The sequence below is a fragment of the Cricetulus griseus genome, chromosome 8 (genome assembly GCF_003668045.3).
Source record: "Cricetulus griseus strain 17A/GY chromosome 8, alternate assembly CriGri-PICRH-1.0, whole genome shotgun sequence".
In the NCBI taxonomy this organism is placed as follows: Eukaryota; Metazoa; Chordata; class Mammalia; order Rodentia; family Cricetidae; genus Cricetulus; species Cricetulus griseus.
In genome coordinates this window covers 86761842-86906020 of record NC_048601.1, presented here as the reverse complement: position 1 = coordinate 86906020, position 144179 = coordinate 86761842, and the positions used below count along the sequence as shown (strand labels likewise).

Below are 144179 nucleotides of genomic sequence, written 5' to 3'. Positions count from 1 at the left end.
ACAGGCTCCAAAGCTACAGAAAAACCCTGTCTGGAAAAACAAAAATAAAAAATAAACTGGATTACTGTGTTCTCCAGCAACTGTCCAGCTCATAAGATAAATAACTATGTCCATGTAACTACCTTGTGACTGGGGGACTCCATAGAAGACCTGAAGGGACTTCTACAGGGCTATGGAAATATATCTTCTCTGCAAATTGAGCTTTCCTTCCTTTTTGAATTAGAACACAGTAGCTAAGTAATGAGAATGAGGATTAACAACCCAGAAGAGTGTCCTTGAGTGAGACCTTGACTTTTTAATAGCAATTACTCATGCATAATGGTTAATGACTTTAGTTGAAGTATATCCTTCAGGTCTCATGTCCAGGGTTGTGATCTACACCTAACTTTTCTTCACCTAAATCAAAAGTGAAAGCTGTATACTTGTCAACACAAAAGTGAAAGACAGCCTGAGTGTATTATTAATCCTTGAAATAACCATAAGCCTGTCAGGCTATAGACATGAGCAATTAGGGAAGTAGCTGAAGGCTTCTGGGGATACATACTTTGACCATGTGAACAGAGAGATAGGTTGCGATCCTGTGTGGTAGCAAGCTGCTGGCACTGACTCCCTCATTCATAGGTGTTCCCAAACACCACCTGTGAGCACTGGAGGCAGGATTTCAAGGGTAGAGAGACTGCCTCCTTCAGTTAGCACATGGTAGGACCCTGCAGTGCAAAGAGCTCACCAAAGAGCCCCAAACACTGAAGGGCCAGTCAAGATTCCAGTAGGACATCCTAAGCTGGCAGGAATGCTTAAGACATGAGAGACAGGGAATGCTGGCCTGTATTACAGTGCATGTAGCCCCGGGCAAAACCCTGCGTCCTCCAAGCACTAGGCAGCGAGACAATGATGTGCTCCACACCCACCCAACTTCACGCCGAAGGCTGACTGTAGTTTTCAAACTTAACTTCTTTCCTTTTCAGCTCTACCTGAAGCTGCTTGCCTCCCCGTGCTACCAAGATATTTTGCTCACCTTTCATTGTCTGGGAGCAAGCTTCTGTGCCCACCCCAAGCCCAGCTCTGAACTGAGTACCGGTCTACTTGAGCATACTAGATATCCTCTTGGCTCTGTATTGTACCTGCTCATCCTCATCAGGACAACAAGCTTTGCTGATCTCCTTTGTCCCCTTGCTTGTGGAGCTGTTTGGGGCTTAGCGAGGGCTGGGAAATGTTTGGAATACCATTGTCGAGATGGCGTGAGGGGAACTCCAGCCCTAGGCCACACTGTTTCCGCGGCTCATTCTTGGGACTCTGTACCTGGGAGGTGCGCCACGCGGTCTGGACCCGCCTCCTGTATGCCAAAGCGACCCCGCCCGCCCGCCGGGCCGCGTCCCCGTGCGCCAGGCGGCGGGGCTCCAGGGCGGCCGCAGCAAGCAGGTGGGGGCGGCGGCTCCGCCTCCGCGTCCCGGCAGCGCCTGGAGCGAGCGGGGAGCACAGAGCCCGGCTCAGCCAGGCGCGCAGCGACAACGCCAGCCACGGTCCGCAGACCGAGAGTGGACAGCGGGGACGGCGGGGACGGCGGCGCCAGCGCGAGTCCAGTGGCCCGGTTAGGGCCAGCTGCAGGTAGCGGTTCTGCTGAGTCCGGGCCCCGGGTGGAGTGGCCAACGCAAGCTGTGGAGAGGGTGGTGGGGCCAGTCCCAAGACAGAGTGGCCTCCGGCGGTGTCACAAACACTGGGAGAGTGAGAGTGTCCAGGGACCCCTCTAGACTGCAGTCCCCAGCCGCGACTAAGATCCAAGCCCTGCTCGGTGCAGCCCTAGCGCCGGCCACTTCGCTCTCCGCCCACCCGCACCAGGTGGAAAGAGACCATGGCAACTACCAGGTCACCTCAGGGCTGCTGGGTGACCTCCCAGGACAGCACTCTCCCAAAAGCAACTTCTGGCACAGAGGCCTCCTAGGCCTGGTGTCCCAAGGGACTCTGTTTTCTTTCCTCACGTCACCCCCTGAGAACAAAAGGGTAGGTCTCTGTGGGGTTGGTACTGTCCCTAGAAAGGGACCTGGAGAATAGAATAGGAGAGATACGGGAACCTGCATTCTAGGAAGGGACTTGAGGCTATTGGAGCAACCCCCCAGGGAAAAAGCCAATTCCAGAGCTGAGAAGTGACTTATCCAAGGTCACACAGCTCCTGGCAACCGAGTTGGGCCAGAAGCTCAGGTGTCCCGACTCCCCCAAGGCTTATCTACAAGCCTCAGAGGTCAGGAGCCAGAGAGTGTGTGTCTGTCCATTATCTCTAGCCATTTCCATCTGGCCACAAACGGTCTTTAAGGTCCTTTGGAGGTGTGAAGGGTAACTGTGGCCATTCCCCTGGATACCTAGCCAGGAGCTCAAGGGGAGGCAAACTTGAGACAGGGGTACACTGGACTCTTGTGGGCTGACTCACACCATTCCTCGGGAATAATGCCTGATGCACTCCTGGAGTACCAGCCAAGTGAGTACGAGGTCCTAGGGCCTCTAGTTGGACAGATGTTCTGCGAGAAAATCCAGGAAGCCTGTCCAGTGGCCTAAGGGGAAACTAGAAGCATCTCTGACACTCTGGGGACACTTCGAGGAATGTTAGTAACTGGACATTGGATTCCACTCTATTGTCTGTGCCTGGGATACAAATGAGCACCTTTCTTGGGCAGACCTGTGTAATGCTAAAAGTTTGTGTGCCTTACTCTCTCCTCCTTGTTAGAATCCTTTGTCACCTCATAGAGGATCAGAAGAGGGATGCCATCAGTCAGTATCATAATTATTACAGACACTCCAACCTTGTCTTTTACTCTTTTTACTTTTTGTATGTGAGTCTCCTGCCTACATGTATGTTGCTGCACCATAAGTGTGCCTAGTGTCCCTGGAGGTCAGAAGAGGGCATCAGATCCCCCAAAACTGTAGTTATGGATGCTTCTGAGCCACCCTGTTGGTGCTGGAAATGAACCTTATCCTCTACAAGACAAGGGTTTTCCCTGCTGAAATGTCCAACCCCAGGCTTCTTGTAAAAACTGTCTTCTCTAAACTATAGAGTCGTGGTTGAGATTAGAAAGGGGGTTGCCTTTGGGCTTCCTACTGCCCTGGGCAGGCCTTCAAGGCACTTTGGGTCCAGACATACGTAGATACTCAGGAAGTTATGTGCTTTAGACTTGTGTCATTTTTTTTTTTTTATTTCAGTAACAACCTAAGTGAACATTTGATGCTGAAGGGCACTGACCATGGCAGTGCACAGACCGGCTGCAGTTTTCCAGCTAATGTACTTTAGAGATGCATTTTAAATCCACATAAACCAAGTCAGGAAAAACAGGGAGACCGGGAGGGGAGAAAAAGACAGAGTAGAAGTAACAGTAAGTGGTCAGTGCTGTAGGCTTCTTCACTAAATGCCTCCACATGGATTAACTCGAGAGTCCCTGTAAGTGTTGTGCCTTTTCACAGATGAGAAATGCAGACAGGAGTTAACTGAGCTGCTCAAGGAAGTCAAGGATAAAGACCTGGGTCTGTAGATTGCAAACTAGAAATGCACCATACATATGCAATTTTTGGTTCTCTAGTCTGGGAGGGGAGTCAGGCTGCCTTACTAGAGCTGAAGAGCTGCGGTACACCCCTTTTCAGTCCTTCCAGGAGCCTCCGCTTTCAGGCACTTGAGACAGTGACACGGTGCTACCCTAAGCCAGCCAGCAGCAGAAGGGGTGGAGGAGTGTGTGTGTCTAAGAACATTCAGTTTCGGGAATGGGAGACAGCCAGCTGGCCCAGCCTGGCAACGCTCTTTTGGGCGATTATTGTTCAGCAGCCACCGCACAGTGCAGGTTGAGATTTTGCAGTCATTCCAATATAACCCACAAAAAAAGGGGGAGGGAGAACAATAGAGCCGGGGAAAGCACTGCAACACCAAATGAGAGTAACACAGAGCAGAGTTTTCACCAGAAAGTCTCAGCTTTTCCTGCCTTCTATGATTGACAGATATCTGTCTATTAGTGCTAAAACTAAAAATGTGCAAATGGGCAGGAGAGAGCCTGAGTTCAAGTCCCAGAATTCATGTACTGGAAGGAGAGACTTGATCCCTCCTGCGAGTTATCCTCTAGCCTCCAGAGTTCAAAGCCCCGCCCCCCCCACACACACACACGGAAAAATATAAAATAAACATATAAAAATAACTCAATAGAAGAAATAAAATTTATTTCCTGCACATGTGATAAATTTTCAGGACACAATCACATTTTAAAAAGAACAAAGTCCTAAGATATTTGTTCCGGCTGGGCAGTGGTGGCGCAGGCCTTTAATCCCAGCACTCGGGAGGCAGAGACAGGCAGATCTCTGTGAGTTCGAGACCAGCCTGGTCTAGTAGAGCTAGTTCCAGGACAGCCTCCAAAGCCACAGAGAAACCCTTTCTCAAAAGAAGAAAATAAGAAAAGAAATTTGTCCCGGATGTGTGATTTAGTGACCTTATATGTTTGTTCTAAGTCCCAGGCTTAGAGACATAGAAACTTTTCTTGTTTTACAACAAGTTCCTGACTGCACATTGAAAGGTTTGTCTTCTTGGGACTGTGAGGTTTAGTGGTAGAGACCACTGAGCAGGGCTACCAAGGCACTTCTGGGTGGGTCCCCTCAGCAGCAAGCCTGTCACCAAGTTATCTCCTAGTGAATTGTGCCTTCTCGTAGACATGCTGCTGCCATCTGGCTGCTGGAATATTTAGAAAGGAACTGCAATATTTGACTAACTTGGCTGATAGCATACTACGAAACAAACTCGAAGAGGAAACTAGCAAATCAGAGTTCAGCTTGGTGAGAAGATGATTAATTAGTTCCTTTGCCACTACATAGAGCTGATGCTCAGCAGACACACCCCATGCTTCTCACTGTCTCCAACCACTGATGTCCTTGAAACCTCCCCTTGCTATTTGAGCTAGCTCTGTCCTTCTTGTGGGGGACACTGCAGAGGGACTTTGCCTACAGCAGATATGCAGCTAGGGATTGCGTCGTGAGCCAGAGTTCACACATCAAGGTGGATAAAGTGAAACAGAACAAATGTGGTGAAAACGCTGTGTGGGCACAGAACGAGCCAGACACTGTTGGGAAAGTGCTCAGGAGCATCCAGAAGGACTGTTCATCCCGTCCTTTATGGGCGACGGATTCCAGTAACAGGACGAGTTTCAGATGAGCACCCAGAAGAAACAGCCAGACCCATCATCTGTGGAACAAAAGTTAGAGTCAGCTCCAGGATGAGCTGGATGGAGGCACAGGTGGCCTCAGATCAGAGTACACAGCTGTCAGAGCAAGACACCCAGGCTGTCACCCACTACCATCCACTGTTCCTAAAGACAGAGCTAAGCTAAGAGTCTGAGAGATGCAAAACCGTCCCTGGGAGCTTCGTCTTCTTCCTCCCACTGTTTTGTTTCTTGCTGTTGTTAAGATTTATTTTATTATTAGGAGTTATAATAAGCATCTGTGAGGCCTGATGTGGGTGCTGGAAACCAAACTGCCATGAAACCAAACCAAACTTCCAGACCATGAGCCATCTCTCCAGTCCTTCCCACTGCCATGAGCCATCTCTCCAGCTCCTCTCACTGTTTGAAGGAACTCAGAAGCCAAGACTAAACTGTTCTCGGAATGATGGTGTACTGTTCTACTCTGAACCCCTATGGGCGTGTCCATCCTAACCGCCATGTCCTTGACCTAGCTGCCTCTCCTTTATCTCAGCTCAGCTCCCAGAGAGCAGATGCTCAGCCCACTTTCTCTGTTCCTGGTCTTGTCACCACGAGAGCACATGACAGATACTCCCTAAAAGGTGACAAATGAACAAATGAATGAATGCCTTTCACAGTGATCCAAGAACCTATTATCTTTCCATCACCTGTTGTTTTGTTTCTCCTGCCACAGTCTCCTCTGGCCTGATGGTAGAGATAGGATGTGTGGGCTAAGGAGTTTTAGATGCAACTTGTAAAGTCAGAAGGCTGCCACTTCTTGCAAATAGAAACTGTTATTCATGTGATGGTTACTTCAGAACTCCTTGGCTTGAGTTTATCATTGGTTTACTACATGATCCTAGGCAAACCCCTTAAGCTTTGTGTGACTCAGTTTTCTCTCTGTAAAATGGGAGTAGTGAAAAGACCTTATAGCTAGGGTAAATAGGACAGTGTTGTGTTCATGGTGATTCTCAACAAATTAGAGATACATTTATTGTGAGGGCAACCTGTTACTTCTTGTAAACTATGGGCCCTACATGTTCTCCATTCCATAAAACAATTGAGTTTACCAAAAGTAGGTAGTGAGCAACTGAAAACTCAAAATGAACACACGGGGTAGAAAGTGACATCAAATCAGATAATCTATACAGCAGGAATGTATTATAAGATGAATGCCGTTTTCAGGGGGGAATCAAAAGCTGGTCGGAGCTTCCTAGCAGTCAAAGGAAAAAGGAAAGCAAAAATTTTTACCCAATCCACAGCAACCATGAAGATAAACAGTTCAGTCACCAGCTCTTCCTGGTCCTGAAACCGAGATAACTTTTCCCTGGTGATCTTTAAAGCCAGCACTCTTGCCGTGGAGAGCCAACTCTTCACCATGGTCTTGCCTACAGACAATGGGAGTTTTGTGGAAAAAGGCAGTACATATTTCCTGAAACTTTATTGACTGTAGTTCAGGAGATGGCATGCCAGAGCACAGCTCAGGAGAACACCTGTGTAAAAGGCCAGAGCATTTTGGTCCAGAGACTTACTGTTTTCTCAGTCATATGCCTGAGGGAGAGGAACAATTCCTCTTCCCAGAGATGGTAATCCTTCCCAGAGTCGGGTAAATAGGTTCTGGCTGAAGCTATTTATGTGAACCACATTAGTCAACCTGAAAAGGCCTGTTTGAGAGTGCAGCCCCACTAACAGATGACTGTGGATTGTCTTCATACTTGAGCTAATGCTTTTCTGTACCTGATAATTAGTTTCCATTTTCATGTGGGTGTATGCGCATGCATGTTTGTATGTCTGTGGGCATGTGGAGGCCCAAGGTTGGTAGGATTTGTCCTTGATTGATTGCACTTCCACCTTCTAACTGTGGCAGGGTCTCTCAATCAAACCCAGAGCTCAACAGTATAGTGAGACTGCTCACTAGCCAGCTTGTTCTGGGGATCCCTGTCTCTGCCTCCAAGGCTGGATTTGTACATCCCACCTGGCATGTACTTAGGTTCTGGGGACCTGAACTCTGGTCCTCATGCTTGCATGGCAAATGCTATAACCATTGAGCAATCCCACTCCCACTCCCATACCAGAAACATTTGTAGCTTCCAGTTTAGAAAGGAGAAAGACACAAATGGAAAAAAATAAGGAATGTAATGTTGTGTTTTACACATTTTCAAACTAAAATACTGGTAGGCACATTATTTCGGCCTACTGTGTGTGGTATGGTGTGTGTATGGTATAGGATGTGTGTGTGTTATGTGTTCTTGGTGTGGTATGTGTGTATGTGCATGTGTGTGTGTGTCTATGTGTGTGTGTGGTATTGGTGTGGTGTGTGTGTATGTGTGTGTGTCTGTGTATATGTGTGTGTGGTGTTGGTGAGGGGTGTGTGTGTGTTTTGTGTATGTGTGTGTGGTGTGTGTCTATGTGTGTGTATGTGTGTGTGGTGTTGGAGTGGTGTGTGTGTGTGTGTGTGTGTGTGTGTGTGTGTGTGTGTGGTATGTGTTATTGGTGTGGTGTGTGTGTATGTGTATGTGCCTGTGTGTGTATATGTGTGTGGTGTTGGTGAGGTGTGTGTGTGTGTGTGTGTGTGTGTGTGTGTGTGTGTGTGTATGTGTAATGCCCCATATGGCTTTATTCAGTGGGATTGTATTCAGCAGCCACATCAAACAGGAAGAAGGCACATCTGGATCTACCTTAAACAGAGGGGTGTTATATGTCCTGGAGAACTAGATTTCCCAGTAAGGGCCACCTGGGGCTGCTGCAAGACCAGCTCCCTCATGGCTCTGTTTCTCCCTCCTTAGTTTGCAATACTTCATCCTAAATCTGGTTGCCTCATAGTCATAAAACGGCTGCTGTACCTCTGGGTTTGCATGGTCAGTCTAGGTAAAGACTGGAGTCATTCTGCTAGAGGTTTGTCCTTTTTTATTCAGAAAATGGCGACTCTCCAGACTTCTACTCAAGTCTTATTAGTCAGAATGATGTCACAGGAGTGTTTCAGAGAAAGCAAATCTTTTCAGCTGGGTAACCCTGCCCCCCCATTAGAGGAGGGGGTGGTTAGTGGGTAGAGACTAGCAGTGGCATCATTAGTCACAGCCCTGCCTTAATTAGCAATTGTGAAGGTGACTCAGTCATTTTAAATGTCACACATTCCAGATCTTCATGCAGAGTGCTGGAAAGGGAAGTGTGGTCTTCATGGGGATTCCTGGACCTCTCAGGCAGCTCCACCCCTTTCTGGATCTCAGGTCTACATCTCTCCTCACCACAGTACTTCAAAGAATCAAACCCACTTCTCTCTGCCTGTGCTTCCCTCTGCTCTCCCTCACTCTTTAACACTAAGGTGGTCTGGCAAAGTGTCCTGGAGTTTATCTGGCCTTGTCCTTCTCCGAATTCCAATCACCCAGCGTTTCCCATTGGTGTTAATGAAGCTCAAATAAACAGTCTCCCTTGCTACTGATGGTGTTTGCTGTTTCCTCTCTACAGTCTGTATTCCATCTGCAGCCCACAGGAATGAAACCACAAAGGCCTACCCATGTCTCAATGTCTGCGTGCCCTCCTAATGATTATTAACACACAATTGGACAGATTAACGAAGCCACTGGGATGTTGCCACATGCATTTGATCTAAAACCTACAAAACAAAGCCCATAGCCAAACTCCATAGAAGCCTGTCACTGTGAACAGCATGCCACACCCTGCACTGGGCACAGCTGGCTTCAGTCACCACCCCTGCAGTCAGGGGAGGTCCACCCCTAGTTCCTTCTGCCCCTTCGTATTTGTGACCTATGGAAGTGGTTTCTTCGTTGCCTTCTTATTCATGTTTCCAAAGTGCTTGTATTTCTCTTGATGCTCTGTGCCCTGGATTCTGCCTCGCCTGCTGGGAATAAAACCACAATACCTTTTAATTACAGCTTCACTGAGATATTTACACATCTTAAAAATCACCCTTTTTAGTATTTAATTTCAGTATTAGAATATGCAGAATCATTCAGCATCACCCAAAAAAAAAAACCCTTTCCCATGGCCTCTCCTCTCAGCTCTGACTACCATTAATACACCTTTCACTCTGGATTTACTTATTCTGGGCATTTTTCAGTTGTTTCATACAGGTTCAGCGTTTTTGTGAGTGGATGCTTCTTCTTACATAATAATATTTAAGGTGAATCCACAGTACAGTGTGAATCAGTTTCCATGGCTTTTTATTGTCAAGCAATACTGATCCGTGAATCGATGGCCCGAGACTTGTGTCTACCTGCTGTTGATTATAATAATGCCAGTCTAAAGATATGGCCCAGTGGTAGCAGAGCACTTGCCTAGAATGCGCAAGGCCTGGCTTTGATCCCATCATTGCAAAGAAGGAATAAGGGGCCAGGATGAGGGGGAGCAGAGAGAGGAAGAGAAATAGAGAGGAGAAAGAACAATGGCAACCATGTGGGAGTTTAGTAATGTGTGATCAAGCATGATTAATGCACATTTTACCCCTGCATGAAATTATACTATGCCCCATAAGTATGTTCAGTTCTCATTTGTCAGTGAGAAGCAGTACATGTGAGCCATCCTTTGCACTTGGCAAGGCTGGATGTCTAGGAGCACAGGCCTGGTCTCACACTGGCCTAGGGGCCCTGTGGCCTTGTGATGTTGCAGCTGTTACCTCTCATAGTGATTACTTACATATCTGAGCCTTCCTTCTCACATCTTAGAAACGGGGCTGACATTGTAAGGATGCCATGCAGAGTTGGGCTTCTCTTTTTGGGGGGTGATGGTGGTGGAAGAGAATTGTAAAGGTAACAAGTAGATTGCTGTTTATGATCAGGACATGTGAACTGTTGTCTTGTTAATGAATTATTCAGCAAAGCTTTTCAGTGTTGTTTTGGGCATGCTGGGGACCAAATCCAGGACTTGACACATGCTAATCAAATGTTCTGCTCGTGAGCACACCCCAGACTGAGGTCCCTCGAGTAGACACCGACCATGACTACCAGGGAATAAAGTGATGGTGAAAAAAGGAATGTGCCCTATCAGAGCAGGAGACATTTACACACACACACACACACACACACACACACGCACGCACGCACGCACGCACGCACGCACGCACTCGGCAGAGCAAGGAAAAGAGTGAGAAATATACTTTCTATTTCCTTTTAATGACAGAAATTGGTTGTAAATGTCTAGTGTCACTCAGAGCTGATGTTTATTCTAATATTTCCTTGGTATTTGAATGAGATAGTTTTGTTTCCATTGTTCTGCTTTACAGTAAGGCAGAGGAAAAGTTAAATTGCTCGAACATGACAGACGGACAGTTATCCTGAGTGTAAAATTTTCTTCCCTGCATTTCAACAGCTTTTGCATGGTGTGCTCATGCACAGTTGTTGCTCTGATTTTTTACACTAATGCGTATGTTCTAAGGTCTAGAAACCTACTAGCAGAATTCTAGAAAGAAGGCAAAAAGTGTAGTGGGCTGATGCCTGGTGTGAGCCTTTCTGATGTTTATGGTGGGTTTTCAGGGATGGTGTTGGACTTTGTTACGTTCACATTATCCATGTAAATTACGTCTGTGCATACATTTGTATACTAAAGAACAATAGCCCAGAAATGGGGGGTCCATATTCTCTAGAGAAGGGAGGAAGCCACCAGTTGTTATTTCCAAGCTGTGTCTTATGGCTAGCATCCTATGGTGTTCCTCATTTAATAGGTGGCAAGAATTGATTCCAGCTGGAATCAACTCACAGATGATTCCTGTCTAGTAGAGTATAACTCTTTAAACTGTGGGCTCTGTAACTGAGCGTGGTAGCCACAGAAATGTGATAACAGTAAAGGTGCCTGAACATGCAATGACCAAAAACTAATTCAAAATTATACATCGACTGTGTAATGCTATTGCCGTGTAGCGTTACACGGCTTCCCCACATGTGTCACTCCACCGGCCACTCCACCCACCACCCAGATAGATTCCTGGAACACCTCAGCTCAGATTCCATGGCATTGTCAAGTCATAAACTGCCGTGTTTCTCTGTACATCCAGTGTTTTCTGCTCTTATGGTAACACAGAGTGTATTTATTCCCCAGTGGTTATCAAATTAGTTCAAACGTTTGATTTTAAAATTGCTGTTTGGATTTATTCATTTCATGTAATGATTCATGAGTTTGAGGCCATCCTGGTCTACATATTGGCTTCCTGGTCACCCAAGACTACACATTGACACCTGTCTTTAAAGGTAAAATAAAATAATGAATTTTAGTTTAGGATTAAGACAGAATTTCCAACAATTTTGGAAATGGCCCTGTGTTGGTCAGGTTTTATTTATTTATTTTTTTTTGTCAGTTGACAATTTAATACAAGCTAAGGTTATCTGGGAAGAGGGAACATGAATTCAGAAAATGCCTATATGTGATTGACCTGCAGGCAAGTCTTTGGGGCATTTTCTTGATTAATGATTGATGCAAGTGGGCCCAGACCATTGGTAGAGGTGGGTAGCACCATCCCTAGGCAGGTAATCATGGGATGTATAAGAGAACAAACTGAGCAAACCCTGGGGAGAAAGTCAGCAATCAGTATTCCTCCAAAGCCTCTGCTTCAATTCTGCCTGCTGGTTCCTGCCCTGACCTCCCTTGCTGAAGGACTGTCAGCAGTAAGATGAAATAAAACCCTTTCTTCCTTAAGTGCTTCTGACCAATGATTTATCAGAGCAACAGAAAGCAAACAAACCGGAACAGGCCCTAAATACACTTCTGGCATTTTCTACTACAATTTACATGAAGGTGCAATCTCAGCACTGGTTATAAAATCGAATTATTGCAGAGGCAGGAGGATCTCTATGTGTTCCAGGCCAGTCTGGTCTACAAAGTGAGTTCCAGGACAGCCAGAGCTATTACACAGAGAAATTATTAGCAATCAACTATGAAAAATATTGAAGATGAGCTACATCCTACAGTATCAAACCTCAGTCAAGATTTAGTTCTTTATGGGAAAATGAAAAAGCAAATTCATCTCATTAGTATGCCAGCTTGCTTTCATCCTTAATAAATGGCAAATACATGACTATCAAAGAATTGAGGGGTTTATTGCTGTTTATATACTATTGCTATAAATTCTTTGAGAATCTCATACAGTGTACTTTGGTCATAATTTCTTTGTGTTTTGTTCTCATTAAAGATTGATTTTTATACCTGTTTTACATATCTGTATCCCTGGGTGATATAAAAACTTCTTGGGTGAAAAGAAGTCAAAATGGAAAATGCATAGGAAGGCTGCAATAGAGAAGTGTCCTCACCATGTGAAATACGAGATACCTTAGGAGCCATGAGCCATGCTGGAGAGTGATTTATTTATTCCACCTCTGCCTATTTTCCTAGCATGCTTGGTTAGTCCCCCCCAACCCTGTGGATGGCAGTAGCTGTGTGGTGTCCTCAGAGGGCAGACCATGAGGCTCAACTGCAGGGCTTGGCCCACTGTTACTATTGCTTTGATTTTTTTTTTCCTTTATTCAACTATACTTCCTGTTTAGGTACAGAAGTCTCCTGATCTGGGTAGTATGAAGCTTTTTTTTTTTTTTAATACTTTACAGTTCCAAATAGGGAACCCAGAGATAACAAGGTTCTTATTTAATTGATTCATCCATGGTTTTTATTTGGGAACAGGTAACACTGCACAGATGCCTCGAAAGAATAAAAGAGGGCATGGTGAGGAGGGTTCTCAGGCCACCTAGCTGCTCCATGTTCTTTCAGACACTTCCTACATATGTAAGCACAAACACGAATAAATACACAACATAAATAGAAACCTACTCAGACTGTGTGTATTTGCCTCTGACTTATTTTTTTCACTTACTGTAACGTGGAGACCATGCCATTTGTCACTCCCAAGTCTAGTGATTCTTTTTTAACAGCTATCCAGTTAACCATTATAGGGTATGAATTAACTGTTTCTCATAAGTATGGGTGTGTCCCAAAGGTTAAGTCCTAAAATTGGAGAGCACCTGTGTAAAAGTTTGGTAGATTTGACCTTACACTCTGCCCAGTGTAAGAAAGGAAGTGACTCCCGACTGTCTCTAGTCAGTGCCGGAGAGCCAGTGGTGACACCCCTGCCCCCACTGTCTCTAGTGTGTGCTTACCCTGCTGTTGAGCTTGGCTGATCTCCTGGGCACACAGCAGCATTTTGTGGTTTTGACTCACAATTTTCTCATGAGTAATGTTGAGCATCTTTGAATGTCCTTTAATGTCATCCATACGTTTTCTTAGCTATGAATTGTGTAGGCCCCTTGTGTATTTTATTAAATTATTGATCTTTATTATGAATTTATAAATCTTTGTGGAGAAAGTGAAGCCATTTTACTGTCATTTTAATTTGCTGTAGTTTCCCCTAGTTGGTAGTATGCTTGTTTCAGTATGATTTTTCTCCCATTTGTAATGATGTATGTCTTTGATATTGTGTTTTATGTACTTACATACTTCTTAACTACAGAGACATTTTCTTATGGCTTTTAAAAGGTCTTTCTGTCTGGACATGGTGGCGCACACCTTTAATCTCAACACTCGGGAGGCAGAGGCAGGCAGATCTTTGTGAGTACGAGGCCAGCCTGGTCTCCAGAGCTAGTTCTAGGACAGCTAGGACTACACAGAGAAACCATGCATGCACTGCATATGAATGCACTGGTGTGTGTGTGTGTGTGTGTGTGTGTGTGTGTGTGTGTGTGTGTGTGTGTGTACATGTGTGTGTGTGTGTGTACATGTATGTGTGTGTACAGATATCAGAGGATGACATCAGTGTTGTCCTCTATTGCTCTCAGCCTTAATCCCTTGAGGTAGGGACTCTCAGTGACCCCCCAAGCTCCCCTTGTTGGCTAGGCTAGCCAGAATCCCCCTCCTGTCCCCACCTCCAATGCTGGGACTGCACAATGATGACCAATTTCTTATGTCAGAACTGAGATACAAATTTGGGTCTCCATTGCTTCATTACTTGCTCGAGCTCTTACCCACTGAGAAGTCTCCCCTGCATCTTGTCTTGGAGGGTTTTTTTTTTAATCTCCTATATTTTTCATATGATAATAGTTTCCTTTTTAGCAGTTAAATTTTTAGTACTTTGGATTTTATTTCAAGTCAAGGCATGGGATTCTTACATTGACATCTCCATTTATATTTTGCTATCCAGTTTTCTCAATAATTTTTTAATGAATACCATATCTTTCTTTCCACTCTCCCACATTTAGTGTCTTTTTTAAAAAATATATAGTCAAAATTTCTAAAAATAGATCTGTTTGGGGCTCTCAGATTCATTACCCAGGTAACTGTTCTTCTCAGTGGTGTGCTTTATCATCTTTTTATCCAAAGATAATAAGGTATTGTGTGTGAACTTCAGGCCAGTTCTGAAAAGTGAATGAGGTCACTGAAGTTTACAGCACAACACAGACCAAGGTAACATTTGTCAGGTGTCCAGTCTTTTCTGCTGGAAAGCAAGCTGTGTTTTTTCTGTGTCTTCTCTGTAGCTCAGCCTCGTCTTACACAGTCATCTCATATTTAATATTCTGTTCCATATTCTCAGACTGACTTGTGAGCACTGTCCTCACAATATTCTCTAGCAGCCGTGTTCTGCACACAAAGGTAAATGCCGAGATTTGGCTTATTGATTCTGAAGAGTCACCTTTAAAGTTTTTCTTATGATTCAGAGTTATTTCCCTACTGATTGTCTTGTGCTTTCCGTGTACATTGCCATTTTATTGAGTGGGTGGCAAGTGTGCCTCTTTTCCAAATAATATATAAATACATGCTTTATTTCTTTTATAACTGAATTGACTCCCACCTCCAGAGTGATGACATCAGGTAGTGACAGCCATATTCATTCCTGATTTGTTCCTGACTTTAATTGGAGTCTATTGAGTCTTTCCTTATTTACTATGGAATATTTTGTGCTGTTATAATTGGGTGACAGCTAAAGTAATAATTCTATTTATTATCTTTGTATGGGGGAAGTATGATATGTGTGACCCAGTGCCCATGCGGAGGCCAGAGGACAACTTTGTAGAGTTGGTTCTCCCATTCTACTTTTGCTTGGGTTCTAAGAATGGAACTCAGGTTGTCATGGGTTCCAGGGATGGAACTCAAGTTGTCATGAGCTCCAGGGATGGAACTCAGGTCACCTGGCTTGTGCAGCAAGCACCTTTCACCATCAGAGCCCATAAAGCTGGTGCTGATTTTCTTTTCTAGTGTTCTTACTATGAGAAATTATGTCAGTAGGTGTTTTTAACTTGAAATGTCCCCGTCTTTGGTTTTTCTGTTTTTTTGTTTGCGTTTGCTTTTGTCTTTTACTTTTTTTTTTTTTACTTTTTTTTTTTTTTTTTTTTTTTTTTTTTTTTTTTTTTGAGGCAGGGTATCTCCACATAACTCCAGCTGTCCTGGAACTCACTCTGTAGACAAGGCTCTCCTCAAACTCAGAGATCCACCTGCCTTGGCCTCTGAGTGATGGGATTAAAGGTGTGCTGAAATGTCCTTGCCTTTGAACTGGACTTATTTAGTGGGTCTTACTTTAAATGTTGCTGAATTCTGCTTATTTATGTTTCTCAGATCTCGCTCATAAGTGAGATTGGTCAGTGCTTCTGGGTTTGGGGTCTATCTGTCTTGGCTTTGGGTCTGTCGACAGGCTTCCTGTAATTAACTTCTTCCCCTCGCAGCCGGTGGAATCTGGTGTTACAGCCTTCCTGTAATTGGCAGAAGACCTTTGACATGGTCATTGTGTTCCGCCCTCTCTTGTCTTGGTCACTTTCCTAATTCATATTTTAATAGAAAGCTGTCTACTTTAATCTGTGTTTTCAGATTAGAATAGAAACTTTTATGGCTGTCACTAAGACCTTCCCCTCCCTTGTTCTTGATATTTGCCAATCTCCTTCCCCTCCCCTGTTCTTGATATTTGCCAATCTTTTGGAAGACTGCCTTTTTGATTTCTGATTTTTCTCAGTAACTTTGTGTACTTATAAGTTGTAACATTTGTCATTTTCCCAATTTCTAGATATATATTTTTTAGATTCACAAAGGAAAGTCAGCTCCTTTCTCTCTATTCCCTTTAGCAGAGCTGTTGTCACTATAGTCTCCAGGTGCTGTCTGTCCTTCTGTCCATCAGTGTCATTGTAGACAGCCGTGATGTGCTCAGGCCTGTGCTTTGGCAATGTCCCATCTGTCATTACCTTAATTCTCAGGATTGTTGAACTGGTCATTTGGTGCCCCAGCATTTTCTGTTGCCACCATTTTGAAGGTGTTCTCTGCATGTCTTCGGTGTTAGGATTCTGAGGTGAGTCTTTTATCTGTTGTATTCCTGCCTTTTGGTTAAGGTGATTTTTCTTTGCACAGTTGCTGCTAAAGCACTGTGTTTCTGTGCCCATTTTCAGAACAGCTTAAAGAACAAATCTTCTATGCTCATGGCAGAGAGTCATTTTTTTTCTAACTTCCATTTATATAAGGCTTTTTGTTTATATGTCTGATGTGTGCATTGTTCTTGTGGGTGTACTTAGTCATTTCCCTAGCCCTTAGGTTTAAAGTCTTGTCTGATGGGTCTGATGTGGGTAGATGGTTCTGCAATGAGAACCCCATTCTGTCCACCCTTATTTGGGTGCCCTAGAACTGCTTTGTCTGTTTTCTTGCTTGTCTGAGAGTCTCACTGTGTAGCTCAGGCTGGCCTCAAACTCTTCCTGCCTCTGAGTGCTGGAGTTGTAGGAATGATCCACCACAGATTGATTGCAATTTTGCTCATTGGTTTGGTTGCTACTATTTGGCAGTTGGTATTTCTGGCCCTAACTCATTTTTTTTGCACTTTATGTCTTCACCATGGAAAGGAACCCTTATCTGTTCTATTTATTTGGGATTTTATGCTGTTTTCAACTTTTGCTAATTTGGTGTGCACGTTTTAGACAGCTTATAGGTGGATTTCACTCCCACCTTAAAGAGTCCTCAGTATCATGGACGTTTATAGCTTTTTCTCATGCATTGATGGACAGATACATTTGCTTCTATTTCCATTCTGTTCTGCTTAATTTTTGCTGCTGAATTTGCTTTTTTACATGTCATTTAAAGAACCATTTTAATTAGTTTTGTTTCCATACTTCTACCTGAAGGTAGACTCTGTTTTAAGTTTTTCCAAGTGCCTCTTCAGCTAACTCTAATCTCCAGATGGATGCCTCTGGGTTATAGTTTGCTTGTGTGTTTCTAATGTACTGAATATCAACTGCTCCTTCCATAATCAATGCCAAAGACTGAGCCCACCCATTCCTTATGAAATCTCTTTTCTACCATCCAGTGTTAGCTGATAGGACCACTGCCCTTGATTTTTCTAGTATTTACATTTATATCTTTTAGTATACTTTTATTCCTGAATATATGTGAGTGATTCACTTCAAAGGATTTTCACTCTGTGTATCAGCTAAAGAATCAATATGTGTGTATGCTCCACTTTGTGTTCCTTTTTTACCTGATAACTCTTGCTGATTAAATCCCCCTGTGTTACTATTTTGGATGTTAGATACATTCCTTTCTTTTTATTACTTTTAAAGTTAGAATCACTTTGTTCCTATTTACCCCCCTCTCCCACCATCCCTGCTGTTTACAGGGGATGTAAAGTATACTGTATGCAAAGTACAGTTTCCCCCTCTTTGCCCCACTCTTTACCCTTAAGATCTTTCCCTCTCCATCATATTCTTGTTTCTATTCCCATCGCATACAGAATTAAAAATGAACATAGTGTAAAAGATAAAAAAGACATATAAGTCACACACACATTAGGATTCCACATGCAAGAGAAGACATGCAAAAAGGAAAACTGAGAGCTAAATGGGAACTTGGAAGAGAAAGTAGGCCCAAATAAATGGCAATGATACTACATTAACCACAGAACCAGATTTTTTTCTATATGTTATTGTCAGTACAAATTCAGGAACTTGAATTTGGCATATTTAGAAACATTTTACACTTGCCTTTTTTTTTTTTTAAACTGCAGTGACAGTTTAGCTGACTATAAACCTTTGGGTCTTACATTATCCTCTGGAATTCTGTGGCATGGATAATGTCTCCAAAGCTGTATCATTCTCACTTAGCTACCATAAAGACAAGCATTGCTTTTCTCTGTTGTAGAAAGGCACGCTAGGAAGATGCTCAGTGGTTAAGAGCACTTACTGCTCTTGAGAGGACATCTTTGGCCCCCAGCTCTAGCCGCCTGTAACTCCAGTTCCAGGAGGGGAACTGACACCCCTGGTCTCTACTGGCACCTTCACTCACATGCATATACCCCACACAGACCCAGAAATAAGAAATAAATAATCTTAGGAGTGAAAAGACATATGGGTGAGACTCAAAGGGAGGGGCTTGTCCTCTGTGGTGTCCTCTGTCATCCACATGATAGGATGGACAGCATTTCTGCATAATTCACAGTTCCCAGGGAAGAGGTACTACCTAGCTGTTAAGTTCAAAGCACCCTCCTAGTAAAATCTGCCCATCAGGACCTAAAGAGGAGGTGTTCATTTTGTAAAATGACTTACTATATTATAGTGAATAATATAATGAACACAACACAATGTATATTATATAATGAATATAATACATTGTATATTATATAATGAACATTTTAATGAATAACATTGATTGTGTTAATGCATCAGGTTGGGCTCTGTTTTTCAAAAGTTGAGGTGAATTTTTTAGAAGCATAATTATTACATAAAGTGAAACTTCCTTATAAGTGTGTGATTAATATATTTTTAATGAGTCAACCCAAAGAAAAGACAGGAAACCAACATTTCTCGCCCTCAGGAACCACACACACAATGGTTGTTATGCACTTGAGTCATGGTGAATATTATCAATATCTCCAATTTTCCCTTCACCAGGTGCTGTTCAAATATTATAAAGAATTGAATGAATGAGCTGGTAACCAATTTGCATTTCAGCAAGAGTCTAATAAAAGAAAACTGATTTATGAGCTCATTTAGGGAGTGACACTGAGTTTTGTACTGACTGTGGCTAAGCATTGTATCATTTTAGAATCCATGTAAATGAGCCTACGTTTGTTCAGCTGGTAACTGACTGGAGAGTCTGGGCAAGGCAGAGCTCCAGAGCTGAAGTTGGGCGTTGCTTCTCAGGGCCTGCAGTCCTTCCTGTGGCTTCTGAAATGGGACAGGTATCCTTACCCTGCCTTAGTCATTTCCAGCTCTAAGTACAGTCTGCCACTTGCATAGACCCAGCCTGCTGAAAGTCAGTGGACCTGTGCAAAACTCAGTGTTCTCAGAGGACACAGCTTGTGGCTGTGAGCCAGTGTTGGGCATCCTAGACTCAGGAGGCCTCAGCCAGCGTTTGCGTCCCTTACTGGGAAGACACTACCAAATATGTTGATGCTGTGGGGTCTGGCAAAGATGGTGTCTTTCACACAAGCTTCCACCAGCCTCGGAGTGTGATCCTCAGGGCAGCAGTGTTGGCGGATTGATACTGTTATTTATTCGTTACTCTTGGCTTTTTGAGGGACCCGCCACCAAGCTCCCAAATAAATCACACACAGAGGCTTATTCTTAGTTATAAGTGCCCGGCCTTAGCTTGGCTTGTTTCTAGCCAGCTTTTCTTATTTTAAATTAATCTGTCTACCTTTATCTTTCTTAATTCTGTATATCTCACTTTCCGTTTTGCTCCGTGGGTGGCTGGGTGGCTGGCTGGTTGGGTGGCTGGCTGGCTGGCTGGCTGGCTGGCTGGCTGGCTGGCTGGCTGGCTGCTGGGCTGGCTGGCTGGCTGGCTGCTGGCTAGGTGGATGGGTGGCTGGCTGGCTGGCTGGCTGGCTGGTGGCTGGGTGGCTGGCTGGCTGGGTGGGTGGCTGGCCCCTACCGTCCTCCTCTCCTTGGTCTCTCACTTCTTCCTTGGTTCTCCTTCTATTTACTCTCTCTGCCTGTCAGCCCCACCTGTCCTTGCTCCTGCCTCCTGCCTCCCTATTACCTGGTCAGCTCTTTATTAGGACCATCAGGTGTTTTAGACAGGCACAGTAACACGGCTTCACAGAGTTAAACAAGTGCAGCATAAACAAAAGTCTCACGCCTTAAATAATATTCCCCAACACTGGCCTGCCTTGGGGGAATGGGAAGAGAGAGAGGTTGTTAAAAACAAGACCCTCCGTTCATCCTCTCTGAGAATGAGTGACCACTGCTAGACCTCTCCTCCCAAGGGTTCAGCTGAGGCTCCCCAAAGAAATTTGAGATGAGTTTCAAGGGCAGGTGGATAAACATCACCAGTTTGATAATGGCTGTGTCTATTCCTACTCTTAACTTCCATTTCTGGTAGGTGCTGGGTGGGAGGTCTGGGGTCAAAAAGGCAAATATTTCCAGCAATCATATATCATGGAGAATGCACAAGAGGCCAGTAGGGAGACAACATTAGGGGAGAGAGAGGGCTGGGTGGGAGGTCTGGGGGAGGCTGCTCAGACAATCTGCTCAGTAGCAGATGAGGTGGCAACAGGAAGTGACTGTAAGTCACCTGAGACCAGTTTTAAATCATAAAACCCCTTTGTTAGTTTGTATGTTCAGGTTTGGGAAATCAGTATTTTGAGGATCCTTAATTCTCACCGTGTTTGCCTAGAGGTTAGGAGTATGCTGTCCTGGAGGCAGGGCCTTTGTGATCAATATGCTTAAGTGACTGGTCCTTAGATAGGACAGGCCTGCTGAAGCAGATTAAGTGTGGATTGCCTCTGGGGTTTATTCATCCCCATTCCTTCAGAGGAAACAAGTCCCTATCCTTCCATCTGGCTTCATGAGCCAACAACTTAAAGAAACTCAAGGGAGAAATGCTAAGACAAAGACTACAATGTGTGTGTGTGTGTGTGTGTGTGTGTGTGTGTACTTTATTCTCAAATGCATTCTGAATGGACACAGATGGCTGCCATGCAAAGAAAGCAAAGTGGGGATTCAGGGGTGACAGAGGGATAGTGTGCCACCTGTGTCAGGTAGGGGTCCACACCCTATGCAACCAAAGCTTTCTGGAAAGAGTTTACACTATGGCAGTTTGTGAGAGCTGTGTGACTCCCAGGTTCTGTTGGCCACTGGGGCATATGGGTGCTTTTAGAATTGCAGGCAGCCATCTACACCCATTGCTCTGCATCTGCAGATTAAGCCAACCACAGATTGAGGACACTTGAAAACATTTCACCTGCACTGAGCATACACACACACACACACACACACACACACCTTTGTCTGTCCATCTGTACCCTTCCATTCCTTTGCCATTATTCCCTGAACAATGCAGTGCAACGATGTTTGCACAGAACTTACATTGCATTAGGTATTATGGGCAATCTAGAGAAGTTCTAAACTATCCAAAGGCTGGTTACAGGCAAATAAACTACATATGCCACTTAATAAATATAAGAACTTGGATGTCTGAGAATTTGGTATTCACAGGAGTTCCTGGAACCAGCCCTTTCAGATACCAGTGGAAAACTGCACTTACCCACATTTCAAAATCGAATTTAAAAAAAAATAAAACTGAATATGTGGTTGTTCTTTTGGAGAGACGAAGATGTTCTGGCCAATACTGGACTTGCATTCCTGTGCAGCACCAGTTATTGAGAGCTGATGGAGGGCCTCCACACCACACCCAGGCCTTGCCCCATTAGCCTCTGCGTAATATTATTTGAGCCTATGGCCACAGCCTGCTCACTATTTACAAGGCATGCTGAAAAGGGGGGTCCTGGCTTCTGGCTGGCTCATACGATGGGGAGTTTCTTGAATTTTATAGAGAATATGTTTAAAAATAGTGGATGACCACAATTCAAACATCTATCTCCCCCCAGGTAAAAGACAGTAGTGAGTACCAGGCAAGCACCTGTGTGTCCTTAGCCCCCTGCCTTTCTCTCCTCACAGGCAGACATTTCTGTTCCCATGTTTTTATGCTCTTCCTGCTAACAAGGATAGATCTCAGAGTCATCTGCTTGCCTTTTGAATACTCAGTCATTTCTACCAAAGGTCTGTTTATTATGTACCCCCACACTGAAATGCAGTTGCCTTCCACGCAACTCCAGCCTCCTTTGGAGCATTTATCCTCTTTTTATTCTGGTTCTAACTATTCGTGGTGGTGCTGCTGAGTGCGGCTGGTGTGTTCTGGGACCTGTGTGATATTCTTCGAATGCAGGACCTGTCCTGTGAACTCATTTAAGCTAATAATGAAGCCTTAGTGCACTCATTTTCCAGATAAAATGTAGAGGGGAGAAGAAGCCACACAGACTGGGAACCCAGGTCTGTGTGAGTCTCAAGCTAGGGCTGCCCTGTATCTGGGTCTCCTATGGAACAGGAGCAATCTGTTCCCCTCAGCTCTCCCTTGTGTTTAAATTGCTAATGTGTGTGTAAATGCTGCTTTTTGATTATTTCATGAGTTGGGAGAAAGTATAAAAGCCTTTAGATATCAGGCTTTTTAATATCTTAAGCACTTTGAATAAATTTCAGAACAAAATAAAACTTTTAATGGGTGTGGAAAGCATGATGCATCAAAGAGCTGACTGGCACAGCCTGTGACTTCCTGGAGCTTGGTATTCTTAACTGTCAGATTCTAACAAGCGCTTCTCTAGAAAATCGCTTTTATGATTAATCTGTCAAGAAAAAGCCTCCACAGCCATGAAGCACCGCACATAAAAATATCCTTTAATCGCAAACTTTGGGAAATTATGCCCTGTGATTTTAGCAAGGCTGAGTCCCAGTCAGGTGCCTAATTGCTCCCGTTTCCCGGGACAAAGCCAGGTAAAGAACAAGGGCACAGAAGGAGAGGGAAGCAAAGAATTAGTTTCACCCTATGGGCCCTTGTTCCTTTCTTGGCCCGAAAAGCATTTTTAAATTTTTGCAAATCAAAGCGACATAAGCAATGCAAACAGTAAGCTTAATGAAGGTTGTGGGGTGGCCTAAGCTAAAGATGTGAGTCCTGGACAGGGGCTCCACACTTATCTGATGCCTTCTGAAAGCTGGTAGACATTGCATGAGCTGAAATCCAATTGGGCTACTATTGCACAGCAACGTTTGCATGTCCCATCTGATTGGTAGGAAGGTTTGGTAAAGCAATGCTTTACAATCCTAGATCTGTGGTGGGCACATACTGAGGACTTAGGAACTTACATGACTTCAGGAGAGTTAGAGGGACATTGGTAGACAGAACAAGTACGTTGAATCCATAGATGACCAACCAGCACCCACCCGGTCTCAGGCTGACCGTCATATTTACAGACTCACTGACTCAGCTCGAAAACCGGTACTCCCAGGTGTTTTTGTGGTCATGCCTAAACAGGAGACCAGTGGTGATAACTGAAGGACCCAACTCAAGTGTTCCCAGATGAGGCTGAACAAGGCATCTGCTGCCTTGCCCCCACTCTGTCTCTCAAAACAAGCCTCCTCCTCACAGTTTATTTAATGCCTCACTTTCTACTTTTTGTGCTCTTTGGAGTGTGAAGGAGTGCCCAAGCAGAGTGTTTAAGTGCTGTAGGGTGTTCTGAAACTGAAGGCAGCTATAAGTGCCCTTGGAGAGAGTATGTGTATTGTGCAAGCTTCATTCAGACCGAAGCCACAGTGCAGCTGGCTGTGAGTTCCATTGTTCTGTTCTGCCGGCGTGGAAGCCATGATGCCCACCCCCACCAGAGAGGAGGTCTGTGCTAATTCTACAGGTTCAAATGTTACTTCTACCAGAAGTACCCTGGAAGACACTCATAATAATCCAGGAGTCCCGCAGCCCTGTCACACTGTCACACGAGCTTAACCATCGTGTGCAGTGTCAACAGCAACTTTATAGAACACAACTACTGTACTAGTTGATTACATCCCATTTAGTTTCTATGCAAGGTGGTGCATATAATAAATGAACTAACTCTAGAACCTCACATCTTAACACCATAGAAGTTTGGTGTTTATGTCTAAAGTCTTAAGAAGTCTGTGGTAGGCGACCTTTCAGTAGGTGAGTTAGGAACCCATCTCCTGAGCCAATCAAGAAGTCCCGCAGGTCACTCCTGCTTTCTTTCTGTTGACTACATCTCAGTCACGTGGTTCTACCTAACTGCAAAGGATGCTGGGAATGAAGTTGAAGTGTGTGCTGGGGCTTTCATATATACTGCTGTTATAGTTTTTTATTAAAATTATGCCTTTATCATTTTTTCTATAGATAAATAGCAAATCTATTAGGTAAACAGCATTTTTATGCTTTTAGTTATTTTTCCAAAGAACTTTTTTCCCAATTCTTCACCAGGAAAAGCAAGCCTTCATCCTCCTGTGCGTCCTAGTTAATGATGAAGCCCTTATAGATGTCAAGGCCATGCAGTATTCTCTTGTTCTGTTAATATTTCTGCCAACCCTTCCTGCTGAATTTTTTTTTTTTGGTTTTTTCGAGACAGGGTTTCTCTTGTAGCTTTGGAGCCTATCTGGCACTCTCTCTGGAGACCTAGCTGGACTCGAACTCACAGAGATCCTCCTGCCTCTGCCTCCCGAGTGCTGGGATTAACCTGCTGAAATTTTTTATTGGAAATATTTTTGAAATCGAGTAAAAATTTACATAAAAATATATCTGATCTATGGTCAGGGGTATCTTACCCTGCACTCTTGCAGGTGCTAATCTATGAGTAGAACACAGCACTCAGCCTGAAGAATGCCACTGTGCCCAACCTATTGTAGGTGCTAGACATGAATGGAACACAGCACTCAGCCTGCAGAACACCAGCAGTGTCTGACCCTGCACAGTTGGAGGTGCTAGACCATGAATGGAACAGTGCCACTGCCTTGACTCTTCTCCCACTGTCTAATGTCCTCCATGACAGGCTGACTTTTACTGTGGCTTTATTATGTGGACTCTGATGAGTGACCTCAGTCCTTTTGTTGTTTTACTATCAAGGAAAGAGTCAGTAATGGTAACTGTCAAGCCCATTGTTTAAGGGAAAGTATCAGCTCATGCACCAGGAAAGCTATAAAAGGCATACTTGGATATATATGCATTTTGTAACACATTTATACTTCATTGCCATTCTGGAGGGTTCTTAACCTTGCTGAAGAGAAAGAAGCAAGTGACACATGATAAGACATTCCAGGCTTAAATGTGTGCCTAAAAGAATTGACAGTAAGGTTGTGTGTGTGTGTGTGTGTGTGTGTGTGTGTGTGTGTGTCTGTGTGTCTGTGTGTCTGTGTGTCTGTGTGTCTGTGTGTGTGCCTGTGTGTGTGGTAGTGAGTGTGTGCCATGACACATGTGCGAAGGTCAGAGAACAACTTGTGGGAGTTGGTCCCAGTAATTGAAATCAGACTTGGTGGCAGTCACTTTCTCCCACTAGGCTGTCTCACCAGCCCTGAAAGCAGCCTTACGGAGGTATTTGTGCACCGGTGCTTACAGCAGCATTTTTTTCACAAGGCATGCTTACAGGGGAAGCAACCCAGCTGTCCCCTGGGACATGAATGACTAAACAGAAGGCGGTATAGACATATAGTGCAATAACCAGGAAACCATTTCTGGTACATGCTGAGACATAGGAAAAGTTGTGCTAAGTGAAATGTCAGAGCCAGAGAGATGGCTATTGCATGGTTCAACCTAAGAATACAGACTACGTAGCATATAGGTTTCCAGAGGCCTCAGACTGTGTGAGGGGACACTGCTCATTGGGTACAGTGTTCTGTTTGGTATGATAGAAATGTTTGGGGTTGGATAGTAGTCGTGCTTGCACAGCCTTGTCTGTTTTGCTTAATGGCAGAGAAATATCAAATACTTAAAGTAGTTCAAATGAAAAAATTTATATTACATTCTTCGGCAATAACTAAAAGTCACATTGGAAAGAGATTGGGTTTGAGCCACTGAGCTGGGCCTGGGTCTACCTATTACTAAGTGTGTGTCTGGGGCAAAAGCTTCATTACCCTGAATGTCCTTTTGCATACTGTGGGAGCAAATGAAGTCCCGAGTAAATTGTGTAGTTGACATGAGCATGGCCATGGCAAGGACCTCAATGCATCAGGCCCACGGGAATGGCAGAACCTTCCTCTGGACCTGGTGTCAATGGTTTAGCCAAAGCCAGTGTGTGCAGAAACTACCAACCACAGCCTTTTCTTCTCAGATGGATCACTGCCTCCCGAGACTGCCCCCTTATAGAGAACTCTGCTAAGATCAGCTTAACCAGCCTCCTCATTCAGTTGTACACAAGAAGCCTGCTTCCTCAATCAGTGATAAATAATAAGTGCCCCGAGTTTCCAGTTCCCGGTGATACATCTCCATCAGGGAATATGGTTCACCTGATCCCAGCTTTTTTTGTACCCGTGTCTGTCCCTTTTTCATTTCCTCATCACCGCAGTCAGGGGAAGTTCAAAGCCATGCAGGTTTTGGGATACACCTATAAAAACAAGGGCAGTCCTGCTTTTGTGAAGGGTTATTGTGGGAAAGTGATTAGCTTGTCTCATAATCTGCACCATATAAAGGGAAAGAAAAATACCTGTGGTTGCAATGTTACAGTATGTTGCATAGTTGTTTTTTGCCTCTGTAGTACTGAAGTTGTACACACACACACACACACACACACACACTCTTATATGGGGTTGTAGAGAATAAATACATAAATAAATGTCTCTAGAGATCAGACATCTTATAATATTAACCATTTAAAACAGAAATGTATTTGTAGAACCTTGCCAAAAGCTCTGTGTGTCACAAGAAATGTGGCTTGTCTGTCTGCACCCAGACAGCTACGTAAAAATGGCAATAAGGGAACAGCAAGGAAAGAGATAGCTGACAGACTTGAGAGAGGCCGGAAGATGTGAATACCCTTCGTGAGTGTTGCTTAAGGCCAGCATCCTTTGTGAGGCTGAATGTGACATGGAGGAAAGGTCAAATGTCATTCTGACTGTTTACTGTCAATCTGATTATGCAGAACACATCAAAAATGATAAAACTGCAGGAAATTGGTAATGATGTAGGAGTCAGTCATTGGAAAATCACTTTAGAATGAGAGGTGTGTGTGTGTGTGTGTGTGTGTGTGTGTGTGTGTGTGTGTGTGTGTGCGCGCGTGCGTGTTTAGATATTAACTTTCTGTGGAGATTCAAGAGTAAATTCCATCAGTTTTATCACCAAATTAGAATCTATCTGCTTTTCTCACTGCCACACGCAGCCCAGGCAGGCCTCCCAATAAGTGCTCAGCTACTGAATGAACAATCAGATGAACTAAGGGAACTAGGGGAAAATGGAGCTATCTACAAACGTGTGTGTGTCAACAAGACCTGCATTAACTGTGTGCCAAAGATACTGACTTGAAAACAATCTCTTTTTTCTTTTGCAGACCAGAAACTACTCTCTTGGGACCATTCAGAAGCCAGAGACACCAACACCGTGACATATGCCGGTGCCACCGCCGCCACCACCTCCTCCTCTGCCGCCACCTCCTCCACCTGTGGGGGCTCCTCCCCCTCCACCCCCACCAGGGCCCCCGGTAAGGCCTGTCTGATTTCCCTGTGTTTCTCTGTGGAGCTCCTGCCTTTGAGTGATCTTGAACAGGAGCTTGGTGCTGGGATGCAGGTGATGCAGGCCCCCAGGTGGCAAGCGCACCCTAGGATTCTGACTCTGGCTGTGTTGGGGTCTAATCAGTCTGGACTAAATGATTCTCTCCCCACACACCCCATTTTCACTTTACTTCAGTCTCCATGCTTTTCCCCCTCAGACCCCACCCACCACAAGCTGCAGGCTTTCCCAGTCTCCCTAAGTGACTTTCCATCTCACTGGACACTGGTGAAGGCCTCCTGCTGAAGTCAGGCCCATAAGACACCGAGAAGTCAAGTTGTATGTGCGGTGTCATGCAGAAGGTGGGGATGATACCCTGGCTTCCGTCCCCCGCCCCCCTCCATTCTAAGTCCAGCAAGTTACATGTTGGGTTGAAAGCTCCAGGGAAATGGGACTCACCCACAGAAGTTTCCTGTGTCTGAAGCAATGAAGCTAGTCTACTTCTATCCAGGCCATATACTTTCAGTTTAATCATTTGATTTATGTTAGAAGAGGGCCACAGGGAGGGGCTGTTCTGTTCTGGAACAGAAATTCAACCTCAGCACCACTGACACTGAGACAGACTAACTGGGGTAGGGAGTTGCTCGGCTGTATATTTTAGGATGCTGTTTAACAAGATCCTCAGCCTCTGCCTATGCAATGCCGGTAACACCCCTCAAGTGTGTAAAAAAATATCCTCAGATACTGCCTGGTGGAGGAAAAATATAGACAGAATAGAAATAAGTATTGAAGTTTCACTGCTGAACTTGACCCCACACGCTTAAATTCAAGGTCATCACTGCGTGGTGATGAAGTTTGTAAATACAGAAAACAAGTGGGAAACTATCCATGGATCCTAGATAAGATAAGAAATGATCCACCTATATCTAGAAAACATGGTCCATCTACTTGTTTGACATGGGAGGTTTTAGAATTGGCCAGAGTGTTGGAATCAAGTCTTGGAACTCTTTTTATTTTTTCTTTTTTTTTTCTGATTTTTCAAGAGAGGGTTTCTCTGTGTAGCACTTGCTCTATAGACCAGGCTGGCCTTGAACTCACAGAGATCTGCCTGTCTCTGCCTCCCAAGTGCTGTGAATAAAGGTATGCACCACCATTACCCAGCTCAGGTATTGGAACTTTTAATGAGTTCCAAAATTATGTTTTCCTAGGAGACAATTTTGTGGTATCGATCAGTTTAAAAAATGAATGTATTTTGTGATCTAGACAATATTTCTTCAGGACATTAATCATGGGAGCTAGTGAGGATGGAAGACACAAGGAAACACAAAGTCGCCCTTGACACAACAGAACTGATGTGCACATGGACCCACAGAGACTATGGTGGTATGCACAGATCTGTCAGATGGGGTCCCAGCACTGAGAGGGAAAGAAGACGCAGGCCCATATTTCTAACCTGTGAGTTATCTCCAGCTGATAACAGCTCACAGAGGAAAACTTAGTTTTCTCCAATGGAGTCTCACTGGGCATACAAACCACAATTAGGGCAGGCCCCATGCCCAGCAGTAGATGCCAACACAACAAACTCAGAGGTATTTTGGGAGTGTTTTTGTTACACAGTTCTTTGTCTGAACATTTTTTTTAACCTTATAGATATTTTGCTTATGTATCATGGCTTCTGATTTTGTTTTTATAGGTTTTCTGTGTGTGTAAATGTGTATGTGTTTCTTGCATATTTCCTTTGGTTTTTTTCTGTTTGCTTTTTGTTTTTTCCTATTCTGTTTTATTTTTTTGAATATTGTTTTTTAGTTACCTATTTGTATTCTAATGATTGAGAGAGAAAGTGTGTGGCTTTGGGTGGGTGGGTGGGAGAGTGGAGAGGATCTGGAAGGAGTTGGAGAAGGGGAAATGTAATCAGAATATATTGTGTGAAAAAAATCTATTTTCAATTAAAAGATAAAATATATACTAAAATTGTGAAAATAATAAGCATTTCTGATATTCTGAAAGAAGAATACATAGCTATATGACATTAATAATTAGATTACTTGTAATGGTAACCAAAAAAGAAATTAATTTTTTAATTACAGGAGAGTCAAAAATTGTTTCCCAGTACACAAAACAGCATGCTAGATCTTCATTAAAAATCACACACCAATTAGTATATAATTTCCAAAGTACAATTGATTCAGGAAGATTACCCAGTAAAGCTGTAGGCACCAAGTTCAAAGTTGTTGGGGGACAGCAAGATGACCCAGGGGGTAAATGCATTTGTAGGGCAAGCCTCAGTGTGGTCCTTAAAATCCACAAAATGGCAGAATGAGAGAACTGACTCCCCAAAGCTGTTCCCTTATCTACTCTCTCTCTCTCTCTCCCTCTCTCTCTCACACACACAAAGAGAGAGAGAGAGAGGGAGAGAGAGAGAGGGAGGGAGAGAGAGGGAGGGAGGGAGAGAGAGAGAGAGAGAGAGAGAGAGAGAGAGAGAGAGAGAGAGAGAGAGAAGAATAAATGAGTTTTGAGTTGATGGGGGAAAGGATGCTGTTGAGATTCTAAGCGTCTCACAGATTCCATCTCTTTTCTTCCATGTCGGGGATCAACCCATGGCCCACTCTTGGTGAACTGTGCCTGTGCTACAGAGCAGCACCCCACACAGCCCTTTCTTACCTACAGATCACATAGGGAACTATGCCTCTAAAATGCATCTCCTCTAGGATGACCTTATATCACAAGCCATCCGCTATCACACAGCGAGAAGCACCACCATAATCTGCCTAGGCAAGCATGTGTGTACATCTACAATATGGGCAGCGCTGTATACAGAGAGCTTGGCAAGCTGCAACCAAGGTGCTTTCCAGCCAAATAGCTGGGGTGAAGAATGGAAAGAGAAATATTTCATGATACATAAAAAAAAATGACATGAAATTCAAGTTTTAATCCATAAAGTCCACTGGAGCACAAACACGCCCATTCATTTGCATATCATTAGTGCCTGTGTTCCTGCTATATCACTGGCATAGCAACCAAAGAAAATGTTGTTTCACCAAAAGGAACTCCCTTCTCACTCCTGGACCTGTATTTTAATAATTGATTTATTCCTTATTGCTATATTCTTAATTTGAGAAATAAATATTTTATGGAAATCATTTCTCTTTTGCTAAAGTCACAGAGGCTACCTTTCATTTGGCCCCTTAGCCTATAATCCCTGGAATATTACTGTCTGGCCCCTTCCAGGGACAAGTTACTAATACCTGCCCTGTAGCCAGCTGGCCTTGTTCAGCCTCCTGTGTCTCTCCAGCCACCAGTGATCTCAGCATACTTACATCATGTGTTGTTCTCCCCTGCTTTCCCTCTCAGCGACTTCCCATGGTCTTTGACAACCTGGGGCTTGCCTCCCTCTCCAGCTCCCCCTGAGCCCCACTCCCAGGGTACTCCCCACCATGGCCTTTATATAGCTGTTCCTTCTGTCTGGTAGGAACGTTCTACTAAAATCAAAGTAGAGGTCCAGTCCACTGACCCCACTAGTTTCTGTACTTATTTTCAAAGCCCTGCTTTAGAGCAGTAATTGTTTTTAACTATATTTTTATTTCATTAGTGTTTACAATTATTTAATCCTGTGTTTTTTGTGTCTGGCTTGAAATAGACATTCAGCTTATGAAGGAAGGAAAGGGAGAATTGTAGAGAGGAATGGAGGAAGGGAAAGTGAATGTGAGAGGAGAGAAGAAAGGAAGGAAAGAAGAGGAAGAATGAATGAATGAATGAATGAATGAATGAATGAATGAGACAGGAAATTGCAACTAGGGTTTCTCTCCCACCCACCAGTTCCTGAATTACCACTCAGAAGCCTAACTACAAACTGTTTGACCTATTAGCTCAGGCTTATTATTAACTAGCTCTTACAACTTAAAACAACCAATTTCTATTATTCTGTATTTCACCATGAGGCTCGTGGCTTTTTACCTCACATCTTGCTTCTCCGACAGCTGCTGGCATCTCTCTGACCTGCCTTCTTTTTTCCTGTATTCAGTCTGGCTTTCCCACCTAGCTATATTCTGCCCTGTCATAGGCTGAAACAGCTTCTTTATTTAACCAATGGTGATAAAACATATTCACAGCATACAGAGAGGCAGCTCACATCAGGAAATCAGTGACTATATGAGTAAACACAGTTGAGAAACAGAGCTAAAGTTTTCATAACTAGTGGTTAGGGCTTTAAGCATTTGTTAAAGTCCAATAAACAAGACATTATTCAGGACCCCAGGGACCATGGGAAGTGAGACTAGACTCAACTCTAAACACAGCCTGGACAATGGGAGTTTGTAGTCAAGAACCTGAAAAGATGGGCAGTGGATGAAGAAGTACTGAGAGGAAACCTGGGGGGTGGGGCGGTCAGTGAGACTCTGGATAAATCCATCTGTTTGTTGAAGTAACCTGGAACCTATGTGTGCTTTACTAGTTAGGGACATCTCCAGCCAGCAAAAGACAACAGGCATGGTAGAGTTTATGATCCTGATCAGAACCAAAACAACCAGATAGCTAGAGTTCAGGGTTCTGTCCCCTCCTTGCTGTTTGTCAAGTCATTTCATTTGGAAACTCAGTGATATCATTTTTCTCCTGTGGACTAAGGACTGCATGATTCATGGGCCAAGTAGTCATCTCAGAGTTGATGACTCTTACCCGGGGAGATTTTCCTGCCATCTCTGGCGTGCAAGGGCTTCTGATAAGAAAAGCAGGATAGAAAATGCACTGTTCTCTGAAGTCCCCTGAGATACCCTGGAGTCTTATGTTTGATGCTATTGGGGAAGAAGTGGGGGTAGGAGAGCCTGGTGAAAGGAACCTCGGTAGAGCTGCGTATTATATATGCTCTCAAAAGGGTAATTTGCATGTTCACTGGCGCATTTGCAATAATGAAAGGCTCACAGAGTCTTAAATACTGTCACTCAAGTGTGTTCTCTTGACATGCTAGTGTTTTGATTGGTGCTGCGAACAGGGGACTAGAGTGTTTCCTGGAAGGAGGAGGAGGCTTTTGCGGTGCACCCTCTGTGTGGGTTGTATTAAGCTGGCCTTTTCTTTTGTTTACCAGTCTACAAAATGACACCTTTGTCTTCTAGTGATTTTAAAAACCTGATTCCTTTCTTTGTGGATTTGCATAGACAACAGTAACAACAGGTCTGTGAAAACCGAGCTGGTTTTTTGCAGCAGATTTCCTGTCTTCACGAGAGGTGTGTCAGGACCTGTCACTCATGCTTGCAAAGGGCCATTCAGGACGACATTCAAACGTGTTTGTTCTGTGGCAGCTGTGAGGTGGGCGGGTGGCAGGCACAGAAAGGAGAAGCCTGCATGGTACGTAGCTGTTCACTGATGATGCCCAGGAACTGACAGGAGCCCACAGCACCAGTGCTCCAGCTAGCAAGCCAGAAGGGTTTTCATCACATGGAGCTGGCCCGAGCAGGAGCCACACCGTGCAGCCCCTAAAAGGAAGGGAAGGAAAATTCCACAGTGCCAAGACAGCCCTTGGACATAGCTGGTTACTGGAGCCAAGACTACTCGCCAGGGCATGGTTCACACTCCAAACTGCTGGGGTTTGGCCTAAGGGAATTTGAAATTCCACCATCACTAGCCATTCCCAGAAAAAACCACAAGCCAGTCATTTCTCCCTCCCAGGTCTGTCTTCATCTGAGCATGGTTGTGATAAGAAGGTGCATCCTAGAACCTTTGGGGTCTTACATCCTTTTCCCAACTGCTCTTATTTTTACCTTCTTGTCATAAATATCAACACCTTCCAAGCTCAGGCAGCCTGACCAGGTGTGAAGGCCTGAGGCAGAGTCTCAGCTCTACACTCAGCAGTAAGCAGTCCTGGGGATGCCTAAAGTCTTAATAAAAGGCCATGCATGAGGCGACACCTTGGTGGAGTGAGCCCTGTGATGGGGGATGTTGCTTGATGAATAAAACACTGTTTGGCCTATACCCAATAGAGGCAGGAAGATAGGCAGGAGTAGGAGACGAGGAGAATTCTGGAAAAGGGGGTGGGGTGGAGAGCGGCCTCGAGAGGACACCATGCTGGCCAAGGAGTAACATGCTGGATTATGGGTAAGCCACATTCTTGTGGCAATACATAGATTAAGAGAAATGGGTAATAATGAAGAGAGAGCTAGACAATAAGAAGCCAAGTCATCGGCCAACACTTTTATAATTAATATAGCATCTGTGTGTTTATTTGGGGCTGAGAAGGGCAGAGGGACCTGGTAGGGCAAGAAAAACCCACAACAGCCCTGTGTACAAATGAAAGCATACTGGCTCATGCACACTCAGATGAAGATTGTGAGGACAGGCACCAGTGTCACCTGTCACCACTGGCTTTTCAGGCAAGGAAGTTTCACTTATTTTTGAATAATAATTCCTCCACCTTCTCACCTATCCACATGAGAATTTTTTTCAATTTCTTGTGGTATTGTAGCTGGAACCCAGGGCTTCAATTGTGCTTGGCCAGCCCTCTTCATTGGTCTGTATCTCCTGTCCCATTGTTCTTATTTTTATAATTCAAGAAATGTGCCTTTAAAAAGAAAAGGATGAGCAATGACTTGCCAGTGGGCTGAGTGAGTCTGTGTGAAGATGATGGTGTGTGACAGTAGTGGCAGGCACCTCCTGAACAACTGCCAGGCCTGGGAACTGGGCCAAGTGCTCAGCACGGGTGACTTGCAGTTACAGTTAGAATTCAGTAGGGCCAGCACTGGTGGCCAGGTAAGGGAGCTAAGGTTCAGAGAGGCACTGACAGGCCCAGTGCCACAGACCCACTCAGTGATGGAGGTGGATGTCTCTGTAGCTCCTGGGTGTGTACTGGTGCATTCTGCCTTGCACACTCAAGACACCAAACGGTTACAGGACCACTGCCAGCAAGCTGTGAGTGATGCTAGGCTCTGTTACACGCCCTTTGGGTTGTTCTTCATGAGAGTGCCTTCATAGCAGGTGATATTATTCTTTTCTGAAGATTAATTTTTATTTTGTGTGTATGAGTGTTTTACTTGCATATATGTATGTGTACCATGTGTGTACAGCAATGTAGGAGACCAGAAAAGGATGTTGGATGCCCTGGACCTCAGGTTACATACAGACTGTTGTTAGCCACCAAGTGGGTGCTGGGAATCAAAACCAAATCCTCCTCAAACACAACAAATGCTCTTAACCATTAAGCCACATTTTCAGCTCCAGGTGATATTATTCTAAGTTTTAAGAAGCACAGATGGGCTAAGAACTTATCTGGGGTACACAGCTACTAATCTGATAAGGCTGAGGCCTGAACTCTGGCCTGGTAGCGCAAGGCCTAATCTCCAGCGTGAAGCCAGCTGCTGTTTGCTAGAGATTAGAATGCTCCAAAGCTATGGAATTCTCAGCCACTTGCTATCTGCAAGTTAGAAAATTAATGGATCACATTCCCCAAGACTTGAACACAACATCTAAGACTCCTTCCTATATCCCAAAATGCTTCTGGAGTTAGTGTTTCTTTCTCATTCTTGTGTCTCCAATGTTTTTCTATTTATATATTGGTTTTTTCCTTAAAATTGAAAAAAAAAGGTAGCAGTTGAGCCTCCAAATAAAACTGTGTTGTAGTAGCAGAGAATCCCATTGAGGAGGTATAACACAAAAAATAAAAACCCAGAGACTGATATTAGAGTTCAAGCTGAAGATCGGAAAAAGCAAAGCAGCCATCCACTAGCTCTTACGTCTACCTCAGTCCAAAAGGGGTGATCCTGTCCCCACGAGCTCTCCACCAAGCCTCAGTTTGCTGCCTCTCCTCAACATGGCTAGAGACGAAATCTCAGAATGCACTTGAGACACTGGGCTCCTGTCTTTTATATACCTCTCTAGGGCTAGGATTAAAGGTGTGAGCTCTAATTCTCTTTTAGACTGGTTCACTCTCATGTAGCCATGGATGGCCTTGAACTCACAGAGAGATCCGTCTGCCTTTATCTCCTGAGTGGTGGGATTAAAGGTGTGTGCCGCCATTGCCTAGCTTCTATAGCTAACTGGTGTGGCTGGCTTTGCATTCTGGTACTTCCGGCAAGCTTTATTAAATCATAAATAATATATCACCACAAGGAGGAGGTGGGGCCAGGGCAGAGGATCTGGCTTTATCTTTAGTTGGCAGCCTAGTTGGGATGAGCTCACACGGAGTCTCTACTGTCAGTGATGATGGGCACACAGTGGGAACAGTAAGTGACAGATAAGCTCAGCTGCAGATAAGGTTTTACCTGGGACCAGGCCATCATGAGAGGTACTGAACTCAGGCTGACAGAGCTGCTAGGTCTCTGCCTCCAAAAGGTTTTTTAGATTCCTGAATCCAGAACAAAGCATATCCCTGCTCAGACAGAGAAACGGAGAGTTCAGATCTGGTCTCCTCGTCCCAGATCAAGTAGTATAGCAGTGAGTATAATCCCTTCCTATTCCCAGATCAGAAGTTTGAGCAGCATGTTGCCTCTTCATTATTTCCTACCTCTGGGCTTCTTGAAGTCCTCACCCTGCCCAAGCGTGTTCCTCCTATCTTTTGCACACTCTGCTGAACAGACAAGAATGGGATGCGGAATGAGAGAGGGTCTTGCAGCTGGTCATCTTGCAACAGCTAATGAGTAACTCACACCAATGCCAGACACCAAGTAGACACTGGTTCTCAGCTTTACTCCCTGAGTTGGCACTGAGGTCACAGGCAAGACCGCTGTGAGCTGGCTAGCCACTGCCTCATACCTTCTACCTGCCTTTGCCCTGAGAGCCAGGAGCAGGTTCCCTGCCATGTTGTGTAAGAATACCACAATCTCTACTCAGAATGTTATGTAAAGCAAATGCAATTATAGCAGAAACAACAAACTTTGGAGCAGTAACAATTAACACTTGGGGAATTATTGAAAAGCCAGACCGAATCCTTCAGCACAACCTTTCCCGTTCTAATTTGTTATTATTTTCTCAGACAATAGACCCTGTACCTTTGCTCTCCATAGAGTTATTTTAGAGCTCACAGAAAGCACGGGGTGCGGCCGTGTTGTTAGATGGTAGCAATGGATTAACATTTTAATAAGATCCATGCACAGCAGAGGAGTCTGACTGTGTTCCAAGATGCTGACAGCAGGACTCCACCTGCACCACGTGGAGTGTTGGAACACAGAAGTGTGAAAATGTGTTTGTGTCCTTTGGTCCTCTGTTTGGAATGCATTGTGGGAAGCTATGGGCTTCAGTGGGGATTCTGTAATGGCACAGCCTGCTGTGTAAAAAGGCAAAAAACGTGAGTTTTAGAGTTAGGCAGATTGGAAACAGAATCGAAAGAGCCATTTCCAAGCTGTGTGATAGTTGAATCAAATAACAACTCTGAGCCTCAGTTTCCCCATGTATTCATGGGAATAACAATGGTCACTTCCTGGGGTCCATTGCCCCTAGCACAGAAACTTCAAGAAGGGAGGAATTGGGGTTTTTGTTTGTTTGTTTTCCATAATGTGTGGTTAACATTGGGGGATCTCCTGGCATATGGTGACACTTGTAAATATTAGGCTGACAGTGAGGATCCAATCAGAGGATGACACAGTTGCTTGCCAAGTGTCTCTTTTAAATAGTGGCAACAACTGTTACAGAGAGCAGAAACAAATCCAGTCAAAGGTCTGTGTTAATGCAAAGTTGCCAGGATAGACAGCAGAAATTAAGATCAAGGTTGGGAGCCCCAAGTTGACAGTTGCCATTAATTTGAAAGAAGTCCAAAAACAGGGAAGAAAGAGCATTTCTTGAGGTTGACTGTGGTTTTGAACTCACTCTGCCACGTTACCCTGTCCATGTATTCCGTGGATCCATTCAATTCTCCCAGGAGTGGCCTTCCCTTTTGTTCATGCTGAGTTGGGTGAGCCTGCATCCACACTACAGCAGGAAGACTCTGGGACAGCATATTTGAACCACATGGCCTTTGCTGGGACTCATCTCTACTATGGTGTCTTGTTGGGGAGTGTCTCACCCACTCCAGGGAAATGGTAGCACAATTTAAATACTTTACACATTTGGAGAAGGCTTTGGTTTGCTGTTGGACAACAGTAGTAGCAAACCAACACACTAGCTGAAGTGAAGGCCACCTGTCTCTGGTTTCACAGCCATACCAGCATGGGAATTCTAGATGGCCTGGTTCTATAGCAGCTACGAGAGGCTGAGGTCAAATACTATGACCTGGTCTTTCTCTGTCTGAGCCAAGCATTTATTTACAGTCTACTGACACAAATCTGGAACACAGGTAGAATATTTTCATTGTATTAGTTGTTAAAGAGTGAAAGTTAATGTTACAATTATTTCTGATTATTTTACTTAATCACATATATATATATATATATATATATATATATATATATATATATCTTTAAAGTATTTGGAGGTAAATAGCTGGTTGAAATGAAGATGAGGCCGGGCAATGATGGTGCACACCTTTAAGCCCAGCACTTGGGAAGCAGAGGCAGGTGGATCTTAGTGAGTTCCAGCACAGCCAGGACTGTTACACAGAGAAACCCTGTCTGGAAAACAAAACAAAGAAAAGAAATGGAGATGAGATTGACTATGAATTGACAACTGTTGAAGCAAGATGGTGTCTCCTAGGGGTCATACTTTGGACCATTTGTACATAGTAATAATTTCCTATAACTAAAAAGAAAGCCCCATATATACCTTAAGTAACTCTTGTGACTCGTAGATCCAGGAGACTGCATAGCCTGCTTTCACTAATTCAGAGAGGTGTCCAGGGGACCAAATATTGACGGGTTTTTTTTGTTTAGCAAAAGGAGATATACATCAGCAGTAATCTGCTTGAAATTTATATGTTTTGATACTCTGCTTCAAGCTTTCCTCATACAACTGGGCTCTGGTTTTAGCTGCTTTGCCATCCCAGGTGTCCCCTTTAACCACTGGGCCAATCAGTGGCATGGTTTGAGGTTATTCTCCCAAGGAAGTGAGTACAGTGACTTTTGAGTGGAATGTCCAAAGAGCAGTGAGCTCACCATTGGCATCTCCCCGGTTCCTTTCTATTCAGGTGACCCTAGAACAAGAGGACAGCAGATAAGTGTGCTGTGAGATACTGTTGCACTTGGCTGTTCTCTGCCCTGGCCCAAGGCATCTGGTTGCTGTTTTTTCCTCAGACAAGCACAGAGAGCATTGCAGTAATTAATACAACAAAATTCTCCCACTCTACAACTCATTGCAAGGCCAAGGTCACTAAATATGGATGAATTTTCACCTTCAGTATTTTCTGTGTCTGACTACATCCTGCTGAGGGGATTTCTGCTCCGAGATGGAACCTCCGGGTATAGTCACAGCTGGCAAGGTGTATGGTAGGGATTAAGATACATGTAAATAGATAGCACATGAGCCTGTAAGAGCATGTAATATATGGATAGTTGTGTACATTTTACATATAGTTATTGAAGAAGAAAAGGAGAGAATCACCAAAAATGAGAAAGGTAAAAGAGCTTTGTGTAGATTGTTGTATATTCTAGAACAATATACTTATGGTGACAGAGTTTTCTAGATGACTGAACCTAAGACCATGTTTAAAAATCATGTTAAGAGCTAAGAGCATACTTGGTTCTTTCCTCTGACGTCCCCCTCACAGCCATATTTGCTGGCACTGACTTCTCAACGGTGCGCAGACGTTTCCTGCCGAATCATCCATTCCTGTCCTTCACCTGGGTAAAACCCATTGCTGCATCTCACCAGGACTGCACATCTCCTCTCTGTCCCCCCTCTCATGCTCAGAGAAAAACAGAGGTTTACGTCCAAGGCCTAAATGTTCTTTGGGTTATGGTGCCAGGCATGGAGATTGACTTAGATAAGAGCAGCAGCCAAGCCAAGCTGGGTGTGTGTGACGTCTGTGAAGTTCAGTGTTGTTTTATTCAGCTTGGAGGTCACATGTGGTTGTGGTCCAGACAAGATGCAGGAGCTGAGCTTCCTCTCGTGGCCTTGTCAGTGCCTCTGTGCGACCACATGCTCCTCTGTCCCTCTGTAGAACAGTCCCATCCTCATTCTGTTTCCCTCCCTTCCTTCCTCCCTTAACCCTCTCCCTTTTTCTCTCCACCCCTTCCTCCCTCCCTCTGTTTGCTAAGTAATGTCTGAAGAAAAGGCATTAAATATTTTATTTTGGTTTTTGAAGCAAGGCCTCATTTATCTCAGGTTGGCTTTGAACTTACTACGTAGCAAAGGATAACCTTGAACTTCTAAGTTTATGCAGTTCTGGGAATTGAATCTAGGGCTTTGTGCATGCTAGGCAAGCACTCTAGCAACTGAGCTACATTCCCAGACCTTAAATGTGTCTGTCAAGGGATGGGTTTTAATATAAAATGGGACAAGTCTGGATGATGGGGACAGGACTACACCATATCCTTCCCAGGGCTCATAGGAATCAGTGAGATTCTCTGTAAACTCTAAAACTCATACAGAATCACACATGTTCTTGTTCTGTGTTGAAAATAACTTTTTAAAAAGGCATCTCTGCTAGGATACACTATTCTAGTACACGTTACATGCATGCTGGCTCCTTCTTTTTTGCTGGGGAGTCAGTGCATTTCTCCAGAGGCCTCATTCTCTCTGCTGCCAAATATAGATGCCCTGCTCAGGGCTCTGACATAGACACAATAGCATGCTAGGTTTCTGATTTGGAATGCAAGTCTGGAAAGAGGGATATGTTCAAAGTCTCTTTTTGACAATGGAGACTCTTCCAGGGCAATTACAATAGCACCTTCATATTGTCACTCAAAATAGGGAGTCTCCAATAGCGTACTGAAGAGTTGGACAGAGTCCCATTATCTCTCTCGGCACCCAAGGTAGAGAAAAGGTGAGACAAGTAGGTCATTGTGACTAATTTGGAGTCTGCCGAAGGTAGATTCTTTACCCTGCTGGGAACCCCTGTGTAGCTGTACAGAGCCTGCCTCCTGCTGTACACAACTTGTCTCGTGTTGTTCAGAGCCACCTTGAGCTGTGTAGAGCCTGCCTTGCATTGTATAGAGACTGGCTTGCATTGTGCCACCAAGTCTTGCTCTTCCTGGCAATTTTACCTGTCCATCTTCCTTCCTATGAATTCCATTGTACTCTAGAGACCACAGTCACTTAACCCAGTAAGACATTTTCTTTTTGAAACCAGCTTTGAGATTAGGCTAAGCAGCCATACTTGGGGACCCACAGCATCTGCCACAATTATGCTTATCACCAAGGTAGATAGCAAGGGTGAGTTCTGGTTGAGTCACAAGGCTGACACAATTTTTGGACTCTCTTCCCTGCAGTCTGTCCATGACACCTCATTGCCTTCCAGGCTGCCGGTGTGGCTGAGGTGGCTTGAGCACCTCCTAAAACTGGACAAATAATGCTTGGATAATTGGGCACAGAGCTTGCCACGGTGACCTCCTGTAGTAATGCTTGTCACATGGGGATTTTTCCATGACTGGTGCCCCTTTGGTTGAACATTTCCTTATAGCATCATGGCTAATATGCATTGGCATTCTCAACCAAACCATTATGTTCCCATTCTGGAGGTTGTGGTTGGCTAAATTCCCTATGCTTTCCATACCTCAGCCTTGTCTCTATTAAAATCCTTTCTGTTTCATTATGGCTGACATGAGGATAAAATGAATAAATACATGTAAAGGTACTTTGCAAAGAGTAGGAGTCACAAAAGTCACTGGCCATGCTGGTTTATGTGTATATGTTCTTTTTACATTTAGTACTAGCTTCCTAGCTTTGATATTAATGTAGCATGTTGTAAAACAAAAGTTCACCTTGTGTCATGGCCAAGAGGCATCTTACTCAAACATTACACTGGGGCTGATTTGTTGACAGCCTGTCTGTCCCCTGCGGTGGTACACCCTGTGAGGAAGGAGATGTGCATCCCTTGCTCTGTACAGTGTTAGCATCACAGGATGTCCAGTCTTTGAGCCTGATGCTAGAGGCAGTGCCATAAAAAAAAAAATTAAGTTTGTACCAAAGATGCACTCTTCTCAGAATCTTCTATTCTAAGTTTCCCTTGGGAAAGATTTTTAACTGTGACTCAGTTCTTTAATCCCAAATGAAATGAATTGGAAACTAAAATATGGTGTGTGCCCTTCCAATGTGTGCACAGTTGACATCTCCCAGTGATCATATTTTATTTATGCATGACACTCTTTGGTAAGAGGTGGACTGATTTTAACATCTGCTTGACCTTGCTGGGCTTTTTAAAAGGAGTGACAAGTTGAAGGGTCCTGTACCACAGGTGAGGAGTGAAGGCCACTGTGGTGTGTAGACAACTACATTACTGACCTGAGCTGTAAGACCCCCCAGGACCACGGTGACCCCAATCACCAGGCAGATTCGAAAGCTTGATGCAAAGTGCATGAGGCTTTATTAAAGTTGTTTAACAAGCTAACCCCATGTTTGCTCGGGTCTTTCATCCATCCACTATGGCGGATGGCTAGAAAAGACAGCTCGAAGCGTCTACATAGAGATCTTGTAGGGCAGTGTAAGGGGAGTGTCTAGGGGTACACACAGGCTCAGGATTGGTGTGGCTCCAGGCTTGGAGGGCTTGCCCTGTGTTGATTGGTCAACTGGTTGTTATGGCCCATAGGCCCTCCCAGGGTGGTTGCTATGCTCTGCGTGTCATTGCTGTGCACTTGTCCGTAAAGCACACCCAGAGCCGTAAAGCATAGCACCACCAGCTAACTTCTGATTGGTTCCTTGCCACAAGGCAGGCATCTAACCTCTTAGTGACTAAGGAAAGGTCAGATAAGCACGTGTTCAGCTGTTATGGCTGCCAAAATGGGGAGCTGGTCCCTTCAGAGCCAGATTGCTTATTTATAGCTGTCAAGTTCCTTTTGGCAAATGGTTGCACCCAGTAGCCTCAGCCTCAGCCCCACATCACAAATATGGTATTTTATGTGCTGAAACTGTGCCCCACCCCACTGCCAAAAACATACCTTGAAGCCCCAGTATCTCCAACTGACTACATTTGGAGACAGGGCCGTTGGGGCAGGCTTTAATCTACTAAGACCTCTGTAAGAAAAAGAGCTCATTCACAAACTTGCATAGAAGGGAGAACCCTAATGAGTCCTGGGGGACCCAGTGAGGGCCATCGGCAAGCTCTGAAAGGAGGCCCCCGAATTTTCTAACTGGTGACTCTTTGCTCTTAGACTCCTACCTGGAGATGATGAGAAATAAATTCCTGCATAGGCCAGCCCATCTAATATGCAGTGTTTGGGATCCCGGCATACAAACTCACCCCTGAAGATCAGGAGCGGCTGTGCAGGGGTCACTCACCACTTGGTCCGTTCAGGGGAACCTGGCTTCTGCACCTGCAGCTGTCCCCCACCCCACAACCCTACCCACACATCTGTATGTCTAGAAACAGACTGAGCTGTTCCCAGACAGAACCTGTGTCTTGGCTCTTGCTCCTGTGCTGCTGTGTGCCCGCATCCCCGAGTGCGTGCATGGCTTTGCTGCCTTCATTTGTTGGCTACTTAGACAAACACACAGACTCTCTATATACGAGGGGTGGTTGACCCCAAGAGCTTAGGCCTCTGCTTCTAATGACACAAGTGCTGAAGGTGCTTCAGCGGTAATGTATTTCAGAATCGATGGACAGATACTTGCTATTTCTGGAAGCTTATGTGGCGAGTCTGATCAATTCCTGGCAGCCTTGCATCATCTCAGCATCCATTATACATGACCTCTGGGCAAGTGCACTGCACTCTGGCCTGCTCACCTGCTGTGCAGTAGCTGATGACTTCCTCTTGCTGGTCTCCAGGTTCCTGGAGATGCTTGCTGGAATGCTGGTGTGCCTAGAGCCCCTAGACTGAACAACCTGTGACACAGGCTGGGTCCTAGTGTAGAACTGCGGTGGGCAAAGTACGCATGGACCACACAAGTCATGAAGACCAGATGGGGACCGTCTTTATTTTATTTTATTTACAAATTATTTTGCTCTTCCTTTTACTTTGAGCTTTGCACGTCTCCTTTTCTCATTCTCCCTAGACTCCTTGTACTGCTTCACTTGCACTGTCAGAGTTAGAAAACAAAAATATAAAACACGTGCTTAAACTCAGACGGAAAGCAAAACAGCCAGGTGTGGTGGCACACACCTGTAAGCCCAGTGTTCAGGAATTAGAGACAGGTGGATCTCTGGGAGTTCCTTGCTAGCCAGAGCTATATAGTGAGACACTATCTGAAAACAATAAGATAAAAAATTCAAATAACAAGTAATTGCTTTAGAACCAGTATGGAGCAAATGTGACCATACTTATATGTAAAATAATGATGAGCTTAATTCAGACTTGAGTGTCCTGTTTTATCCGGCAGTCTCAGACCATATTTATGTTTCTTGGATAAGTATGTTTATAGACAGATACATATCTGTCTACAAAATATCTCCTTTATAGACTTGTTTGCTTTTCTCTGATGCAATCCAGGACTCATCTTGTCATTTGTATGTTCTGGGAAGGTAATAATGTTGCTCCTATCTCCATTATTTAAAGTTATGCATCTCCTTTTCTGTTGTGGTGATCTTTCTTTAGGACTACTGGTCACACTCGATCAGGTTTGGTTCCCAGAACCCACACAGTGGCTCACAACCATCTATAACTCCAGCTCCAAGCCTTCTCAGGCACCAGGCACACTCATGTTACAAAACACATGCAGGCCAAACACTCAGACACATAAAATAAAGAAATAAAAAAAACCTGCTTCCACAAAGCTTTTCTAAACCCTTTTTATTCTTGGCTTTTGTGGGTTTTGTTTGTTTGTTTGGGGGGGGGGTGTTGTTGGTTTGTTGTTTTATTTGGGCGTTTTGTTTTTGTTTTGTCTTGCTTATCTTGAGACAAGGTCTCACTCACTATATAGCCCTGTCTGGTCTGAAGCTATCTATGTAGAGTGGGCTGGTTTATAACTTTCAGAGATTCCTTGCCTTTCCCTCCCAGGTACAGAAGCCACTGTACTGTGCTCATGACTTAACTCCCAATGGCCTTTATTCTTATAGCGGTTTTAGTTCTTAGCAAACCACTCTTTTGATGGGTGTCATTACTCAAAATGAAGAGAAAATTACCAAAGATTATGATTTTTTTTGAGACAGGGTTTCTCTGTATTGCTTTGGAGGTTGTCCTGGAACTTGCTCTGTAGACCAGGCGGGCCTTGAACTCACAGAGATCCACCTGCTTCTGCCTCCCCAGTGCTAGGATTAAACGCCTGGCTAGAGATTATGATTCTTAAAGATGTTTACATGATGGTTTTCTACACTGAGTCTTATTGTCTGCCAGTACAGTTTGGTTTTACAATGAAATTACGTTACAGGTCAGAGGAGTGGCTGGCGGGTCAAGGGCAACGGATATCCAACTGAATTAATGTTCTAGTCCTTAACATATCTAGGGCGGCAGGATGCTTCTTGGTCTTCGAATTTTCCAAAGCAGGGCTGTACCTGCTTCCTTCAGGGTGAGGCTCACTGGGCTCACAAAGAGGCAGGGATCCCTCTGCCTAAAGAAAGGACAACACAGCAGTGGATATGAGGTTATGGGAGTGAAGGTTGCATCAGCCCACGCCACACCGATTGCATAGAGCCCCAGTCAGCAGGCCTAATTTTAGGAGGTGCAAGACAGAAATACAGTTGAGAGGAGCGAACTAAAAATAATTCCTCTCTGTTCCTTGCAGTTCATGTCCTCAGACAGTCTGAATGTGTTCTGTTTAAGCAAATGAGGTCCTTGTCATGGCTGGCATGGTGGCCTCATGTGGAACAGTGGGACCCGAGTTCTGTTTTGAGTGACTGCAGCTGCTGTGATCTTCCTTCTACTTCTGCCCTCTAGAAGTGCTGGCATCCAGTTAAACTGATGCTACTGTATTTTCAGAAGGGTGAGCAACGGCCCTATTTTATTAAACTAATATTCAAGGAGCAGCATGAATGAGAAGAGCATGTTGTGTGAGACCTACCTCTGGGGTACCCACAGGCCTCCTCTGTAGGGGACACGGTAGCCACGCCTGCCAGGGGCTGGCTACAGGTGTGCCTGACCACGCCTGCGAGGGTGACGAAGGGAAGGTTTAAGAGTGAGGGACACTCACATGCCATTATCATGAAGAGTCTTTGTTTTCATTTTTAATTCGTGCTGTATCTACCAAACTGAAGAATAATTTTGGTTTGAGTGAATTTTTAGAGTTATTGTGTATGAGGTTTTGTAATAAGTAGTGGAAAGGTAGCTTCAGACATCATCTCTACCTCAGGGGGACGGAAGCATGTCAAGATGGGTACAGTATCCAAGCACTGGCTTCCAGTTGTGAGTGAGATGTTAGTTCAGAAATCCTTACCTGGTGTTGGAGTGGTCAGAGCGCAACTGAGGCCAGGCAAGCCCATGACCTGGGTGAAGTTGTTGATGACAGGTAGTCTTCAATTTTCCCATCATTTCTCTGCAAAGCTGCTGTTGCTGCTACTGCTGGTGGTGGTGGTGGTGATGTGTGTGTGTGTGTGTGTGTGTGTGTGTGTGTGTGTGTGTGTGTGTGTGTGTGTGTGTGTATGATGTTGTCTTAGTTTAGGTGGCAGAAGTATCACAGAGGCAGTGAAGGCATGAGACCCCCTGAATTTGCAGAAATCTCCAGGAAGCGGTAGCCTCCTGTGGGTGGCAGTAGGGCACATCTAATGAAGTCTCTTGTCACCTCAGGCTCAGGAAAGCCCAGCTATCGCTGCCTCACTGGACCAAACTCCTTAGTATGGCTGTTGTTGAAGAACCATTCGCGAGGGAAGGACTGTTAATTCTGATTCTTGAGCAGGTTTCTGGAGAAAGCCTGCCAGCTGGGCCTGAGGAGAGGATTGGGTTGCAGTGGGAAGAGAGGGAACAGGAGACCCATCGGGCAGAGGGGACTGTGTGAGACCTGGGATGGGAATGGTGCCAGGAATGAGGAACTTGGCGAGTGCAGCTGGCTGACAGTGAAGGTTGATGGTCGCATGCACCATGGTCACATTCTGGAAGATACTAAACACCAGGCCAGTGAAGATTTGCCCTAACCCTATGTGCAGGTCATCTTAAGCTTATAGGGAAAATGACATGAAAGCTTAACTGGAGAGGAAAATTTTTGAAAGCAAGAGTACCTATGGGAAACCATTCAAATCCATGACTTCCAGACACCCCACTTTTCACCCACACTTCTGCTACCATTGCTAAGATCACAGTGATGGGGAATATACTGTGTGTGTTCATCTTATTGATTATTGAATAAAGTACTTGTTTGGCCAATGAGACATCAACTTAGACAGGACTAGAAGTCAAAGAGGATTCTGGGAAATGTGGTAGATAAGTGGTGATCCAGGCAGGAAGTGACATAGCAAGGGGACTCATATCTAAGCAAGGAGAAACAAGAAGGGCCCTCTTTTCCCCTCCGTTCCTCCTCCAACAGCACAATGTGATCCACCGGCAAGGAGGGATGCCACTAAGACGTCCAATAAGATAAGTCTTATAAAATATATAGGTTTATGATAATTAAGACTGAGCTAACAGATGAGAATCCTAGTCCTTGGCCAAGCAGCATTGTACCTAATACAAGTTTCTGTGTATTCATTTGGGCCTAACTCGGGTCGGTGGCTGGCGTAAAGCACACACGTGGCGGTGGGGCTCGGGCGGCTTTTGGCGGAAAGGTTTATCGTAACATCACAGACCTAGTCTAAATTGTCAAAGTAAGAAATAAAAAGACAATGAACTCAAGAAAATGGTGGCAGAATTAGAAGGAAGGTAGGAATTTGTATCTTTAGGAAGAAGAGTTGGTAGGAACTAAAAACTAACTATTGAGGGGGAGGGTTTATGTTTTAAGTGTGGTTGACTTGAAGGATGCTCCTGGGATACATATCACAAGTGAACTAACAGAGGTACAGAGATCGTGTGTGCACTCATGTGTGCTCATGTGTACACATGTGGGGAAGGGCCTGGCATGGCTACTGAAAGGTGTGTTGTCATTCCAGCACTGCATGGCATACATGGTGCCTGAGGCTTACAAACGTTCAGTAGGCTTACGCTCACCAGAATATGCCGTATCAACTTCTGGCACCACATGTGGACAAACTGCACTGTTGTGACAACTAGACTGGCATTGAAGATAAGGCTGGCAGGAATGCCACACCTTTCTCTTTAGGAAAAGGCCAGGTGTGATGGCTCTGAATGTTTAAACTTTCTTGTATTGTAGGTGCTCTGTGGCTGTGAAGTGTTAATGAGTCAGGGAGACCCAGGGACATCATACCAAGGCGCCAGTGGGACCAGGAAGAGCCTGGCTGTCTGAGGACATAGGGTCACCAGTGTGCATCGCAAATATGTGCCAATTGCTGGAAATGAAATAGTGCTGAGAGTTGGCCGGGAAAACAGAGCAAGAACATGTATGAGTGTGGTTTGAGTAGGATCGTGGTGTTCGCTCTTTGGGGCCACTTTATGGAATAAAAGAGATGGCAAATCTATTGATATGTGTGATATATGTGGAGTTACAATCTAAATAGTGTGTCAACACTGTTACTTTTAAAATTCTTCCTACACCTATTTGGTATGTGTGTTTGTGTGTGTTGTGTGTGGTGTGTGTGTGTGTGTGTGTGTGTGTTTGTGTGTGTTGCGTGTGCGTGTGTGTGCTCAGGTGGAGGTCAGAGAACGACTTGCAAGAATTGGTTTTCTCCTTCTACCATGCAGATCTCAGGGCTTGAAATCGTCATCAGGCAAGTGTCTTCCTGCTGAGCCATCTTGCCAACCCTGTTGTTTTTATTATATTGACGCATCGTCTTCTGGTCATCTATTGACCTGCTGCTATGAGAATCTCAATCTCTTATATCATCCTCGTATCCCTCCCTTTTACCTTCTTCCTTATGGGATGTTTTCCCCACTTTGCTCCTCACTTCCTTTGTGGTACCCTGATGTAAGCGCTGTACTGTGTTAGTCACCTGTTGCTCTGACACAATCAGAGTAACTTAAACAACAGTTTCAGAGGCTCCAGTCCATGGTTGCCTTGTTCCATTGCTGGAGCCTGAGGTAAGGAAAAGCATCATGGTGGGATAAGGGTATGGCAAAGCTAAGTGGCTCCCACCATGGTGGCCAGAAGCAGAGGCAGAGACAGGAAGGGGCCAGAGACAAAGCGCTCTTCCAAAGGAAACCTCCCAGTGACCTACTTCTCCAACCAGGACTGAACTCCCAACATTTCCAATCACCTCCCAAAGACACTATCAAATACAGATTCCATCAATGGATTAACCCATTCATAAGGTCAGAGCCCTTATGCCCCAGTCACTTCTCAAAGTCCTTGCCTGGGAATGTTGTTAGCACTGGGGACCCAGCTTTCAGTAGTGACACACCTGTGCTGTTCACTATCACAATATGCCTTGACTCTACTGGACGTTGCTGGAGCCTTTACCACTGTTCCATCTCTCTTTTCTCTCTCATTTGTGCATTTCTCTGCCACATTTTTTACTTCATTTACATGTTTCAATTTTATATACCAAGATTGACTTTCACAGAAGGTGACAACTCTGTGTTGACAGCACACATATTGATTTGTGCCACCACCACCATCAGTCAGGCCACAGTACAGTTCTAACCCCCTCCAGAGCTCCCCCTTACAACCCTTTGTAGTCACACCCTCCTTCCATCAAAGTCAGTGGCAGCCCCTGACCCTCCCTTTGATTTCTCCATCCTTGCCAGGTTGCTGGGTATTGTCCCACATTGTGTTATCCCGACCCCTGCTGAAGGGTGTCCGGGCAGTTTCCAGTCGTTTCTGCTGCTCTAGTTCCTTTGCTCCTTTATATAAATTTAAGACCCACCATGTCAATGTCTATTTTTAAATCTTCCTGGGCTTTTGACCGGAATGGCACTGAATCTATGCATTGACCTGTTCTCTTTGCTACATTGTGTCCTCTGGTGGATACCGTGTATATCTTTTATTGATTTAGATCTTCTTCCTTTCATCAGAATTCTATGGTTTTCAGAACCCTGTGCATAGTCATATGCATTTCTTTTATACTTAGAAGTATTTCAAAGTGTTTTAAATATTTGATTTCGGTTTGTTTATCCCCAGTTTACAGTCATGCTTGGTTTCTGTGTGCTGACAGGGTAAACTATGACCTTGACAATTCACCTTCTAACTCTAGGTGTTTTCTGCATAGACAGTCATGCAGCCTGGGAACAGGGAGTTTTATCTCTTCCTTTCCTACTGCTGTGTCTCCCATTGCTCTCTCTTACCTTGTTGTGAGGGCTAGGATTACCATTGTGATATGAAATGGATGACAGAGGAGTCTTGCTTTGTTCCTGACAGCAGGAAGCTACTTCCCCACTGGGTCTGTTGTTAACTAGTGGGAATGAAGCTCCCTTCCCTTCTGTTTGCAGAGAGCTCTGGTCATGAAAGAATGTTGAATTTTGTTGAGTTTTGATGTCTTTTTTAAAAAAATCAATCAATGTGATTGTGTGATTTTTTTCTTCATCTTTACACTGTTAATGTGATGGGCTTGTTTGATTGATTAGTAATGTTCTCTCTCTCTCTCTCTCTCTCTCTCTCTCTCTCTCTCTCTCACACACACACACACACACACACACACATTGCTGGGCTCTATCAGCTTCTTCAGAGTTAAGGATTAAAAAATATCTACCTTCTAATCGTGTGGTCATATTTGAGTGTTTCTTACTTTGATGCTAAAACTGTCCCTTAGAGTTTGAAAATCCATGAAAAACATTATTTTTAGGATTATGAGGTATAAACAGGATATCCTTAGGGAGCCAAGCAGGATTGTATGATTGCATTGTCTCACTTTGAGACCAATGTCTGCTTCACCTATAACTCAGCGAGTATCTCCTTCCTTTTAAATTGCTCCAAGTTAGTGCCTGTCTCAGATAGTTTCTCTCTCTTCCTGGGGTATGAAGTTCTCTTTGTTTGTTTGTTTATTTATTTCGTTTGTTTGTTTGTTTTCCCAAAGGCAGAGAAGAGACTGCAGACATGATCTTTCTTTGTGGCTGGGCATCATCCAGCCTTTTCCCATGTGCCCTTGCTCAGGACGGGGGGCCCAGTCTCCTCTGGTTTGAACTGGCTGTCCCAGAAACTAACACAGCTGTCATCCAGGACCTTGTGTTTTGATCTCTGGCTTTATTCCAGGAATCACAAGCTTTGAAACAGGAAAAGGTGGGAGTCTGTTGGAAACTGTTAGAAGGTGCTGATATTAATAACCAACATCTATTGAGTAATTACCAAGTGTCATGCACTGTTTTAAAATCATTGCCTGGATTACTTCTCCACAGTACGTTTGGTGGTTGTTATTATTCTCTTCCCAGGTTTGCAGGTAAGGAAATGGAGACTTGGAGATGTTAGATAAACTGCCAAAGTTACACCACTAATACACAATAGATCTGGATCCCACTCCAGATGGTAGAACTGTAACTCAGTGGGTTACAAAACAAAACAAAAAGACAAGAATGTAGGAAAAGGTTGTAGGGAATAGGACAGGTTGGTGGTTAATTAAAACCCCAAGAGGATGCTTTGGGTGCCAAGTCAGGAAGGAGGGCCTCCATGCTTCATTGGCAGGGCCCAGAACTGAAGTGAGAGCCAAGTAAAGGTGTCAGCCAAGTTATGGAGCAGAGGCCTTGTGATCTCCAAAGGGGCCTGGAGAAGGTTCTAGGGTGAAGAAGAAGCATATGGTCTCTGTTTGGCAAATCTGGGAATCATTGTTTCTCAAGGATCCAGTCCATGCCCAGCCCTAGTAGCTTCTTTTGGGTGTCCATGCAAAGAAAATGTGATTGCAGTGGGCGGGGTCTAAATCTATCTACATTATCATGATACTTCTTAAACTTCTTGGAAATTTTGTCATCCCCAACCCTTAGTTATTTTTTTCCACTTCCAACTCCTTCCATGTGAGTGATATTCATGAACCCTATCATATCCTAGTCTAGAAGCCATATGAACACTGCAGCTTGCTTGTAACCAGCAAAGAGGCATGAGAGGAGAACTGGAAAGAGGCAGACCAGCAAGGCTGGCACTTGAGAACCGTGGGTTACCTGACAAGGCAGTGTCAGGTGCAGGTAACTTACAGCACAGGGTATCAGCCATCAGCCAGCTGTACAGCCTAGGGTTACTCTGCACTTTCCATCCAGCGCTCACACCCCTCCCAGCTGAGGCATTTGACACACTCATTAGACAGTTCTCAGAGCCAGTCACTCAGCATTGACTGTCATTTATGCAGAGCCCTAACACTTAATTCCTATGCCCCAACCTTCTCTGGAGCTTTACTCACCCTCCTTAGGCCTTCCCTGTTCTTCCCGATGCCTCTTACCTGCCTGCTCCTTCCTGCTCTGGCTTCTCAGATTGCTTGAGAAGCAACACCTCCTGGTCCCAGGCCAGAGGGCAATTGTCCCAGCTGTAGGTCTACCTTGTGTCTCTAGGGTGATGTCATTATGAAAGGGCTGAGCAGCTTGGTATTAAGGGAACCAGGCTTCTCTGGGCTTATCTCTCGATTCGGTGCTTCTAGGAAGTAGAGCCTGTTTCATGTCTGGGCCTCGTCCATAAACTAGACTTTGTACCCACAGTCACAAACTATATCACACACTATATTACAGGTTGTTCAAAGACCCTTGAAATGAGTTGAGACACACACAGAGCCCTTTGAGATGATGCCTGGAACAGACGAACAGAGAGAGGGAACCAAGTCTCTGTAGAAGTTTGGTTATTTCACATGAAAGAGAAGGAGCCACAAATAATCTAGTGCTTCAGTTAGGATAAGTGGAAAACATCCCTACCAGAAGGAGAACTGCTGGGGTGGTGAGCCAGAGTGGAGGACGTTAGAGTTGCAAATCCTCTGGGAAGGGGGTGTGCTTCTCTTCAGCAGTACTTGTGACATGAAGTGCCCAAATGAAGCCACACCTATGCATTCTGCCAGCTGATTGGGGGTTGAGATGTCTATGATTGGGTAGAGCTGCAGTGTTACAGCTTGGAAACCAAATTATCTCAGGCCACCTTCAGTCCCCTAAAGGCCATTTGTTCTCCATGATTCTGTTTGGCCTAACATCCTTGTGGCTATTTGGCAAGAGCCTTTGGGAGATGGACAGTAGATCCCTAGTTTCCTCCAACTCAAAGGCTTAGACTGTCATCAGATAGCATTGGAAGCCTACATTTGAGACTCCCTGCTCTGCCGTAACCCACCGATGGCCCTGTTATTATTTTTTGAAAGATATCCTGACTTATGGTTTTCTTTGTTCTGCTGTTATAAGAACATCATGGAATTGTTGCCACTTTGGGATGTGGCGTTCAGGGTGATATGGTCTGTGTTCTAGATCCATGGCCACTCATATTTGGCTCCAGAATAAATTCTTATTCTCTTTGAGAGCTGGTTTTGCGCTGGCATACTTTTGTTTTAAGGAAAGATGAGGTAAGAAACATTGCTCACTTTAGAGGTGCTGTTCAAAGCACAGATTGTTCATTAGCTACTCCTTACTTGCTTTCAACTCTTAGCCCAGGGAAATTTGGTTCTCTTAATACTCATTAAATTATTCATTCAGATCCAACATTGGTTTTTTTAAATCAAATTTTCCCACAATTTAAAATGTACTCTTAAATCCCAGGAATATTGGCATCATTGAAAAAGACAGTGATTTCAAATTGAATTTGCACTTCTAGGGGCAGAACAGCCTAGAGATATGTCTTAGTCACTGTTCTATTCTAGAGCTGTGGAGAAACACCATGGCCAAGGCAACTCTTAAGAAAGAAAGCATTTCATTGGGGCTGGCTTACAGTTAAGGTCTAGTCCATTATCATCACAGTGGGGAGCATGGTGGCATGCCTGCAGGCAGACACTGCAGCAGGTGCTGAGAGCTGATCTATAGGCAGAGAGGGCCAGGGCCTGGCATGGGCTTTTGAAACCTCAAGGCCCACCCCCAAGTGACACACTTCCTCCAACAAGGTCACACCTCTTCATCCTTCCAACCTTTTCAAATAGTGTCACTTCCTGGGGACCAAGCATTCAAGGATGTGCCTACAGGGCCATTCTTAGTCAAAAGACCACAGAATTTAAGTGAGGAACCAGGGGATTTGAGATAACCTGGGAGGCCAGCAGCTTTCTCCCATCCTGCATGCCTTCTGTAAACAGGCAGGCTGGGGTCTGTGGGGTCAGGGTCAGGGTCTAGGTTATGCAGAGATAGCTACAAAATATCTACAGCTAAACAGACAAATAAAGAGCTGTATTCACTGGTGGCAGTAAAGGAGGAACATAGTGTCTGAACTTAGTAATGCTAGGTCTTGAGACTCTTAATTCCAAAAAGAATCCTAAGCGCCTTCAGTGGGAAATTATTTGAAAAGGGAGGAAGATACATGTTGGGGATAGAAAGAGTAGCAATAAGTAACTGTGGAGAGAGAACAGTTTGTACAGACAGAGCCAGCAGTCCAAATACACCAAAACCACAAGTTCAAAGGAACATTAGACATGTAAAGAGATTGGATTTCAGACAAAAATATATGGCTATTTTCACTAATGAATGAACTTATTAATAGTTCACAGGACTTGAGGGTAAAGAGAAAATCCCTCAGTTACTAATGTAATATGTAAACTAATGTGTTTTATGACCTCACCTAGGAATGTTGCTGCTGCTGCTGCTGCTGCTTAGGGGTAAACATGGGCGCCCAGGCAAGGACACCAATGTTTTATTCTGCATGTGTGAGATGGAAAGCCATTGCAGGTTCCTAGTGAAGTGGCATGATCTGGGTGGCAGGTGCTCTGTTAAGGCCCAGACAGAGCTCTGCTTCTGCCTTCCAGGATTCTGAGGCTCCTTGGAAGAGTGCCAAAAGACAAGTATAAAAAGATCAAAAAGACAGCTCAAGTCAGGGTCTGGAGGTGAGCTCCTTGATGAGATGGAACATTTGGGCTGATCCCTAAGGGCCTTGTGCTTCAGTGGATTTGAGCTGAATCCCCAAGAGCGGTGCGGAGACAGAAAAGAATTTTATGGAGGAGAGTGGCATGGTAAACGTCATGCCCCTTGGAAAGGTCACTCTGGCTGCTATGTGGAGGAGGGCAGGGCAGCAAGCATGAGAGCTTGCTTTATGACACAGCTTGCAGAGGACAAAGCAGGAGCTTGTGAAGGGTGGCTGCCTGGGAAGGGGCGGAGAATGAAGCCCATCTACTCAGCAGAGCTGTACTGCACTCGGAGATAAACTCTTGTGGGGTAAGAAACAGGCCAGGCCTTACCTGTATCCCGCAGCACCAGCAAAGGGGCTGCTCAGCCCATGTCTCTGAGTGAGCAGCACACAAGTACGCTGGTGCTCATGTGCCCATGCCACCTTGGTGTGAACATCAGGCTTATACGGGGTTAGACAGTCCATTGATTCTGCTCATGAATTTGAATTGCAATTTGGAATTCTAAAAATGAAACCTAAAACTGTGTGATGGCAAAACGCCTCGTTCTTGAACAGCATGGCTTATGTACCATTTGGAGTGCAGAGAACATTGTGTCAGGCCTGGTGGGGAGAGTAGGTTTTTTCCCCCCTAAGGATATTTCAGTCTCCTGGATGCAAAGTTCCCTGTGTTCTTCTGCACAAAAAGGATGGCAGCAGGTGCAAGGCAGTGCTATTCTAGATGTCCTAGAGATCCAGCCTTGGCAATGAATTACTGAGGCTCCTGAGACCTGTCTGCCCACAAGTCTGAGGATGCTGGGGTAGCTGAGGGCTGGGGTAATGTGCCTGGGGACCTGTGCTCTCCTTTTCAGTTTAACAGTTGTAAGGAAAAAGTCTGAAACCTGACATCTGCAACTAAGTGAATGGAATTGGAATCATTGTGTTGGGAGCAGGGGCAGACTCAGAAACACAATTACTGCATACTTTCTTTTAGATGCAGAACCAAGATTTAAATTTGCATGTGTGTGTGTGAGGGTGGGTCATGAAACAACAGAGGTCTTCATCAGAAATAGGTAGAGACTTTAAGGGAGGGGGAAGAGGGGAAAAAAAGGAAGACATTAATGAAATAACTGTGTCCTCCTGAAAGCAGAAAGAAGGCTATGGGTATGGGGGAGCCAGAAAGAGAGGATCAGGAGGGCAAGGAAGAGAAACAGGAGAGGGGCTGAATAAGAACAAAATATGTATGAACATGCCATAATTAAATCTATTACTTTACATGCTAGCTTAAAAATAATAAAATGATTGGGTTTAGATAATCTTTAAAAGAAATAAGGGGCTTGATCTGGGTCAAGTGGTGATTTTTTTTTCTCCTTCATATATGAATACATTTTATTTTTATCAAATCCATTCCTCACTCCCCACCTTCAGCTTTTCCTGGGTTTGTCCCACCTCCTTCTTCCTTCCAGTTTTATGTCCCTCTATGATAGAGATGACAGATAGATATAAATAGATAGATAGCTAGATGATGACAGATAGATATAGGTAGGTGGGTGGGTGGATAGATAGATGATGGATAGAGATAGATCGATATAGGTAGATAGATTATAGATAGAGATAGATAAATGATGGATAGAGATAGATAGAGGATAGATATAAACAGGTAGATAGATATAGATTATAGATAGAGATAGATAATGGATAGATAGATAGATAGATAGATAGATAGATAGATAGATACGGACCTATTGAGTCCAATTAGTGTAATCCAAATGCAAGTGAGTGTGGGGCTGTCTATTATAGTTTGGGACCTACCCACACTGCTGAGAAACATGACTTCATTCCTCTGGTAGCCACTGACTGCCTATAGCTTCTCAACGAGGAGTGGGGGCCTTGTGAGCACCGCCCTGCCCTCCCCCAAGCATGCCAGGATATTGACCAGATTGATCTTGAGAGTCGTGAGTAGCACCCACAACTGTTGAGAACTCATGGATACAACTTCCTGTCGTGCCTGGAAGATGGTTTGGCGACAGTGCTCTGGGAGCTCTGGCTCTTGCTGTCTTTCCACTCTTGGGGAGACATTCCCTGAGCCTTGGGAGGAAAGCATGTGATATGGATGTCCCATTTAGGAAGGAGAACACCACTGATGCTGATTCTCTGCAATTCAATCTCTTGTTCCTTCTGGTAACCGCCCTCCACTTCTAAAAGCGTCTTGGAGCTGAACAGACAGATGGCTTAATGGTTAAGAGTAATGGCTAGTCCTCCAGAGGATCTGGATTCGATTCCCAGCACCTACATAACCACTCACAGCCCTCTGCAACTCCAGCTCCAGAGGATCTGACACCCTCTTCTGGCTCCCTCGGGCCTACACATAAAATAAAGATATACATTCATATTTTTAAAAAAGGAGCTTCTCTGACGAGAGGTGAGAGATCCAGCAATGTTTCTGTCACCTTATTCACAGAAGCCAGTGTTACACAGAAGCCAGAGAGCAAAGGGAAGCGAGAGGTGTGGCAGAGGACACACGTTTCAAAGTTTTGATCTAGACCTTCACTCCCTTCCCCAAATAACAACTGAGGCTCTGCTGGTTGATATTGGAACAACAAGGGGACACAGAAGTTCTTTATAATATATCCAAACCAGAGCAAGCACCTTTCCAATCTTAGTCCTCCTCTGGGCTCTGTGTTGCTATCATTTGGTTTTGGGATTTCTAATCTTCTTATAGGCCAGTCGCTGGCTTTCGGCCTCTATATCCCAAGAGTCAGGCTCATGTGTTTGTGTTTTTCCATGATTTTCCATCTCCTTAGGTTCCTGGACTGCTTCCTTTGATGCTAACAGTAGCAAAGAGGGTGGACTGAGGCTCTGTGTGGGCTTTGACAGAGTTTTGCTCTCAATCACATTGCTAACAGGAAGGAACATGAGTGGCCTTTGCAGGGGTGTCATTGTGGGTATTTCAGACAATTTCGGAGCTTGTTTTCCATGGGAAAGGGGCCAGAGTTGCTTCCTCTCTCATGCTTATGATTTAAGTAAAGTTACCAATAGCATGGATTGGCACAGAGTAAAACACCCAGCGGATATTTAGGAATCTTTCCTCCTGCGTCATTATCCTGTAACCATGGTAACAAGGATTCTTAGGGTTGTAGATTTTTGTAAAACCACTATAGTTGGAAGGTTGACAAATATTGTAGCATGAGTAGAAATGACTGTCTTTGTAATATGATATGATCTTCAACATGGGAATGAATGTGTCTTTTTGTCTAAAACCCACTAAATATATTATATATATATAATATATATATATATATATATATATATATATATTTTCAGAAGTTAGCAATTCTTCCCTGGCCTGGCTCACAGAGAGAAAGATGGCAGGTGCTTTATGTGTGGCAGGTGCAGGAGAGCCCTCTAGTGGGACAGTGCCCTGGCAAACCATCAAGAGAGAAGGAGTGTTTACCAATGTACTGGAGAATGTGTTCACTTGCCAATCTGCCATGTAAAAATCAGGCACATGCTAACTAAATAAGTCATAAAATTAAAATCATGATTTCAGTGCATCACTCTTCGTGGCCCTCACCTGAAACATCTGTAATGGGCAAAATCAGAGAATAGGAATGTCTTTAGGCAGTAAAAGAAACTGAGGGGCCAGAGAGAGATGATTTAGCAGTTATGAACAGTGGCTGGGGTGTTGGTGGCGCACACCTTTAATGCCAGCATTCGGGAATCTTTCCCGAGGCAGGTGGATCTCTGTGAGTTTGAGGCCAGCCTGGTCTACGGAGCAAGTTCCAGGAGAGCTAGGGCGATTACACAGAGAAACCTGTCTTGAAAAAAAAAAAAGAAAGAAAGAAAGAAAAGAAAAAAAAGAACACCGGCTGACCATCCAGACGACCTTGGTTTGATTCCCAGAACCCACATGGTTGATCACACCCCTTTGTAATCTAGTCCTAGGAGATATTACACCTCTTCTGACCTCTGAGGGCACCAGGCAAACACATGGTACACAAACATACATGCAGGCAAAACACCCATACATACAAAATTAAATTAAATAATCATGTCTGAAGTGGGATAGGTGAGCCTTCTCCAGGGATAGGGTCTGCTCACCAGCATGGGTGCTTCTCAGACAGATGATCATAACATCCTCCTTCTCTGAAACCAACGGTGAACAGGATGCCCATTGCTGTTTGTCTTGTACCTAGAGAACTGCAGAACACTCCTTGTCCCATATGGCTAATAATGCATACCTGAGACTGTAATGTCAGATTTACATGAAGAGTTTTATCTCTCTTCTCCAGGGTCCTGATGCTTTTACTCATTCACTTCTAAATGAGTTTGATTTTAATGGCTTATACCGAATATCTTTAAAACATGTTGCATAAGAAATAACCCTGTTGTACAAGTGTCCTAAATGCATTTGCGCTGACTAGATGTGCAGAATGATTTAGAATGGGGACCCTGGTCCACAGCTGTGTTACTGACCACCATCCATGCGCCTCTCCGAAGGGTTCACAATGTGTTTCCAGGCAACAGGAACCAGACTTTGGAGTTTGTGCTTTTCAAAGCCTGTTACAGGCCTAACCCAAGCCAGAGCCACTGTTGGAAATGCGGACTCCTTACATTTAGCCCAGAACACAGTGGCCTTTGTTTTAGCCTCTGGCACAGCCCAGCCCAGGAGTTTCTATCAGAGGATCTAATCTCTCCTTTCCTGTGTCAGATCAGATGTGTTAGCTATAAACTCAGCATCACAATATATGTCAGTGTCAGAATAAGGGGAAAATCTTGGAATAATTTAACCAAGAGCAAGCTGGAGTTTGGATTCCCCATGCCTCTCCCTGTGTATTCTCTCTCCTGTCTATGATCTGTCTGTTGTATGAGCCTGAATCTGTGCCTGCCTCAGTGCTGTCTTGTGAATCTGTGTGTCTGTGTGTGTGTGTGTGTGTGTGTGTGTGTGTGTGTGTGTGTGTGTGTCCTAACAAAGGGCTTTTGTTCTGTATTTGTTGAACAGCACAAAAGTATCACACAGGAAGGAATTGGAGATACCTTGTAGAAATCTTTAACAGGGTTTTACAAGGGATGAAACTTTACTTACTCCAACTGACACAGCTAATAAATAAGAAAATGCCATCAAGCAATGTCCACATGTTACTTCCATGAGAGATGTTTAATGTATAAAGTTGCTTTCAACCTATTTGTTGTTTTCAGCATTTATTACCATGACATGTATACATGAATGTGTTACTCATGGGTCAGGAGTAATATATGCATGCGTGCATGTTAATTTAAGATTAAAGCTACACCTGAGCTTAGGCTTTCAACATTGATTACATGGGGAAACTTAAGGCAGTCGAGGTTGCTTCTTACGTTGTTCTCTTAAAGGCGGGTTAAACAAACAGGCTGAGTACCCGGTAGGATAGCAGTGACCTCAGGATGTGCTTGCTATTAACTCATCTGTGTAGTCCAGCAAAAGTCCCGGACTCCTGGGATGTAACACAGTTTCATAATATTAGGTCAAGACTAGAGCAAGGATTTTCAAAGCCCAGTCCCCCATCAGGAACTGTGTAAAACTTCACTTAGTCCAGAGTCCTCTCTAGACACTCTGTGGTCCTCCTCTCTGTGACAGTCGGTGGATTCTAGGTCGTGCACTGTGATATAGGGGAATTAACTCCTTGCAGTGTATGCTTGTGTCCCTGACACAAGTGTATGCTCACGAGAGTTCACACAGTGTCTTACACCTACGGGATCAGATTTAGCCATTTATTCAGTCACTCAATCATTCACCCATCCAGTAAATAGAGTTATAGTCACTAATACATACTGGGAACCCTGACTCCTTATCTTCCTAATTCTCTGACCCTTGGGGGGCCCCATTCTTCTTGAGCTTCCTTATTCTCCCCTGTGCCACAAGATCATATAAGGGTCACCATACCTCCCACAAACCCAGACCCCAGAGCCTGAATCTGCGTCCTTGTCAGTGGCCCACAATAGGCCCATTCAGAATCTGTGAGCTGGTCAGGGGTGCAAAAATGGAAGCCCGGGTGTGTGAAGGGGATCCGATTTGGGCAACCAGGACTTTATGCTCAAGATGGGCAGTGGTATAGACCGTCTAAAAGAGAGTCCATTTGATGTCCCGGGGAGAGAGATGTGGGCATGACCTGAGATTGTAGATAATGGTATGGGTATGCCCTTGGGAATGGGGCCCGAAAAGGCAGAACTCCTGTAGGAGAGACATGCAAGCTGATGGGGCATTTTGTTTCTCTGCAAATGCTGTGTCTGATTACAGTTGAATCCCAATTCCCTTGCAGATTAGTACAGATGCACCCAGCTTAAGGAAGACAGATCTGAAAGGTCGGAGTGCACTGTTGGCTGATATCCAGCAAGGAACACGCCTGCGAAAAGTCACCCAGATCAATGATCGCAGTGCCCCACAAATTGAGGGTAAGTGAGCAGCTCAGTGAAGCCTTTTGGGGGCCGGGAGGCAGGGCAGGGGATGGAGAGAGCACAGCCAGACACTGGCTGAACTGTATATGTGACCCATGCACTCTCAAACCACCTCAGACATGCTTAAGGGACAGGCCACGCCACCAGGAAAGAGAGTCAGACCTTCCTTTCCAAAAGTCCATAGATGGTAGAGGCTGGAGTGTCTTTCATTACTTTTCAGTAACAAAACAACAACAAAATAACCAAACAACAACAACAAAAAAACCCTTCATGATAACTATTGTTTTTAAATTGATAAAATACATATAATGCATTTCTCCATTTTTAATTGTCCCATTTGCATGTCATCAGAATGTCAGCTTTCACAATGCTGTTGCAATCATCCCTCTTTTTCATTTGGTCAAGACAGCAAAAAATTAACATGTTATATCCAGAACTACTTATAATGTTAGGCATTATTATGACATCATATATTTCAAAATGATGGCAATTCTCAAAAATAGCCCTGTAACAATTATTGTACCTCAGTAATGTGTTAATGCATAAGGACACACATTTTTAAAGGGTTTTTTTCTTAATTGTGTATAGGTTTTGTGTGTGTGTGTGTGTGTGTGTGTGTGTGTGTGTGTGTGTGTGTGTTTGCGCACGCGTGCACTCATGCACGCGCGCATGCTCATGCCTGTAGACATGCCTATATGAGTACAGGTGCCTGTAGGAGCCCGAGGCACCAGATCCTCTGGGGCTGGAGTTGCAGCAGGTTGTTAGCTGCTCAGTGTGAGTGCTGGAAACTGAAGTCAGGTCTTCTGAAAGAGCAGTGCATGCTCTTAACACCTGAGCCATCTCTTGAGTCCCAAAGATAGACACATTTTAAAAGAAACCTTTTCAACACTGATTATAATAAGGTCTGTCTGATTAGACTCATCATCTAATGGGTGAAGCTCAATTAGCAGACTGATATCATTGTCACATCTACTTCCTAGTCACACCGATATGAGTACTGTGTATAATATTCAGAACAATCTGGCCGCTCAGCCACCAGTGGGCACCACGCCCTAATTGCTGTGTGTTGACCTTAGCTTGTGTCTTAATTATTTTTCTATTGCTATGATAAAACACTGTGACTAAGACAAGTTATAGAAGAAAAAGTTTATTTGGCTTCATGGTTCCAGAGAGATGAGAGTTTGTGATGGCAGAGCAGGGGCATGGCAGATGGAGCTGGAAGCTGGGAGCTTAGATCTTGAACCACAAAGAGGAAGCAGAGAGCAAACTGGAAATGACTGGAATCTTTAAACTCTCGAAATCTACCTCCAGTGACCTACTTCCTCCAACAAAGTCAATCCTCCTAAACGTCTTCAAACAACGCCATCACTTGGGTACCAAGTGTTCAGATACCTGAGACTATGGGAAGCATCTCATTCAAAGCAGGAATTCTTGTCTAGGTTCGGTACTCTCTGAGTTTCTACAGTTGGTAGCCACAAGATCTGGAAGACAGGGGTTAGTGACATCCACATGGGACATTCTGATCCATAAATAAAAAAAAAAATTGCAGGGAAGAAAGAGCTGTGCAGGGAAGTGTGAGCTGCTTGGGGCCTGAAAGCTAAGTTTCCTGAAAGGAAAGTTCCAAAGCAGAAATCTCACAGGCCTTTACTTCCTGCTTGAAGCCCTGGTCAATACTTTGGCTAAGAAGTTAAAATGTCTGGGTGAATTAAGTCTGCGCTTTTGGTGGGTGAGGGGAGCCTAGACCTTTCAATGCCAAGTTGAGTTTTCTAATTTGAGTCACAAATGGTCAGCACTTTGGTAGGACTAGAGAGGACAGATGACAGGCTTAGGCAGGGGTAACATGCTGAGTGAAAAGGGTGACACTGACCTACAGTGAGAATGGCCTGCTCAGCTATTCCTACTTATCTTCTTGCCTCTTCTCTTCAGGTTCAAAGGGAACCAACAAAGATGGAGGAAGTGCTGGCAGCAATGCTCGAGGAGGAAACACACCCCCTGCTCTAGGAGATCTCTTTGCTGGTGGTTTTCCTGTGTTAAGACCAGCAGGCCAGAGGGATGTGGCAGGTAAGGAAAGGTCCAGCCTGGTGGCCTGGTGGCCTGGTGGTCTTCCTTTATGCTCTCAACAGGTGGGACACATGCTTCATAAATGGTTGTATAGTTTGAATTTGTATATATGAGAACTTTAATCCTGGAAGTTCCCAAAACACAGAATTGTTCTCTGGGAATCTTTTAAAATCTCATCTATTTTAAATTGCTTCATCGTAACTAAAGAATGACTTGTTTAGCAAAGGTGTCATGTTAGAGTGGCATTCACAACAGACATGCCAATGCTGCGGATCCACTAACTTTGTGTTGAGTTGTAGTAACTCTCCATCACTGTATCAGTTAGACACTGCAGGGTACTCAAATGTAAAAATGTAGGCACTTTAACCAACTGCTTATTTAGGCCATAATTCTGTCCATTAGTAGCCTTAGCTAGGCTCCCTAGCATCTGTAAATAGCTGCATTTGGAGAAGCAGCTTACTTCACCTATCTCTGGGGCCTCAGCTGGAACAACTAGACTGACTGTCCCCAGAGCCACACGGTCTGCAGCAGGCTTATTGAGAGCCTGTCACCATGTTAGGTCTCAAGAGAGAAGCAAGACCTGCATGGTTTCTTCAGACTGCCCTGGGCTTGTCAGGAGCTAACTTAGAAGTCTACCAAGTGTTACTTCCTGTTCCCTCCTCTAGGTCATAGCAAGGGACAAGGCCAGCCAGGACAGGAAGTGGACACCTGCACACTCTCTCTAAAATGGCATAGGAGGGCCTGATCCAGTCACTGAGGCCATTAGGGGGCCATAGCCTACAACAATAATTTATGCTTGTGTGGGCATTCAGTATTTTAAAATCATCAGATTAAAACTTGGGCAGATACACTGTTTCTGTGAGGGGCACAAAGGGTGTTTTGCTTGTTATTGCCTTGGAGGAGGACAGCTCCTGAGAGGCAACGTGCGGCTGCCGCGCGTGCAGCCTACGTACCTGCATAGTTTACTACCACGCAGCTGCAGAGACATCAGGCGTGTGAGTCCTGCACGCTGCCCACTCACCTGGAATTTCCTTCCCATCTTGCTGGTCTAACCTAGAATGTGTTCCACTTCCAGGTGGCAAGACCGGGCAGGGCCCTGGCTCCCGAGCGCCTTCTCCCCGGCTCCCCACCAAAGCCGTCAGCGGCCCCCTTCCTGCCCCTGCATCTCCCAGGCTGGGCAATGCCTCGGAGGCGCACAGCTCTCCCAGGCCCATCCCTCCTCGCCCCAGTATGCCGGCTCCACCACCTCCTACTCTCCGCCCCCCGCCCCGCCCCCACCCCCACCTCCACCCCCTGCCCCGACTTCCCCAGCAAAGCCCCGTTGGTGTCCCCACCTGTCCCTCCACCAAGGGAAATCCCCCTGTACCCGGCGTACCTCCTCCTCCCCCTCCGCCCCTGATCCGCCTCCGCCCCCCCTGCCCTGCTGCAGTGCTCAGTGACAAAGCAGTGAGGCCCCAACTACCCGCTGCCCCCTGCCGCCCATCGCCCCCGCTGCCCCTCCTCCCACCCTGTGGGTACCCAGGTCTGAACACAGAACCCAGCAGCCCTGCACAGGAGGTCGGGAGCCTCCAGCCCCGCCGCCGCCGCCGCCGCCGCCACCACAGCTCCCAATCTACGCCTCTTGCTCCCCCAGGGCCGCTGTGCCCCCGCCCCCCCTGCCAGGCTCGAACAGCAGCGGCAATGAGGCTCCTCCTCCGCTGCCCCCCAAGTCCCCAAGCTTCCAGACGCAGAAGGCCTTGCCCACTCCTCCGGGTGCTCCCGGCCCTCAGGCCGTTCTACAGAAGAAGCGACGAGGCCCAGGTAAAGCAGCCTTCGGGGCTCCACTGAGCCACACTGGCTCCTGGGCAGGGCTCACCCGGTTCCCATCAGAACACGCAAACTCGGCCCCTCTGTGGGGCTGTACTGTTTGTCTAGCGATGGAAGCCACCCATGAGGAAGGCTGTCGTCTCACATCCCACAGAAGGTACCATCCTCTAGGTCACTAGTTTACGTCCTGAGGCAACCACTTAGCCTCTCCGTGCTTTCCCGTCTGTGAAACAGAGTGGCACAGAGACGTTTCTCTCTCACACAGTGCGTAGGGTACTTGACACTGGTGTGGGTCTAGCGACAACGAAGGCTGGAGAAGCGGTGTTTCTTCTTCAGGCAGCCTGGCTCCTGATCCCCTCCCTGGGTTGGATGCAGCCAGTTTCCGGAGCTCGGTCTCTGGCTCAGCTGCCTGAGTGACACATGCCTGGCTTCCAGCTGCAGTGACAGCCCATCCCACAAGACCACAGTCTGCATTCCGGCAGATTCTCCAGCTCGTGAACTGAGCCAAAGTAAAAATAATCCCTTCACAGGAACAGAGGATTGCGAACGAAGCAAGCACACATTGTGGAGGAGCGAGCATGCACCCCACCGGCGTCACATACCGACACATGCATACATATATGCAGAAACACTCGGCACACGGACAGGCTCACGAACATGCCTAGCACGCATTTGTTCACACAGGTATACTGATACGAACCCCACTCACACACACAAGTCCATCGCACGCACACTGCTTAAACCACACACACAGCTGCACACACACAGATCCACCACACACACACACACACACACACACACACACATACACACAGATCCACCACACACACACACACACACACACACACACACACACACACATGCACACACTCCATAGACCACACATATACATACACATGCTCCACACTTACGCATGTAGACAGCACATGCAAGTGCACACCACATGTCTGCACACTGCATACAAATATACAGGCACAAGTGTAGAAAGTTTCTTAAAGGTATTTTGGGATCTGTGGGGATCTGAATTCCAATCCCAGGGTCCCCACCCACCCCTGTGTGAGGGATACTGGTTAAGCAGTGTTTTCTAAATATGCCACCTTTCACATGGGATTGCTAAATGGGGGCCTCTGTACGGCTAGGCTTGTGTATGACTTCCTTCCTAGTCCCTGAAGGGCAGCTTCCCATGCGGTCACGTGTCAGCGCCGTTCCCCACCTCCTTCAGCAAGCTTACTTACGGAGGAGTAGTTTATCCCTGGTGCTTCCCTCAGGGACCTATGGAGGGGAAAGCTGAAGGGGAGAGGAAGGAGGCTGGGAGGGAGAAAGGAGGCGGGGATTGAGGAGGAGGCGGGGATTGAGTGGGGAGGCGGGGATTGAGGAAGGAGGCGGGGATTGAGAGGGAGGCGGGGATTGAGGAGGAGGCGGGGATTGAGGAAGGAGGCGGGATTGAGGAAGGAGGCGGGGATTGAGGAGGGAGGCGGGGAGGGAGAAGGGAGGCGGGGATTGAGGAGGGAGGCGGGGATTGAGGCGGGGATTGAGTGGGAGGCGGGGATTGAGGGGGAGGGGGATTTGGGGAGGCGGGGATTGAGGGGAGGCGGGGATTGAGTGGGGAGGCGGGATTGAGGGGGAGGGCAGGGATTGAGGGGGGAGGCGGGGATTGAGGAGGAGGCGGGGATTGAGTGGGGAGGCGGGATTGAGGGGGAGGCGGGATTGAGTGGGGAGGCGGGGATTGAGGAGGGAGGCGGGGATTGAGGAGGGAGGCGGGGATTGAGGAAGGAGGCGGGGAGGGAGAAGGGAGGCGGGGATTGAGGAGGGAGGCGGGGATTGAGGAAGGAGGTGGGGATTGAGGAAGGAGGCGGGGATTGAGGAAGGAGGCGGGGATTGAGGAGGGAGGCGGGGATTGAGGAGGGAGGCGGGGATTGAGGAAGGAGGCGGGGATTGAGGAGGGAGGCGGGGATTGAGGAGGGAGGCGGGGATTGAGGAAGGAGGCGGGGAGGGAGAAGGGAGGCGGGGATTGAGGAGGGAGGCGGGGATTGAGGAAGGAGGTGGGGATTGAGGAAGGAGGCGGGGATTGAGGAAGGAGGCGGGGATTGAGGAGGGAGGCGGGGAGGGAGAAGGGAGGCGGGGATTGAGGAGGGAGGCGGGGATTGAGGAAGGAGGCGGGATTGAGGAAGGAGGCGGGGATTGAGGAAGGAGGCGGGGATTGAGGAGGGAGGCGGGGATTGAGGAGGGAGGCGCGGGATTGAGGAGGGAGGCGGGGATTGAGGGGGAGGCGGGGATTGCGGGATTGAGGAGGGAGGCGGGGATTGAGGAAGGAGGCGGGGATTTGGAGGGGAGGCGGGGAGAGGAGGCGGCGGGGATTGAGGAGGAGGCGGGGATTGAGTGGGGAGGCGGGGATTGAGGAAGGAGGCGGGGATTGAGGAGGGAGGCGGGGATTGAGGAGGAGGCGGGGATTGAGTGGGGAGGCGGGGATTGAGGAAGGAGGCGGGGATTGAGGAGGGAGCCTGGGGTGGAGGAGGGAGAAAGCAGGTGGGGATTGAGGAAGGGTTGGGCCGGGCGTTGGTGGCACACACCTTTAATCCCAGCACTAGGGAGGCAGAGGCAGGTGGATCTCTGTGAGTTCGAGACCAGCTTGGTCATCTACAGAGCTAGTTCCAGGACAGCCTCCAAGGCCACAGAGAAACCCTGTCTTGAAAAACCAAAAATGAAAAAAAAAAAGAGTTGGAAGCCCTGAGGGTATGCCAGAGGCTGGATGGTGCGGTTGGTGCGCGCTTCACGTGGCACTCTGCTACTTGCTCCAGACTGAAGTCCCCTGGCTAACGTAGGCACTTGTCTAGCTTTTGTTCTTGTATCTTTGGATAGCTACAAAGTGAGGGTACTCTTGATTCCGAGGATGCTGGGGCAGTTTTCTCACTGCAAACAGCAAGAACATAGCCGCTTCACTGAGGAAATGGGTAGCAGTGGGACGCTGGTACTGAGGCACCTGGATGTGGGTTAGAGACACTGCCTGAGGCAGCTGCAAAGCGCTGAGAAGGAGAGAGGCTCACCTCCATGACCAGGGAAGGTGTGAGGAAGGGGGTTGGGGTAAATTGGGCCCTGGCTGGCAAGAAGGTTTTACCCAGGCTGGAAGAAGAACCAAGGTTTGTAGCATGAGAGAGCTGGTGGGGGCAGAGGCCAGGCCAGGAACACCCCTCTGAAAGTCCTTCTCACCTCACTGGGCCCTCGCCTGTAGGACTTCTCTTCCAGCTCCTAGTGCTCCGCAGGGGATCTCTTCCAGTGTCATCTGAACAACTGGGTTATCACATCATTGATAGTATAGTGGCCACGAAGGCTGGTACAATAGAATCATGCATTTTAACTCATTTAATCCTTTCAGCCACTCCAGAAAATGTTTGCCGGTATTATTCCCATTGTATAGATGAGAAAACTGAGGTACAAAGAGGGTATGTGACTTGTGCCAGTTAAGCAAACTGTGATTCAATCCCAATCAGGTTGGCTCCAGTTGTTGCCCTCTCACTTATCACATAACATTGCAGGGGCTAAGCACCGAATCTCCTGCGTAGTTAAAATCGACTGTCACGCTTCTGTGTATGAATGGCCGTCCTCTTCTCTGTTAAGGAACCAGTGGGGGGAAGCTAAACCCACCTCCAGCGCCACCTGCAAGATCGCCCACCACAGAGCTTTCCAGCAAAAGCCAGCAGCCTGGAGGCCAGCTGCGGAATGGAGGCCAGCACGTGATGGGTAAGGACTCCATTCCATTTGCAGAGCAGGCTTCCTGCCCCTCTAAGACAGGACAAAGGCTCCCCTGCCACCCAAGGGGGGCAGACAGTTGACCAGCTTCCCATGCTGTCTGCTGCAGTATCTGTTTCTCAGTGAGCGACGAATAGAGAAACACCGAATAGCCTTCAGGATCTGTCAAATAGGGACTTTCCCTCTACGACTTCCGGACAGGTCTAGGACCCGCTCTCTAGCCATGTAACTCAGATTGGAGGAAGGGACGACATCTGGCGCTAACTTGTACGTGCAGATATGTGCACATCTCCTTGCAGAATAGGTCCATAAGCCTAAAAAACCAGAGTGGCTTGATAAGGGGAGGGAATAAGTGGACATCTTGCCAGGCAGGAGGAAAACTAAAACAAGAGATTGGAAGAAAGCCACTTGGGATCCTCAAAACTCCATGTCCCTTCTGTGTGCTCAGCCTCTGTCAGGTCAGAGAGGGGCCAGGGCCCCTTCCCTCCTCACCAGAGTTCTAGGACAGAACCCATTTGCTTGGGAAGCCAGGCCTGACACTGCACACAACTGAGCTGCCGTGTCTCCTTCTCAAAACCTCCCTTAGGGAATTCGGCAGGTAATCTTGTTGGAACCTAATACCAGGTCCTTTGCTAGGTTTTCCTCCCTGGCTGGAGCTCTTTTCTGTTCCTTCAGCAGCTCCCTTAGGTGGGTGGGCACTGACTGCACTTTGCCCCTGCCGCATCCTCTTGACCAGCCAAGAATACTCGAAAAGCAGGTGGACTCTTGGAGAAATAACCCTGTCATCGAAACCCTTGCACACAGCAGGAGAGCAGCAAGCAGGGTATTCAGTCAGTGCAACCTGTGTGCCTCTGCAAACAGTCACACTTGGGTCACAGTAGCAATCTGAGTAAACTCCAATTCCCGTATTTCTCACATGTACAGATGACTTCGAGTCTAAATTCACGTTCCACTCCATGGAAGACTTTCCCCCTCCAGATGAATTCAAACCATGTCAGAAGATATACCCCAGCAAGGTCCCCAGAAGTAAGTACCACTTTGACAAGACCCTCCACAATACAAAGCACCTGCAGAGAGCCCTGTGACTTTACTGTCCTGTAGCGAGGATACTGTGCTGTGCAGACTTCTACAAGCTTAACTGGTCCTGCTACCTAATGGTTCGTTTAGAGGTTTCTATAGAGCACCAGAGCTAACTGGCATCCCCTTGGAATTGGTAGAACGAGGGGTGCATCCTTCCCTCCCCAGGGCTTTTGGCTTGGAGGCTTGACACCCAAACAACAGAGAAATGGGACATGGACTCTTTGCATTAATACCTGGAGAAGAACCCCATCATATTCTGACAAACCATGAAATGGAAAATGTCCAAAGGCTAGTTGTTCTCCATCTTGCTGACACATGACAATGACCAGCAGCTTTTTAAACTCCTGGAGGCCTGGCTGCACATCCTCAAGAGTGACACCCAGATGTCAGGGTTTCTGCAAGCTGCCAGCCATCTCCAGTGACAGCTGAAGTAGAAGTCCCTCATAGCCCAGGGACTCTCTCTCCCAATTCCACTGTATAGGCAGGCTCTGAAAGGAGGCTAGATGGAAGCCTCTTAGGGCCAAAACAGCTGGAAGTCCAGAGAAAACCGAGGGTTAGCGGGATGACCGCACAGGGTTCTGCAGCCTCTTAGCAGTCTTGTGCAGTTCTTGGCAGTGCTAGGTCATCCAGGACTTTAGAAGGGAGGAGAGGACAGAAGCGGCAACATGAGGTTGGATGTGTCCTTATGCCACCACCAAAGTGGGGTCAGAATCACTTGGCTGTACACTCAAAAGGAAAATTACATGTTTAAGACTGGCCCCAAACCAGAGTCCAGGAACAGCAGACTCAGTGGACCTGTCCCTGCAGAGGGCCTAGCAGAGTACCTTCTATGGGACTCAGCTCCTGGGGAGCTGAGCAGGGATGTCTGTTCTGCCCAATACAGAGAGGCTGTCAACATCTCAGCTGCATGGGCACAGTCTCTCTGCTGTGCTCACTCTAGACAGAGGGGCCTGGTGTGCCCTCTGAATAAGAGTAATTAAAGAGGAATGTAAAGGTGCAGGAAGCAAAGCCTTCTCCAGGTTTTGGTGGGCAGTGAAAACTAGCTGTGGGTGAAAGTGAATGTTGTGTCTGCCTGGCATTCCTTCTCAGGCTGCATGCACATGAACTGGCATGTGGCAGCGGACAGACACACTGTGAGCATCAGAGGCCACAGTGAGAAGCCAGGTGCCCACCCAACACTCTGAAGTGGGTGGGTGTCTTAGTTAAGGATTCTATTGCTGTGATGGAACCCCATGACCAAAATCAACTTGGGAAGAAAGGGTAAATTTCATTTACACTTCCAGGAAGCTGTCCATCATTGAAGAAGTCTGGGCAGGAACTCAGGCAGCTCAGGAACCTGGATGCTGGCTCTGATTCAGGTCATGGAGGAACACTGCTTACCAGCTTGTTCTCACACTTTGCTCAGCCTGCTTTGTAATAACACCCGGGACCACCAGTCTAGGGATAGGACCACGTGCAGGACTAGGCCCTCCCCCACCAATTAATAATGAAGAAAATGCCCTACAGGCTCCCCTACATCTCAATCTTATGGAGGCATTTTCTAAATCAAGGTCCCCTCACCTCAGATGATATTAGCTGGCATCAAGTTGACATAAAACTAGGCAGGACAGACGAGTGAAAATTTTCTTAATACATAAGAGTTCTGGTGGCTGTTTATAGAACACCTCAGTTAACTGGCTTGATGTTGGCATGTCAGGGCCCCATGTACCTGGCTCGGCTGGCACAGGACTCAAGCTGGCAGATGTCAGTAAATGGCAGCTGTGGGTTTGTCCTGCACAGCAATCTTGGGAAGCGTGCACAGGTATCAGATGGATGAAGACATGAGTTCTTATTCTTAGAGAAACACAGGATAGGGCTCAGGTGTCAATCTTTCAAGGGCAAGTCTTCCAGCGACTTAAGACCTCCTAGGCCCCACCTGTTAAAGGCTCCCAATAGAACCCCAAAGCCTTTAGCATTTCAGATCCAAACTACAGCATGACCCATCAACTCCTCTCATCCGTTAGACCCCAAAGAATTTTAAGCTAATGTTCAAATAAAAACATGGATATAACATCTATAGCCAAATAATTGGTAATAATCAAGAGTTGTAAACAGCTAATGAACTGATCAAGAGTTTGGTATAGCCATTCAGCAGGATACAGTTCAACTATAAAAAGGAGTCAGAAAAAATAGTCAGTGCTGAGACATATAACCCGGATGTACTTGAAACCATTGTGCTCAGTGAATCGCCCCAAGACCACATTCCACTTAAATGAAATGTCAAAAATGAGCAAGACATAGAATAGTGGCCGGTGAGTAGAACATGGGAAATGAGGAGTGATGGCTGACTGCTCTGGGGTTTCCTTTTAGGGTGATGGTTACACATTACATTTATGAATGCACGTGTGTGGCTACCGGGAGAAGCCAAAGACTTAGACTCAATTCAAATTTAGATTAGTGAATTTATTCTTACTGCTAGCAGAAGGACAGCAGCCTTAGAGCCAAATAGCATGCCATGTGGAAGCGGGCATTGAGGGGGGATTTTAAAGGTGGACATCAGAAAGGTATGCATTGCAGCTATCCATGGGATCCACAGCTGGTTAAGAAAATGGTTTTATTTCCCTCAGTTGTTGCTTACTTTCCTGCTATATAGCAATAAGAAGACATTCCATCCCTTTCCCATAGCAATAGCAGGTTTTACAGAAGCAAAGGCAGCTGTTGAGACCTCACACACAGCCATTTTCCCGTTCTTATCTCACCTGCAAGCCACAAGATCTCCCATGCATTCCAGAGCAAAGGTCAGCAGCCCTTAAGGGATGCTTGGCTCCACAGTACTCTTTAGTCATCACAGGGGACCTGTGTAAATCATTACTCGGGTCTAGTGCTCTAATGACTGGGTGTTCAGAGGTCTCTTAAGATTGTTTTCAATTGATTTCCATACATATCCCAAAGTAGAATTTCAGATCATATAGAAATTCTTCTTTGAATTGTTTGAGGAACCACCTTACAGTCCATAGCAATTCAATAAATTCTCATTTCCACTATATGTACACAGCGGTTTCAATTTTTCCACATCGTCACCAACACTATCTTCAGTTTGTAATTGAATTTTTTTCTGTTTTTTTCATACCCACTCTAGTGAGTGCAGTATGATGCCTCACTGTTGTCCAACTCTTATTTTAAAGACTACTCATGATATACTATCCAAATACTCCCATGAGATACAAAACTTCCTCACCACATTGCCATAACTTTAACATCACCATGGGTTTACTTTTCAAAAATCAAAGGATTGGGTGTCCCAAGAGTTTGATACACAGTAGAAAAAGCACAAGGCCTCTGGTCATATCTAGTCCCACCTTTGTGGTGACAATGGGAGAGGACCCTTTACCACTCTTGATAATGCTGTTGACCACACCCTTTCTCATCTGACTTCTAGCAGTCCACTGTTTGTTCCACGATGCTGTTTTCTGGGTATGCCTTACTTCTGTGAAGATGGCAAAGATGTTGCTCTGCCTTTGCAATTGTCTAACCTGCCTCTACACCCTTTGTTCCCCCACACACACTCCATCTGTAGTTCCTCTCCCGTTCTCTCCTCCTGGGCTTTCTGATCCCTCAGTCATGGCAGACACTCCTTCATGGCCACTACTGGACCTCCATGTTAAAAGTGGCCCAGCATCCCCGCCCTCCAACAGCCTCTGTTCCCTGCACCCAGACTGTTGTCCCATCAAAGACATCAGTCATCTTTGTCTTCTGTCTCTTCTCCTCCCAGAATGGGGCCAACCACACACTCAATAAATAATGGTTGAATTGAAAACTAAAAAGTATCCATCACATATACATTGCTAAACTCCCTATAGAGCAAACAATTTGGAAATCACCCCAAGTTCTATCAATGGGATTAAATTAATTACAGCGGTCATATGCTAGAACTCTTGTGACCATTAAAACAGAATATTCGGTGACACCAGAATGGTGACACTACCATGTCAGTAAAAACAGCTGAAGCAAGACTGTACAAAGAGAACACAAAATATTTTACAAAAATGTATTGATTTCTGTGTTATGTAGTAAAGGAGGAGTTGAGACTAGAAGTACACAAAAATGTTAAGTGTGGGGAGTGCTGTGTGGCTTTCATTCTTTTTCTTTACTATTCTGTCCAGAATTTTAAAATAAATGCATATTGCTGTCTGATCTTGAAAACTAATTTTAAGTTGAAAGTAATAGGATTAACCCATTTCTGGTCCATGTACCTGTACAGGAGGAAATGGGGACCAGTGAATGTAGACTAACCCAGCTAAGGGACCAAGTGGGATAGCCTCTATTGAAGGGATCTGGTCCCTTTTGTTTGTTTGTTTGTTTGTTTGTTTGTTTGTTTGTTTTTTGAGACAGAGTTTCTCTGTATTGTTTTTGGAGCCTGTCAGGGAACTCGCTCTGGAGACCAGGCTGGCCTCAAACTCACAGAGATCTGCCTGCCTCTGCCTCCAGAGTGCTGGGATCAAAGGTGTGCGCCACCAACACCTGGCGGATCTGGTCCCTTTTATACCAGCTGATGCTGTGACAGTGACAACTGGGGAAGGTGGGGAAAACCAGGTATGCAATGTTGTAAGTTTAGAATCCTCCACTTAGGAAGACTGTTTGAGGCCATCTGGGTCAATTTCTCCATATACAGCTAATTTCTCCATATACAGCCACAGTAAATCAAATAGCTGGTTCATGTCTCCACCTGGTGACAAGGACAGACTAGTGACCGACCGTGTTCTGTGCTCCACATCCAGTGCTCTTTGCCCGTCATGGTGCACCTCTTCACTTTCCTGCAAGGCTTAGCCAGTGTTGGCCCTTAACTGACAGGTTTGGTCTAAGACCCACCCTTCCCAAAACAATTCACGGGAATTGCTCTCCCAGGCTGGTGTTGGCATATCTAAGACTCTGCCTTCATGGCCATCCAAGTTTTAAACTCTTTCTGCTCCCTGCCCAAGTCCCACCTGGCCACCCTTCTGCTGCCTCTAAATGGATTTTACTCATAATATGAAAGTATGGCTGTGCTTAGAAAAAGATAACAAGGCACACTTGGTTTGGACATGACAAAAAGTAAGGCTAGAAGCCATCAGAAGCTCTTGGTCCAAGCACAGATAACCTTTAAGCCTTTGTATCCACAGCTGTGTGGGTGAGTGAGTCAGGAGAAGGCAGTATATTGACTCTCAGGACAGCAGGGAGATGAGCTGGGGAAGAGGAAAGAAATACATTTCGTGCTCTGAACCTCAGAAGCAAAAGTGAGAACATTGCCCTTCCACTGGATCGGAAATGCCCATCAGACAGAAACAGCAGATGGAAAGTACTGTTTATATACAGAGTGTCCCCAGAGTCTAGTAGTACTTCAAAAGGGAAAATCTCTCTAAGGTGCTCTATCAATTCAGAGCATCCTGCACCCCCTGCCCCCCAGGATGTCCCAGCCTCTCATTTTTAATAGCAGTAAAGTGTTTTTTTTTTTTTCTTTTGCAACCACATGTGGAGTTTGCCCTCCATTTTTCATGGAGAAGCTGATTTTCCTCTAGCCTCCCTGCTCTGATCAGCTTGTGGAAGCTGATAGGAAGCCTACCCGTGATAGCTACGTTACTAGCCCGTGGTTTTCAGATGGGGGCAAATGTGCCCAGAGGCAATGGGTGATATCTAGAGTTCTGTGTGCTGGTTACCAGTAGGCCATGGCTTGGGTAAGGCTGCCACAGATACTGATGAGTAGAGCTGAAAGGTGTGGTAAGTGTCCCACAGGGCAAGGACAGACTCACAAGGGAGACCAAGCTAACTAAAATGTTTGTAAAAGCTGGACCTGGAAATATATAAAGTGAGACATTTTTCTGTTGCAGACTGGCCCTTTGTAAAGCTAAGGACCCCAGTCTGCAAGGCTGCCCCTCATGTGGAAGTACCTTAGGGCTGTCAGTGTTTTGGTACTTTTTACTCAAAGTAGCTGAAAAGCTAACATTCTCTCGGTTATTTGCTCCAAAAAATCTTTGTTCTCAAACAAGTACAGTCCCTGGTTTAAACCTTGATTAGTGTTTTTTGCATTTCAAAGCCCTTTGTGCTCTGATGTGATGGTCCCTTGAAAGCTGTGCCCTACCCTGTAAGACTGTTGCAGAGCCCAATGTGCACACTGTAGAAAACCTCCAAAGTGTTGCAGAGTTTTTGTTTTTTCGAGACAGGGCTTCTCTGTGGCTTTGGAGGCTGTCCTGGAACTAGCTCTTGTAGACCAGGCTGGTCTGGAACTCCACAGAGATCCACCTGCCTCTGCCTCCTGAGTGCTGGGGTTAAAGGCATGTGCCACCAATGCCCAGCTGTGTTGGAGAGTTTTTTAATGGCAATTCTACCCACCCAAGAGGGGAAAATTGCTTCTTGTGTTTTTTGATGGATTTGAAAAACCTAGATTTTTGTTTCCATACAATTTTACCTTCCCAAATCATCTCCATAAACATTCAAGCAGCTGCTTGCTGCAATATCATGTCAGCCTAAAGGTCCCAGCACCTAATCTTTTTGTAAGCCACTGAGTAACCATGTGGCTTTTTAAGTAGCTCAGAAACCCAGACTATAGGGCACTCTGTGATATGTGGCTGTGTAATCCCCAGTCCCCAACAGCAACAGGACAAGAAACAGGTGACAAGGGCTTCCACCCAAACACCTCGGAGAAAAACACACCAAGATGCCAGGAGATGAGGTTCAGAACCGCTGACTGAAGGGAAAATATGGAAACACCTAGAGATGTGAATTTAAAACTCGAGTAAATCATCTTTTTAAAAAATTCAGACGTGGATCTCTGTGAGTTCGAGACCAGCCTGGTCTACAAGAGCTAGTTCCAGGACAGGCTCCAAAGCCACAGAGAAACCCAGTCTCGAAACCTCCCCCCCCAAAAAAATCAGACTTTTGCCGTGGTGACACTAGCACAAAAAAATGGACTTGAGTGTGGGAAATGCGGGCATTGGGGTCCTCTACCCCCATTATCTTCTACGTTCTTCCAGTTCTTGACTATGGCATTATATCCTGTGCAGCTTGTAAAGTATTGAAGCACAGTACAATTTGGAGATAAAGACAGATTGTTGGAGCTTCACTAAATGGAAGCCTGAATTGTGTCAGCCGGTAGTACCTGCACGGTACTTGGCATGTCACAACGGCAGATGGAGAAGTGTGCCCAGAGGCTGGGTACATGCCTGTCAGGAAGGCTTCCTCATAGAACACTGCCAGTGGCTCCCTGAGCCCATAGTCTGTGACCCAGAAGACGGGTGGAAACACATTGTCAGGGGCCAGAAGGCAGAAGGTTGGGCTCATGTTGCCTGGGGATCCTCTGCCAGTGTTGTGAGTGCTAGTTGAGCGGAAGTGTCTCTACAGGTACAGAGGCCCTGGGCCAATAGATGGTGGGTGAGGTTACTCTTGTTTCTCTCAGGCCACACACCTGGTTCCTGGCTCCAAGCTGAAGCAGCTGGGCAGAGCTCGGATGACATCAAAAGCAGAAATTCTCAGGTAACACCTCTCTGGATTCCGAATGTAAAGCCTGGAAGCCTCTACAGCAGAGGTTTGCAACCTGTGGGGTCCTACATGTCAGATAGTTATATTAAAATTCATAACAGCAGCAAAATTACTGTTATGAGGTAATCACAAAATAATTTTGTGGCCTGGGATCAGCGCAACATGAGGACCTGTATTTAGGGTCGAAGCATTAGGAAGGTTGAGAACCACTGCTCTCCAGGGACTTCTCCATAGCTTTAGCTTTCTCCTCTGACTCTTCTTCCTTGAGAATGCCGTTTGTTGTACCTCCAGAAGGAAAGATCTACAGATTCAAAGTCTGCCATGTAGACTTTCATAGTCTGCCATGTAGCTTTCTTTCCTTAGGTCGCTACCTCATACAGAAGAGCTTTACTCACTTGGAACCCTGCAGTCTTATTCCTCTGAGTCTTCCAGAGCCCCGGGAAACCCCATAAGATCTGTAACATATGATTCAGGGTTCTCACTCACCTACAGACTAGATTGGGGGTCCTTTCTTGCATCAACACTAATTTGATTTTGACCAAAATCTCTATCTAACCAGGATAGAGGCAACATCTCTCACTACATGTGATATGGTCTCCTCTTTTAAAATTCTTTGCTACTGGGCATGGCAGCACATGTCTTTAATCCCAGCACTCAGGAGGCAGAGGCAGGCAGATCTCTGTGAGTTCAAGGCCAGCTTGAACTACAAAGTGAGTTCCAGGACAGCCAGGGCTGTTACACAGAGAAACCTTGTCCCCCCAAAATAAAGAAAAAGATAAAATCCTTTGTTTCTCCAAACACATGAATTTAATCCCGCCTTGGCCTACACCTGGTCCCAAGTTCTGTGTATCAGACAGCAGGCTGGCTGTCGATGAACTGGGTCATTCAGCAGCTGTATGACACCTTAAAGAAGTGGCCTTACAGGAACAACTGTAGTGAGGGGAGCGGCACACATTTGTGGAAGCAGGCACTTGAGGTAACTGGGCACCTTTCACCTGTAGTGGGAAACAGAGAGCTGTCATATGAGTGCCAGGAATTGATCCTGGGTCCTCTGGAAGAGCAGTCAGGGCTTTTGCCCTCTGAGCCATCTCACCAGTCCTATATTTTCTAAAACGAATAGATAATTTTATAATCAGAAAAACAAAATAATCGCCATACCCCCCAGTCCCTACATTTACAAAGCTTTTTCCATTTTTCAGTTAGCTTGTCTGTGTTCCCTCATTTGACCCTTTATGGTAGCGTGATGGCCAAGCTGGAGAGAGAAGCTCATCTATTTCCCCAAAGGGAAACTTGTTGCAGAAGGTCAAGGAGTTACCCAGGGTGACTTTCTGACTTCTGCCCAATGTTCCCATTGCTTTTGTAATATAGAATCCTGAGCAACAACAGTCACCATCTCCATCAATACAGCAAGGTTGTGTGGACCATTGGGTAGGACCTAGTCCCCAGCCCCAGGACAAGCACACACCTAAATCATCCCGTGGCAATGGTTTTCATCTTTCTGGACCTATATATTTAGGCTTCTGGCTTGGGGCTACCAGCCATGGGTTGGCCATGATGCCTGTAAAGAAGACCCCCATTTGGTCAAGGAGAGACTGTAAAGTTGCCTTTGGGCATCCCAAAGTTGAGATTATTTTATGTCACATTGGACATCGTCCTAACTAATTTTCACTTCATAAGGACACAAAGCAGTGCACAGGACACACTGTCTGGAGACTGTACTGGTATGGGTCCGGTCTGAGGACTCTGGTCCCTTTCCCTCTTTTCTATTGCCTGCTCAAGGTTTCTTCATCATGCTGTTTGCTTTTCCTGAGCTTCCTGCCAAGTGAATTGTCTATGCTTGCTTCCATAGACGTTCATAAGACAGTATCCGGTCTCCACATACCATCAATTTCAGGTCTCCTTTATCTCTTCCCACTCTCAATCCCTGGGGGAGGAGCACAAAAACAAAACAAAATCTCCTTGTACATGAGGGGGCCATCTCACCCACAAGAAAAGCTTGTGATCCCAGACCTGGCGGGTCTTTTGTGGGCAATGAGTCTTCTGACCCCTTTTCAGTAATGTTCTGTCATGTTCCTGCAGTTATCTCTGAAGGCACTCCGGTGAGAAGATGGATGAAGCCAAGGCCCCGGGGTTCTTGGTTGGATGGACACCAGGATAGCTCGTCAAGACTCTACCATGCTCCAACTCTATTCATTTGACAGGCAGGCTCTGAATGGAGCATTATTTATTGTAAATAATGATCTGCACGAACTTTGAAACACCACTTTAGTCAACTTCTATTTGAGTACTATTTTAATATTTTTAAATATGCATCTTGGCCTTTGTCTGTCTGTACAGATGGAGCCCTATCCCACCATGTAGTGTCCACTGTGACTATAAAATATGCTTGCAGGCTGGTCCTTCCTAGACTCTGAAACATTTTTCAGAGCATCCTTAGTTTTCAAGTAGTCCCAGGGTCATAAATATCCACAACAGCTTCTTATTGGCAATGATGCTCATCACACCAACTGCAAAGTCAAACCAGATAATGCCTTATAAACAATGCAGCTCAGAGGAAGCAGCGTGTCCCCAGGTCCCAGCAGTCCACACAGCCTCCAGGGAGTGAGATGCCATGTCTTGCTTCCTTTTATCAGTACAGGGATGCCATTTTGCTGCCTAATGTAAATAAATCCCAATACAAAGATTGGAATGAGCTTGGCCCCTCACATGACTTCCACAGGGGCCCCTTTTGTAACTGGATTCTTTTACAAGTAGCCAATGCTTTTACTGTTTACAGCATCCCTAGTGCCCAGTCTCTATCACTTTCCTCCTGCCCCTCCAAGTTTCCACTCCATCCTGGTAACCAGGATAAAGTTAGCTTTATGAGATTTTGATATCTTGCCACCCTGAAGATTACAAATGTACATAGCTCATGATTATGATAAGCTTATTTTTACCTCAGAGCTCTCCCTCCCCAAGCCTCACCCTGAGAGTAGGATTTACATGGAAAATACAACATACGTTAAAAGAAGAACAAAATAAGCCTGGGGCAACAGCTCCGTTAATAAGATGCTTGCCTCACAAGCCTAAGGACCTGAGTTCAGTTGCCAGTGCCCACATAAAGCTGGATTGTGGCAGTACACACTTGTTATCCCATTGCTGGGGAAGCAGAGGCAACCAGCAGCCTGGGACTCACTGGCCAGCCAGGCTAATCAGGGAGCCCCAGGTCCCAGAGAGCGACATTGTTACAAAATACAAGGTGGTATCTCCTGAGGCCACAACACCCAAAATTGACTTCTGGTCTCTCCAGGCTCACACATACATGTACATGCACACTCCACACAGGAACATACGCACTCATATACAAACACATACAAAAGAGCAAAGCATTCCTTTGGTAGGAATCCCAGAACACCTGTCTGCCCAAAGGAGTTTCCCTCTGAGCTGAAAAGCACGATGTCTGATGGCTCTCTTCTTGCCTTGTGGTGTGTAGCTGGGGTGGCTGGCAGATATACACAGAGAGGGCCAAGCCAGGCTGGGGCTGTTCTCTGCACCCTTCTTTGAGCCTGAAGGGAGGGAAGTATGCTTTTGCATTTGTCAGGCCCCAAATGCTCCAGTCCAAATGGGGAGTCTGTAGCAGAGAAGGAGGAAATAGAAGGAAATGGGATTCCTGCACTGTGCTCAGAGTGGCTGTGGACAAAAGAGGAAGGCAAGCAATGGTGTGCAATGGAGCATCCCACTCAGGCAATCACACTGACAAGAACATTAGCCCAGGTCAGGCCATCCAGAGACGATGGACAGGAAGAGTGTTCAGCCATGTGTCTGAAGACACCTGACTGTGTTTTGGAGCAAATGTCCTACATTGGTGTTGTGTTTTCTCATTAGAGATAGTAGAAACTGAGCCAGGGTCAAGTTCCCATCTCCGGAGCGTGACTCAAGCTGCTATAACCACATCAAGGGGCATAAAGCTTCCACCCTGCTGATTTGTTGTACTGATTCTGGAAGTTTGCAGAAAGGTCAGGCTCCACCCCCTGCTCCTCCCAGCCTTGCCAAATAATAATCCTAAGAAACTTTAGTAATCACAAGAGAGCCATCAGCAAGGCAGCCCCAGCTCTGAAGTAGACTGCTTGCCCAGTGAGTTGTTCACACGCTCATGTTCTACACTGCTGGGACAAAAATTAAAACCATTCAAGAGTGGCTGGGGAGATGTCTCGGGCAGTAGACTGCCTGCTGGCCAAGTATGAGGACCTGTGTTCATATCCCCAGGCCCTACATAAAAGCCAGGCATGGGGTGCATGTCTGTAACCCAGGTCCTGGGAGTTAAGTCAAGACAGCTGACCCCAGGAAGGTCAGTAGCTAGCCAACCTCACCAAATTACTGAGCTGCAAGTTTAGTAAGGAACACTAATAAGGTAGAGAGAGAGAGAGAGAGAGATTGGAAAAGATACCAGTTGTTGGCCTTTGACCTCCAAATACATGTGCACAGATGTGCCTTTATTCACACACACACAGACGCACGCATGCACACATAGGTACATATAACACAAATAATTTTTAATTTTTAAACTATTTAAAGACAAAGGGAAAGAATAAGCAGAAACCAAAAACAGCAAGCAGGGAGCAATCTCAGGACTCTGGCCTAGCAGCTCTCCTCCAGACTTATCACTGAAGCTTCAACCCTCCAAGTTCAAGTGGGTGGTATGTCCCGTTCCCACAAGCAGTGTACAGGTTGGGCCCTTGACCATGAACTCACATGTGGAGGCGTCTCTACCACCCTTGCCTACCCTCACATTGCAGACTGTGACCTCCCAGTGTCTCACCTGGATTTTATATTTATCGGTGTCTCCTGCTGCAGACTCATTCCTTTGTACCCAATAAACTTTAATAAGTGGCAATGCCTGTGGTTGTTTCTCTGCAGAGCCCATCTGTGATCCATCACCAGTACTGATCCAAGTCTCTTTCTTTGATTGACATGTGATGATTACACATGTTTCTGGAATATATGATACTGTGGTGCAGAATGTGTAGCAGTCAGACCTGGGTATCAAGACATGATTTTAAGGATAAGTAGGGCTTAAACAAGGCCGGTGATTTCTGGAACACCAGGAATAGTGCCTTTGAAAATATACTTATTTTTATTTATGTGTATGTGTCTAGGTGTGTATGCCAGGTGTATAGGGACCCATGGGTGCTAGAAGAGGTGTCAGATCCTCTGGAACTAGAGTGGCAGGTAGTTGTGGGAATGTTGGGAATTGAATTTGAGTCCTCGGGTCTATTCTGCCCTGCCCCAGAGCACTGGGTCTACTGCCTGTCTTCACCACCAACAAGGACCCTTCCCAGTCACCTTCCCAGAACCTCAAAAGTCTGCTTCAACATCAACCTTTGTAAATGGCTGTTAGTTTTACTACTGAAATAGTGACTAAAAGATGTGGCCGTGTGTCTTGGTCTGCTCTTGCCTGCCTCCATTGGTTTATCACTAGGTACCCGTGGCACTGGGCTGGGTCTGGCTGACACAGCCTTCCTTTCTCTCCAGGTCTATATCCAAGTCTCCCATCTTAGCTGATGATGTCAAACTTTCCCCCAAAGCATTAAGCAATTATCACTTAACCACTGAGCCATCCCTCTAGCCCCCCCATGTGTGTGTGGGGGGGGATTTAAACATATGCATTTTACAAATAGATAACAGCATACTTACCAGTTTTATTACTACAGTATGGGCCAAGTATGTTGCTTTATAAATTCTGCCACTGTGTTAAAATGGGAAAGGTTTGCCTTACTGGGGATCTAATACAGGACCTTATGCATCAACACTAAGGAAAATTTCAGCCTAAAGACTTGGTCTCTCTCTCTCCCCTGCAACTCAGCCAGCCCTTCAAGGGACTCTTCTGACGAGCAGAGTCCTCTCCCCTCTACGGCTGTGGCTCTAGCCTGGAACAGGGGAGCTGAAGTTTCTCTGCTGGGGAAGTGGCAGGGACTAGAGTTGAAAGGCCAACATGGATACGAGTCTCTTGAGTTTGGGGCGATTAAACTACTTAGGTGTGCCTCAGTTTCCCCATCCTCCAAATAGGGGTGTAAATGTGTGTGTGGACATACAGTGATGAAGACACACTATCAAGCCCTGAACACTTGGGTCCCAGAGCTAAGTAAGGGTACACCCCACACTCCGGAGAGCAAGCAGTCTGTGTATTTGTCCCCTCTAGGTGTTTCATGTAAGCAGAGTTATCTATGTCTTCTTGTGACCAATTCATTTTGCCCAACATAATGTGCAGAATGTCCATACACACTGTGGCATGTATCAGAACTGCCTTCTTCTTTTGAGGCTGAATAGTACTCCATTGCACAGATATACCACATTATGTAACCATCCATCCATCACCCATAGCTAATTTAATAGGCTAGGAAGGTGGCCAAACAGGCACCTTTTCCAGCCTTGCTTTCAATTCCTTTGGTGCACACTAGAAAGTAGGATTGCTGGGTCAGATGGAATTTGCTGACAAATCTCCATATTCCACAGCGGGCAACCATTTTCATTTCTGCCAGCCACGCATGTCTCCAGCTCCCCACATAGTAGTTGATTCTTTTTAAAAATTTTTTTTAATTTATTCTTTGTGTCTTTCACATCATTCGTTGTGATTCCATTCATTCCCTGTCCCTGCATATCTGCCCTCTGTCCTTGCACATACCCCCAAATAAAATTCAAGAAAAGGAGGAGGGAAATCTCATCATGGAAGCTCAGTGAGACATAGTGACTCACCCAGTAAATCCGTTTGTCCATAATCTTTACTGCCAAGTGTTCATTGCAGGGAGACACTGGTCTGGCTCGAGGTCTCTGGTTTCTACTACACTATTGATGCTGGGCTCTCACTGGAACTCCTCTTGGTTATCCTGCCGTTACCCTGTGTGGAGATTCTGCTGCTTTGGGTCTGCAGAGTAGTCAATTTTTGCTGCTGCTGCTGCTGTTCTGACAGAGCCGACAGGTATATGGTTACAGTTTGGGGTTTACTTTTAAATAGTGGCACATCGTGTAAGGCCCTGATGACGTGACCGGGTTTTCTAAGGGTTCAAGTCAGAAAAGTACAGTTCTTTCACACATTTGTCTTGTGACTGGTGCCGACTGTGTTCGTGAAACACAAACAAGAAGAGGCTCCTGGACGGTGACTTTGATATTTTTATTGTACACTTGGTGCATTTAAAGACACTTCTGAGGGCAAGCACTGGATAGGGACATTGTTTGACTTGTAGATATTTATACAAAAGGCTGTTAAGACCACACAGTCAGTTCCCCCCAACAGGAAACAAAGGTTCTATGGCATTTCAGTTCTCACATGATTTAAGACCTGTACTTATTGATTCCTGCAAGAATTCTGTGTGTGATATTTCAGGATGGTTGGCTTCAGTCAGATAAAAACACATTTGACACACATCACAGAACAGAAGCCGGGACACAGAGCCATGTGGAATGAAGCCCCACAGCTAAGGGAGGCACAGAAGAGCTGGGATGCTTGCCCTGCCCCTGGCCACTGCTCTCCCTCCAAGCTCCATCTCCTAGCTTCCTCGAGTTTTCTCCCAAAGCAAAGCTCTCTGCTGAAGACCTTTGTAATAAAAGAATGCAGCCGCTGACTTCCAGACGCGAATCCCTGGCTGCCCTGTGGGCCTGCCAGCAGTGGTGTCACCTTTAGCAAGGTGGGATGACATTAGCTTTTGTGGTCGACAATTACTTTTATAGCTGCCGATTCACCTGACTGTAACAGGGTGTCACCACTGAGCTCTAGCAGGTAGATACCCGCTTCAGCGGCTTGTGAGGCGGATGCCTACAAACACCCATCTTGTGTTGGGCTAAGTCTCCACAGCTTTTATCAGGCCCTTATTCTGCCACAGCTTCCAGGCACACCCAAGAATGACAAGAAACAAAAAAACAAAACTATTTCCCATGCAAGTGTCTGCCCCCAGCTGTGATGCTGTTTTCACCTAGTGGAAATCTCATCCACACAAGACTAGCTAGCTTACGTTAGATTCTATGGCAGGTGGTCTGTCCTTAATGGTCATGACTTATTTCTGCACAAAGTGTGCTCAGGATCTCCACCCTCGAGGCTTAACAGATATATGGTGGTCTTCTGGGAAGTTATTTACAGAGTGATCTTAAACATTCCATATTATTTCATCCTGAATATCCACTTTCTCCGTGCTGTTCAGAAAACCAACCCCCTGATTAAGAAATTACCCATGAAAGAAGCATTTCTTCAAAGAGAAATCCATTAGGGGCATTTTAAAACAAATATTCTTGTACATCTGCCTACGCAAAATCCAGCATCATTTCTGCTGTTAATTTAGATAAAGTCACTAAAGTACATGCAGGCACCTTGCCAGATTCCTTATTGTCCTTGTGTCTGTTCCCACCCATTCCAGTGAAAAAAGCTTCTATCCCCAGTTCTTAACCATTGACAGAAGGGAAAAAACAGACCCCTTAACTCTGGTGCCCTCTAGTGGTAAGAGGACAACATGGCTGAGATGTACAATGCTCCAAGCAAGAGGCTTGGCCTTTCTCTGTGATGCAGGACTAAGGTCAATATCCAAAAATAGAAGTAGCCACTGTGTTTCCCAGTGCCCACCTGAATAATGGCACCAACAACCTTGGCCAAAATAATGAAAGAAGGCTGTTGTGACATTTACTTTGACTAGACTTCTGATCAAACCCTGAAGGGCCTTAGCTGTCTCAGACACATCAGATCTGATGAGCTGGCCTCACATTTAGAGGTGAGACCACACAGGGAAATCACAGGATGGCTTTCTGCATCACCTTACTTAAATAACTCGTCAGGTGGGGTTGGACAGGCAGCCATTTCTCCTCGAACATCGCCCTTCTTCCCTTTGCACCTGCAGGAACTTTCAGCTTAGCCCTGTTTATCCACATGAGATGCTGCAGTCCGCCTGCCCAAAGCTCCTAGCAACTGCAAGCCACCATTTGGTTGCCATGAACTTGTCCCATCTCTCACGTTTCACAATTTATTTATACATGGAACTCATGAGACAGTCTCTTGAGAAGGGGGATCACAGCACACACACCCTCTTAAAGGAAGGCTCAAAGAGAAGCAAGATTTGTCCCAATAAAACATATCACATGTTTTGTGCCCGCATCACATTGTAAAGTGAGGGCTCAGGTCCCTGCCAGCTCTCACAGCCCATGGTACTACTAGGAAGGATCTGGGGACCCAAAGCCATGCCTGAGATCACTGCTGGACAGTTCCGGTTTGTTCCGCCCTGTCAAAAATGTTAACATATAAGTGTGCCCCGCAGCACACCCCACTAGCTGTTCCTCTAATCTACACTTCTGCCAGTCATCTCTACCCCTCTGACCCCTTCAGGAGCCATGGGGAGTGGCAGTGGATAAGCACCCACATCCTCTCTTTCTCAAAGTCCAAAGGCAGCTGCTGGGCAGTGGGGCATGAGAACTAAGTGGGGGGACGCTGGAGGTCAGGTGCTCAGCACACTGACTTGTGGGGATCTAGTTAACCAGGCAGTGGGCACAGCCATCTGTCCTCAGCTGGCCCTGTCTTCCTCACACCCTCCAGAGGAGTTGAGTCCTTGCAACCACTGTGCTGGAGACAAGTGAGTTGAATTCCAGCCTCTGCTAAGACAGTGCTGCCTGGATCCCAGGTGTTTTCAACAGTCAAGAGTCCCTTTTCTTTCCCTCATTGGCTGAGATTTGCAGTTGTGAACTCTGCCAAGGCCATTTCATGAATCTTAAGCATGTTGCTGACAATCCAATCGCAAGTCATTTCTACACAGGATCACGTCCTCGGGTGGGTGTCGTGCTGGATGGGGAGGTCCAGCTAACATGGATGCCCAGCTCTCCTGCACGTGAAAGCAGGTCTGGTCTGCTACACATGGCATGGCTTACAGAAGACAGGTCTTTCAGAGTCACAAACACTGGGGCAGATCTGGGACTGTCCCCAGGGATGCTCTGTTCCTTCCCATTAGCTTTGTTTCCCAAGACACACCTGTGGGGACTGTGAGCCACACATAAGCCTGCGCTTTGTGGAAGAAAGCTGGGGGTTTCTCCCCCATCTACACACACTAGAGCCTTCAGGATGAACAAAAGCCTTTTGTTAACCTCGAAGAAACCACTATCTAGAGAGGGACCAGGACCTTCACAACTCTTGTCTTTCCCACCAGCCTGGCCCTGCAGCCCTGTCCAAGGCTGAGGGAACTCTAATTCTCCTAAGGTGCCCATTGTCACTGAAATACAAGAACATCTTCAGGCCCACAGATTATCACACAATGGAGCAAGAGGCATGTGGAGTCACATTACATAGCAGAGGGGGTTGCTAAGCTGAACAGAGGGGACATTTAGACACAAGGCGGCCACATGGTAAATCTCATTTTACTCAAACAGTAGAGTGTTTCTCTGCTGGTAATTTAGTTGGGTGGGAAGTTTTAAGTAAGGGTGAGGGTGCTTACATCACTTAAAGAACTTCATCTCGGTGTCCACACAATCGTAGAAAAGGTCCCCCACCTCGGCAGGGTCCGGGGGCTCGGGGCTGCTTAGGATCTCTTCCATGGCTTCCAAGCCTTGCTTCTCCAACTCCAGCATGGTCTTCCTCAGTGTGCGGCCTTGCTCCTGAGGAAGAACACAGCCATGCAGGATGGCATGCGTCATGGCAGTGGACACTGACAGCCCAGGGTTCACATGGCTTCCTGACTATAGGACCATCTATCTACTCCGTCCTCTGTACCCAAACCAGTACTGATGCCATCTGTTCCTACCACATCCACCCACATTTACAGTCCTGACTACTGAGTGTAGTTGGGGCACTCTGGCCTCTTGCATTCTGTATCCATCCCCTTCAGCCATATGTATTGCTATACCCCATGGTAATCTCTCCCCATTGCTCATGACGCTGTACTCTGGAGCCCCTTCCCTCCCTCAACACCAGATGAGTCTGAGCCCTTCCTCCAGAATTCAATACCTTCTCCCTGCATGACCACCATCATCTGTGTGGTGATGACTAGCCTGCATGGCTATGTCTCCCACCATACCCTGACTTCCTGAAGAGGAAGAGCTAGGCTTGTATCTGCCTTCCAATGACTGAAGTATAGTAGGTGTTCTCAAAAAAGATTGTCTATTGAAGGAATAAACCACTCAATTAATAAACATGCCGTGTATATCCCTATGTCATTTTTTTTCTATGATGGTGGTTTCCAGAGGGCCAAGGCTGCATTTGAAGCTGGCAGCCAAACTTGATAATATCTAACGGTCTCCCACGTGATACTGGCTTGGGCAGCATGAAAGCTGCAGGACCCAAGGGTTGGTGAAGATGCAACCCCAGCTGCAGTGGAGACCTGAGCATATTAGAGACACTAAGTCAAGTGTTTGACCACTAAGGACCCCAGCAGATGTGGAATGGTGCTGGCCTGAGCCTGTGACAAGCTACTCTGAGGTTAACAGCAGATGAGGAAGGGATGCTCTGCCTGCTAGATTCATAGTAATAACAAAAGCAGAGGCTTCCTTTTCTCTGGTATCAGGAGAGTTGGTAGGAAAGTTAACACCTGCCTTCTCTTTCTGAGAGAGACCTGTTGGGCTAGAAAGGAGAGGGAGAGGAGAGAGATGTGTGTGCAAGCTACCTCCCTGCCTCCTTTCCCGTTAACCTCCACCATCGCCCCTGGACCTCCTCTGGGCTCACCTGGTCACTCTCGATGACAGCACGTGCCCACTCATGAGCCTTGTACAGCTCATGCCGGCGGTCTGGCTTCTCCTGGAACCGGGGTTCCTTTTTGGCTGGGTCATCGTCACCAAAACAGGGTGACTGTGCTTTAGGGACAAGTTTTACATCATCAACAAAGATGAATGGCTTGAATATGGACCTGGGGAGAAAGGAGAGCTGCTTCAGCCAGACTGAGTGTGGTCCCTGGAGTATCCAGTCATGAGCCAACTGAGGCAGACAGGGGCAGGCCAAGAGCCACACAGCGCTATGTTTCAGTCGTTATTTCCATACAACTAACGACCATTTACAAAGGCTGATGTCCAGGCTTTTGCTGCCCTAGGAAGGTGATTGGAAAGACCGTTTTCATTGGAAAAGAACAGCAAGTGGACACAGTGCTCCAGGACAGGGCAGAATAAGCCATTTTTTGAATGGAACAGAGGGCTGCCCTTTTCTCTCCTGGGAAGGCGGTGGTTTTCGGTTTTGATCTTAAGGGTCTACTTTCTTGAAAAATCTTTGAAGTATCTCACAGACTAGAGGAGGTCAGATTAAGGTGATATCGGCTAAGCCAAGAGGCCTGGAAGGGGAAGTGACCCCAAAGGCGGGTTGTCTGAGAGCGAGGCTGAGCAGAGAAGGTGGCTGATGCCTCCTGCTCCATTTGACTCCTATTCTCCTGGCAGGATGAGTGTATCTTAGAATACATGGCTGAGTCCAGGTACATGCACACATATACTTGTGCAGACCTGGGAACAGGTCACACACACACACACACACACACACACACACACACACACACACACGTAAAGAGACATACAGGATGAGAGACACCCACAGCTGACTAACAGCTGGAAAAACGCCTTGTTCTTCACCCCCTCCCCTCTCCACATCCAAAGAAAACCCTGCTGGGACAGAGGTGTAATTCTGACAGACACCCTGGGGGCCACTTGCAATGACAACAGGAGAAAATGAGCAAATGAGCCTTTCACACTCTGTGGGCTGTGATGGATTTGTGTGGTTTACACTTTGTCTTCTCCTCTCAATGGAGCCATGAAGAGGAGCTGGGATGTTGACTTTCTAGCCCTGGCATATATATGTGAGACTTGAAGCAGCCAGAGCTCCCTTGCTATTGTCAGGGACACTATGACCTGAAAAGGACACGAACCAGTCCCTTGCTGTCCTAGATATGTCCCTAGACTTACAGAATCAACATCCCTCTGAGGCCTGGCCTTCCAGCCCTGCCCTGCTGAGTCAGAATCTGCATCTAGCAAGGCCTGAGGGGATTCATAATATCTAAAACCCAGGGATGCTGCCATGGGCAATATGCTGATAAGTGACCTCTAGATTTCTTTTCCCAGGCAGTAATGAAAAAAAAAAAAAAAAAAAAAAAAAAAAAAAAAAAAAAAAAAAAAAAAAAAAAAAAAAAGCTCAAGAGGGAGAGACACTTATCAGGATGTGCAAAAAAAGTAAGGCCCATGTTCTTTTAACCTGAATGCCAATGGCAGTTAGACCTCTGTACCCAAGCTGGGAGAGTGAATAGTGCACGTTAAGGACAGATTATCTTGGACTCTCCTCTCCTTTCAGGTAATGCTCGTATTTATCAAATATGAGACCACATGAAATTCTCCAAGAATTAATGAAAAAATGAGGGCACAGGTGGGCTGGAGAGGTGGCTCAGGAGTTAAGATCACCAAAGCGCTTGCCCAGGACCTGGGTTTAATTCCCAGAGCCCACAAGCAGTTCACAGCCTTCTGGAAGTCTGGTTCCAGGGATCCGATGCCCTCTTGTGGCCTCTGCAGGCACTGCATATGCATACGGTGTTTAGAGATTCATGCAAGGAAAACACACACTCACATTTTAAAATAATATTTTTAAATGGAGGGGGCAAACAAATTCTCAAAGAACTAACAAAAATGTAAAAAAAAAGCCTGACCCATTCCTCAGCCAAATCTTCGAGACAGCACAACACATGCCAGGCTAGGCTGTCCCAGGGCCCGCGACTCAGCCGTTACTACAGGAAGTCCCAGAATAGAGGGATGCTACCCACAGACAGCGGAATACACTTCCACTTCCTGCAGCCTCTTGGAAATAGACCTTTGCTCTCTCTTCTCCTGACTGCTGGGTGTAAAGGGGGAGTTAGTGCAAAGCTTCGAACTGCCTGAACCAATTGTGTCACCTCACAGGGAGAAGAGTGGGAGGGGAAGAAAGAAGTGTGTGCCTGGCCCACAGGCATCCAGACTGCTGCCATCGTGTTCTAGTCTCTGACCACACAGTTGTCACAGCAGTGAGCACCTACCTTATCCCGTAGGGCACACCGCTCTCAGATGGCTGCACTCAGTGTATGTGCTTCAGCAGCCCCTGGCTGGCACAGGGACCCTTCTGCCCACACAGTCCAAACACTCAGCTCAGGGCTGCACCAAATGGAGCCAGTGACAGACAGAACTGCGGCGGAACTGAGTGGAGGCTCTTTGGAATGAGTTCTCCCATTCTCACTGGCCCCAGGGCATGGGATATCCATCTGTGGCATGCTGTCTCCTCAGTCCATCGGCCTCGGCCCTCCACCACCCAAACTCCAAGGGGGAGGAGAGATCTCTTCCAGAGATCCCTGCCCTGCTTACTGTTCTCTGGCATGCTGATCTCAGGGGAGAGCCCTGCCAAGGACCAGGCATGGCAGCCCAACAGCTCTAAACTGAGTGAGAACAGGAGGGACAGACAGCTGGACAGAGGCTGGGTATGGGAGTGAGTAGCAGCTCTGCATCTGGCCAGATATAAGGCCAGTAGTTTTTCTATGCTTCTCAAGTAGACTGAAGTCGTGGCTATGGTTTCTTCCAGTGCCTAAAACTGCTCTGCTGGCTCTGTGCTTTTCCATGCCCATTCCTGTGAGGCATGCAAACTTGTCATTCCAACTTCAGTAAATTCATAGCACCCACAGTTTATCTGCATCCAATATATAGGAAAAAACTGGAGTGAAACGTTGGAACTCGGTATAATGTCAGTCTCCCTCGCCACCTGCTGAATGTCAAGTTAATTTACTTAACGATGATGCCAAGTGCCAGGTAGCTTTTCTAAGGCAAAGGGTACCATATGTTTAGCCTCCTCAATTATGCTTTCTATTTGAAAACTAAACACTAAATATGAGCAGGTACCCATAATATTTGGAACTGCTAAATCTTCCCCAGATATCTTTTTGAGTTTGTAAAAAAAAAAAGTCAGCGAGCCAGGCGTTGGTGGCGCACGCCTTTAATCCCAGCACCCAGGAGGCAGCGGCAGGCAGATCTCTGTGAGTTCGAGGCCAGCCTGGTCTCCAGAGCGAGTGCCAGGATAGGCTCCAAAGCTACACAGAGAAACCCTGTCTTGAAACCTCCCCCCCAAAAAAGTCAGCATCCTCAACTGCTAAAAATAGGAGGCATGAATTTATGGTTGATGGTAAACTTGAATATGGATAAATTACATAAATAACAAAACTATATAATTAAAGTTATGATAAAATGCTAATAATTGACTGAAGAAATATCTGTCATTCATGTTTGGTAATCTATACCTCTGGGCCACATTCCACAAAGAAAATTCCACAAAGGTGCACTCAGCACCTTGCAAACATTCTAGGGTTTTGCCAATCTTTAATGCAAAGAACATTTATGATTCTAAATAGATAAGGGCACACCCAGGCATCTTTCCACACTTGAACCAGATGGCTACTTCTTCAATGCACTTGAATGTTGATACTCACAAAGAAGAAATGGCTTGAGCAAGGTCACACAACTAACGAGGTGGTGTCAAAGTTGAAACTGCCTCTCTGAGTCATGGCTGTACCTCCCAGACACCAGACCAGGACACACTGCTCCAGAAAGGAGGGAATGGCCCCATTTTACACGTGAGATGATTGAGGCTCACAGAGTTCAGTGCTTTGTTCAAAACTGCATTCCAAATAAGTGGTTAAATTCAGATCTTCTATACATAAAGGAAGCTTTCCCCACCACTTCTCACTCTTAATCCTCCATTTGGCTTTATACACAGGCACTACTACAAAAAACAATAGCTCTGGCCATTGAACAGTCTGACCTCAGACACATCTTTGTTCCTGCTGAAGAAAAAGACACTCCCCAAGTGGCTATGCTGGGCTCATCTTGTGACCGAAGTCCCTGAGGGACAGGAGATACAGAAAGGAACAATGCACAGGCCCTAGCTCAAATGAATCTATTCAACCCTAACCCCAGTGTGGGGAAAACCTGCCTAGAATGACCAGTTTCTTTCTAAAGGCAGTTATCTTTCTAAATGGTTCATCTGTGGGCATATGACAATGTCACTCTAATCCTACTGTCTGCTGAGATCAGAACCACTCCATAAAAGAGCTTGCATTGTACAGGAGCACTGGGAAGGGTCATTGTGTGGGAGCACTGGGAAGGGTCATTGTGTGGGAGCACTGGGGACATTGTCCAGGAGCACTGGAAAGGAACATTGCATAGGAGCACTGTGAAGGAGAGCTGAACTTGGGGAGCACAGGACAGCCCTGTAGACAGTGGGCTAGAGCCAGAGCTTGGAGGCATTTTGGAAGGTCAGAAGTAAAATAGGGCAAGAGGAGAGCGATGGCATACGAGGAATTCTGAATGAAATTGAACAGGATGTGGGTGCCATTTGGTCCAGGGCCCTCCACTCCACATAGTGCCAGTTGTGCCCTGTGGACCCAAAGGCCTTTTGTACTTCCTCTAGGAACAAATAGGTACCACCTAAGGCTAACAGTTACCCCAAGGGTACAATTTGGGCCAATCCTTGGGGGTGCTATTCCTTTTGTCTCTCAGCATCATCTCTCCTGTTGAGGTGACTGCATCTTCTCCCCTTTGGTTTCCCCATCCTTGAGTCTGTGTGGGCTTTGCCTACATCCATGGCCTCTCAGTGCTGTTCCAGTCTAACAACTACACCTCTCAAAAATAAACTCAGATTTATGGTGTTTGCCGGCTTCAGATGTATAAATACTCTCTCTGTGGCCCATTTAGAGCCACCAAAGCCGTCACAGTGCGTGGGCTGTCATTGATGAGCACAAGTACTCTCTGAGGCTGCCACATACCTCCGAAGTCTACACTTGACAGTCTTAAAGAGCCTAGGTACCTCTCTAAATGTTCTTTCCCTCCCAACCGGTCACATCAGTGGAGCATCAAGTACTGATTTCTCAGCAAATGGCTCCTCCGAGTCAGAGCTGGTTCCCCAAAGCCAGCCAGCATCACACTGTCAGTAAGTAAAGAGCCTGCTGAGCAACATGGTAGAATCTGTCTTCTCGATAAACTTGATTAACGGGCCGAGCCATTGCCTCTCCCTCAAGCACTCAAGTGCTGGCTCTGCTGCTTCTTTCACTCTCAAATTTACACAGTGCCTGGCACATGAGAGGAGGAGGCATAGAAAATTCAGGGATGAAGGGAAAAGTCGTTTGTGAAAGCCAGCTAAGAACTGCGGATGAATGCGTGGACATGACAGAGAAGAACCCAGGCAGAGCCTTTCCACTGGTCCTGATATCAACTGGGAGGAGCAATTCATTTTCTCGAAACATCTCTACATGTTAATACTGGCAGAAGTCAGTTGAAAGCGCCTTGATTACAGTAACTGATGACAAAAGACTAAGTGTTCAGCATGCCCAAGTACTGAGAAGCACTGAGACGCCAAACAGGATGAGAACTAACTGCAGTCCTGAGGACTCACAGTGGGTGACACGGCATGTTTCACCACGGAAAACAATGCTAAACTGTCTTCTCAAAGGGCTGTAATCTTCTACAAGGTCTTTCCAATTAATTTAACCGTGAATAATTTTCTTTTAAAACTACTTTAAAGTTTCCGTTTAGTAGCAGAAGGCGATTTCACAACCCATTTCTATAATTGGATTAAGCAGTCTGCTTCAGCCTGGGCAATAGATTTCCTTTCTCCGAGTGTTCTGGAGATGAAAAGTCTTATATCCTATGCAAAGGTGGAGCGGGTCCTCCACATAGCTAGGCACTGGGATGTGGTCTAGCAAGACCCACACCTTGAAAGACTCCTGCTTCCTAAAGAGGAGTACGCCTTGAACACCTTGGCAGAACACTCCAGAATCATAAACAAAATTCTCACTGGCCCTGTAGAGCTCCATAGGTCCACAGAGTCCTTGGGAGACAAGTCTTAGCCTATTAGGAGCAGCCTGGACACAAAGATGTGAAAACAGGATCTGCTAGGCCAAAAGGTGGAGGAAGGTGGGGATAAGATCAAGACTGAGCAGATGGAGTCAGGGGTGGGGGATGATCCAGAGAGCATGGCAGGGATAGTGCAGAGTGGATGACACGGGGAAGGTCGAGCAGCAGAACCATGAGGATGGCTGAGCTTGGTGAGCAGAAGGTAGGGAAGGCACTGACGTAATCACCAGCCTGGTATACAAGAAGGTACACACCCAGCCGGGTCTGATGGTGCAGACCCGTTAGGCTAGATATGGGAGGTGATGGAGAGAAAAGGGAAGGGGGTTAGAAAAGGAGAGAAGAGGGGAGAGAGGGGAGGGGGCAGGGACAGGAGGGGAGGGGAAATGAAGAGGGGAGAAGTGAAGGGGAGAAAAGGGGAGGGGAGGGGAGCAGAAGGAAAGAAGGAAGGAGAAGGAGAAAAGGAGGGAGGGGAGGGAGGGGGGGGGAAGGGAGGGGAGGGAGGGGAGGGAGAGGGAGGGGAGGGGAGGGGAGGGGAGGGGAGGGGAAGGGAGGCCATGCCTATTCCTAATGTTATTCCGCTTCTTGCGCCTACTGAATCCCACCTTGTCTAGGGCTTAAATTTCCTTCCTCTGTGAGTTTCTGCCCTTCCTCACCTCATCCTTGCTACCTCTTTCCTGTACACACTCCATCACTAACTACTCTAAAGTACAATCTTTGGTATGTAGCAAGCAATTGACAAGTGTAACGAAAGAACTACTTATACTGTGTATTGTTAGAAGTATCTTTTGGTGTTGATACAAATAAAGCTACATGGTCAAGAGGTGTTCGTGTCATCCGAAACCGTCTCTAAGAAAGGAGGAAGACCAGGCATTATCTCACATGCCTGACACAGCAGGAGAAAATACTTCAGTTACAAAAGGACTGAAATGTAGCAGCAGTGTCTTCTTCAGTAGCTTCACAACTGACATCCAAACAATGCTCAGAGTGGCCACCCACATGACACCCGAAAACACCAGCGTCTCAGGCAAGTTTTCCTGCTGAGGATCAGCTATCTGACAGGTTCTGGGGTCCACTGCTCACATTCTGGTGAGGTGGGTTTGGGTCAAGGCATCTGTATGTTTCAGACTGTCCTCATGTACCCCAGGTTTAGAAGCCTCTGGTTGACTGGTTCTAAGCTATTGGCAACATGACCTGAGACTGCACACTGAAAGCTGCCAGGGAGAAGGGCTACTGTCTTTATAAATAATTGCTCAACCTACTAGGAATGATCAGTTTGTCTTGTTTAGTCTTCTCAGCAATACAAATAGGTTAGGACTATCCCATTACAAAAGCTGCAGGTTACTGAGGCAAAGTACTTATGCAACAGCCAAGTGGCAAAGAGGGGACCCAAAATCCTGGCTGTTCCTCCTTGAGGATGTGCCCTCAGCACTTGCAGTACTGCCTCTCTGCTGAAGTAAATGGGCAGAAAGCAGCTCTCCAAAACATGTCAAAACAAAACAAAACAAAACAAAAAAAGGCAGGTAATTCCCTATGAACCACCCCTGAACCATTCTGTCCAGTATCTCACAAGGACTGGTTCTCTTTGTAAACCTTGGGCATCCCTGTATGTGGACCTTACTGTGTTGTATGCATCTTCGTCTGTAATACAATGCTTGGCCCATGATCTATACTCAACAATAACTGGGTTCCATGACTAGAATGAACACTGTGGCTGCACCCCACCCAATCACAGCTCCTGTGCTACATGCCCATGCTGAGAACTGAGAAGAATATCCAAGGGAAGGGCATGGCCAGGAGCTCACACCTTCTGCCCATCTGATGTGTTTTAGACTAACCTGGAAGGATCCGGGGTCCCGGTGAAGTAATGGATGCACGGTGAGCTTCTGTTCTGAGGCAGGACAGACACAATACTGGCAGTAGTGAGGAAAGACTCGGAGTCTATGCAGACCCCGCTGGCTTTGTCTCGTAAGATGTTAATCATTGTTTGCACAGTGATGCTTTCTGAGAGAGAGGGGGGGGGAAATGACTGTGAAGGCTGGCAACCAAAACTGACTTTTTTTTCTCTCTTTACTCTTCAACTACTGAACGTGATTCCCACTTGCCCCGATACACTCTGGCCAATGGGAGGGGAGCAGAAATGACGTATGCACATCTCTGGTCACATCCATGTTCTGCCCTTCACTTTTTCCTCCCGCATTCCTGCCGGCTGGGAGAGGTCAACAAGGGGTTCACACACTGCAGCCCAGAGTTGAACAGAAAAATCCCCAGCCCTGGACTGTCTCTATCCATATACACACTAATGCAGGAAAGAAATAGCTTCCATTTCCTTTAAGTCATATTAATTCAGATCTCTTTGTTGTAGCCTTAGTTCTACCTCAACTAGTGCAACAACTGAACACACACAAGAAACTGTGTGGCGGCTAACATGGCCCCCCACACTCTTACCTTCATGTGTGCTTGCTGTTCGGGGTACAGATACTATTTGAAGAATGACCACTCTGCAGTGTGAAACACACAGAGGAGCGTGTAGAGTGCTCGGTCTTTAGGACTACTGGCTGTAATGCAGATGAGTGGATTAAGTCCCTGGCCACCCCTGACCCCATCCCATCATGTCCTCCTGTGGCTATGATATATCCATAAAGCAGCCTTTCGGCTGGATGTGGTGGCTCATGCCTATACTCTCAGAATTCAGGGCTTTGACGTAGGAGGAGCACTAATTTGGTGTCAGCCTGAGCTACATAGTTATTTCCAGGACAACCTGAGCTACATAGGGAAACCTTTCTTAAAATACAAAACCAAACGAAACCAAAACCAAAACACAGTAGCTGTGTGAAGAAGCAGCTGGCCAGCCTGGGACTCCAGGTTTCAGGTTGGAACCTGTAATAAATTCACTCTTCCTCAACCCTCTCCCCAAAGTGCCAAAAACAAGCATTCAAGCTGACAACCCCACTTTTAGCCTGAGTACACAAAGTATGTTGCAGGTCCTCTTTGTAAGTCTCTATTTATATTTTTAAAAAAAATATCAGCAATGGCTTTGATTTCATTACCTACCCAATGTCTGGATTTCCTGCCTCACAAGTAACTGTCGTATTAATTTGAATCTGTCTCTAACAGGTTGGTACATCTCTGACATCTTCTGCCTTGTATTGCTTTGCTTTGCTTAGTCCCTGCCATGTTTCCTCTGGTTTCCCAGTCTGGACTGGGCAGGTGGCACCCCCTGGAGTTATAATATGCTCTTCCACCCTCTGCTTCTGGTTAACTAGGGCTGATTTAGGGCTGATGTTTGAGCAGGATAATTTCATCACTAGTTTTGTTTTAGCTTAAAATCTTTAGAACTTTTTCAAGAATTCCCACTTAAAAATGAATACTTCCCCAAATTTATGTGTAATCATGCAAAATCCCAAAGCAATATTCTACATCAAGGATCAGAAAACATTTTCTTAAAGAACCAGACAGAAGCTATTTTAAGCCTCTGGACCATGTGTTCTCCATCACACTGTCCCTATAGCAATCCAGCTCCATGCTTTAGAACAAAGGTGGCCATAGGCAGTACATAATGAAGTGAATTTGAGCTGCAGCTGGACTTGGAATGTCCTCCAAAGGCCCAAGGGCTGAAGGTTTGGTTCCCAGGCTATGGGGTCCTACCTAATATAAGGAAGATGGGCTACTTGGGGGTCTTGAGGAGATATTGGGACTCTGCCCACCCTACCCCACACACGCTTTCATTGTTGCTTCCTGGCCATCATGAGGCAAGCAGCTTCTTCAACATGCTTCCACAGCTGTGAGACCTGTTCCTGCCTCAGACCCAAAAGCAATAGAGTAACTGATCATGCACCAAAATCTCTGAATCTACAACTCAAAGTAAGCTTTTCTCCTGAATCATTTCTTTTTTAATCTCTGGAATTTTGCTACAGTGATAAGAAAACTGACTAGCATGATATGACTGTTTTCCAATAAAATTTTATTCACAAGAGAAGCGGCTGTTTGAGGACATGCTTTGCAGCCATTAGTTCTAAATGATCTTTTGACTGACAGATATGCATGAGAACTAGCAAATACAAAATGTGACCATTATAGGCCCGGGGGCAGTTTCTATTCACACATATAAACGAGGAGCTATTTATTCAACACATTTACCTAAATATGGGTTCTTAATCAGAATTTAATGATGTCAGGCATTGCTAAATGGATTAGAAAGAGAATCCAGTTTGACAGTCCACTGCAGAAGTTCACGGATAGAAGCAGAACCCAGGCATCAAGGGAAGATCTCAAAATGAGCAGAAGGCTTCTCCTGCAGGCTAAGTGAGCTGGGGAAGAGGGGTTCTCCCAAGTTTCTGGAGCTGTAAGGAAGGCTGCAGTGAGTCCCACAAGGGATCATATGACAGCAAGCTCATATCAGTGGGAATAAGAAACCCCCCACAGGTTCCTACAGGTGTGGAAGCTGCATGTAACACATACATGCTGTCTCCTTGCTGCACGCCAAGGACAGAAGATATAAATTGGTCTTTAACATGCAAGGCTTACTCTCAACTCCTCCTCTTTGTCAACACTCTAAAGTTCAGTCAAGAATCAACGAGCATAGAGGGAGAATTGTAGGGGATGGGTCAACTTACCCTCTTGCTTTTCTAAGCAGGCTTTGCCTGCACAGCAGTCCACATGGTCATCAGCTGGAGAAAAAACCTGGGCAAAGTTGAATTCATCCTCTCCCGTCCACCAGCCTTGACTCTGAGCATAAGTCCTGAGTTCTGGGTGTTCCTCATCCATCTTAGTGGTGAGTGAAAGCTGATTGCAGATGCACCTCACTCCCTCTGCAAAGAGTTTGATGTGTGGTTAGCAGGAGGACTCTCAGGACTACACAGAGGAATCAGGACCATCTCTGAGGTGAGAAACATGAAATCCTTGGTCCTCACTCCAGGAAACGTCCTAAAAGGTTCAGCCTGTCTCCATCAGACATTATCACAGCTTAGAGGGACATCTGAGCTTTACTGGTCTTAAAATTCACAAACAAAATAAAACACTTGAGGCCCTTTATTTGAACTACGTAAGCCCCAAGCATTCATGTTTACAGGAAAATTGAGCAGTCCTTTGAAAGGACTGTCTTGCTGTGCTTACGAGACTTGGGGAATCCTTATGTGATTCTGCTACAGCAATGGTTCTCAAACTGTGGATTGTGACCCCACGGAGGTTTGCACACCAGATATCCTGAATATCAGATATTTACATTATGATTCATAACTTTAGCAAAATTACAGTTATGAAGTAACAATGAAGATGATTGTATGCTTGGGGAACACCACGGCATGAGGAACTGTATTAAAGGATCGAAGCTTTAGGAAGGTTGAGAACCACAACATTCACAGGTTCCTCCTCCTAGAGGAGCACTTCTGCAACCCCCACCACCACACACCCACACAGATGAAGGGTGACTTGGTCCCTAAACGTCAAAGGGCTGTCTAGATTGTGGAGGCCAGGTTACCATTGCTAGCTCAAAAGGGTTGTTCACAGTGGCTGTTCCCGGGAAGCATGCTGAGCTTCCAGTTTTTTGGAGGATGAAGTAAGAATGAAAGAAGAAGCTACAATGGACCTCTTACTGCTTGAATCCACTACAGCCACCTGATTCTGGGTCCCTAGAAGCAACATCAGCTGGACTGAGTTTTCCCAGGATGCTTTGATGATTTACACCTCCAAAATATGCACTCCTGACTGAGAGGCACTGGTCGTTGGCCATTCATTTTTTACAGAGGGTATCGCTAATACAAAATTTAATTAGGCAACAGAAAACAGTTATGGTCCAAAAAAGTGACTTTGATACCATTCACACTAAGCTATTCAAAGAAACGTTATTCTATACTCCACAGATGTTATTTTCCTAGAGGGCTGATTTATAGTAGACATTTGTTTTTAAGAATCAGAACTTTGAGGACAGAGTGTATTAACTCCTTTCCAACATCAATCACAGTGCTGCTGGGGTCAGAGAAAAGAAAATCAATGATTTAAAAAAAAAAAAAGGATGCTGAAAAAAATGTTTAGTGAAAAAACAACATGTGTTTTGTAGAGAAGGACTTTTATAAGTGATGCTTTGGAGAAAGTTCAGCTTCTGAAATGTAGCTGCAGATCAAAAAGTGTTAGAGTCTACTTAAAAGCAACTGGATGGCTTTGAAGTACAGCCCACCCGCCTTCCTGAGAGAGCCATCTGATAACATTACTTTATTTTAGGAGGGTTTCTGTAAAGGAGTTTTAAGTTCCTGCAGGGAAGGAGAGCTGGAGGTCTCGAGGAGGGGCTTTTGATTTACAAACACTCTAAGGCTTGGGAAAGGAGCACGCATAGGCCCTGAGAGATGTATGCTGGGCACAAGGACAGAAAACCTCCCTGTGCTGCTGGTGGCTTTGTCAGCCCATTCCACATCCTGTTAGAATGAGCAAACAGTCTTCACACACACAGGAAACTGGTCTAGACTTCTTGGTCTCAGCAGAGCAACTTTGTACAGAGAACACACACTAGTCTTGGGGGGAGCTTTGGTCACTGGAACCTGTGCACAAAATCAGGTTTGATTCCCAGTGACCATACAAGACCTGGCTCAGATCAGATTTGGTTCTGATTACCTAAAAACTAGGGTGGTGAACAGGTTGCATATCTAATAGCTTTCATAATTAATTGATAAAGACTTCATACTAAAAAAATATGCTGAAAAATATGCAGCCGTGTAGAGGTTCAACAAGACACAAGCATGACGGGGCACTAGTTGGGGCTACCTGGACCTCAGCTGGGGAAGATGGCAGTGCCCATGATGTGCAGTTTTCAAGCTGTCCCAAGGGTTGTAAGGGAACTGCTGTTGACCAGATTTCTTTGGAACATTTTTTAGAAGCCCTTTAAAGGATTCTAGCACCCTATGCTATTGGGATTCTGAAGGAGGGTGCTGGGTTGGTGGCACACTGTCCCACCACCCTGTCCAATTCCTGTCCCAGAAGCAAGAAGCTACATGAACTAGAGTGACACTTCTCATGTACAGGGCCAAGTAAGTCCATGCTCTTCTAGGGACGGAGTCTCAGCCATATGACCTGGTTGGCCCTGAGTGGCACTCAATAGTCTTCATAGACACAAGTTCCCATTTTAGAAGAACAGTTAAGTAGCAATGGATCTGGGAGTGACAAGGGGTTTGTTGACCTTTTATGAATGAAGAATCCCCCATTCCCTTGCCTAACTCATAGTCATGGTTTGTATTCAAAGCTAAATATGCCCAAAAAGCAAACAGGAAGTGTAGAAAGTCAGGCATGTACTTGCTGAGGAATAGTCCTTCACAGGACTCAGGAGACCCCATGTCTATCTCTGGAAACAGATACCTGGAGGGGAGAGGCATGCCTAAGCCTAAAGACGAGAGGATGCATCACAGCATCGTAGCTCCTCTGAGCCAGCCCAGCTTGTCTGACCAACATCACCTCCGCCTGTCCTATCCTTAAAACTCTATCCTGCAACCCCTCACCTGTGATCCTCTCGGCGGCCCAATACTTCCCCACAGTCTCCAGCACCCAGGCTTCATGACGATCCACCAGCAGATATGCACTTTGGAAGCTGTGGCAGGAGAGTCCATCTTCATAATAATTCCCACCTTGTCCGTGCTCCTCCAACAAGGACACAATGACGTCTAAGGCTTCTTTTGCTGTTGTTCCTCGCTCTAAACCAAGCCTGAAGGAAATCAGAAGCATACCTCCATCATTTCAGACCAGATGATCATTACCATAGCAGCCAAAGGTTGGGACAAGGTCATGGCAGGAAACATTTTAAATATTCAGACCAATATGTGAACTAATTATAATAGTACTTTCACTCAGAATGCCTCTCTCACATATCCATTACAAACTGTAGAAATGTGTTGTCTTTAGACAACCCTCTTCCATAAGCATAGACATATCAGGGGCCAGTGGCTACATTCCCTGGACCGGAAGGTCAGCTCCTCCTTACTCTTGGCTGATCATATCACCTGTCAAGCTCAGCTCTAGCCTGGATTCCTCCTGACTACTTCCTAAAGAAAAAGAGATCTCCACAGCCTGGATTAACTGCTACCCTACAGGGGGTGCTTTAGATACTGCTATAGTCTATTCGTGTTTCCTCAATGCTCATGTTGAAATCCTAACACCTAACAGGGGGTAGCAGAAAGTGGGTCTTCTAGGAGATGGTGAAGTCGTGGAAGTGGCGCCCTCATGAGTGCCACTAGTGTCCTTTACAAAAGAGGTTTCTCCAGAATGCTGTCTTGCCTTCTTCTACCATTTGAGGACACAGTAAATAGGTGCCATGTATGAATCAGAATGTATCCACACTAGACATTACATACTGGCTCATTTAAGTTATTTTCTTATATCATTCTAGAGTAGACTGAGGAAATTGGTTTTAAGGTTTCATTGCCAGCCATTGTCCTCTGTACATACAATTTGCTCAGAGATCTCATTAGGAAAAGGTTATAATATGACCGGTTCTGTTTCTACATACTTCCTTCCTACACATCAGACTGTATCAACTCATGTTGCTTACAGAGTCAACTACCAAAAGAACATAGACTCCTTCCAAAGTGAGCCATTCATCTTCCTTCCCCAGCCCTATCAATGAATAAGTCTGTTAAGGAGAGCACAGATACTGCCTTCTGTGTGGGGGATAGTTTGTTTGTGGTCTAACAAATGAAGCTTGCCTGAACATCAGAATGCAAAGCTAGCCACTCTTGTCAGCCATACAGGTGAGGCAGTGGTGGCACACACCTTTAGTCCCAACAGCCATATTAGTTAGCTATTGAGGCCAGGTGTAAGCCTTTAATTCCAGCACTAGGGAGGAATATAAGAAGGGAAAAGACAGGAGTCAGTCACACTACAGTCATGCTGAGACAGGATTGCCCCTTTGAACTCTCTAGTAGCTTGCCTGCTTTGCTTCTCTGGTCTTTCAGCTTTATCCCCCAATATCTGACTCCCAGTTTTTATTATTAACACCAACTAGAAGTTGTGCTACACGGCTGCTTGGGCAGCTTACGTAATAGATTTGAACTTCAGTCTTATGCCATCTATGAAAAGTGTCAAGGTTATCAGGGTGATATAAGGTAATAAACATGGAAACACATAGCACTAGTGACTGGAGCCAAGCTAGTAACAACCAACCTCAGCAGATGGAAGGCTGTGGCACACACACTCATAGAGCGTGGACCTGGATCCAGCTCTGGTAATGCTACTCGACGCTAGTATGTCCTTAGTCATGTGACCTTCCCAGCTCTTTGTGCTCGTGCTGGCAATGTGCTCATGCTAATCCCTCCTTCTCTAGCTGAGATGACAGAAAACAGCCATGAGATGCATTTAGTTCATGTATTCATCAATTCAGTCAGACTATTGCTCTGCTTGTAAGAGCTCACATCTTAGAAGAGGGCAGCAGAGCTACTTAGGTGGTGACATAAGCCTGTCCTTGATAAATTCATGACTTTAGAAGTGATGACTACTTAAATTCTCTCAACTGAATGCTTCCTAAGGGATGCCCCACTGTGCTGTCATGGAGAAGAAAGGATAACGCAACTGCGAGCTCTGGACTGAGCCCTGTAATGGGCTTGTTCCATAGTCAGAGCATCATATACCAATTCACTTGACAGGTCTCCTTTTAAGTTTATTTAGGAAGACGTGATTACAGAGCCACAATTCACAAAGTTGAACCCTAGGGCCTTGAGAGAGTAATAAAAGAAAATGCTGAACCTTGGGCTTCACAAATAGGGCAGCTAGTTTCAAACTGTTGTCTGAGACCTCCCTTCCTCCCTCAAAGATGACATATTATCTATCCCTTGCATGAATAAAAGAACAAACTCATTGAAATATACATTAAATAGGTTTCCTTTGTCAATGTCATTGTCTCCTCAAAGGAGGGGCATCTCAAGGATTTGGAGGAAAGTCTTTTCCAGAGTTCCTGGTCACAATGCTTCATGTCTCAATGCCTCCAGGCTTCTGCAGGCCTAAATGGACCCACACAAACCTATTTCAGAAGCATACAACCATGGCTGTGTGCAATAGTATTTGGAGGTTGGAATTTGTGTTCTGTAAATCTTAGTGTGAGTGGCTGGTGTCCTGCCTACTGAAATCCCATCCAGGATCTGTGCTTGTCCTTCCTTTTCATCCCAAAATGCAGGAGGAATTCTGATTTCACTGCTTGTCAGATTGACACCATGGGTTAACTGCTACCTAAGCCTATAACCCACGTGACCATTCCCACCTGGCTTCCGGGCCATTAGATGAGGACAGGATGGCCTACTCCACAGCATAAGGGCTGTAAGGACACTGGGACTTCAAGCCCTGAGCTCAAGAGGTATAGATGAGTCCCGAGTTACTGAATGGGAAGCCATCACTCATCATCCTAAGGCATGTTTTGATGCTGCCATCAACCACTCTAGATTTCCAGATGGGTTAGATGCACAGGATTCCAAATGAAAACAGAATGCTTCTGGCCCAGTGCCTAAGTTGACTTGGTGGCTGTGCCTTAGCCTAAGAAAGACCAGGACAGAGATGGGTTGGAATGGCCTATGCTAGTCCCATTCAGACATCCGCTTCCTTCCAAGGAACCTTTTTAAGTTGTTCTGGGTCTGAGTTAGATGTTCCTGAATTCAAGTCTTGGTTTTATGAAAGAGAAAAAAAAATGAGTCCCATAGTCTGCTCACGGGTGGGTCATTCTTCCCTGCCCATTGCTGAAGGGAGAGCTCCTCAGACAGTATCTGCACTTTGGTTTAGGAATCTGCTGGCTGAGCTTTGCCACATCTATGACTCTGTACATTAGAAGGGGCTCCTCTCTGTACTCCAAATAAGAAAAACCAGGTAAAAACTGGATTGAGTTTGGTAAGCCGCTGCTATTCTGAGGCAAGTAATGGAAAGAATTGATAGCCCACCCGAGAGGATCCTGTTCTCAAAGGACACTGTTCTTAGAGGGCTCTGTAACAAATTACCCGGCCCTCTTCCTACCAATGCATCCTCAAGATCCCTCTAGTTGGTGGCCTTTTGGACATTAAGAAGATTCTCAGAAAGGGATGGGCATAGGATGATGCTATGGATAGAAAATTTGTGCCCATTTTCAAATGCTGAAGCCACTTGCCCTGTGTGGTGGCGATTGAAGCTGTGGGGACTGGCCATGAGGATAGACTCTTCGTGATGATATCAGGGCCTGTAGCAAAAAGACATAAAAAGCTGTTTGTTCTCTCTCTGCTATGGCCAGCTATACCTCAGATGGGACCTGTTGACTCTGTGATCTTGAACTTCCCAGCCTCCAGAACTAAGATATAAATACCTGTCATTTAAATCTCCCAGTCTTTTATGATTTATTATGATGCTCTGAACAGACTAAGAAATGTGTTAAGTGGATGCTATGTACTGTGTGAGCTTGAACTTTAAAATGTATGGAATTGTTTTGGATTGAGCTCCTGCAACAGGCCTCAGCTGACCAGTCCAAACTGGAGTTTCCTGTGCTAGATGTCCCATAACTGGAGCTTTTGAAGGCAGAGATAGCTACTCTTGCTTCTCTTTAGCAAACAATAGATTCTACTCTGTGTGGGTGAGCATAAGAAAGTCCCTGTAACTGTAATTCTTACAGGAAAGTAACCCAAAGTCACCTAATGTTAGTGGGCTTCTTTTTCTTCCCCATGTAGCTGTGTTTCTACTTTTCCACTCTGTAAAAGCTAGTGTTCCACTCTTGCCTGCTGTGAGCTTGTTCTGTTTTCCAGAATGAAGGCTGCCCTGATTCATACATCATGAACAAACGCCAACTCAGTCTAAAACTAAAGCTGCTGTCATTTCATATTCTGACAGGGAAGAGGGTGTTCGAGACCTTTTGACTCCTTTCCATCTCAGTGTTCTGTCTCACTGGAAGAAGTAAAGCATGAGAGAGAAGTGGTACCCTGGTATTCCTAGCTCAGCCACCTTCTAGCTCTGGGGCATTGGACAAGCCACTTAACTTCCCTAATTTCTAGTTTCCTCGTCTACCATAAGGAATTAGAAGACTTAACTATTTGGGGTGTTGTGATTGCTAAATGAGAATATATATATATATATATATATATATATATATATATATATATATCCAGTTTCCCAAGAGAGTTCAGGAAACTGTAGCTTTAATTACACAGATGCTTTCCCACAGGTATTGACTGGGCCTCCTTTCCCATCACCTATGGGCTCCTATATTCACTTAAAACCTACTATAAAACCAAAAGCTTTTCCATTTTTTCTGCCATGGGGAGCAGTTGAAGGGCTGTGTTTAGAATTATAAGATGCTCTGAAACACCTAGAGTGGCCGGTTTAGTGCCAACATCAAACCCAGTCGGAAGCAGGAAAAGTCAGTCTACAGGGGGATGGCTCAGAGGACTAGAGTTCAGATATCATGTAATGCTGGGTGCTCAGCTGTAATCAGCCCCACCCTGGGGACTCAAAGACAGAAGAATACCCAGAGCAAGCTGCCTGGAGTGGGGGCTAGCCATGCTGGAAGGCTCTGGGTCTTATTGAAAGACCCTCCCTAATAGAATGAGGTGGCAGAGTGACACAGGAAGGTTTTGAACATCAACCGTGGGTCTCCATGTACACACACACACACACACACACACGAAATGAAGGAGAGATTGCTCTGTAGCAAAATAAAAGGATGAAGCTGTTGTGTAAGGGACAGACACCGGATGGACAGAATGCAGTGCTCTGTGCAGCTGGCTGGCACCTGCCTGCTTGGAAAACAGAGGGTTAAATTTGAGGGATTTTTGAGGCAGTTGCTAATCCTTCATCACCTTTTAATTTTTCATGGTTGGAGTTTTTACACCACAGGTGTTGGAAAGGCCACAGTTTAAGACTGCTATCCACTTCTAGCTGATTATTAGGTATTTCCCAGTATACCACTGTCTAATGGAATCCAAACACCTCCTGGTCCTCATCTGGATCGAGGCCAGGAGGCATCATCAGGACAGGCAGACCTCAGATGTAATGGACCTCAGGTGTAAGAGATACCTTGACTTCCAGAAAATAACCCTCCCCATCTTAAAGTTAGGTCCTGCCAGCTGCTAACCCCCTGTCTTATGTTAGCTCCTGCCAATTGCTAACCTCCTATCTTAGGTTAGCTTCAACCAGATGGATCCATAGTCACTAAACAAGCAAAGCATGTGTACTTGTTTATATGCACAGAGGGGGGCGTCTTCGGAAGGACTAGTCAGAGATCCATAAATAAGAAAGAGGGAGGAGGAAGGGAGGGATACAGACAGGGAGGGGGATGGAAGGAAGGAAAGAAGGAGAGAAGGAAAGAAGGAAAGAAAGACAGAAGGAGAGAAGGAAAGAAGGACAGAAAGAGGGAGGGAGAGGTGAACCATGGATGAAAGAAGGGAAGTGGGGGGGGGGATGCCAAAACCAGACAGACACAGCTTGGCTTTTAGCACTAAGAATGAATTATAACAAGTGTTGCTTAATGCTTGCATTCCTACACACCTTTAAGAAACACATACAAATTATACCTTTACCCTGAAGACAGTGCCTATTAAATGGAGGCTGTCACTCAGTTACATCTCTTGGAGCTGCGCTTATCCTTGATGTAGAGATGCAAGGCACAAAGGACCAGAGTATGCAGGTGGGAGCAGCTATAGTCTTTGAATACTCAGCCACAGTCTCACAGACACTTGAAGCAGAGTGTGAAATATAAATAGTCTGCTCTTCCAGGAGCTGCCCAAGAAGCTGGCAGCTGAGCACAGAGGACAAACAAGGACAGCACAAGAAATGATGCTGCTGACAGCACAGCTGAAAGAGCCTGGGTCCCGTGTGGAAGGCAATCTCCAGCTGTGCAGCAGTATGCTCTTTGCCTTATGCTCCACCTGCCTCCTGAGGTAGACTGTGGGCCAACCCCACATGCAGTCCCATGGGGGTGAGGGTGTTGTGAATCTGCCTTTCTACTGGGCTCCTGGGCAGTGTTTCTGGGGAGGCCATGCTTTTTAGAACAGCTGCCCTAGAATTTTGCCACTCACAGTGCTGTGGTTGTGATCTACATCAGTGGTTCTCACCCTGTGGGTCACGACACCATGGGGGGGGTCAAAGGACCTTTTCACAGGGGTTGCCTAAGACCACCAGAAAACACAGATTACGATTCATAACAGTAGCAAGTACAGAAGCAATGGCAATAATTTTATAGCTGGGGTCACCACAACATAAGGAACTGTACTAAAGAGTTGCAGCATTAGGAAGGCTGAGAACCACTGATCTACAGTAGCCACTTTTCTATAGCTCCCCCGTTAACACTGGAGGACTCTGCGCTCAGGAGTCATTCATGGGACTTGCTTGGTATGAAAGACTAGGCTTCCCCGGTTTAAAGCTGGGACCAGATCCCAAACAAGACCCTGAACTTAGAAGTCTACTCTAGCTACAGACTGTGCACCCCCTCCAAGAGGCTTCCATTAGGCTCAGGGTATTTGTCACACTGTTCTTATTGCAACAGCTATGTGCCAGCCAGGGGTCGGGGAGATGTCAATTTAAATGGCTGCTGCTCAGCCATCATCGACTCCTGCATTTTTTATTACCCCAGACCTTGATCACTCTCTCAGCACCTATTACCCACCAATTATAGCTTCTCTGTCTCTATCCTTCAGTCCTACAGATCCACATGGAGCACGTCTACCCTAAACATCCCAAGTGTACCAGACACAGAGTCTCCAAACACCCAGGGTCTATAGAGGTCTGGAATTCACATCCAGAAGTGTCTGTGAAGGGATAGTCCTGATATTTTGTACCACTTGGGTGTCATCACATCCCAGAATTCCCCGCTTCCCCTCTCTGTCACCTTCAGTCATCCTTAGATTTGTGCTGTCCAGTTAAAAATCAACATTCGAAATGTAAGCTGTGAAGCTTCCCATTAAATTTTACACATCCAGTATCATTTCTATTTTATGTACTCATCCATTCAGTCACGTATGTGACATTTGTATCTGATGTCTTTCACTTAGAGTATATCATGTTCTCAGAATCCCATTTGTAACACATAGCACTACTTAATTATTTTATGGATTAATAATATTCCATTATCATCTATTCCATTTTTCCATCATCTTAGAATTTTTATTAAATAGAACTTCTTACAGTACAGTAAGCAAAGGAGAAAATAGTTGTTTCAAAGAATCACCATTCCGTACCTGACCAGATCCATCCCCAGTAAGGCTTCCGTCTCAGCAGCTGGTTCTCTGGCATTGATGGCTTCATTGGCTATACATACTCCATGTTCATTGGCTCCCATTTCTGCCCCCCAGAGCCAGGCAGGTCTGCTTATCACTATGGCGTGGGTCCTGGGAACTTGGTTGATTGAGATGTAAGTGCACTGGAAGGAAGACAAGTAAGAAGGTGCCATCACCTGTTAGTTTCCACCCTGGTTCCTAGGCTGGCCCATCACATTAGTTACAGAGCTGAGAAGCAAAAGACCCCAAATGCACAGTCTCCAGACAGACACCCGGGGCAGACTCAGGGTCCCTGTGGTGAGCACCATTCTGCTTAGTTAAGCCAGTCTGTTCACGGTGTTTCCTCTCACTCCATCACCCTCAGCAGCATGGCGCGCTCTGTCTGCTCGCAGTTCTTCATCCTCACGGGCAAAACTCCAGCTGTTATCAGTAGTCCCCAAACTCACTAGAAGCCCTGGATCTCTAGCTTCAAATGAAATTTTACCCGGAAAGTAGATAAGAAGATGCATTGTCTAAAGCAAACAAACACAGGACTTCTGAGCCCCTTGAGACAATCCCTGGGGTCTGTAGAATATTTGGCAGCCTATCATCTCAGCAGTGTAGAGTAGGGGACCCAAAAACAACGCTACCATTGCACTTTCACATGACAAGGAGTCCTCAGACACACTCACTCCCCTCCCTAACCACTGGGCTCTCGTGCTAAGTTAGTGAAGCCACCAACAGGGAAACTTTGCAGAGGCGTAGTCCTCAACACTAACAGAGGCACAGAACACACTACTCCAAGAACCCGAGCTTAAGCCTGAAGAATCCACACTCATTTAGATCAAAGCTCAGATCCTTCTGCCAGGGGCTGGGGATGAGCTCGAATGACAGTGCTATCCTATCATCCAGGAAGTCTGAGTTTGATCCCATAAATCAGGCATCTGTACTCACAGCACTTGGGAGGTGGAGCTGAAGGATCAGAAGTTCAAAGCCAGCCTTGGTAACATAGTAAGTTCAAAGCCAGCTTGGTCTATTTGAGCTCCTGTTTTAGTAAGTAAATTAATAAGCAAATCAGCAACAAAAAACACATGCCTTCCCTTCACCCAAATTGCTGCACAGAAGGAAAAGTATAGCAAAGCTGGCCCAGCAAAAGCAGGAAGGGGCATGGTGGAGACAGCCATTGGGTGAGCAAGCCACAAAGACCAATGCCTCACTCTGTCCCCCACCTCCACCCAGGGGACTGGGCTGGGGTGCTCAGTTATCCTCGGGGCCTCATTACTGCCTTCTGTAAGCCTGTAACTTGCTCTTTGTACAGTGCCTGGGTGTGGAAGTGAGAAACTAGCTCCATCTACATTTCAAATTGGGAGGCTAAAAGCACTGGATCCCAGGCAGCCTGAGATACGTTCTTTTTCTCAATTCAAGACGGCTGTCCGTGAACTGAATGCAGCCCAGACATTCGCTCGGCTTTGATTCCCTGTAATTGCCAGCTCTGTTCAGAGTGGAAACACAGGCAGTACACATACTTCCTAGCTTCAACCTCTGTACAACTCAGGTCAGTGTTTCCCAGCACTGGAGTCATATTATTTTGCCCAATACACTTTTAGAAACTGAAAGTTAATTAATCCCAGAGGTAGCCAAAAACACTCTTGAGAGATGTGTGTGTGTGTGTGTGTGTGTGTGTGTGTGTGTGTGTGTGTAATTGACAATAAAACACACTGGTGAAATGTTTTCCCTGATTTACTTGCTGGAAATAATTTATTTTAAAAATGACTCCTGCAGAACGAAAAGCTGGCCCAGCAGTGCACACAACTATACTCCTCATGCTTTTATAAATGGAACGGAAGTTTCCATCTTCAAAATGTATTCACTCCTGTGTACAAAGCAAGCAGTTCCTCATCACCATGGCTTCATGTGGAATGTCCCCTGACACCCATGTACTAAAGGCTTTGTCCCCAGGGTAGTACTACTATTAGATAGTGGGTCTGTCACCAGACATTCAGGAGCAGTTGCCCCGGATCCATCAGCCCCAGCAGGCTAGACTCGGCTAGACAATGCAATATGCCAATTAAAAAGAGCAGCCATGCTAAAAGCAGAGGAAGGAGAGCTAGTGAGCGTCAGGAAGAGTCCAGGGATTCTTCAACTTCATCTTTGGGGTACTGATGATGAGCTCTAGGTTTTAACAGGAGAGAATCGGGGTACAGGAGCACAGGGTATGCACAAAGTTGAGGTACAGTCTGTTGATCACTGTCTCAGCTGATTCTGCAAAGTGGTCTAAGAAAGACGAATTGCTTATGAGGATAAGCTGGATCTCAGGAAACAAATCACTTTTGTTCAAGGCTTCAGCCTTGTCTTCATCAGGGAGGTAGTTGGTTTGCCCTGTTCCTGCAATTCAAAGTGGCCTCAGGTTTAGGACAACAAATGGTCTCTGTGCCTTCATCCTTGCAGGGGGTGAGATAGGCTAATTACACAAGGCAAAACAGAAAGACAGGGAAAATTAAATGGACATGAGAAAGGAAGAAAGATCCCCACTCTGAGATCTAGTTTGCCTATTGAGAGCCCAGAAGCTTCAACAGGACTTGTGAAGCCAAAATTACCTACAGTGAGATTATGTGTTTACTTAAAGGCATCGCAAATGAGAATATTTAAAACAACAAATGAGGGTGGCTCAGTGGTTAAGAGAACTGGCTACTCTTTCAGAAGACCTTGGTTCAATTCCCCCCTCCCCCCCACCACACACATGGCAGCTCACAACCAACCCACAACTGTCACTCCAGTTCCAGAAGATCTGATGCCTTCTTCTGCTCTCCATGGCCACCAGGCATGCCCATAGTACGCAGACATATATGCAGGCAAAACTCCTATTCGCGAAAAATAAAAATCAAATAATTAAAAACCAATGAATGGTGCTTACTGAAGCCCAGAAGATCTGTGCCCTTGAGTCCCACTATATCTCACTCTTTGCTTATCCATCCTTAAATCCTAGCACCACACCCTTGGAAATGCCTCACAATTACATTTACAAAGAGAAATTATTGATACAAAAATAACTACACCATCTCACATTTTCCCCTTCATTTAAAATCTTTAATTTTGAGCATTGCTTAATCCTTATGTCTTGAAAATTACATCCTTTGTGGGCTGTAACTTAGAAAACCTCAGGACCAAACATACAGGCCCATAAATCCCTACATCTTTGTTCTGAGATTACACACTGCTAGTTTCCTGTAAGAATCCCTGCCTAAATGCCCATTAACTAAACTCACTAGCTTCGTTTCACTCTGGCTCATCCAGAAATCCCTTTCTATGGCCAGCTTTACCTGAGCCTAAGTCACTTAGGAGAAAGGGAACTTCTCCGGCTGCTGATGGCTGTGTTACAATGGTTTTCTTGACATACACACACCCAATGATAGACACACCTTAAGAAATTGGCATTTCTACTGCAGGGGTAAGCAGGAGTCTGACACAAAGGAAAAAGACAGAAAAATAAAAGTAAATGTTCCCTGCTGCGTTCAGTTACCTATGGACCCAAATGAGGAGCTGATGCTTCGTAGCAACGGCTTCAAAGTGCCTGTCATGGGTCCTTTGGAGGTACAGCCTAGTGAGAGCCTTGGGCTCCCAAAGGTGTTCTCAAAGGGACTATAGAACTCTGGCCTCTGCCTACCTTGAGCCCTTGGGTCTTTATTTAAGCAGTTTTCACTCACAGGTTCCTGCCTTGATGCCTTGCCTACCCACAGACCCAAGGCAATATGGTCAAACAGTCACAGCTGGAAGCCCCAACTGTGAGCCAAAATAAACCCTTCCCCAGCATAGCTTAGCTAGCTGGAGTATCCTGATGCTGACTAACAAAGGCACTGGCCAAGACTTTTCAAAACTCCTTCCCCAAAGAGCATGAGAAACAAATTTTATCTTGGAAAGAATGAGCCAGGCGGTGGTGGCGCAGACCTTTAATCCCAGCACTCGGGAGGCAGAGGCAGGCAGATCTCTGTGAGTTCAAGACCAGCCTGGTCTACAAAGAGCTAGTTCCAGGACAGCCTCCAAAGCCACAGAGAAACCCTGTCTTGGAAAACCAAACTAAAAGAATGAGTGAGTAGGGAAGGAATTGTGGCCCTCTCCGATATCGAGATTCATCATTACATTTTTTTTTGAGACAGGAAAATGTTAAAATTGGAAATGGTTTTATTATTGGAAATGGTGCCCTCTAGTTCATTTTTACACACTCATTGCCACTTTACCAATTATGTACAGAGCATCCACTACACTCAGACAGAGCCAGCAGCAGTTGGGGCATCAGCCAGAGACCCAAATACTTTTTTTCAGTGACCTTTATTCTGGGGAAGACGGGGTTCGTGATGTTTGTCACAGAAAAGAATTTCAGGACAAGTCAGGTTGAAGCAGGACTGGAGTTTACTAAGAGACTTCAGCAGAGTCATAAGCATGGGGCTTAGAGAGGCACTCAAGGAAAACATAAGACATACTCAAGGGTGAAGTTTAGATTCTCAAGAGACTCATACGTTAGTTTCTTACAAGCAGCTGGATATAGCATCTTGGTTGCTGCCAAGCTGCATCTCAAAAGGTTGCTAAGAAGCATTTTTTTCCTGTTTCCTCTTTTCCTTTAATAAGGTGGCTCTGGGAGTGTCTTGGATAGGATTTCAGTCTGGGAAGTTAAATCCTGCATCACAAGAACAGCACTGGAGGTCTAGACACAGCTGTACTAAGGATCCTTTAAAGCTGCTGGAGGAAGGAGAAAGGCTTTGCTCAAAAGCCCGATATGCTTGGGTTTTACCTTGGTTATTTTTCACTGCTGCGACAAAATATTCTGACAACAAAAGCAACTTTGGAGGCAAAGGGTTTATTTGGGTGCACAGTTATAAGCTACAACCTGTTATGACAGTTGTGACAGGAAAGTCCTGGAGGCAGGAGCTGGAGGCAACTGCTCTCACTATATCCACGATCGAAATCAGAGAACCAGGAATGCTGATGCCAGCTCCCTCTCTCCTTTTCCTGCAGTTCAGGACCAGAGCCCAGGAAACACTGTCTATTTACCTAATCAAGTTGCTCCTTCCCAGGCATGGCCAGAGGCTTACCCAACCTAGATACTCCTTCACAGGCATGATCAGAGGCTAACCCAACCTAGATACTCCCTCACAGGCATGATCAGAGGCTAACCCAATGTATAATCTCACACAGGCATGAGCAGAGGCTAACCCAACCTAGATACTCCCTCACAGGCATGATCAGAGGCTAACCCAATGTATAATCTCATACAGGCATGGGCAGAGGCTAACCCAACCTAGATACTCCCTCACAGGCATAGGCAGAGGCTAACCCAATGTATAATCCCACACAGGCATGGGCAGAGGCTCATCTCCTAGGCGATTCTAGAACCTATTAAATTGATAATTGATATTGAGATTAACTCTCACAGGTCCTCAAACATGATCCATTATTATTTTAATATATAAAATATTTGAAACATACCTGTATAAGGAATATTGTCACCATGTTGGCCACCTCAGCAAATGTTGTAAATTATGCTGGAATTTCTGACTTTTACCTGGCAAGAGGCTTCAATCAGACTCCCTTCCCATGTCCCCTTAGTTTTTCATATCTGTCATGCCTAAAGAGCACTTACCCCATGTACTTTTGGCAGACATCATGGAGGCCAGCCCCTGCTTTATGCCTGGGAAGCAGAAGGAGCATGAACAAAATGGTGACCACCATCAGGATGACTTCAGGGCATGTCACAGGGGCCAGTGCATTTCGTACACATGGTATCCTGTGACCTCCTTCTGGTCAACCTCACCATCCTTCCTATTCTATTCCATATAATTGATGTTTTGAGTGTTTTGGTTATATGTGTTATTTATATATCTACTGTCTCCTTCAGCTAGAAGGTCAGTTCCACGAATAAGGTTTTCTTTTGTTGCTTAGTTTATAAACATATCCCAAGGTTGAACTCAGTAAGCACCAATAGGCTTTTTAAAGGATTTGTCTTTATTTAACGCATAGAACTATTTTGTCTGCATGTATATTCGGTGCTTATTACAGTCAGCAGAAGGTGTAAGATCCCCTGGAACTGTAGTTACAGATAGTTGTAAGCCACCATGTGGGTGCTGGGAACTGAACCCAAGTTCTCTACTAAAGCAGCAGGTGCTTAACCTCTGAGCCATCTCTCCAGACCTGTCAATGAACTTTGATGGATAGATGAAGGATGGATAGATGGATGGATGGATGGATGGATGGATGGATGGATGGATGGATGAGCAGTGGAGAGATGTATGGATGAATTACCAAGGTCTCTGAGAGTATGAGAGAATACTTCTAGTTGGCCAGACTGTCAAGTAAGGGGTGTTTGAAAGAATCTTAAAATGGTCTAAACGACAGATTCCATGCAGAACTAAGGGCCTGAGAAGAGAAAACTGTAGGTTCATTGTGTGTTCACAGTTAAGAAAGTCCTCTCAGAGCTACTGCACCTCACTGCAGCACAGAACCACAATGGCTCAGTAAGGGCTGAATGATAGAGCTGTCGATCACTGAATCATAAAAACCAGATGGTGCTGTGGGAGTTAAAATCCATGCAGCCAACCTGACACTTGTCAGGCTCGATTTAGATAACGAGGAAGGAAGGGGATCCCCAAGTAGCCAGATGGGCAGAGTCAGCCCCTCCAGAGCCTGAGAGTCAGTGCTCCAAATCCACCCCATAGGGAAGACTGTAGTATGCACCCCCAGTGGCCTCTTTGTCACAGGCCTCAGGAACCCTGGCCTAACAAGGGTCCTGTGTGACAGCTCTTCAAGCCCTCTCTGCTCCATTGTCAGTTAAACCCAGCTAATTACAGCCACGTGGCTCTGAGGGTGGGGCCGGGCTGGGCAGGAATGAGCACAGCACACTCACACAGATTGGTTGTTCACAAAACAAGAGCCATTTACACCAGATTGATTAGCTAGACTTTGTAGACCCAGTCATCTAGAACATGGGCTCTAAAGGAAGTCATTTTTATAAATAATGGACCTTGGCAATTGCTCTATAATCAACAAGGAAAAGAAGAAGCAGCAGGATTTGAGGTACAGAGGCTTCCCCCAGAAACACAGGTCCAAAAAGCACCTGAAATCTCATAGTAAAATTCCTAGTTAAATTTACAGTAAAACAGCAACAACAAAAACCTCGGAGAACAGGGAGATGTCTCACAATGTTAAGTGCCTGTCACCTAAGCATGAGGACTGGAGTTCATTTTCAACACCCAAGAAAATCTCTCTGCAGCGGAGCACACCAGCAACACCTACAGCTGTGATACAGAGACAGAGAGATGCCTGCTAATCTTGCCAAACCGGGGAGCTCCATGTTCAGTGAGAAAGTTTCTCAAAAACTTAAGTGGATACAATTGGGAAAAAAACAATTGACACGTACCCCAGGTCTCCACATGTCCACGTGAGTATGTTCTCTCTCTCTCTCTCTCTCTCTCTCTCTCTCTCTCTCTCTCTCTCTCTCTCTCTCTCTCTCTCACACACACACACACACACACACACACACATACACACACATACACACACACACACACACACACACACACACACACACACACACACAATGTGCACATACACAAACAAATGCGCACAAAAATAAAAGTCCTCATCACTAAAAAGGGTCTTGACAGACGTGGTTGGAAGCTAAGGAAAAGGATGAACGGTTTGTCCCACAGCTCCACAGTCCCTCCTTCCCACCCTGCCTTCCATAAACAGTCTGTCAGTGAGTGTGACTTGGGGTTCCAAAGCCACAATAGAAGGCTGCCTGAGCAGGAGGGAACTTTCCATTCAGCCCTTCCTATCCTGAGTTCTCATTCTTCCAGGTGGCTTCAGCCTGGAGGAAGGGGCAGAGAAGATGGGCCTTCAAGGGCCACATACAATGACAGACAGAACCACTGTGCAGACCAAGCCCTTCCCCGTCTCGTGGGCCTGGGTCAGAACTGAAAAGCAAGCTCAGCTTCCCGGGTGCCCACGCCACCCACATTCCAGAGCACACTATTTCTGGGCTTCACCCAGTGAGAGGCGAACAGAGACTCACACAATAGGCATTTCAGTTTGTGAAATGCAGCATTGTATCGTCCCTACTGTACTCAGATGGGGACCACGGCCCTGACACCACCAGTGAGGACCTTGGAGGGACAGCTGATGAGTCAGCCAGACTTCAAGGGCAGAAGGGAAAAGGCTGGGAGGCTTGGGTGCTTTGGGAAGAACTGTAAGAAACTTGCATCTCTAAAGCAGTTAAAGCAGCAACATCCTGACCCTCCCCCACCCACCCCTAGGTTTAGGACAGGGCTTGGTTTAGCCAGGGTCACACCTACTATTTGATGTACCAGTGAATTCTAGAGAGGGTGCTGAGGGCAGAGAGCACCACCGTCAAATGTATCTCAGAACTGCCTGGCATTTCCCTGAGACTGCCAGACATCAGGGGATGGTCAGGATGGAGGCCTGCCTTGAGGAGTGGGTTTGGGAAGGGCTGCATGCCAGAGGGAAGCCCTCTGCTAAGCCACACTCCCAAAGCTGTGAGCATTGCACTTCTCACTCAGGACAGACCTTGGCCTTAGAGATGCAGAGAAGGGAGCAGAAAGATGTGAGGGATAGTGTCTAGTCAGCCAAGTGGCCACGAAACTCTGCTCAATTGTCCCGATGCCACAGTGATTTGTGTTTACCTGTTGTGAGAAATGACCTATAGAGTTAGAATTCAGACTTCTCTACAGACACCCACACACACACATATACACACACACACATGGGCAGACACACATACACATGTGCAAACAATAACACACACACACACACACTCACACACACTCACACACACACACACACATATACACATGCACACATGTGCAGACACACATACACATGTGCAAATACACACACACACACACACACACACACACACACACACACACACACACCTGTGAAGAATTCCTGAAAAGAAGCTGTCTCTGACTCTGGATGAAAATTCTTAAAGAGCTGCCATGTCTGCAGAGACTGACTATTAGAACTGCAGCACTGTGGAGAGTTGGAATGTTACTGATCCAGAGGCTAGTTCCTTATCTTGGGCTAGTTCTAACCTTCTAGAACAGCCATTCCGTGCCCACCTGGTTCAGAACTAACATCTTGTGAATAGTACATAGAAACCTTTTACAATCCATTAGCTTCACCGACCACTAACTTCCACCAATCCAGACGTTAAGAATGTTACCAGATAGCATCCTGAGACTATAGAAAAACTCCCCACCTTATCTTAACTGTCTCTTCTGCGCACACCAATGTATTTTAAACTTCCCTTCACTTAGAACTTTTTTGTTCTATAAAACTTCATGGAGCCTCTTCCATGTTGGGAAATAGAACTTGGGATAACCTAAATCTGTGTTCCCAGGTCATTCAGGATGGCTCCAGAATAAACTATGTCCTACTTCCTTTAACACGGGAGGTGTGGTTTTTTGCATCAATCAACACACCTCACACACTCTCCATCTGGACAACTTTTCTAACAATGCCACTGAGTCACCATTCCTTTTGTATTTCTATTCTTCTTATAACTATTTCCCCTGGGGAGGAAAAGAACAATTTACCAGAAACTCCTCCCAAATCATGGGCATTAAGTGGCCTCGCTGAGGCCACTGTGTCACGCGCAGTACTCCATGTCAAAAATGAGCACAAATTAAACTGGACCTTCAAAAAAACAAGGGAAACAATAAACAGCAAAACAATGGTCTGAGATTTATTATCAAGCAGCACTGGAGTCTTTTAGGATATATTGTGACTTTGTTACCAATAATTAGTCTCTCCAGACAGTGGTGGTACAAGCCTTTAATTGGGAGGCAGAGGCAGGTGGAACTCCGTGAGGTCAAGGCCAGCCTGATCTACAGAATGAGTCTCGGGACAGCCAACGCTACACAGAGAAACCCTGTCTCAAAAAAACAAAAACAAAAACAAAAACAACAACAAAATGATTATTCTCAGGGGCACTGAGTATAAATGTGAACTTTACTAAAAACTTACTATTTTTCTGAAGCAGTATTCTAATGTTGGTATAATATTCTCCTAAATAGAAGATGCAGCCATATATGAACAAACAAAAAATGTGTCCAAAGACATAAGTGCACACAGACAGACAGACAGACAGACAGACAAACAGCACACCATCCAGGAAGTTGTTCATCTGCCTCCTCCCCGCATCCAGGAAGAGCTGCACAGACTCGTCCTAAGACAGAGACAAATCATGGGGTGCTCGGCAATACAACATTCGTACACAGCACAGATAAATACAGGTGTTTGCTTCAGAGGCACATACACTAAAATTAGAATCACATGGAGAATAGCACGGTCCTTGCACATGATGATAACAAAAAGAAAAAAGGTCTTACCCACCCCATTCTTCAACCTGAAGAGACGTTGTTGTAAAATGAGAACCACATGGAAAAACTAAAGAATATCAAACTCAGATGTTTCAATCCTTCAGCTGCGCAAAAAGAACAAAAGCAGTTGGTATAATTTTAGAACTGAGAATCTTGTGCTTGGGAACCTCACTTCTTATTCTTAGCATCTCGGGCAACATGACAGGTAGATGGATAGGAAGATGACAGGAGGGTGGCTGGAGAGGGTGGAAGGAAGGATGGACTAGCTGTGAGGAGACCACGTTTACATGTATATGTTCTATAAGTAAACCTCGGGGTCTGTGTGTTTGAAATAGCATGAGATGGGTGTTGTTTTAGATTTATTCCCTTTATTTTATGTGCATGAATGTTTTGCCTTCAAGTAAGCCTGGTGCCTGAGGAAGTCAGAAGAAGGCACCAGATGCCCTGGAACAGGAGTTATGGATAGTCGGAAACCACCACAAGTGCTGGGAACTGAACCCCAGTCCTCTGCAAGAACAACAGTGTCCTTAACCATTGAGCCATCTCTCCAGCCCTGATTTCTTTTTTTAATGAGAAACTCTCAGAAGTCTTTTTGTTTTGTTTTAAGTCTGTATGCTGAAGAGTGTTTCTTTGGAAGTCTTGTGACAGTGATTGTGGTTCATATGGGGCAAATATACAAAAGAAATTGCCATTCTGTATTTGTGACAAGGATAAACTGGAGACTGAGATAACTATACAGTTAAAGGGGTAAGAGGAAGGCTGAGAAGCAGGCTGAGACACAAATGCCAATGACAATTCTGGCACTAAGAACTTGTGTTAGTGACCATGACAAAATGCCTGAGGAAATGAACGCAGAGGAGGAAACATTTGCTTTGGCTCTGGGTTTCTGAGGCTTCCGTAAGTGCTCACTCTACTTGTCTCCTAGCCTGTGGGTAGCACAGCATCAGGGCAGGGAGAATGTGATCGAGCACACATGCTCACCTCATGGTGACCAGGAAACAGAGAAAGAGGGGACTGGGCTCCCAGAGGCCTACTTCCTCCAACCAGGCCCCAAAAGTATCCACGGCTTCTCAACATCAGCACCAGCTGTGGACAAAGCCTTCAACACATGAGCCTTGGAGGTCATTTAAGATTCAGATTGTGGGCCAGAAAGATGGCTCAATGTGGGCAAGGACTTGCAGCCAAGCCTAAAGACCTGAGTCTGATCCCCTGGGGCCCACGTGGTTAACGGAGAGGGCAGATTTCCACAAGTTGTCCTCTTCACATACTACATGAGCCATGACAAGTGCACTCCCTGTCCAACCCCCACCAAAAGTTAATTAACTATTGAATTAAAAACTTTAAAACATGCCAATTGTAATGAACTTGGAGCCACAAAGTCTCCATGCTAGCCAGAGAGAGCTGTGGGAGGGAGAGAGAAAAGGAGTGGAGGTATTGATCTATCCCTTCCTTGCTTCAAGCTTTAAAGGGCTTTTTTGTGTCAGCTGTTGTATCTTATGCTAACATCCTGGGTTACAGAGAGAGCAGGCATCATGATCTCTTCCCAGCAAATAAGGGAACTGGGTTTCAAAAGACACAGTAAAGCACAAAGCAAGACAAGAACCCAGGACCCATCACCAGGTCAGAACTCACTGTGCTGGCTTCAGGTTACTGTGTCACTTGACTTACAATGGGAGATCACGCACAGCATGGTCCATGCCCATAGAGGAGTCACAGACTAGTAGGAAGACATTAGGCAGTCTCCCCTTAAATGTTTTTGCTGTTGTTGTTTTAAAGATCTTCAACAGAATTTAGCAATGCCTCTGAGGTATTTTTAAAAATTTTAATAGGAACTTATGCAGAGATTTTATTATAATAAAGCTACACAAGTCTCAGTTCTGACACCAGCATCCCCACTTAATGCTGGAACACAACTATCTCCATCCCCTATAAGACAGAAGCCAACACAAACAGACACGAAAATAATCAGATATAAGAAGAATCATTTACTTGGAGACCATAATAGAACACTTGGAAACTCCAAAAGAATCCATGGCAAAAACTGACACAACTGAAAAAGAATTTGGTAAAATAGCAGAATTTAAGGTTAACATATGATAACCATCATGAAAGTCCAATAACACACTCTAGGAATACATTGCCATGCATGGCTGGCGGGCATGCAAAATAGTAAACCACCTATGGGAAGAAGTATGATTATATTTACCAAAATGACATGTTTATTTGGCTTGTGATCCAGAATCTCATTCCTAGTCAAGTATCCCAAATAAATATTAATAAAAATGAAATTTTAAAGCATTCAAAATAGGAAGAAATGAGCAATCTTTAGCATGATAGACATACATCTTCAAGTGTGGTGGTGTCCATGAGAACGCTCCCACAGGCTCAGATGTTTGAACACTAGGCCCCTAGTCAGTGGACGGTTTGGGTAGATTTAGAAGGTATGGCCTTACTAGAGAAAATATGTTACTGAGGGTGTGTTTGTCACTTTGGGGTTTTAAAAGTCACATGCAATTCCCAGTGTGCTCTTTGTTTCCTGCTTTCAGTTCAAGAAAGACACGAGCTCTCAGCTTGCTGCTCCAGCTGCCACGCTGCCTGCTGCCAGGCTTTCCCACTGTAATGGTGATGAATTCTTACCCCTCTGGAATCATAAACCCTTCCTTCTGTAAGCTGGTTTGATCATGGTGTTTTATCACAGCCAACAGAAAAATAATGAATACACCACGATACATATTTTGTTGGGGGAAAAATGCAAAGTAGAGAAAAGTAGACCAGTTGTAGTGATGTATACATATAACCGCAGTACTCAAGGGCCAAGATGAGACAACTGTGAGTTCAAGGCCAGTGTAGCTATGCAGCAAGGCTCTGCTTAGAAAGGGGGAGTAAAGAAAAGGAGAGAGGGGTAGGCTGTGCACAGCAAGCTAGTGTTCATCTAATAGGAAGGGAATGAGATTGAGCATGCACTGTGTGTGACATGTCATGTAGACACATGACAACTTCAAGAGTTTATTTTGGCTAACAGTTCCAGAAGAATAGACGTCCATAATGGGAGGGGTGCATGGCAGCAGATGGCTAGAGCAGGATGCTAGAGACCACACCTCAGTCTCACACAGGAAGCAGGGGAGTGAACTAGAAGTGAAGCCCTAAACACTAAAAACCCACCCCCATTGACATTCTTCCTCCAGCAAGGCTGCTCCTTGTAAAGGTTCCATAAATCCCAAAATGGCACCACCAACTGGTGACCAACTGTTCATATATGAGGGGACATTTCTCCTTAGACCACTGCAGAAGGTTAAACAAACCAAAACAAAAGAACAAAAATGCTTCCAAAATGGGGTTGCCTGTGGAGAGAAAGGAAACCGAGAAAGGAGGCAAGCTAGACCTCAATGAATCTATCTTATTTTATAGATTCATCTTTGGAATTGTGTATTTTCCTTAACCATAAAACAAGAGCCGCAGTGAAGACAGGATTTGCTGACATGACTGTCTGAATGAACAGTCAGCAGGCTTCCAGGGACGAAGCTGGGTGGTCAGAGTCAAAGCCAGAAGAAGACGTTTGGAGGAGCAGAAGGGCTACACCTTAGCACTTACCTCAACTTTGCTCTCAGCTTCGTGATCAACAGCTGGGAAATACACAACCTCCTGCACTTCATCTCTAGGCCGGGCTGAGTTTTTCCCAAACACCACCAAACCATCTTTGGCTCGAGGTGGCAAAGCCACAAAACAGTAACTTGGTGGAGCGCCAGACATCCTGCAATGAGAAGAGCAGTGAGGAATATGGCCGCAGGCGGGACAGGGGACACTCCAACTGACTGTGTTTGACTCACACATCAGCAGCTAATACAGGCTAACTCAGAACAGGATCACAGCTAGCACTAAGCTGGGGAATCTGAAGTAGAAATGCACATGCTTCGTCATTCATGGGGCAACAGGCCATAGCTGCAGCCAAAAAAGAGCAGTGATGTAGGAGAAAGGAAAAGAGGTTATTGTTCCCGGCATCACACATGTGCGCCTGCACAAGTGCGTGCATACACATGCACACAGCAATCTGTCACATGAATAAATGAATAAATGATATACACCTGTCTTTTGGTATTCACAGAAGATTGATGCCAGGACCCTGCAGAGACGCCCAGGTCCCTCATTTAAAAAGGTGCAGTATTTGCTCATAACCTATACACGTTTCCTGCAGACTTTAAGTCATCTCTAGATTGCTTAGAATGCCTAAAAGAATGTAAATGCTCCATAAAAAATTCATATGCTATACTCTTTGGGGAATAATAAGATGAAATAGCCTTGCGTGTTTAGTTCAGAGGTAATTCCCCCATGCCGTAATTCTGACCCTCAGTTGTCTGAACCCACACATGTAGAATTGGCAAGGATGCAGTGAGCCAACTCTCCCTTGCAGATGTGCCTTGGACCAGAGATGCATTGTGGCCATCACCAAACAGAGTTGGCCATTATGAGGAAAATTATGTGGAGATGTGAAAGGTATGACCACTCTTTTGAAGTAATTTTACTCTGCCTCAAAGGCATAATATTACAAGTTCTTTGGGTTTTCCTCCCTCTCTATTGGCTCCTGGGCTGGCTTGTTCTCATTTCCCCTGGGTGAGGGTGGGATGCAAACATGCACAGAGATTCCTTGCACCAATAACTTCCCCATCTAAGCCCTGCTCAGTTCTCAACTTGAGTTTCCAATCCCTCTACCCAGACAACTCTCTGATGTCAAAGGCTGATCTTTCTCAAACTGGGTCCCTTCTCCCAGATCTCGGGTACCAACTCCACCATCCATCCTACTGGAGTACCGGGGTCTCAGAAGCCATCCTTACTATCTGCTTCACCATCTCCTACAGCCCTCTGGGAATCCATCATTCATTTTCCTCCCAGCTGCCACAACCCTGCACCATCATCTCTAGGCAGGATCATATGGGAGCCCCTCAGGAATTTCTGAAAAACCTGTTTCCCACTTTAAAACACTCTCCACAATGCTGCCAAAGCAACTTTTTTTAAAAAAAAAAAAAAAAAGAATGCCTTCAATCATCTAATCTCTGCATTGAATACTTTGAAAGTCTATGCCAGCTCTTAAAACAGAGACCTGGTGAATAAGGTCAAATCGGCCTGTGTTCCCTGCCTCAGTTTCACCTCACACTGCTCACCCCTCCACCCTCAGTAGCACACAGGCCTCTTTCCAGTTCTCCAGCATCCCAGGGCTTTTCCTTCACTCCCCCTCCACCCCTGTTCATTCTGTGGTCCCTACGCAGCTGAGTGATTCTCACAGCTTCCATCCAAGTTCAAACACCATTGTAACCCACACGATCACATTACACTTCTCATCAAAGCCTGTCCTTTACTTTTGAAGTAACAGCCGCAATCTGAACTACTCTGTAACCATCTCATTATCAACAATTGATAGTCTTTCCCTCCAAAGACCACACACAAAATGAAAGTGAGATGCAAGTCTCTTAACACACCGCTACAAACCCAGATCCAAATGATGTCTTGTGCGGGATAGGTTTTCAATAAACAAGTGTTCCTTTCTTGTTTTCTAGCATTCTGCAAGCTGAAGTTTGTGTCTACAGGTGCCTGCTTTGCCATCAAACCTCTGCACCTGGCCTGAGGGCCCTTTCCCTTAGGCTTTTCACATATTAGGATGTGATTCAAAGTAGCTTCTGGGAGAGTTCTAGAAAGGGCTTGGCCAGTTATTCAGCATTCATGAGCGCTAACACATTCAGTTTTTCCTAGAGCAACATACACTTGTTGCTCGTAAATATATTTATTCATCTGCTTCACAAAAAAAAAAAAGCCCCTAAGGGCAGGACCCATGCCACCCAATACAGTGGCCCCTTCTCCGAGTCCAGCATTAAGACACTCGCTGAGCCCACTTTCATTCTTTGCCATCAGTTGCTCAACTAAACACATCTTATTTTGTGTGTCCAGAATTCAACAGAAGTAAAGATATAGCCTCCCAAAAGCTCTAAACAGCAGTTCTCAACCTGTGGCTCTCAACCATTTGAGGGTCAACAGATATTTACTATTTGTAGCAGTAGCAAAGTTACAGTTATAATGTAGCAACAAAACTAATTTTATGGTCAGGATCACCACAACATGAGGAACTGTATTAAAGGGTCGCAGCATTAGGAAGGTTGGGAACCACTGTTCTAGACCGAGACTCAAAGCTCAGCTCTGCCAGCTACCAGCTGTGTGACCATGGCCAAAGCACTCTGCCTCTCTGAGCCTTGCCTTTATTCCTCTTCTGCAAAGGTTTTGTCTCACCTCACAAGCTTCTTACACACATCAAGTTATATGACCCAGAAGACATACTTTGTAAATGTTACGGGCTGTGTATGTAGAAGATACCATAGGGGCAGCACTCCAAATTCCCCCTGTGCAAGCCAGTCAAAACTGACTAGCTTCATTTACCCCGACAGCAGCTATGAGTCTCAGAGTCAGCCATGTTTAAAAACTACCTTCCTTGTTCTATGCCAGGCTACACCAAGCACAGGTCCTCAATTTATAAGAGATATTTGCAGAATACACAAAACCCAGGAGGCTTTTGGCAATCACCTATTCTTCTGCTTGCTCAGTACGTCAGCGAGGTCATTGTGTCAAGTGACCATGAAGAGGACCCCGACGACAACAGAAGCCAAGGAAGGTGGGCGTCAGGGAGGCTGGCTTTCTCATTGGGTTTTGTGGGCAACCAGGAATGCTAGAAGGCAATGGACCAATCTCTCTCCCTCTCTCCCTCTCTCTCTTTATTCCTCTCCCCCCTTCCCTCCTCCCTCCTTTCCCCTGTCTCCCCCAAGCCCCGCCCTCGCCCCCCCCCCCCGTGCTTGTGTGTGTTGCTAGAAGAACCAGCAAACTACCTCACAACCATCAGCTGAACAAACTGTCAATTTAATTTGTCTGCGTCCCATCTGCTAGCCACAGAGACGACTTGGCAAGACTCCTGGACAGCTGATGATGAACGTGTCAAATCTCCTCACTCCAGCATGGTGACCACTAGCTTTATGCAGTTACTAGAGTACATTCAGTTTGGCTACACAACTGAACTGTCAGCTTTATAGAAAATGCTTAACAATTTACATTTCAGCTGCCATATGTGACATCTAAGAACTCTATTAGATGGATCAGCCATACTATTTCCAAAAGAAAGCCAGAAATGAAGATTTCCACATCAATGTTTCTGCTAATCCCTAAGTACTTTGAAAACACTCTCATTTATCCCAGTGACTAAATATTCCATCAGCCACCAAAACTGAATTGTTGCCAGTTGTAGAGCATGGTAGCCAACCTTTAATCCTAGCATTCTGATGGGGAGGGGAATTCTGTGGGTTGAAGGCCATTGTGGTCTACATAACAAATTCCAGCCCAGACTACATAGTGAGACCCTTCCCAAAACAAGACAAACAACAACAAAACCCTGCTAAAATTAGGAAAAAAGAATGGGATCCTTCTGGAGACTGGGGAGAGCATCAGGAAGCAGCCACTGCCCTGGTTACAGTAGCCCAGGAGAAGGCCCTAGACATTCTGAATGGATATTCTTTTTATTGAGATATGAGTGTCATGGTGCTAAGGCAGAATCCACCAGGAAGATGACCTCATTTTAATCTGCAATATTTTCTTTACTTCCTTTCCTTGGTTTATAAGTGATTTTTGATGCCTTCATTTTTTTCCTTCAAACTTCCTCCCATTTCCTTTAAGCAGGCATGACTTCCTAGCCCGAAAAAGAGTGCTTAGTATGCAGGAAAAGCCCATGAAGCCTCAACCTTACACAAAGAACGATAGCAACTAAGCAAAGCTGGGAGCAGGAGAGGTGGCCCTCCAGGGAAGAGTATACCAATTAATTGGTTGGTTATCCAGTGCCAAATGGTCAGCCCTAAACATACATACAAGTAACATTATAGGGCATACATACAAGTAACATTATAGGGACTCAACAGGTTATATTTAGGAATATATATGTATATACAAATACACATATGCATGAAGTAACAATTAGTGAAAACAGGCCATGTATTTGAAGGAGAGCAGGAAAGATTATATGGGAGGCATGAGGGATGCGGGATAAGGGAGAAATGCTGTCATTGCAATCTTAAAAAAAAAAAGCTGTGTGTGTGTGTGTGATGGAGTAGGAGGAGACTCACTGGTGGTAAGAGTGGCATCTCTGTGCCAACACTTCCCAAATCCTCTGGTGTTGTCCTCTCTGGGTTATAGAATGGAGTATGTGCATCTCACACAGGAAGGGTCAGTAAGGTCCTAGGCAGTTCAAGGTTGGGATGTATGTATCTGCACAGATACATTCGAGCAGACACTGAATTGACACAGCATTCCACATTCACTGTGGGTCTCAAGGAAAAAGCCTCAAAAGCAGCTGGCTGAGGGGTAGGCCTACTGATTATGGCTGCTTTGTGGCAAAAGCTAATTAGGATTCTTGCCAGGTTAGCAATTCACTGCTAATTAATGAAACACTCCAATTTAACTCCCATCAATGGTGATGCTAACAGGCATCTCCCAAGTCCACGTCGGGAATGTTTTAAAGTGCATTTGTGCTCTCTAGGTTCCCTAAGTAAATTCTTTAATTAGTTATTTAATGGCCATGCACTGGAGGAGAGGGGACACGGAAATAGATAGGAAGCTGGGATAAGTATCCCATTCAGAAATACACAAATGCCTTGTGGCAAGTAGAGAAAGGAAGTCTGATTATTTCTTAGCTGTCACAGTGTGAGAAAATATCCCGTATGTTTTCTCCCACCCTCATATCCCAGTCAGTTATCAGTGTAAGCCAGCAGCTTTCCGTCCAATTAGCTCTTTTTGAGCAGCTGGAAGTCTCTTTCTTGGACATTAGTAGTAGCTAGCCAGTTGTGACTAATGAGTGCCTGAATATGTTCAGTGAAACTAAGGAACTATATTTTTAAATTAACTTGATGCTGGGTGGTGGTGGCACACGCCTTTAATCCCATCATTTGGGAGGCAGAGGCAGGCAGATCTCTGAGTTAGAGGTCAGCCTGGTCTACAGAGTGAGTTCCAGGACAGCCAGGTCTGTTACACAAAGAAACCCTGTCTAGAAAAACAAAATGAAAAAAAGAAAAAAATTTACATCTGCAAGAGGGACAAAGTCCTGGATAGTAGTTACCCAAAAGACTGGATATATTTAATGCTGCCAATCTACACAATTAGAAATGACATCAACGATCCTTGTGTGTATATTTTACAATTAAATTTTAAAGCTAAATATCTGCATGTGGTCCTCTTCCATCCCCAGGACAGCTTCGGATCTGTTTCGATTGCTAAGCAGAGAGTCTCTAGGCACAGCCCTTAACACACACACACACACACACACACACACACACACACACACACACTGTGTGGGGGGGTCTCCTCAGGATTCATGACTTCCTCTTGGAGATAAGACCCATTCAGTAGCGCTGCCTCTACTACCACTCACCCTGGGCCCGGTGGCAGGAGGCTGGCCTGCAGGCTGTGAGACTGGGCTTGTACTCCTGTAACTAGGAAACCGTTGCAGAATGTCTAGACAAGGAGGGAGGAAGCTGCATGAAAGAAAAGGGCTTTGTCCTCAAGTTCAGGGAGGAATTATAGAAAACATGAATGCCCTAAGCCTGGCCAGGGGGCTCTTTGTATGGCTGCCAAACTGCCCTGGCCTTTTATCTCCACCAAGCTAGAGTAACCCTCATCAGTCACCCCAGCCAATAGTAAGAAAGACTGGAGAAGAAGAAAATGACTGTCTATATGAGCTATGGTTTGTTAGCTGTTGTGCAAATAACTGTGCAAACTGCCTTTTCTTATACAGGAATGAAAGCCAATGGCCAGCGGATTTCCCTACTCCCCACCTTCCGAGGAACTTGGAATTCAAGGTCTGTGAAATAGTACTTTCCAGAGAAGCAAACAAATGATTTTATTGATGGACGAATTCATCTTTACAATTATTGACATTCCTGCTGAATTGAAAACGAGACAAATGGTACGAGTCTTCTGTTATAGCTGTGCTATTGAAATAAGAAGGAATAATGAAGTGTTTGGGAAAGGAGTTACCTAAAAATTGGGCTGTGAGTTACCACAGACTCAGCCAGCTCTGCCTAAGAGAAGACAGGTTTTACATGTTCCTTTGGAGTTCAGGAGGCTAGAGCATTAGAGCTTCACTAGTGGCCATGGCTTTGATTGAGGGACTACCAAAAAATACCTCAGAAGGCGTTAACTAGGTGTGCAGCCAGCTCTCCTACACTGAGAAAAAACAAAACAACAACTCTAAACACCTTACAGTAGAGGAGCTATTCTAGCTCATGGATTCCCTGTTTGGGAGGCTTTAGTTCATGTCCTACAGATCCCTCTGCTTCTGAGCCATGCTTAGGCTTACGGCAGGCAGTGTTGCTCACTTCCTGGTTGGAAATGAAAAAGAGAGAAGATGCTGACCCTGCTCCTGCAATGAAGGACACCTCCCATCCCACCCAGTGACCCATGACTTCCCAATAGGCCCACCCATAAATTCCATCTCTCATGCTGGGAACCAAGTCTTCATTTAACATGGGGTGCTGGGAAGAACACTAACTACACAGTGCAACAGCAGATTATAAGCCCACATCACCTCAAATCCCAGTTTGTCCCTTCTCTAGGAGATAACGAAGAGTCATGACTTGTGGTGATACCTGGAGGGTGCTTGCAATAACTTAACACAGGACCTGTGAGAACATTCACCTCTGACAGCTAACTGCTGGGTCTTCAACCCACATGCTTCCCAGGAAGGCAGCGTGGGCCTGCAGACTGTCTGGTTTGTGCTAAAGTGTTGCCCTTTAGAATCCTGAATTTACAGCTAACATTTTAAGACAGACATTCATATGTTTGGCCTCTTCTGACAACTCAAAGGTCTGGCAAAACCTATTCACATCCTGCATGGCTCCAAGACTGGAACTGGGTGGGAGAGACAGGCTGGGGTTCTCCAAACTCTTCCTACAACCCTCCATCCCCAATCCAGGGCCACTCAAAGATCAGCTGGATCTGGTTTGTGCAACTGTATTCTTTTCTAAGGTCTGCCTAGCCCTGAGGTCACATGTGCACTAGGGCATGAGACAGACATGCTGTAGTGACACACAGATCTTGTTTCCTATCCTGACTATTGATGAATTCTAAAATAGTGTCATTTGGAAGCAGAGACAATCCCTATACATAGCATAGAACACAGGTTTATAAGAAAGATCGTGGAACGTACCTAGCACTGTGGCTGCATACAGTGGGCACTCAATCAATGCTTACTTCTTGTCTCCCATTATTCAGTGGTGATGCACCAATCCTATGGCACCCTCCTCACCAGTGGTTGGCACCTAGATCATCAGATATACTCCTATTCCAAAGTGCAACTTAAGCACAGTGACCATCTACTGACAAGAAGTAAAAGTACATCATGGGACGCCATGAGCAAAACCAGCATTCTAGAAAACTCTGTGGAACGAAGTTGGCTTCTTCAACAGCAACAATAATCAAAGAAAAAAAATTTAAAGATTGGAAAAAACAAGCAAAACCCCCAAAAAACAAGCAAAACCCCCACAGACGAAGGGACAAAATTCCTTAAGATACACACCCAGCAATTACAATGAGCAACACTTACTTTGATCCTAATTTAAATAAATCATACAAAAATCTTCTAAGGCAATTGGGCTAACATGAACAGTGAGTAGATACTTGGTGATATCAAAGAATGATTGCTAACGTCCTATATAGCATCAAGATACTGTGATGACCTCCATTTAGAAACAAATGACCTTGAAAAAGCCAATGTCTTATACAGATACAATGGCCAACACCAGTAGCTACAGTTACTAAGAAAGCTGATCTGAGCGAATCATTTGAGCCCAAGAATTTGAGATCAAGCTGGACAATAGAAGACTACCAGAAATAAGAGAGAGAAAGTTTAAAAAACTCCTCATCTAAAAAGCACATGTTTTATAGAAACATACTATGCAAAATGCTATAAAGGAAATAATTCAGAATGCAGGGGTAGTGCTTAGAGGAAACTAGATTGGCTAAAATAAAAGCTGAGCTAGGTGATGGGCAGGAACATGAGGTCTGTTCTCCTGCCCCCTTTCCATTTGTTGATGCTTGAATTGTCCCATAATAAGCAACCTTTCAAAGGAAGGCTGTTTGGTGGTGCATGGCTATAATCCCAGCACTCAGGAGGCTGAGACAAGAAGACCATAGGTTGGTGGTTACGTAGTGAGACCCTGTCTCCAAAGTCCAAAATATAAAAACATAAAAGCAAAGCACATGTTTAGAATTCTTACAAGGTTAGAGGTTAGCACTGGAAGGGATGCTTGCCTGCAGTGTCCACTTACAACTCGGGTAGTGTCTCAGATCCCTTCTTGAAAAAGGAATCTTGTGACAGGCAGGCCTGGGAAGGGACTTTCATTTGGCTTGGAATGATCATGTATTATGGGAAGAGTAGAGACACAGGTCCTTCTACCTTTCCTACACCTCACTGTGTGTGTGTGTGTGTGTGTGTGTGTGTGTGTGTGTGTGTGTGTGTGTGTGTGCGTGCTACTGGGGATGGAAGTCAGAGCACACATTCTAAGCTAGTGCCCTACCACTGAGCTGCATTCCCAGCCTCTTTGGCTCACTCAAGCTTTAAAATATCTGCCTCTGCTCACCTGATAGCTAGTCCATGAGGGCAATGACCCATGTCAACCCCTTTCCCACTGTGCACAGAGAGAGCACGATGCAGGAAGTCAGAAAAGTCTTATGGATGGAGGATTCCTAGACACCTGTCCTGAGAGATTCTGACCCAGTAGGACCACACTGAGACCACAGGAAGAACAAACCAGATGAAGCTGATGCAGTCAGTTCAAACTGGTGTGTAACAGCTGTAGTTAGGGGCTACTTAACCCTCTTTGTCTCAAAATATAGTATTCTTTTCTTTTTTATCTGTTTTTGTCTGTTTCTTTTCTTTATTTTTCTCTGCTTTGGAAATTTTCAGCACAACAAAAGAGACTACAACAACCTTCCCACCTTGGAGCAGCAAACACCCTTAAGGGGTATCATTGCTATTCTTTAGAAACTGTTTAATTTTTATCTGCATTCAGCAGCGTCATTAGTAGAAATATTCTCTGAGGGATGTAAGTTGATGAAGTCGATCCTTTGTGGCCAACAGGAAGAGGTGGGGGTGAGGTTCTTTCCCTCTTTTGGTAAGATATGGCAGGAGGAAGCTGGGATTTCACACCACTTTGGAGCTTTAGAACTGGAATCAGACTACATGATGAAGAGGAATTTATATATTTATATATGACAATGCAAAGAGCATCTATTTAAAATAAAAAACCTCAAGGCCTCATGAAATCTGGAACTACTTGATCTAGCTGTAACTCCTGATAGTTTAGTGGAACACTGCACCCATGCCTTATTCTTCCTCAAATACACCCACTTGTGCAAGAATTGAGTAACACTTTTATAATATTAAATTGGCATATATATATATTTCATATATATATATATGAAATAATATAATATATGGGGAAAACTACTGAAACAAAGAGTTCACACAAAAATGAATATGACATCATTTAAATCATTGTTATCTAAGAAGATGCTGAAAAATCATAAGAAAATGTAAGAGTGGTGTGCAGTGGTACACAGCTCACAAGGCTATAGACAACACTCTGTGTATATTTTCTCCAAGCATTTTCAATGTTTCCACATGACATGGAAAAACCTGTAACTACAAAAGTTTGCAATGGAACAGTTGTAACCCAAATAATTCATCATTCAGTTTACTGCAGCTAATAATTATGGCCTGTGACAGGGTAGATTCTGATGGCAATTGGTGAGCAATAAAGAGTACTGGTTGCTCTTCCAGAGGACTGAGGTGCAATGTCCAGCACCCACACACACTCACAACTGTCTCTAACTCCAGCTCCAGGGGAGCTGATGGCACTGCGTGTGCTCTGTGCCCAGACTTACATGCAGGCAAACACTCATACACAAAACAAAAATAAATAATTTTCTTAAAAAGATTCTGAAGTGAAGAGGAGAAATAAACTAATACTACCTTTTTTTATTTAATTTTGGAAGGAATGGAACCCAGGCTGGGGAGATTAAATAAATATGGTCAAATCAAGTTCATTGTGAGGAAGATGTTCTTTATACATGGCATGTTGGAAAGTAATTTCCCATTTTTCAAACGGGACAGGGAAGGGAAAGAAGAGAGGGAAAGAATGCAAGACGTTAATGGTATGGGTTAGAAATACAGTGTCAGGATAATTACTTTTATAGCTGCCTTAGGGCTGCTTCAGAAAGTCAGACAGACCCACTTTCTGGATTCTGTTCTTGTATATACTAAGTTCTTCATATGTAACATGGGCCATGACGTCAACCATGTACAGTTATATGCAGATCGTTTGGAATAGAAGTTCATTAAGAAAAAGACTACCCTAGCCGGGCGTTGATGGCACACGCCTTTAATCCCAGCACTCGGGAGGCAGAGGCAGGAGGATCTCTGTGAGTTCGAGGCCAGCCTGGTCTCCAGAGCAAGTGCCAGGATAGGCTCCAAAGCTACACATAGAAACCCTGTCTCAAAAAACCAAAAAAAAAAAAAAGAAAAGAAAAGAAAAGAAAGAAAGAAAGAAAGAAAGAGAAAAGGAAAAAGACTACCCTAAGAACAGAGACCTGTAGCTAAAGGAGGAAAGTGTGTTTGAGAGAGCAGAGGCCTGCGGTCATTGCCTAGAGCATGCTCTGTGGGAAACACTTCGGGCAACCATGAAAGCCACCTCCAGGGCCTTTCATCCCCTTCTGATCTCATTTCCAACACTGTTGTCACTGTGTCCACTAATTTGGCAGGTTGCTTTGAATCATGACCTTCCCATTCCACCATCTGTCTTCCTCTCCATCTAAACAATGCGTTGTCTATTCTAATCTTTTCCATTAGTGTGATTTGAAACGTACCTGTAACTCTGTAAACTGGGGTTTTAAAAACAATCCTCCCCATTGTTCTTTAAATGGAAGTTTAGAATTTACTTCTTGCTATAAAGCATGTGGCTTAAATATCCCCTTTCTACAGAAGAAAAAAAAATGTGTATTACTGTATAAAACAAAAATACAAATCTTGCTGTTGTGAAATGAGATTATTTTACAACCAACAAAATGAAATTTAAAACTTCTTGTAAATATCCATTAGTGCCAATTAGGTCCTGCTTGAATCTGTAAATACCTTCAGACATTGGAAACTCCTACTCCAAACACCAGCTTTCATAAATGGATGTGCTCGTGGATTTGTGGTCACTGTGCAAGGACTTACACAGGCCGCAGGGAAGGCAGTGCTCAATACAAACCAGTTCCAACTGCCCTTACCTTCATAAATTAGATCCTTAGCACCAGCAAGCAGTTCTGCATAGAACACAAACATTAGCTGGCCTTGGAACTTTGTTACTAAAGTGGAAATGATGTTTAGCTTGATAGATGTCTCAGTGTAAAATTGAGGGAAACTAGATTTGGGGAGTAGGGAAGCTTAGGACTTTGGAAATTGTAAAGTGGCTTTTGTCACTCATTCTTGGGGAACCTTTAGAGTTTGATCTGCCTTGTGGGGTAGGTCTGGTTGTTTAGGAGTCCAGCTGTGTCTCCTGGGATGGGTGCCCTTTGACTAGTTACAGGTGCAGAGGGAGGGTCAGCTTTCCTTCTGTGCCTGGCCCTCTATGACAGGGGACTTTGGAATCTTAGTAAGGATTTTACAAAAATGTGATGCAGGGTTTGAAATCCAGGTGGTGAGTCCACTCATCTTTTACACTTCCCAATCTATGAAAGTAGAAACATGTTCAGTTGATAAGAAAGGAAACTCAGTGGTGTTTGCTGTCTCTGTGCCCCCTGTCCCCACCCCCCACCCCCACCCCCAACTGGAGGGCTGAAGTGTCCTTCGTGCCTGAACAACCCATGAGCACCCAGAGTGCTTGTGATGCCTTCAAAATAGGAAAGCTGCCTGTGTGTTTGACAGGTTAGGGAAGATTTCATAGAGCTGATCACATGCCTCTCAGGAAAAATACTAACTTGTTCTCTTTGTTCCTGGCTTTCAGTTTGAGATTACTCTATTTTTTAATATAATTTTATTTCTTTCAACGAATTTAAAAATAAAAGAAACACTGTTGGAACAATGAAAAAAATATCCATTAGTGCTGGGGTTGATTATTGGGTTTTACCATTAGCAATTTTTATCAAAAAGCAACCAATATATTACATGTATATATATTAGTATTATATATGCATGCAAATATATATGTACACATACATATGAATATGCATATAAATACAAGCATATATGATGGTAGATATATACACAGACAGACAGAAAGGGACCTCAGAGTTGAGCATAAATGTGTAATATAGAAGCAGAAACTTTAAGTTTTACTTTATCTGGTTATGCATCCTTAACCTTTTTTTTTTAATAGTGAGGTCATATTCCTTTATTGGCACTTTGATTTTAAAAAAAAAAAATCTGATTACTTCAGTGAGTAAGAAGGACACTTTCGGATATTCCATTAAATATTTCAGGTCACTGGGTCACTACTGAATATAATCAAAAAACACACAAGAGATTCAGGAACATACTCAGCTCTTGATTGCTACATTTTAATTAGGAATTTTCAGCCAAATGAATTGCCAACATATATTTTGAGCAAATACCATTCACAGACATATGTTCAGCTCAGAGGAAATGAAGCTGAGGTGTTCTCAAAGTCTTTGTCTTTGGAAGAAGGGTACTTGTGTGACCAGAAAGGAGTGTATGCCTGTGTGACCAGACAGGAGGGTATGCCTGTGTGACCAGAAAGGAGTGTATGCCTGTGTGACCAGAAAGGAGTGTATGCCTGTGTGACCAGAAAGGAGTGTATGCCTGTGTGACCAGAAAGGAGGGTAGTAACCTGATTTCAATGGTGATCAAATCCCTGGGAATTTTCCCAACATCTTGCTCACACAAGGGAGACTCAAGTTAAGCACACAATCAGTCAGAACAGAGGAATTACCTCAAACGCCTTCTCCCAGGTTCAGGTGGGGCTCAGCTATCATCTTGTCATCCTCACTGAAAGACTAAAAATTCCAACCACCTGAGTGATGCAGGGAGTGATGCTGAGGAGTGGAGACAGGCAGATATGATTGACACTCACCTATGGCTTCTTGCCTGCCTGGACCTCAGGAATCTCACCTGCTATAAAGGGAATGTCAGCATGTGGCCTTGGTGATGCCTCCAACAGGAACTTCATAACCGTGTCTAAGAGACGCTGAGAGGAAAGCTGCTCCGTATAAGGCTCGAGCTAGAGAGGAAGAGGTGTGCAGGATGGGAGAAGAATATGCCCAGTACCCTGAAAGAGGCATGAAGTGCTAGGCTGTGGCTGATCCACCTCAGAGGTGAACAAAATTGTAAGGTTTTATGTGGACAGAAGAGAAGACCTGAAGGGCAGGGCATGTTCCAGTTCTTTACTCAGAGCTGTTAATCCTCCCTAAATGAATCTGTGGATTCAACATGGCAGCAATCAGCATATAAATAGTGACGGGGGATGTCCTTATGTATGCTCTGAATATGTTTCTCCGATGGCTGGTGAATTGGCCAGTAGCCAGGCAGAAAGTATAGGCAGGGCTACCAGACTAGGAATGCTGGGAAAAGAAAGACAGAGAGGTAGCCGCCAGAGAGACACCATGTAGCTGCTGAAGGAGTAACATGCTGGAGCAATACTGGTAAGCCACAGACTTGTGGTAATATAGTTTAATAAAAATGGGTTGATAATTAAGAGAGAGGCAGCCAATAAGAAGGCTAAGCCATCGACCAAACAGTTTATAATTACTATAAGCCTCTATGTGTTTACTTGGGACTAAATGGCTGTAGGACAGGACAAGGCAAAAACTGCCATCTACAAAATACGGCTTTGAGAGAAAGTGTGTTCAAAATGATCTTGAAGGCTTGAGGCACAGTGCTCAGTGGTGGGGTGCATGCTCAGAGCCTTAGTCCAATTCTCAGAACACTCCCAAAATCTACAAAAGAAAGGGGAGAATGGTGTAGAAGTTTCAGAAGTGAAAACTAATAAAGTAAGTCTAGCCCTATGTGATACTAAATTGTATTTCAAAGTTTTGGTATTAAGATGGTTTGAGACTGACACAGAATAGAACAGACTGGAGGGTCCTGAAATGTAGCTGTACATAGTGATTAAGTCTGTTGGAAACTGGGGTAAAGCATGTTTTAGATATTCTGACACCATTGACTTTGTGGGCTGTGAAAACAGAATAAATCTGCCTAGGCTCCCAACTCACTTCTATCTGACCTAAATTGCTAAAATTCAAGTTTTTAAGTGATGTGGGATGCCCCTCTGTATGCTGTGAATATGTTTTATTACTATTGGTTAATAGAGAAGCTGATTTGGCCAATGGCCAGGCAGAATAGAGCCAGGCAAGAAATCTAAACAGAGATAGAGGGAGAAAGAAGGCAGAGTCGAGAGAAGCCAGCAGCTGCTGGGGAAACAAGATGTGAGGTAACAAGCCACAAGACTCATGGTAAGATATAGAATAATAGAAATGGGTTAATTTAAGTTGAAAGAGCTATTTAATAATATGCTTGAGCTAATAGGCCAAACAATTTTGTAATTCATATTAAGCCTCAGAGTGGTTATTCGGGAACTGGCAAGAGGGAAAGAAATCTCCAGTTACATTTAAGCTGTTTTTTTTTTAAAAAAAAATCATAAAATTACACAAATAACATTTGAAAATAACATTAAAGGAGGAAAAGATTACTAAGTGTTTTAGTTAGTTTAGTTTAGTTTAGTTTAGCTGTGGAAAAAAAAAACTTGACAAAAGCAACTTTAAGGAGAAAGGATTTATATTCTACCTGCAGTTCACCATGGCCGGGAAGGGAAGGCAGGGACTTGAAGCAGCTAACTAAAAGTAGACTGCATATATGACTAGTACTCAGCTTAATTTTTCCATTTTAACCTAAGCCCAGGGAATGGTGCCACCCACAATGGACTACACCAATTAAATAAGATATCAAGACAATCTTCCAGAGAATTGTCTACAGCCAAACCTAATCCAGACAATTCTTCATTGAGGCTCTCTTTCCAGATGAGTCTAGGTTTTGTCAAGTTGACTATTAAAACCACCATCACAGGAAGCAAGCAAAAATAAGTCAATAGGAAACAGGAAAATATTATAGACTTATTTATAACATAACTTAAAATTCATATGACAAAACTTTTAAAATATTACACAGGGAAACACATTTGTAACATGCACCAAGAAAGTTAATTTTCCTAATGTGTAAAGAATTCTTATCAATCAATAAGCAAACCCCAGTTTTAAAAAAAGAAAATATGCTATCTTCTATTCTTCCCCTGCAGAAAGGTTGAGTCAGGGGAAGAATAGAAGATAACAAGAATGGAGATACCATAATAAAGGGAGACATTTTAGGTTTACAGAGAAATCAGGCACTAGGGAAATGTCTGGAGATCTACAAAGATGACACCAGCTAACAATCTAAGCAACAGAGGAGAGGCTACCTTAAATGCCCTCCCCTGATAATGAGATTGATGACTGACTTATATGTCACCTGATAGCCCTCATCCAGCAGCTGGTGGAAGTAGAAGCAGACACACCCACAACTTATCACTGAACTAAACTGGAATCCAGATGCAGAGAAGGACGAGTGAAGAGCAAAGGGGTCCAGAGCAGGCTGGTGAAACCCACAGAAACAGCTGACCAGAACATAGGGGAACTCTTGCTCCCCAGACTGATAGCTGGGATACCAGCATGGGACTGATCCAGACCCCAGGAACATGGGTTTCATTGAGGAAACCTCGGAAATCTACGGGACCTCCTGTAGTTGTTCAGTACTTATCACTAGTGTAGGTGTGGACTTTGGGAGCTCATTCCACATAGAGGAATACTCCCTGAGCCAAGACACACAGGGGTAGGCCTAGGCCCTATCCCAAAGGATATGATAGATTCTGATGACACCCTATGGAAGACCTCACCATCCAGGGGGAGCAGAAAGGATATGTGATAGGTAGGGTTTTAGTTGGGGAGAATGGTAGGGGAGGATGGGAGGGACAAGCGAACTGCAATTGTCATGTAAAACAATCTTCTTTCTAATTCAAATAAAAAATCTGCAAAAAAAGAGAAAATATGCAAAGTTTAGATATCAGATCAACAAATACAAAGAGACAAGATATATTCTAAAAAATATTCAGTTGTACCAGGCGTTGGTGGTACATGCCTTTAATCCCAGCACTTGGGAGGCAGAGGCAGGCATATCTCTGTGAGTTCGAGACCAGCCTGGTCTTCAGAGTGAGTGCCAGGATAGGCTCCAAAGCTACACAGAGAAACCCTGTCTCGAAAAAACCAAAAAAAAAAAAAAAAAGAAAAGAAAAGAAAAAGAAAGAAAAAGAAAAAGAACAGTAAGGAATCAAGAAGACACCAGGTACAGAGAAATGGCAAGATGGCAGATTGCAAGAGACAGTCCACTCAATTCAAATGCTTAGGCCTTATGTTTAGTATGTGTGACAGACTACCGACTTCTACCCAGACATCTTTGAATACAGCAGCAAGAACAAGAATGAAACAGTCAGCATCCATGCAATCAGTAAGAGCTATGTGATTGATACATCCATGTGAGGTTGATAGATTTCTCGTTTTGTCCCCCAAAGGGGACAAAACGAGAAATGAGTGACTTGTCCAGGGACATACAACCTGATTAGAATAGAGCCAGCACTAGGACCCAGGAACCCCAACTCCCAGTCCAGGCAACTTTCTGCACTGGGCTGCATTCTCTTCATATGGACATGTAAACACAGCCATGGGCAGGTCAGACTGAGTACCACACAGGAGCATTAGCAGTCCATCCTGCTAACCACATTAACGTCTGCCAGCACCCACTCCAGGGGCTCCAAGTGAAGGGACACTGCATAGTGTGTTTATTCTATTTCCAAAGGCCTCATAGGGCTGGGTCATAGCTCAGTGATAGTTTGTGGTGGGTAGCTAGACTTGTCAACTTGACATAAATCACCTGGGAAAAGCATCTCAGTGAGGACCTGGCTTGGCCTATGAGCAGATCTGTGGGGGAGTGCCTTAATTCAGTTAATCAATGTAAGAAGACCCAGTCCAGGGTGGGTGGCACCATTCTCTAGACAAGGGTTCCAAGAAAGACAAAATCAAGCTGAGCACAAGCAATCAAGCAAGTGAGCACACACCCATTTTTCTCCGCTTTGGAGCATGGAATAGATATGACCAGTTGTTTCAAGGCTGTGTTACTTTACTACGCCATTTCTCCCTTAAGTTGCTTTTCATTGGGGTATTTTTATCACAACGGAAATGAAACTAGAACAGAGCCCTGGCCAATGGGCACAAAGCTGTGGGTTTGATTCCTAGCACCAGGAAAAACAAAACAAAACAAACAAATAAAAAACAGAGAGAGACAGGAATCTCCTAACTGAGTTGTTCATGCCTGCCATGTATTTCCCTCTCATCAAGGGTCACCAATCACTCACTCTGTTTAGTCTCCACCCACCTGATCCTCCTCTTATCTCTTTACTCCAGTGTTAGAAGCAGTATCAGGAGCCTCTTGTCAATCTCCACTTCCTGATAATGACCCAAACCAACACTGCCCAACAATATAGTACAAGACAGATCCAAGCCATGTGCACAAGTTTAATATTGTCCAGTAACCACATTTTAAAAGGTAAAGAGAAGCTGGTGAGCATTTTAATAACATATTTTACTTAATTCAATATATATGCAAACATATTACATCAATATCCTATCGATAATAAATTTAAATTTTTCACACTAATTTTTTTAGATCTGGTGCAAATTTTACGCTCACAAGGAATTTCCTTCTGCACTGGTTACGTTTTAATACTTAAAAGGCACAAGCCAATGTCCATCATATTAGACATCCTGGAAGTTCCAGGAGTTTTTTAAAAATCACATTTGCTCACGTATATGCTTATTGTTTTCCAACAAATGCAAACCTCATGCATGTCTGTCCAAGCAAGGGTCTGTCATAGGACTACATTCCCAAGTTGTTCTTTTGCTTTTGTTTCTAGGTTAGTGTTTGTTTTGAGATCTAATCTCAACATGTAGCTCTGGCTGGCCTGAAACTCAAGATGCAGACCAGGCTGGCCTCAAACTCATAGAAATCCACCTGCTTCCTGAATGCTAGAATTAAAACCTCGCCTGGCTTACGGCTACACATTTTTAAAAGCTGGATTTTTTTCTTTCAGTTTCTTTAACATGTCTTCACATGCATGTTCTAATGCAAGCAACAGTTTTAGGTGGCACATGTCACAGCTAAATCTGTCTTCACTATGGTGCCTCTCTCCATACCTGGCTCCTGTCTACCCACTATTGCAAGTCCTTGCCCCATTCTCCATCTCTCTGTGCTAACTGGCTGTGAAAACAGAATGGCAGAACTTCCATCTCCTCTGCACCCTACAGGACACTAATCCATGCAGAGGCCCCAGTTCTGCTCTAGTGGACCTGGGTCACCTGGCTTCAAACAGCGCTAAGATTTTTTAAAAACAGGCTTGTCATTAATTTTAAATAAAAGTAGATGCCTAGCCCACTTCTGTTTCTTTGCAAAATAAATTTGTCTAATAGTTATCCATCAACACAAGACAAGCTACCTACCAGTTCTTCAGACGATATATTTCCCAGCTCAAAGATTCGGTTACAGCTGGAGTTGTGGTTTTTACATAGAGATGCATTGTCTTCACTAGAAAAGGTGGGCTGTGCTTAAGGTGGACAACTCCATGAAGTTAAATGGGCCTGGTTGGCCTATATAGGGACTGTAGGGGAGGGGGAGGCATAATCCCTTAAACACCTGAGTTTTTAAATTTGTTACAGTTTGCTTCCCTTTGCTTAGATAGATGTTCAGGACAAATCTGCTCTCCCCTTCAGACTTTAAAATGAGGCATGTGGAACTCTGAACAGGAAAGCTGCAAGACCTGGCTTTGAGTCCTCCCAGTCAGCTGCAGCCTAGGCACGAGCTCAGTGTCCATTCATCCAGCATTTTAAGACTGCCCTGCTGCCCATGGCAAGTGTGCTCAGTCCCCTCCAGCTCTGCCACCACTAACCCTCAGGGATCATCGTCCTCTCTGTTCATTATCCCCAAGGCACCTGCTTCCTCACGTATTTCCTCTTTCCTAAAAGACAAGATGGCTGGCAGCCCTGCAGTGAAAAGGGAAAGAAAAGCTGCTTCATGGAAAAAAAAAAAAAAATCCTGAAATGAGTCACCTTTCAAGAATTTGCAATTCTAGTGCCTGGGTACTGTCATGCTAAGTCAGCTCTCCCAGTGAAACACACTGTATTTGTTATGTTCACTGTTCTCCGATGATATTTACACTGTACACCCGTCCTTTATAAGAGCCACTTGTAGGGACAAAGTGTGTAAGCTGTGCACAGTTGTAAGCTGCACAGTTGACTTTAAATGAGCCTAAAGAAAATCAGATCAAATTAGAGTTTCGATTAGGTTTTGTACCTGCTTTTGATAAGTTAGGGAAAACAGCTGCAGCACCCCAAACTTCCCTCTTGCTCCCCCCAGGCACTGCAGCCCGCTCAAATTTAACCAGCTGTAAGAACACTGGGGCCTATACCCAGAAGAGCCTCTTCTCCGGCTGATTCTCAGCAGCTCACATCAGGGGGCAGCTGCACTTGGCTGTGGTCTGCTAGGGTTCCGCCTGGCCTGATTTTTCATGCTGCCATTTTGAATTAGCATAGGT

The 144179-nt window shown here is 45.3% G+C and overlaps 2 protein-coding genes across 2 annotated transcripts; one reads left to right on the top strand and one right to left on the bottom strand.

Annotated features, from left to right (window-relative positions):
- The first annotated feature begins 27513 nt into the window (after positions 1-27513).
- Positions 27514-79157, top strand: Wipf3 (WAS/WASL interacting protein family member 3). Its single transcript, XM_035449054.1, is given in 9 exon segments — positions 27514-27606; positions 60734-60866; positions 62796-62930; positions 64006-64485; positions 64488-64730; positions 68352-68474; positions 69408-69509; positions 76972-77048; positions 79134-79157. Coding segments are annotated over 9 exon segments (1410 nt in total).
- An 8280-nt stretch (positions 79158-87437) lies between these two features.
- On the bottom strand, positions 87438-124188 carry Scrn1 (secernin 1). Its single transcript, XM_035449002.1, has 7 exons — positions 124030-124188; positions 110030-110211; positions 102362-102564; positions 99494-99688; positions 96716-96881; positions 88714-88894; positions 87438-87650 (listed from the first exon to the last, which is right to left on the bottom strand). The coding sequence occupies exons 1-7, from the start codon at positions 124186-124188 to the stop codon at positions 87492-87494; spliced, it is 1245 nt and encodes a 414-aa protein (XP_035304893.1). The 3' UTR covers positions 87438-87491.
- Positions 124189-144179: the final 19991 nt, after the last annotated feature.

Bases quoted from the DNA above. Each gene is read 5' to 3' on its own strand.
- Scrn1 (XM_035449002.1), bottom strand. From the start codon at position 124,188: ATGTCTGGCGCTCCACCAAGTTACTGTTTTGTGGCTTTGCCACCTCGA. The intron at 96,882-99,493 runs GTAAGTTGACCC...CCTCTCTCTCAG, and splicing joins CTGCTTAGAAAAGCAAGAGG to AAAGCATCACTGTGCAAACA. The intron at 88,895-96,715 runs GTTAGTCTAAAA...CTTTCTCCCCAG, and splicing joins GGGACCCCGGATCCTTCCAG to GTCCATATTCAAGCCATTCA.